The following is a 144,179-nucleotide window of genomic DNA, read 5'->3' on the forward strand; positions in this document are numbered from 1 at the left end:
TTCGTAATACATTACCCCTGTTAAAGTGGACCGTTTACCAATCGCGGAAAAGGTCGATATCGTGTTTATGTATGCCTAATGTGATCAAAATGCCCAACGGGCGTGTGCTATGTATGCTACTCGGTATCCTGGACGACAACATTCAAGTGTCCGGACCGTTCGCCGAATAGTTACGTTATTTGAGGGAACGGGAAATGTTCAGCCACATATGAAACGTCAACCACGACCTGCAACAAATGATTATGCTCAAGTAGGTGTTTTAGCTGCTGTCGCGGCTAATCCGCACATCAGTAGCAGACAAACTGCGCGAGAATCGGGAATCTAAAAAGCATCGGTGTTGAGAATGCTACATCAACATCGATTGCACCCGTACCATGTTTCTATGCACCAGGAATTGCATGGCGACGACTTTGAACGTCGTATACAGTTCTGCCACTGGGCACAAGAGAAATTACGGGACTATGACAGATTTTTTGCACGGGTTCTATTTAGCAACGAAGCGTCATTCACCAACAGCGGTAACGTAAACCGGCACAATATACACTATTGGGCAACGGAAAATCCACGATGGCTGCGACAAGTGGAACATCAGCGACCTTGGCGGGTTAATGGATGGTGCGACATTGTCGGAGCCAGGATAATTGGCCCCCATTTTATCGATGGCAATCTAAATGGTGCAATATATGCTGATTTCTTACATAATTACCTACCGTTGTTACTACAAGATGTTTCACTGCATGACAGAATGGCGATGTACTTCCAACATGATAGATGTCCAGCACATAGCTCGCGTGAGGTTGAAGCGTTATTGAATAGCATATTTCATGGGAGGTGGACTGGTCGTCGAAGCACCATAACATGGCCCGCAAGTTCACCGGATCTGACGTCCCCGGATTTATTTCTTTGGGGAAAGTTGAAGGATGTTTGCTAATGTGATCCACCGACAACGCCTGACAACACGCGTCAGCGCATTGTCAATGCATGTGCGAACATTACGGAAGGCGAACTACTCGCTGTTGAGATGAATGTCGTTACACATATTGCCAAATACATTGAGGTTGTCGGACATCATTTTGAGCATTTATTGCATTAATGCGGTATTTACAGGTAATCGCGCTGTAACAGCATGCGTTCTCAGAAATGACAAGTTCACAAAGCTACATGTATCACACTGGAACAACCGAAGTAAAATGTTCAAACGTACCTACGATCTGTATTTTAATTTAAAAAACCTACCTGTGAGCCATATGTCTGTGACTATTACAACGCCATCTGTGACAAAGTGAAAAAAGTGGTCCAACTAAAACATTCATATTTATTTACGTAGTACACGACTATGTAATAAAAATGAGGGTTCCTATTTTTCTAAAAAACGCAGTTGATATACGTTTGACCTATGGCAGCGCCATCTAGCGGGCCAACCATAGCGCCATCTGGTTTCCCCCTTCAAGCTAGACAAGTTTCGTTCTTTGTAGTTTTTTCGTTTGACGCTTATTTCGCGAGATATTTGGCCCGGTCTCGATCAATGGACCACCCTGTATAGAGGCAGCATGTGTCAGTATTTGTGCAGGGGAGTTCCGATGACTTGCTGATTCCAAGCCACGTCCATTTGCTGCACTGTCAGACGAAAGGAGGTCAGACACGATATTAGAAGGTATCCCACGATTTTGTTAACTCAGAATTTTATCAAGGTACTTGTGCATGTGATTGCAGTGTTGCTAAATTGCCTTTCCTTGATGAGCATTTTGCACTGAAAATATGCACGGAATGAAATTTTTTTACGATTATTGTTGAACAGCTAGTACGCAAAAATCGCACATCACACTGTGGTATCTGAGATTATGACTTGTGGTTCACCCTGCATTCTGTAATTGCATAAACGCGCACGCGCACGCACACACTCTGCATAGAAGGAGTTTTCTTGCTGTTAGTGTTCTTGACACTATGAGAGTCGTGTCTCACCTCACATGTGATTAACAGAGACAGACTGTAGGTGTCTAGACGTAATTTCTTGTATAATGCCTATAATTGTTCTGCATACACATGTAGACTATTGCAGAGTGAAATTACTTAAGTGAAAATGAACAATTATGCAGTTTAAAATATTTCAAATGTATTAAAGCTCTGCCATTAATGTGATATTGATTGAGAAAGTCTTTTAATTATTACTTTGAAGCTAATATGACAGTCCATCACACATTTAGAATATATGTCTTCTTGCAGTAAACATGGTGAATGTTAATAAACCGTCAAACTGCAAGGACGGATTCCTGACTGGAAATTGAGGAAAAAAGATTCTATGAAAAGTTGTCCAGAAATGGACAGTGTTAAGAAACGGCAAAAGATCGTCGCAGAGCATAGTACACAGCTGGGTCGCATCCACATAACAGCAGATGTGCAACTCATTGCACGTGATAGGGTAGTAGTGGTTGCCATGCAGGATATACATAATCGTACTTTGGCTTACATCGAATTTACAGAATCATCATAAAATTTCATGGTCACAGCTTGGTTTTTTAGGTAAACCTTACGACTATTCCTCATCAAAACACGTCCTTTTACGGTCACGTAACTATTCTATGTACGAGGGCTATTCAGAAAGTAGTGAACGTTTTGGCATTAAAAAAAACTAAGTACAAGAAATACATTTTATTATATACTTGTGAAAGATAACTGACATACTACTTTCTCACATAGTCACCAAACACATTGAGGAACGTATAGCGATGGACAAGATTAGAAATACCTTCTGCCGCCTGAGACTTCAGCCAGTGAGTCACGCCCGCCTGGAGTTCCGCGTCGTCATCAAAGCGCTGCGTTGCAAGCCAGTTCTTCATCTTGGGAAACAAGTAGAAGTCGCTTGATGCAAGATCGGGGCTCTAGGGCGGATGAGGGAAAATTTTCCATTTGAATGAATTAAGGAGTTCTTTAGTGCGGTTTGCCATGTGAGGTCGGGCATTGTCGTGCAAAAACAAAATTTTGGACGTCAGCTTTCCTTGGCGTTCGTTTTGAACTGCTCTTCTAAGGCTGTACAAAGTTTGACAGTACCAGGCAGAATTTATAGTTGCTCCACGTTCGAGAAAATCAGTAAGAAGCACACCTTGCCTATCCCAAAACACTCTCGCCATAAACTTCCTTGCTGAGAAGGTTCGCAAACATTTTCTTGTTTTTTTTTGGGGGGGGGACCTTGTGTGCCCCCCACTCCATGGACTGTAAATTTGTCTCCAAATTGACGTGTTTCGCCCACGTCTCGTTACCGGTTACAATTCGATCCAGTAATGAATCACAATGTTTGTGGTAGGCCTCCAGAAATGTCAACATTGCCCCCATTTGCTGTTCTTCATGGCCCTCTGTAAGCATTTTGGGCACCCATCGTGCACAAAATTTGTGATAGCCTAGCTTTTGAGTGACAATTTTAGACAACAAAGTCCGTGAAACTTGTGGAAAAGAAAGCGGAAGTTCCGTTATTGTGAAGCGACGGTATTCATGAACCGTTTCATCAACTTCAGCGACAAGATCATCAGTCACAACGCTCGGGCGTCCACTCTTGTCTTCATCATGAACGTTGGTTTGCCCATTTTTAAACCGAATACACCATTTACAGACGGAACATTCACTCATTACGTTGTTTCCGACACTTCGCACAGTTCACGATACATTTCTAATTTTTTTGCCAACAAAACCCGTATCACAGACAGCACCTCACAACTGGCGGGATTTTTTGATTGCAGCACAGCAAATGCGAATATCGAAAAAACTAGACGCGTAAAGACGTTCTGACTGTTACGGATGGATGCCGACTGAGCTGCCGAGCACGCACGTACCAAAATATACGCGATCGGCGAGCGCTAAGCGACGTCAGACAGAAACGTTCCCTACTTTCTGAATAGTCCTCGTATTTACAGGTACACACTAAACATTTACATGTGTACACTAATGCTTAACAAAGGACAAAAGTTATCTGAGTGAATGGAAGAGCCGGCCGAAGTGGCCGAGCGGTTCTAGACGCTATAGTCTGGAACCGCGCGACCGCAACGGTCGCAGGTTCGAATCCTGCCTCGGGCATGGATGTGTGTGATGTCCTTAGGTTAGTTAGGTTTAAATAGTTATAAGTTCTAGGGGACTGATGACCTCAGAAGTTAAGTCCCATAGTGCTCAGAGCCATTTGAACCATGAACTTTAATGTTTTTACAGTTTTCTGTCATATATCTGTTAACAGCTTACTGAATACATTCCCACGCCCGGGTTCCCGGGTTCGATTCCCGGCGGGGTCAGGGATTTTCTCTGCCTCGTGATGGCTGGGTGTTGTGTGCTGTCCTTAGGTTAGTTAGGTTTAAGTAGTTCTAAGTTCTAGGGGACTTCTGACCACAGCAGTTGAGTCCCATAGTGCTGAGAGCCATTCTGAATACATTTGGATCAAAGTATAAAACATCAGTAAAAGATAAGTACTTTGTCAATGTATTATCAGAAGTACTAGGCGTTTGCAGTGCTCTGCAGGGTGTTGGGAAAGCCACTTTAAAGAATTTTCTTATGGCTCATTTGCAGGCCCAGCTTGGGACTGGGTCCAGACAGCTGCGAAGAGACCAAATATGAATCAATTATGGATTATGGAGTGCGGTTTTCCTTCTTGAGTGAACCTTCCATCTTTCATATTATTGAGCTCGCAGCTGCAGCATGGAACAAAGGAATGCGATGAAAGTAGTTTTTTGTGCAGTGTCTTTTTCCTTTATTGTCTTCGCCGACATACAGAACTATTGTCTGTTTGGCAACTAGGGGTATCCTCACTGTTGAAGTAATCAACTTCACTGTCTCAGTCTTCTCTCATAATCAACAATGATTGAGCACAGTTCTTTTGAGGCATTTTTTGGTTTCATAGAACAGCACGTACGGTACAGTATGCAACGTTCTTTGCCTTAGCGATCACTTTCACAGTACTTGTCTTCTTCTTTCCGTTGCCTCTCTTTTACTTTCTGCTGTTCTAAGTTCTTTGTTATTAATACATTATGTAAAATTAAGTTCATTCGGTAATGGATAATTCTAAGTGATAAATTACACTGTTGTTGTTGTTGTGGTCTTCAGTCCTCAGACTGGTTTGATGTAGCTCTCCATGCTACTCCATCCTCAGCAAGCTTCTTCACCTCCCAGTACTCACTGCAACCGACACCCTTCTGAATCTGCTTAGTGTATTCATCTCTTGGTCTCCCTCTACGATTTTTACCCTCCACGCTGCCCTCCAATGCTAAATTTGTGATCCCTTGATGCCTCAGAACATGTCCTACCAACCGGTCCCTTCTTCTTGTCAAGTTTTGCCACAACCTCCTCTTCTCCCCAATTCTATTCAATACCTCCTCATTAGTTGTGTGATCTAACCATCTAATCTTCAGCATTCTTCTGTAGCAACACATTTCGAAAGCTTCTATTCTCTTCTTGTCCAAACTATTTACCGTCCATGTTTCACTTCCATACATGGCTACACTCCATACAAATACTTTCAGAAATGACTTCCTGACATTTAAATCTATACTCGATGTTAACAAATTTCTCGTCTTCAGAAACGCTTTCCTTGTCATTGCCAGTCTACATTTTACATCCTCTCTACTTCTACCATCATCAATTATTTTGTTCCCCAAATAGCAAAACTCCTTTACTACTTTAAGTGTCTCATTTCCTAATCTAATTCCCTCAGCATCACCTGACTTAATTCGACTACATTCCATTATCTTCGTTTTGCTTTTGTTGATGTTCATCTTATATCCTCCTTTCAAGACACATGTCCATTTCGTTCAACTGCTCTTCCAAGTCCTTTGCTGTCTCTGACAGAATTACAATGTCATCGGCGAACCTCAAAGTTTTTACTTCTTTTCCATGGATTTTAATACCTACTCCGAATTTTTCTTTTGTTTCCTTTACTGCTTGCTCAATATACAGATTGAATAACATCGGGGAGAGGCTACAATTCTGTATCACTCCCCTCCCAACCACTTGTATAAATATCAAAAGCTCAGATGGAAACGCAGTTCTAAGCAAAGAAGGGAAAGCAGAAAGGTGGAAGGAGTAAATACACTATATTACACTACTGGCCATTCAAATTGCTACACCAAGAAGAAATGCAGATGATAAACGGGTATTCATTGGACAAGTAGATTATACTAGAATTGACATGTGATTACATTTTCTCGCAATTTGGGTGCATAGATCCTGAGAAATCAGTATCCAGAACAACCACCTCTGGCCGTAGCAACGGCCTTGATACGCCTGGGAATTGAGTCAAACAGAGCTTGGATGGCGTGTACAGGTACAGCTGCCCATGCAGCTTCAACACGATACCACAGTTCATCAAGAGTAGTGACTGGCGTATTGTGACGAGACAGTTGCTCGGCCACCATTGATCAGACATTTTCAATTGGTGAGAGATCTGGAGAATGTCCTGGCCAGGGCAGCAGTCAAACATTTTCTGTATCCAGAAAGGCCCGTACAGGACCCACAACATGCGGTCGTGCATTATCCTGCTGAAATGTAGAGTTTCGCAGGCATAGAGTGAAGGGTAGAGCCACGGGTCGGAACACATTTGAGGTCGGAACACATTTGAAATGTAACGTCCACTGTTCAAAGTGCCGTCAATGCGAACAAGAGGTGACCGAGACGTGTAACCAATGGCACCCCATATCATCACGCCGGGTGATATGCCAGAATGGCGATGACGAATACACGCTTCCAATGTGCGGGAAGAGGGAGGAGGAGGAGATTAGTGCTTAACGTCCCGTCGACAACGAGGTCATTAGAGACGGAGCACAAGCTCGGGTTAGGGAAGGAGGTGAAAGGAAATCGGCCGTGCCCTTTCAAAGGATCCATCCCGGCATTTACCTGAAACGATTTAGGGAAATCACGGAAAACCTAAATCAGGATGGCCGGAGACGGGATTGAATCGTCGTCCTCCCGAATGCGAGTCCAGTGTGCTAACCACTGCGCCACCTCGCTCGGTGTCCAATGTGCGTTCACCGCGATTTCGCCAAACACGGATGCGAGCATCATGATGCTGTAAACAGAACCTGGATTCATCCGAAAAAATGACGTTTTGCCATTCGTGCACCGAGGTTCGTCGTTGAGAACACCGTCGCAGGTGCTCCTGTCTCTGATGCAGCGTCAAGGGTAACCGCAGCCATATTGTCCGAGCTGATTGTCCATGCTGCTGCAAACGTCGTCAAACTGTTGGTGCAGATGGTTGTTGCCTTGCAAACGTCCCCATCTGTTGACTCAGGGATCGAGACGTGGCTGCACGATCTGTTACAGCCATGCGGATGAGATGCCTGTCATCTCGACTGCTAGTTATTCGAGGTCGTTGGGATCCAGCACGGCGTTCCGTATTACCCTCGCGAACCCACCGATTCCATATTCTGCTAAGAGTCATTGGATCTCGACCAAAGCGAGCAGCAATGTCGCGATACGATAAACCTCAATCGCGATAGGTTACAATCCGACTTTTAACAAAGTCGGAAACGTGATGGTACGCATTTCTCCTCCTCACACGAGGCATCACAACAACGTTTCACCAGGCAACACCGGTGAACTGCTGTTTGTGTATGAGTAATCGGTTGGAAACTTTCCTCATGTCAGCACGTTGTAGGTGTCACCACCGGCGCCAACCTGCGTGAATGCTCTGAAAAGCTAATCATTTGCATATCACAGCATCTTCTTCCTGTCGGTTAAATTTCGCGTCTTTAGCACGTCATCTTCGTGGTGTAGCAATTTTAATGGCCAGTAGTGTAGTAACTCTTAGACTGAAGAAGAAACACATTAAGAGGTACTCTCACAGCCGAAATGTCCGTGCTTGGGCACGGAACATGATCACAAGTGTATATCAAACCGCGTGCACATCAGCCGTGCCTCGCCAGGGAAAGAGATTTGGCGCTGCGCGGCGCATCTGGAGTGGGCGTCAAACCGCTCACGTCTGCGCAATAACGCACAAGTTCCATTAAATGTCCGTACATCAGAGGAAATGTTTCGCTCGTGTGCGCCCTGTTTGTGCGGCTTTTCTCGTTTACCATTTTTATTGACGCACACTGGAGCATTGCTGCGCACCTGCGAACACTCAACCCCATTCTGCGCAGTTCTGCCTTGATCTGTACCGTTCTGCGCTGCTCTGTACAGCGCGTTTGTGTTTGACGCGGAATGGGGCAGAATATTCATTCATAGGTGCGAAGCAATGTTCCAGTGTACGCACGCGCGCGTTAGTAAAAATGGAAAATGAGGAAGCTGTCCAGACAGAGCATGCACAAACGAACCAAGGAAAGACTACTGACCCACATCATTATAGGTAGATATCATTTTCCACAAAAGTTTATGTATTACCCACACAGTTGTTTTGAAGGAACACACATACTGGATATGGGAGCTCTTCTGGTGCCAGCTACAGCAAACCTGTAAAACGTATCAACAGTACGCGGAACTCGTTCATTGTGGCGCAGAATGAAGCAGAACGGCGTGGTTTGACATCAACACCGGACGTGCCGCAGTGTGCGGACTGTCTTACCTGGGTGTTGCGTGATGAAGTGCGGCGCGGCCGCTGTCGACGCCGCTTATGAGATGGCAACATTATTATGAGTTTTTCTTATTAGACAAAATGTTTGAAAATAAAATATGTGATAAAATGTGGTCCATTACGTTAATGAGGTGATGTATCAAGAACAAAAATAAATTAAGGTAACAAAGTACAGGTAATTTTTTTCCACCGTGTACATACTATAGGGGTTGATCGGTGAGAGGATGCAGAACAAGAAAGGTCTGATGAATTTATGTCCGGAAATGCATAGGTTCCATGGTAGTGGCCATGTATTCAGTCATACGTTGTTACAGAGACTGCGTTCTAATACCATGCAGCCACAGTTACAGCGTGTGTTGAAAATGGTTTCCTTGTGCCTCAACGCATGCGTGTGCGCGCCGTAGCATGTTCTGTCTCACATGTTCACATCAGCCAGATTTCATCCGAACAGTGTCAAAGGCAGCATGAATACGCTGCTCCAGTATCTTCACATCTGGAAGGGGCTCTGCATACACGCCGGCCGGAGTGGCCGAGCGGTTCTAGGAGCTACAGTCTGGAGCCGCGCGACAGCTACGCTCGCAGGTTCGAATCCTGCCTCGGGCATGGATGTGTGTGATGTCCTTAGGTTAGTTAGGTTTAAGTAGTTCTAAGTTCTAGGGGACTGATGACCTCAGCAGTTAAGTCCCATAGTGCTCAGAGCCATTTGAACCAATTTTTTCTGCATACACGATAGTTTTGAAATGGCCCCTAAACTAGAAATCGTACTGGTTGAGATCCGATAAACGAGCAGGCCATGCAGTGGACACCCTCGTCCGATCCATCGGCGAGGGAAGACGCGACAGAGATGCGTCCGGACGTTAACGGCGAAGTGGGCTGGAGCACCATCATGAAGCAGCTACATTGCCCTTCGAATCATCAGTGGCTCTTCTTCCAGCAGGGGAGGCAAAGTCACCCGCAAGAACCGCCGATGCCTAAATGTATCCTCATCTGTGAATAGGATGGCTCACACAGATCCCGGAACCGTGGTTGCGTGAAAAAAAAAAAAAAAAAAAAAAAGTGACAAAACTGCTCCCGATGTGGAAAATCTGTCGCTGGCAAGCCCTGCACACGCTTAAGTGACATCGAAAGTGATAATTGTCATGGAGAATGTTCCACACGGTCGTCTGTCTTATCCTCTACTGGCGGATCAACTGCCTGGTACTAAACGGCGGTCGCCTTCCAGTGTGTTACATTTTTCTCCAAGTCTGGTGTCCGAACATTTCAGGCACGTCCTTCATGATTTCCTACTTCTTGAAACAACCCTGTCTCAGACAAACGGCGAAACACTGTTGTGAACATTGAATGCTGTGGTTGTTGGCGGGAATAGGTCTCCTGATACAACCTTGCTGCCTGCCGCCCATTGCCATTTCCCTTTCCATAAGTTAACACCATGTCGGCAAGCCCTCGATTCGAATACGGAACCATTGTGTACGACGCTGTATCACATCCACTACAAGGTGAGTCAGCTGGAGAATGGAATCGGACACAACATTACCAATTAATACGGCAGAAGAGGGCGCTAGGGCATGACGTATCAGGAACAGTACCACCCTCTAGGAGGAAATCATTAATACCGTAACTGTGGCTGCATGGCACAGCACGTATTAGACACCAGTCTCTGTACAAAGTATGATTGAATAAATGGCCGCTAGCATGGAAACCATGCACTTCCGAATATAAGTTCATTAGATCTTTTTTGTTCCATATCCTCTCATCAATCAATCCCTAGAGATTGTACACGGTGGAAAAAATCACCCTATATATCTTTATTCTCATACCAAAAGCGTCGAAGAGTATGTCATTCCATTTTATAGTGTTGGAAAGCGGTGTAGCTTGCATGAGGAAGCTAAGTGGGTTATTTTAATTTATTTCGTTTGTTTAATAACAAAGGACGTTTCTGATGGTATCATATATTCGCATTCGAAACAAGATCCAGTGGATCTCAAGCTGCTGAAGGCTTATATAGTGGTTATTCATATATTTCAAGGGTGGCATACCCAAAGGGAATTAGCAACTACAATGGTACATAGTGAACAATTCGTAAGAAGTCATAGGAACACTGTAATACGATACCAGTTTCATTTTACGTACATAATCATTTCAGATGCTTGTTTGTTAAATTTAAAGATACATCAAGCGAATTCATATAGAAGCCCCTGCAGTAGTGTATATACATACGTTTCTACCAGGTATCTTGGTATATCATTAAATGTACAAGCATAAGATGATGAACTGACGTTTTCCTGCGAATAATAAACGGCTGTTTCTTGCAGTTATTGATCAACCAAACGAAACATCTGTACCCAAACGGCAATAAAAATGTCATTGGAACGTCATTGTGAAATTTTTGCCTATCAATTAAGCTTTGCACCTAATATTCAAATGTACCTCTACCTCTCCGTACCCTCATACGTTATGTTTAAACCAGAAGAAATGTGGAAACACTAGTGCTATCTTAACAGAATCTGACAGTGTTGCAAATACAAATAAGGTTATACTTTGATTGAAGCAATGCTAGATAATTCCCCACGAAACAACAAAATAATAAAGGGCACAACCACTGGTCGTTTATAACTTTCACCAAGCGGAGATTTGGTTTGCTGTGTTTTAATCACTTAATTAAAACTCCGCGTTTGCACTTCGATGATGAATAACTGAAAGACGTACAACATCGCAACTTCTATTTTGGGAAGTATGACTCTGTAAGCACTGATAGTACTAACATATACCGTTTCAAACAAATGTTTAGCATTCTGCCAAATAAACAGGCATTTATGACACTTGTGGATCTGCTCATGGTCTGTTATTGCTAGTTCAGCGATTTGTGATAATGTAATCTTTAGGTTCATTAATCTTCGAACATCTACTGCACACTAAAAAGAGTATTCAGATAAATGGTCTTGATGGATGGTAAAACACACGTATCTTCATAACTGAAAATAAGTATTATTCGATTGTCGATATCCGAACTACGGTACTTACCTTGCAAGAATAACTTGTTCCTGGTCTGCATCAGTTACTGAAGCTGAAAGATTGTTATGTTCATTGGGAAGAATAAAGAGTGTTCTATGATCCACAATGACGCAAAATAGATTATTTTATTAAGTGGTGATTGCTACGGACTCTACTTTAATGAATGGTGTAATTCACAAATTTGCCAACAAAAATGCAGAGGTTTATTATTATTTTTTCTATTATATCAAATAGTTATAATTTTCAATGTTCCCATTATAATATAAAACACTGAAATATACATTTTTAAATTGTTTTTAACATACAAATTAACCCTCACATTCTTTAAAATATTTGTTGGAAAACACCATTACATGTTTAAAATAGTTTTCGATAAACCATATATGCGGCTACATATACCACTACGGAAAGACTACTGACCCACATCATTATAGGTAGGTATCATTTTCTACAAAAGTTTATGTATTACCCACAAAGTTGTTTTGAAGGAACACATATCTTGGATATGGGAGCTCTTCTGGTGTCAGCTACAGCAAACCTGTAAAACAGAGCAGTAACATCTCTAGAGTTTTGTTTTTCTTGGTTGGGAGCAACATACAGAAATTTTAATATTCACGAATATATAAGGAATACACAGTTTGTAGAAGCTGCAAGACATGAATAACTAATACACTTAGTGTTTTATTTAGTTGCAGTGCATTTATAGACTGCTCTGTTTTGCTTATCGTATTGTTTTAAAAATGAAGTAAATAGTTTTTTACCACCATTAAATAACTATAACAGCTCACAACTTTTCTGCATTGAGAAATAATGCAAAACTGTGATAATTTTCACATCATTTATACCACAAATTCCAGTTCCATGTAGTAAATGCCAAATGCGTATCATACTAATTACAGTAGGCTGCCACATATGCTAGTTACACTATTGAAAAACGCCTTTATTTTTGTGATGTATAAGAAGTTCCTTATAGACTTTAAAACAATCATGAAACCGCTGTCTCTAAGTTAAATAATGGTAGCGCCTATTACGTCACAGTTAAATGCTGAGCACCATCTTCTATCAATCTACATTTCATTTTAATGTTATCACAAAGCGGTACTTTTATGTTAATTTAATTAATGAACAAGCATAGAACTTATTTTTTATGGCATAGGTTAATACTTTTCAAATATGACTATAAAAATTTTCCAGAGCACATCCTATTTTAATTTACAGATCACTACATTTACAGTCTGTTGCAGTAATTTGATTAGAAGTCTGACAGCCCTAAACTGAAGTTTTTTGTGATTGACATTGATAACTTCTAATTAACAGTTTGGTACCTTTATGTTCCTTAGTCCTCATGTTGCATACGTGTTAAATCCAACTTTTTTTTTTTTCTAGCTCAGGCAATTACCTAAACGTACTGTCCCTGATTGTAGCGCTCACTTCACACCATGTGATTTCTGTGCATCACTTGTTTTTGCTTCTGCGAGCACCCACTAGGTTTCAGAATCTGACTGAAGAAAGCTGTTGATCGCAGTGACAGCATGACTTCGTGAAATAAAGGCAACTTCTGCATATTTTTAGTAGTTTTGAACTAGAATGCGTGTATAATATGTCGTAATATACCCTACGCTGTAGAATACATGATTGTTTACCGCCTCGCAACAATACTGCGATACATTTTTTACGACGTAGCTGTGAGTCTACATTCGGTAACGACGTACGCTTTCATATTCGTAAGAGTGAACACAGGAGGAAAAAGACAGCGACGAAGAAGAAAAGGAAAGTAGTGACAAACGTGATGCATTTCCAATTTATTAACGCCCCATAACACTAAAGCCTGAGGCATCACCAACAGCAAAAATGTTCCATGCCACGCATCTAACTAGGCTGATGAATAAAACCCATAAACGTTGTTTATGATGTGGGTTGCTTTGGTGAAAGGGTTTCACATTTGTGCAGTGCACTAATTGTGAACTATACCTTTGTGTCGCAGAAAAAAGTAACTAATTTCTGCAATTCAATAAAAAATAGCAGAATGGGTTACATGCTTATGGACTTCAAAAAGTAAGTTACGCTTGTCGTCCCACGCTAAAATCATTGTGCAACAAGAGTGGCGCACTATCGGAAGATAGTACCTACTATTACGGGTGTCCTGCAGACACAGTCTGCTGCGGTACGGATGACAAGTGCTTGACAGTGTGAAAGAACTGTTGTAGCATCTGGAAATGTAGTCTGTAGTGGAAGAACTCGGGAAAGCGCGATTATGGGGGCAAAACGTGTAACTTGCACATACACTTATCAGCTAGAATATTATGACCATCTACCTACTAGCCGGTATGTCCAGCTTTGGCTCGGATAACAGTGGCGACGCGCCGTGGCATGGAAGCAGTGAGCCTTGGTGCGTCGCCGGAGGGAGTTGGCACCACAACTGCATCCACAAGTCACCTAATTCCCATAAATTCCGTGGAGGGGGCGTTGAGCTCCGACTCCATGTTCAGTCACATCCCAGATGTGTACAATCGAGTTCCAGATCTGGCGAGTTGGGAGGCCGGCACATCAATCGGAACTCGCCACTGTGTTCCTCGAACCACTCCATCACACTCCTGGCCTTGTGACATGGCGCATTGTCTTGAGAAATGCCACTGCCGTCGGGAAACATGATCGTCACGAAGGAGCGTATGTGGTCTGCAACCAGTGTACGATACTCCTTGGCCGTCTTGATGACTTGCACTAGCTCCACTGGACCTGTGGATACCCACATGAATGTTCCACAGAGCACCGTGAAGCCGCCGCTAGCTTGACTCCGTTCCGCAATACAGGTGTCAAGGAGCTGCACCCTAGAAGATGACGCCTTCCCATCGACATGGTGAAGTTGCCGATGTCGTGGTGTTAACATTGGCGCATGCATGGTCGACGGCCGCGAAGGCTCGTCGTCAGGAGTGTATCGTGCAATGTGTGATCAGAGACACATGTACTCTGTCCAGCATTAAAGTCTGATGTTAATTCTGCCACACTTCGCCACCTGTCCTGTTTTCTCAGCCTGCCCAGTCTACGGCGTCCGACCTCTGTAATGAGGGGTGGCTGCCCAGCCCCACGGCGTCTGGACGTGGTTTCACTTTGGTTTCTCCACGAGTTGAAGACCACAGCACTCCTCGAACACCCGACAAGTCCTGCAGTCTCCGAAATGCTCGTGCCGAGCCTCCGGGAAATCACAATATGCTCTCGGTCAGATTCAGATACATCGTGCACCTTTCCCATTTATATACGGCCAGCGCGCTCATTCATACTACATACGCCGTCCGTGTGCCTGACTAGCAGTCATTCCTCGCCAGTGACGTTCCTATCGCCTGGATGGATTTATATCGATAGCAGGTCGGTGATCATAATTTTCTGACTGATCAGTGCAGATTCACAGTGAAATTCTGGAGGTATATGGACCAAATGCAATGTCGCGTCCAGCGGTAGTGAAATGGTGTCAACAACTTGACCAGTGCCGCACAGACGTGGGTGATGTTGATGAGACATTCCAGGTCCTGCACATGCGGTTTCCATCTTTTCGGCAAGCTGGATGAACGTCTTGGGTAGAAAGAGATTGTCCAGTGATGGGGATGTTCACACACCAGTTCTCAAATGGATCCGTGACCACGCAGTGGATTTCTATCGTCGAGGAATTGAACGATTGGTAGAACGTTCCGTCTGTTGCGTTCAGACACTTGGTGACCATGTTGAAAACTATAGTCGTGAATCTGTGTCACTTTGGAGCATAGTGCAACATTCGATAAAAATTACTTGTCCTGCTAGAATAAGGTGGAATCTGCTTTTTGAACTATACTCACATATAAAATTTTCCAACTGTTACAGACTAGTAGTAGATGAGACTCCCTATTACTGTAAGGTACACACAACTCAGTAAAATCAAACAGACTGTTTATTTAGACAGATCTTACAAACCTAAGTAGAGAGGTTTCTATCCGTCTCAGTCTAAGGATACTTGAAATATAGTCCAGTACTTCTACAATAAAAATCGAGTATACTTCAGGAAAGAGTGTTAAGTACCATATAACGCGTAAGAAAATCTTTTACAGCTGTTTTAGTGATTTAATGACAATGAACGCCAAACACAAATCTCTAAATAACATGTTGTCGGACTTACAGCTGCATCAAGTGGTTATACATCCATGAGATTTCGGCCAAATGCTTCTCAGCCATTGTTAAGTGGTAACTGACTGCTTTGTGGTTGCAAGCCTCATCTTTACATGGACATGGAACCGGCTTTGACGTCAGCGCTGCCCAGGCCATCTTCATATTAAGGAATTTTTATATATTTATTTCGTCTCTGCTGTGCTCGCCTTCTCGATGACGCAGTTCCACATTATACTCTTCTGGAAACCGGCGTGATGGTTATATTAGGTAGCCTGATCTCCGTAGCTGCAATATTACCCCGTACCAGAAACCCTAGCCTTCGTGACGATAGAGGTCTCACTGAATGCAATCTCCATTTTCTAATATGTGTTCGGCTGTCGCCTTTTTCTCTACGTAGCACAGGCGCAGACAACTCTCACGTTCAGTTCGGCGTTGTTCTATGGTGCTTTTGGTCTGCCCTGTCCGCACTCGAAAGGAATTTTATAAATACCGAGAGCTCTAGCTACGTTATCTTTCCCAATCCACATGAGTTGGTGTATTTTAACTGGAGGCCTGAAAAGCAACATGCGTGTCTCTTTCTTCAGCAGATGCCTAATCCACCACCACAGAATACAGTATGGGAAAAACGCAAGTCTTTTACTTTCCTCCAAGGCGTTGTTCTGTTCGGAAAACTCCTGAAACTCCAAAGCCGATTTGTTTTCACAGTTATATCGACGATGCTATGATCGTCTGGACGTACGGACGTGAAAAACTTGGGGGAGTTCATTGAACACCGCAGTAGCATCCACAAACTCAACAAGATCAGGATGGAGGTTTAAAAAGACAGTACCATGCCCTTCCTTGATTTTTTTCGTCCACTGGAAAACCTACGGGCCTGTCAGCCACAATGTATACAGAAAATCAAATAATACGGTCCTGAATCTGCACGGTTTGAGCCACCACTACGCTATTCAAAAGCGCACTGTTCAAGAAACCGTGGTTCACCGAGAGGGATCCGATCTGTCTCCGAAATTTTGCCACAAGACCTAACCAACTGCAAAAGGTTTTCCGTAAGAATAACTATAACAACAAATGCATATCACCCGAAATTTTAGGAGGTAACCTCAAGATATACGAAACATATGAGACAAGCGAAATACCCTCAGACTACAAGAAAAATTCAATAATTCAGGTTCCAAAGAAGGCAGGCACTGACAGGTGTGAATATCAGTGTAATAAGTCATGGTTGCAAGATGCTTGAACAAATTATTTACAGAAGAGTAGGAAAACTGGTAGAAGTCACCCTCGGCGAACAACAATTTGTGTTCCAGGGAAACGTAGGAATATTAAAGGCAGTGCTGACCGCATCCACTTACCTTGGGACATACGTTAAAGAAATGCAAACTTACGTTTATAGCATTTGCAGATTTAAAATAAGCTTTCGACAATGTTGACTGAAATGTACTACACTACTGGCCATTAAAATTGCTACACCAAGAAGAAATGCAGATGATAAACGGGTATTTATTGGACTAATATATTATACTAGAACTGACATGAGATTACATTTTCACGCAATTTGGGTGCATAGATCCTGAGAAATCAGTACCAAGAAAAACCACCTCTGGCCGTAATAACGGCCTTGATACGCCTGGGCATTGAGTCAAACAGAGCTTGGATGGCGTGTACAGGTACAGCTGCCCATGCAGCTTCAACATGATACCACAGTTCAACAAGAGTAGTGACTGGCGTATTGTGACGAGCCAGTTGCTCGGCCACCATTGACCAGACGTTTTCAGTTGGTAAGAGATCTGGAGAATGTACTGGCCAGCGCAGCAGTCGAACATTTTCTGTATCCAGAAAAGCCCGTACAGGACCTGCAATATGCGGTCGTGCATTATCCTGATGAAATGTAGGTTCTCGCAGGGATCGAATGAAGAGTAGAGCCACGGGTCGGAACACATCTGTTCAAAGTGCCGTCAGTGCGAACAAGAGGTGACCGAGACGTGTAACCAATGGCACCCCATACCATCACGCCGGGTGATACGCTGTATGGCGATGACGAATACACGCTTCCAATGAGCGTTCACTGCGAGGTCGCCAAATACGGATGCGACCAACATGATGCTGTAAACAGAACCCGGATTCATCCGAAAAAATGACGTTTTGCCATTCGTGCATCCAGGTTCGTCGTTGAGTACACCATCGCAGGCGCTCCTGTCAGTGATGCAGCGTCAAGGGTAACCGCAGCCATGGTCTCCGAGCTGATAGTCCATGCTGCTGCAAACGTCGTCGAACTGTTCGTGCAGATGGTTGTTGCCTTGCAAACGCCCCCATCTGTTGACTCAAGGATCGAGACGTGGCTGCACGATCCGTTACAGCCATGCGGATAAGATGCCTGTCATCTCGACTGCTAGTGATACGAGGCCGTTGGGATCTAGCACGGCGTTCCGTATTACCCTCCTGAACCCACCGATTCCATATGCTGCTAACAGTCACTGGATCTGGACCAACGCGAGCAGCAATGTCGCGATACGATAAACCGCAATCGTGATAGGCTACAATCCGACTTTTATCAAAGTCGGAAACGTGATTGTACTCATTTCTCCTCCTTACACGAGGCGTGACAACAACGTTTCACCAGGCAACGCCGGTAAACTGCTGTTTGTGTATGAGAAATCGGTTGGAAACTTAACTCATGTCAGCACGTTGTAGGTGTCGCCACCGGGGCTACCTTATGTGAATGCTCTGAAAAGCTAATCATTTGCATATCACAGCATCTTCTTCCTGTCGGTTAAATTTCGCGTCTGTAGCACGTCATCTTCATGGTGTACCAATTTTAATGGCCAGTAGTGTATTTGAAATTCTGTAGATAGCAAGGGCAAAATGCAGGAATGAAAAAAGTTATTTAGAACTTCTACAGAAAACACGCTGCAGTCATAAGAGTTCTAAATATTTAAGTAGGAGATAGGACGACGTTGTAGCTTCTTCCCAACGTTATTCAATCTGTAAATCGAGTAAGCAGTAAAGGAAACGGAAGAGAAATTCGGAAAGGGGATTAAGTTCAAGGAGAAGAAACAAAAGCTTCGAAGTTTGCTGATGACATTGTTTTCTCTCAGACATAGCAAAGAACTTCGAAGAGCAGCTGCACAGAATGGGTCGTTTCTTGAAGACGGATTATAAGATGAACATCAACAAGAGTAAAACAAAGATAATGAACAGTAGACGCACTAAGTCAGATGATGCTGAGGGCATTAGATTAGGAGATGAGACACTAAAATTAGTAGATGAGTTCAGCTGTTTGCGCAAAATAACTGCTAATGGCAGAAGCAGACAGAATATAAAATGCAGACTGACAACAGAAAGAAAGCATTTCCGATAAAGAGGAATTTGTCTACATTTAATACAAATGTTTTTTTTCCCTAGAGGTATTTGTCTGGAGTGTAGCCTTGTACTGAAGTGAAACTTGGACGATAAGCAGTTCAGACAAGAAGAGAATAAAAGCTTTTGAATTGTACAGCAGAAGAATGTTGAAGATTTGATGAGTAGTTCGAATAATTGATGGTGAGGTACTGAATCGAATAGGGGAAAAAAGAAATTTACGCCACAACTTGAGTAAAAGCAGGGCGCGATTGATGGGACACACCCTGAGGCATCTAGGCGTTGTCAACTCGGTAATGAAGGGAAGTATGGTGGGTTTAGATAGTAAGCAGGTTCAAGCGGGTGTAGGTTCCAGTAATTAAGCATTGACGAGGAGGCTTGCACAGTGTAAACTGGCGTGAAGAGCCACATCAAACCAAAGACGTGGCAGAAGGAGGTGACATGGAGGTCTGGAACCCACTCCCTCCTCCTCCAGTCACCTACATGAAATTACACACTACTCAGTTGCCATGTAGTGAAATTGAAATAAATTTTGATTTTCAACCATACAACGAAGAAGAGATACGCACTACTGATAGTAAACGTCGCCATCGATAGATATGGAGAATCGATATATCGATGGCACTGTCGGCCATGGCCCATCCTTACTTTAACCAAGAGCAACTGCTGTACATTGTTGGCCTGCCTTAAGCTGATTTGTTGTTTTGTGAATCAGTTCAGTTCTTAGTTGCAGCTGAATTTAATTAAGTATTGCCGTTTATTGTTTTTGTGCTGTGTGTTGTTATGATAGTTTCTAATTATGGGTAAGTTTGTAACAAGAAAGAAGAGGAAAACGGATTTCGATTCGTCCACTAGCGTTATGGTAAGTTAAAAATATGTACGCACTACTGTAATAGCCTAATTGCCCATCTACAGCAGTTTCAGGTTAGCACCAGAGTCGTTGTTTGGAGACTGGCAGAACTTGATGGTTGGAATATTTCACTACTTCACAAGGCAGCGGAGCGGTAAACGTCATTACGTATACGACAATTTAACAGGAAGCGAAAAAACATTCTTTTCCCAGCCAAATGTAATACGTCAAAATTGTCGACTGCAGGACAAAAGTACTCAGATTATGTTCCAGGATCAGTCATGATCGAAATCACTTCGCACTGTATGAAGGGACCATTTTAATTTTTAAATTGCACTTAATACGTTTCGAATTTTGAATCAATTCACTAAACAAAATACCTTTTGATTGAATCATATGATTTCAAATGTCCATTTCAATTTTCATTTGTTTTATTGCTGTACACAACCTATCATACAAGAAAATAAAGTTATTAACATGTTGTTGACGGTAGATTGCTGTGTTACAATGTCGCACTCAGTCCTTCTTCCACGTGCCGTCACACGCATCGTTCACATGAGTCGGCCTACCAGTTTCAGCTGATTTTGCAACGATGTTTAGGTCCGAAACATGAAACTGCAAACTTTCAACCTCTCTTCAGTTATTTCCACATCTTGTGTCCAGCAGTTTGTCGACATCCATTTCTTAGCGTCAGGTAATTCGGTTGAAATTCGACTGCGCCTTTCTGCTAAATGCTTTCCAGTTCTTCGTCATATAACTGAGTCTACGATTTTGTTACACTTCGTTCCGTACTATGTAAACTTTACTTTTTGGCTTCGCCAGGTAGAATACCGGGATGCTTCCACACTTGAATTTGTCTTGTTTGTGATTACAAGGCGGCTCAAAATTACTTAGCATGTATCTGAGTTGAAGAACCTAAAACGAATTACCACTCATCACCCCCTAACTACAGATAGTAAAGCTCAATTAAAGTATAAAAACATGCATTTATTCAATATTTCCGTCACGAATATCACATCAGTGCTCCGACATTTACAAATGTCACTCAGAATGATCATTCGTAAAATACATCAAGCGTTATTACTTACTAACCTTCCCTTTAACTCTATCTTTTAGATTTTGCAGCTCTAATTCTGATTCTGCTTCATTTATATCACTCTTCCACTTATGATTATCGAAAGTGCAGTCATGAAATCAACACCACAATGTGAGCTGTAAGACGAAAATAGTAGAAACAGCAAGCAAAATAGCGGGCTAGTAACGCAGGCTGGGAAACTTGCTCTGGGCTAGTAACACAGGCTGGGAAACTTGCTCTGAACATAATGCGTTCTGAACAGTCGGTTGCGATGTACATACTGTGATTTGATCCGATTCATGTTTTTCAACACTAAATTACTATTGGAAAAAATATGACATAAACGATCAGAATCAACGGCCTTAAACAGCATATCACAGTTGAGATGAAATCGCATCGAACTGTATTCTGAACTCGGCTGCATGTAATACGTTTTAAAACGATGCTCCTCGTTTCCTTCAAATAATTGCTCAAAATTCCATTATTTGTAGCCCAAATGGCAGAAAAAACCCCTATCAGGTCACTCGGGTGCTACTCAATTATAAAAACCAGTTTGGATAAGGTACAATGGGGACAGGTTTGCGGAGAGCGGAAGGGATATGTAATGACAACAGATTCTACTGTTCGTTCGTTCTTTCGTTTCTAAAAGGAGTTTTCAGCGGCTGCTTCAATTCGTCCAAGGGATTGCGCCCTGCATGCCCCTCCCTCCCACCCATTTGGCCAAAATCCTTCAACGCTCTTGTAATAGTACAATAACTGAAACTAGCAATTCCGTGCACAATTAAATCTGAAAATATGTTTGCATTCATGGACTATCAAATAACCAAACATGAAAAATTATAGGAAAATCTTGCAAAATAAGAATTCCATCTTTTGTTTTGATGCATTATTTTGAAACAATGTGCACCGACCAGTTTTCTTCTAACTCTCCGCCGACTGTGGTAACTCTGCGCATTGAAGCATTGAGTTAGCAATCCCTGAATTTGGAGGAGGGCGCTTCGAATCCATCCGCAAGCAATCTTGAAAATGGTTTTCTACGGTTTCCCATTCTGAGTTACGCAAAGGACACGGTTGGTACCGTACTATAGGCCACAAATAATGCCTTCCGAATTCCTTTCTTTCCTGAAAGATTTCAGGTCCCTTAAAGATGCTTACATGAAAAGAGCTGCATCGAAGGCGAGCCAAACATCTCTTCCAAGAATGTACTGATGTATCATGTCTTCAATTTTTACTGCAAGAACGATTCTCTACTGTGAAATATCTTATTTGTAACATACTTGGAACGGCGAGTGTAACCATGACGACTCTAAAATATTTGCAAATAAGAGTTATGCAAACGACTAGGTATGTTGTACATCGTAGAGGGCTTTATCAACATCAAGGTTGTATAGCTTTATTACCATGGATAATACAATGTGATTTACGAGGTCGCATACATTAGAAGTCTAGTTGACATCAATGCGTGAATCAATGTTACGACCACGAAACTGTAGCGCGTAGTATTTGTGTATTCCGTTTTGTTTAATATATTAATTTGTTTGCTACAGTTTCAAGTTTAATGTTGAAAAATAATTTTTAAAGAAAGTTTCTGATAACATAAGGGAATTGAAGATCAAATGAAAGATACTTTAATAAAATTTGAGACTGACTTGAGGAACATGGGATGCTTTGATGTGCTGATGGAATTCTGACTTGGTTTCAGATAAGTAATAAATTTAAATACAAGATTGTTGTAGGAGAAAGATGACGATTGTCAAATGAGATTTTAGCCTGGTTTGCGTCCTGAGCTATTCAGCCCAACTTTTAGATTTCTTTGCTGTGCGATAGTGAACCTTATATTAGAAGACTGAATCTCTATTTTAGCAAAGAGACAATGCATTATATGAGAATGATAATTCGTTTGACAGTAGAATGAAGTTATCATATTGCCAAATAAATAAATATACACTACTGGAAATGGAAAAAATAACACATTGACACCGGTGTGTCAGACCCACCATACTTGCTCCGGACACTGCGAGAGGGCTGTACAAGCAATGATCACACGCACGGCACAGCGGACACACCAGGAACCGCGGTGTTGGCCGTCGAATGGCGCTAGCTGCGCAGCATTTGTGCACCGCCGCCGTCAGTGTCAGCCAGTTTGCCGTGGCATACGGAGCTCCATCGCAGTCTTTAACACTGGTAGCATGCCGCGACAGCGTGGACGTGAACCGTATGTGCAGTTGACGGACTTTGAGCGAGGGCGTATAGTGGGCATGCGGGAGACCGGGTGGACGTACCGCCGAATTGCTCAACACGTGGGGCGTGAGGTCTCCACAGTACATCGATGTTGTCGCCAGTGGTCGGCGGAAGGTGCACGTGCCCGTCGACCTGGGACCGGACCGCAGCGACGCACGGATGCACGCCAAGACCGTAGGATCCTACGCAGTGCCGTAGGGGACCGCACCGCCACTTCCCAGCAAATTAGGGACACTGTTGCTCCTGGGGTATCGGCGAGGACCATTCGCAACCGTCTCCATAAAGCTGGGCTACGGTCCCGCACACCGTTAGGCCGTCTTCCGCTCACGCCCCAACATCTTGCAGCCCGCCTCCAGTGGTGTCGCGACAGGCATGAATGGAGGGACGAATGGAGACGTGTCGTCTTCAGCGATGAGAGTCGCTTCTGCCTTGGTGCCAATGATGGTCGTATGCGTGTTTGGCGCCGTGGAGGTGAGCGCCACAATCAGGACTGCATACGACCGAGGCACACAGGGCCAACACCCGGCATCATGGTGTGGGGAGCGATCTCCTACACTGGCCGTACACCACTGGTGATCGTCGAGGGGACACTGAATAGTGCACGGTACATCCAAACCGTCATCGAACCCATCGTTCTACCATTCCTAGACCGGCAAGGGAACTTGCTGTTCCAACAGGACAATGCACGTCCGCATGTATCCCGTGCCACCCAACGTGCTCTAGAAGGTGTAAGTCAACTACCCTGGCCAGCAAGATCTCCGGATCTGTCCCCCATTGAGCATGTTTGGGACTGGATGAAGCGTCGTCTCACGCGGTCTGCACGTCCAGCACGAACGCTGGTCCAACTGAGGCGCCAGGTGGAAATGGCATGGCAAGCCGTTCCACAGGACTACATCCAGCATCTTTACGATCGTCTCCATGGGAGAATAGCAGCCTGCATTGCTGCGAAAGGTGGATATACACTGTACTAGTGCCGACATTGTGCATGCTCTGTTGCCTGTGTCTATGTGCCTGTGGTTCTGTCAGTGTGATCATGTGATGTATCTGACCCCAGGAATGTGTCAATAAAGTTTCCCCTTCCTGGGACAATGAATTCACGGTGTTCTTATTTCAATTTCCAGGAGTGTATATATATATTGTGTAACGGGTATAAATGCAAATATTCTTATATGTGGTACATTAATATGTACTCATATCAGTGTGTTGATTGCTTTTTCTGTGTGTCGAACAGTGCTCCCATAAACACGTCACAAACTTTATGATCCGAAGTTTTCCACACAGTTGCAGCTGCACCACTAAATTGACTAAGCCTGTCAGTACAGGCTAACGGTTTAAACTCACACTAGAACATCTGAGCTGCTATCCAGGGCAAAATAAGCATTAGTAGTTCTCTCTTTCCACATCTGTCTGGAGATACTAAGCAACCTAAATGCATTTGACTTGTAAAAGCTATAATTATTAGTCTGAAAATTATGTAAATACTGATGTACTATCGTTCAGCTACACTGTACTCAGTCATCAATAGTAAGTATGTGCACTTACACCTGTTTTACACACACACACACACACACACACACACACATATATATATATATATATATGTGTGTGTGTGTGTGTGTGTGTGTGTGTGTGTGTGTGTGTGTATGAGAGTGGGAGAGATAGAGAGATGATATTCCCTTGCTGTCCTGTGGCCACTAAACTTGTTTACCGATTCGTTTATAGGAGAGATACAGTTTAACCCAAAACTTCTACAGAAATATACTGTTGAATTTTCATTTATTTATTTACAATAACCTCACAGAATATATTAAATTATGATTTATGTGAAGTGTACTGTGTTAATGTGTCTTCATCAAAGACAAATTTCCTACAAACGTGTATCTTTGTTGCTTAAATACACTTTTATACTTACTTGCAAAGTTAGATGTGACTGAACCACATAGCATCCCAGTTGGCGGTGAGCTGAGGTGTTGGTACCCTCTGCCCACCAAAGCCAGCAGAAGTCCTGTAAAAAGACACCCTAGATTATTAAATTTTTTTCTGGGACACACTTTACACACTGTTATAATATTTATATTTGTATTATGAAGCCAGAAGACAAAAAACCAGAAATATACACTAACTAATTAAACACTGAAGAAAACTCCTAACATGAAAAGGATGTCACTGGAGTGGGAAGAAAAATACTGGTTCATGAAGCATTCATAACAAATTTCATACTACCCAGTCAGTGATAACTTGTCTGATGGTGTACATTTGATTTCAGGCTTGCAACAAACATGAAGATCAGTTACAGACAGGAATTATAATTTACAGTTAGTGAAGAAATTCGTAAAAATATTTCAAAGATAAACAACTGTTTCTGCATAGCTGCAAGAAATACCATAAAATGAGGTGAATAGAAATGATGGGGTGAATGACAGCAAACTTCGAAAGAAATTCTAAAAGTTACATTTTCAACATACTGCTGTGATTTTGCTCTTGAACTGTTTGTCCTTATGCTCTCCACTATATCTAATAAATGATTATTAAATACATTTGCTATCTGTGACTCATCATTTGTAGCCCTTCCATTCAGTTCAGTAGTGCTGTTGTGTTGATCTGTGGCTGGTTGTTCTGTCTCTCGCTTCACTACATTGCATATTGCCGTAAGTCTGTTGCCGGAAGTACTGATTGCTGACTTTATGTGTATGTTCTTTGATTTTTAATAACCTTTCTCAGTAATTTTGAGTATTTTTTTGTATTGTGCAACTACTGAAGGATTCCTACCTATTCTTGCCAAAAGGTACTTCTTCCTTTTCCTTTCACAAGATACTTTAATCCGTCTAGTGATCCATGGTTTTTTAGCTGGCTGTTAAGTGTTTTTTCTGACTAGCTTATGCGGCAAGCTATTTTAATATAATGATATGAATTTATAATGGAATAGGTTAAATTGTATGTTAGCATTAGGTTCATTATCAATTACATCCCATGTCCTCTCCTGAAAACTATTCTTAAAGACATTTGTCCTGGAGTCATTAATTATTCGAACTGATTTCCACTGAGGAGTGTTCATACCTTATGGCGCTTGTTATCTATCGCAACTGTGCAACATGATCAGAGGGACCATTTGTTACTGGGTAAACAGTTATTTTGTTACTTTGAGTTTCATAAAATAAAGCATTATCAGTTAGGGTCCCACTGTCTTTATCCACCTGTGTTGGAAAGTTAATTACTGAGACCAAATTGTAGGATCCAAATACGGTTTCCATATCATTTTTCCTATCAGGATCCTTTAGCAAATCTACATTGAAATTACTACAGACTATTAATTGCTTGCTGCTGTTTGAGAGATACCACAGCAAAGAATCTAGATTCCTCTCAAATAGTACAAAATTTCCCAGTGGGGATCTATATACAGTTACAATTAAAAGTGAGCTATTTTCAAGCATTAATTGAAAAGCACGCATATCTATGTGCATATCACTACAAATATTTTTGAACTTCTATTTTGTCTTAATGTATGTAATAACTCCTCGTTTCCCTATGTTATTTCTGCGTGAGTGAGCTGCACTACTGTAATCTTTTATATGTGTGTGCTCAGACAAGCCCAGAATGATGAAGAGCCAAATGGCAGTTCATCTCTCTGTGAAGAAACAGGATTGCAAGAGAAATGGAGGCCCTGGTGTTCCAGGACCGGCGTATCACAGTCAAGGCAATGCCGCAAAAAGTGAAAAACAGTGACAGAAGAGTTTTCAACGTTTTCCTCGACATTTTGAAGATGACATAGATCACTCATCGCTAGCTACTGCGACTGCTCACACCCATTCAGGATGGCCTGCCTATATGACTTCTTTAGCCGCCTAATCACTACGGACGTGCTGAGTGTGCTGCCATGATTTCGAAACGAAGGAGCAAAGCAAGCAGTGGGAACATAAGGATTCGCGACTGCCGAAAATGGTGCAGACGCAGCCATCAGAGGGCAAGGTAACGGAAGGACTGCCATGATATGATGCTGAGAGATTTTGCTATTAAGGTGCAAACCTCACAGGAAAATACTACCGAAATCTCCTGACGAGATTACGGGGGGCTGTCAAGACGAAGCCTTGTGGGAAGCTGTCCAAGGGTGTGCTTTTGCTCCACGATAAAAATGTCCCAGTTTGTTCTGCACAGTCGTACATGCTGCTTCTTTGGGCTATTAAATTTTGCCAAAATCTCTATCTATTCTTACACCGTTGGGAAAAATGAAGGTTAAATATGTAGAGAAGAACTAACACCAGAACGAAGTTACAGCATTGCAGCTTGGTTTTCAGCATTGTGATAATTAAACTTGCTTACTCACTGCGCTTAATTGTATTCTGGGACCTTCAGCCGACACAACTCGTTGTACAAAATATGCAAATCGGATCCAATTTTCACGTCGAGAATGGGGTAGCAATAAGCGTTACTGGTGGTGGAACTGCAGAGTCACATAGACCGTCTACGTGACTGTTCTGGGTCGCTGAAGGCTGGATACTGCCTGTAAGTGTACTCGAATGAAATGTTTCACTGTCCTGCTTTCTTCCTGTGTGCTTTACAGTATCTGCATGTACTGGAATATTTCGGTCTCCTCAGCTGAGTTCGCTAACGCACGCCTGTATAGTTGCACCAGACTCAGCTGTTGCTGGTTTGGATCGCGGCGGTGGAACAAATTTTCACCGTCAGTATTTGGCCGCCAATTGGAGAAGAGGTAGTCTGCATCTACATCTATGTTCCGCAAGCCACCTTACAGTGAGTGGTGGTGGAGTGTACTTCTTGTATCACTAAATTCCTCTCCTTCCCCCCCCCCCCACCCCCACCTTCCACGTTCTACTCGCGAATGGCACGTTGGTAGTTCCAAACCACCACACTCACTATTGGTAGTGATCCGTCCGTGGGATGGGAATATTAGCCATTCAGTCCCACCGGTGCTATTCGAGAGGAGTAAACTATGTGCTGGCAGTGAATTTCAGCCTCCCTCTTCTTTCGCCAACATACAATACCAGCACGTGACCACACCAAAAACAGATACTTATTACAGTCACAATACTTAAAAGATAAATTTGAGACACAGTTGTCACACACTGGGACGAAAGGGACCATTGAGTGTGGAGGAGAATAACCCTTTCCGATTAGGCAGCTGATAGTACCTCTCGGGGTCACCCAGCTACATGATACATTCTTTCACTAAGCAGTCCTATACTGGCGTGTTTTCGTGTAATCCGTTAAGTCTCACCATAAAAGCAAAGCTGTATGGCTTGATTGACCGAGAAATCGTGAGGGGCAGGTTCAGCTGCATAATAGGAAAGGCATTTCGTATCTCTCGCGCTCAATGGAACCTTTCCGAAGTGTGAGATCTGTGTGTTAAGTGTATCTGTTACGTGTAGATGACTGTAATGGGTGTGTGTGTGTAGTATGGTGTCATGTTCGCATTGTATGATAATGAGAGGGGAGAGAGGGTGAAATCTGGTGCCAAGACGTAGCCTCCTCCCCTCGGGTAGCACCAAGGGGCTTCGAGCTTATCGTCCCCTTCCAACGGACAGATCACCATCAACAGGGGCATATGAACTCATTCCATGAGGCAGTGCAGAGGGGTTTAGAGTTTAATCCAGGTCCCTTGCCCAACGTCTGGTGATCAGAAATTTTATACCATCACCCGTCCTCCCCTTTCAGGAAAAGTAACAGGAAATTTGCCAACAGCGCATGACGTGCCCGTGCAGTTACCCATCTAAGTAGCGGCGCAGCATAACTTCGGTGACCTGACGGGAACCGGTATATTCAGTGAAGCAAGGTCGTTGACAAGTGTAACCATCAGACAATATTTATTCAAAGATCTCGAAATACATTAACTTATAGGCACGACTAAGTGCGCTTCATTTGTCTCCCCATACTTGGTTAAGCCCAGTTTAACAATATTATAGGTAGCCTTGAAACCGTGGATACATTTTGCTTTTTATTTGTTCTCGAATCTGATGCGTTATTTGAACAGATAACAAAAGGAACCAATTACAAACAGAATTCAGCTTTGGAAGCGTAGAAACAATTTCCCGTATCCTTGTCCCCAGTGTCTTTGTTCAAATGTATTCCCAGATAACACATACTACCCCGCTGTAAAAAAATTCTGGTGTAAGAATGCATAGTCTAACGGCGATATAAAAGCATTAAAATTTTGTCGAGCTTTCAGCCGCATCAAGTGGTTAAGTACTCACGAGCTTTCGGCCATTGTCAGGTAGTGACTGAGTGGATATGTAACCACTTGACGCAGCTGTACCTTCGAATAAACTTGTAGAACACTTCCTCATTACTCGCATTCCTTACTTTTTGCTATACTGCCAGTATACCTATGTGTGTTGGTCACCATTACTGTTCCTATTTTTTTCACAGGTCACAATTTTTGCATTAGCCACTCTCTGTTTAACAACACAAACAGCACGCGACTGGTTCTTTGAGAATTGATTTACACTGTTACCTAAACAAAGATCTTTCCATTTGTTTCCAGTCGTTGCATATGGAAGTACAGTAATGAGTAATTGTGTCATAAACACTACCCTTATGTGCGTTTAGTAAACTACTTAGTGACGTAGTGCGATATTCACAATTAAGTTGCCGATTTTTCAAATACTGTAACTGCATTTGCACGCCATATTCAGGTTTGGGTTTTGTGATACATGTACTTCTTCAGTTATTTATGCTGTCAACAGTGAGGTATACTTACGTCTGCTGCTGGCTGTTGTTGTTGTTTCCATCTTCAATATTTTTCAAATTGTGTACGGAATATCTGTTGTAGAAACCCCAGATACTCTTCATCAGCTTATCACTGTATTTAGTGGGCAACTCCTCCATAACTGAAAAATGAAATTCAAATGGCACACTATAATGCATAAGAACTCAAAAGCATAGCATTTTGTTTAGTGAAGTGCACTTAATATTTCTTGACTGTTTCGTTTTTGATATTACGACACCCAAACTATACCCCTCAGCGTCCATGCATACTGGTTTAAATTAGTTGACTTCTGACGTTTAAGGTCCCAGATATGGGTCGACTGTTATGGTGTGGGAGGCTAAGCTATACTTCTTATTTTCTTTTCCTCTCGCTGCCCCCATCCTTCCATCCCAAATGTAATACGCTGTCACTCCCATTTCTAAAGTACTACAGTTGCCTAGTGTTTAATAACAATAATAAAATACATAAAATGTTTTAATATAATAATGTGGTTACCTTAATGATTACGGCATTATTGTAGCATAACTTAGAAGATTAATAGTTTACACAATACAAAACCGGAGTGTGCACTAAGCATTATCTGTATTTAAATAAGCACTAGGGTTGTGAACACTGGTGTCCAGACAGGGCAATGTAAAGTGTACATGAGAGGATGCTATATGGGAATGCAGGCTTTCTCAGCGAATTTCATTAATGAGATCTTCTCGGGTTACCAGCCGAGCCGTGAAACCGTGTTTTCACAACATTTCGAAGAGTTTTCGTCGAAGCGTTGCGACAACACACTGCATGAATCGGCTGATAATCCAAGAAAAGGAGGATGCTGCTTCTTTCAGTTGTTCCTGGCAATGGTCTGGAAATTCAGTGTTTCTGTGATTTTCTTCCTTAGTGGAGAGCCTTCCTCTCTCTTGCCTCACTCAAATTTCTAGCTATTTCTGGTTACATCTGTGGCCTCAAGAACCATGTCGTACTTGTTGGCAGCAAGTATGACCAGCCTGTGAATGGCCACCTGAGGCGCCAAAAGTCATGGGATACATCCTAATATTATGACGGATTTCTTTTTCCCCGACATAATTCAGCGACTCGGCGAAGCATGGATTCAACAAGTCGTTGAAGACCTATGCAGAAATATTGATCCATGTTGCTTCTTTAGCCGTTCATAATTGCGAAAGAGTTTACAGTGTACGATGTTGTGCACGAACTGACGTCTCGATTATGTTCCGTAAATGCTCGTTGGGATTCATGTCGGAAGATCTGGGTGGCCAAATAATTCACTCGAATTGTTCAGAATGTTCCTCAAACTAGTCGCGAATAATTGTGGCCTGGCGACATGACATCTTTGTTTGGGAACATGACGTTCATGAATGGCTGCAAATTGTCTCCAAGTAGCCAAACATAACCATTTAGAGTCAATGATCGGTTCATTTGGACCAGAGGACCCAGTCCATTCCATACAAACACAATCCAAACCGTTATGGAGCAACGACGAACTTGCACAGTGCCTTGTTCACAACTTGGAGCCTTGGCTTCGTGAGGTCTCCACCACACTCGAACACTACCATCAACTCTTACCAACTGAAATTGGGACTCATACGACCAGGCCACAGTTTTACAAGCATCTAGGGTCCAATCGATATGGCCACGAGCCGAGGAGAGGCGCTGCAGGCAGTGTCGTGCTGTTACAAAAGGCATTCGCGTCGGTCGTCTGCTACCATAACCTATTAACGCCGGATTTCTGCGCACTGTCGTAACGGATACGTTCGTCGTACGTCACACATTGATTTTTGCCGTTATTTGACGCCGTGTTGCTTATCTGTTAACACTGACAACTCTGTAAACGCCGCTGTTCTCGGTCGTTAAGTGAAGGCCGTCGGGCACTGCGTTGTCCATGGTCAGAGGTAATGCCTGAAATGTGGTATTCTCGGCACACTCTTGACACTGTGGATTACAGAATATTGAATTCCCTAACAATTTTCGAAATGGAATGTCTCATGCCTCCAGTTCCAACTACCATTCCGCTTTCAAAGTCTGTAAATTCTCGCCGCGCGGCTATAATCACGCCAGAAACCTATTCAAATGACTCACGTAAGTGCAAATGACCGCCTCGCCAATGCACTGTCCTTTCTATACCTTCTGTACGCAAAGCTACCGCCATCTGTATATGTGGAATTCTCTATTCCATGACGTTTCCCACCTCTCTGCAGCCGGTCAGTCTGCAGCTCTCAAGGAAACAAGTGAAAAGTGTGCTGTGTTAAACACAGCTTGTAATTTTCTAGAATCCCTTGCCACTTTTAAAATGTTTTCGCATTAGTTTATTTTCCGAAACTCATCTATCGTCCTACTCGTCAACTCGTTTTCTCTTATTGAGGCGTGCAGGATTGTTAAGTTGTATAAGGCACGACCTTTCTTATAGAAAGTAATACTGACATGATGAAAATGACCAACTCACCGGATCGAATGGCCTCTAATGAAGTTTCGTTTTGTCAAACTGTGGATGCTGTAAGACGAAAATTAAGTGATGCAGTGTACACAAGTGCAAATGTGTCCCATAAAAGGAAGAGTGATGTCTGAAAAAGTTCGATTCGATAGTCTACACTTCAGACGAAGAACATACAAATTTCCTCGAATGCAAACAAAATGGTTGTGTTCTCATTTATTCCACCTCCGCCGTGAGAAAACATATGTGCTCCGTCGAACGAAAGCTGGGCGTAGAACAACGCCACTGTTATGCCACTGCGACTATTTGTGTATTCCTTTGGTCATGACAACTTGTGCTTTTGAACTAACAGTGGTCGTGTAGCTTATCATTCATTTCTACGTCTTTATTGATCACTGCTGCAAATTTATTTTAATAATGAATCACCCTTTAGAGAATACTCTCCATCACAACGTCCTACTTTTTGTACTGTTGTCACAGAAACTGTGTGTATGTCTCTGAACATATACCAGATTTTAAAATAAATCTAGAGCAGACTTTGAAAATTTTTAAAATATGATACCTCCGCCGGAGGGCACTTTCGGCGACTCATAGCGCCAACGGCCCAGGAGAAAGCCGACCAGATCCCATGCGGCGACCGCCCGAGATGCGGACAATGGAGACATTCTGCAACCGCACAGGGGATAGCCGGGCAGATGCCCTCGCCTCACGTAAGAATGGACATCTTGGAAAGAGATTGTCGGACAATGAGCAGCGTGTCGAAAACTGATACACCCCTGTAGCTATAGGGACGGAGCGTCAAGAATGCGCACTTGGAGACATGTGAATCCATCTAGTCTGACAGCAGCCGTTTTATCTGCCTCAAAAAGCAAGAATGTGTGGACAATTCCAGGACTCCTCCAGACACAAAAGCGCCAAGAATCCGCACAGGTAGGCATGTGAGACTAAAGTACTACGTAAGAAATCGTCCTGCTCAGAAAGATGTTTTCTGGACATTGAGGACGTCCCCAGACTCCGATTTCACAACATTTTTGCTAAAGCTAGAGGAGGTCCTTGGTTCACTTTATAGGAAATACTAAAAGTTAGTTATATGTGGTGACTTCAGTATTAATTGGTAAGTGATTGTGCAAGGAAAAGGATGCTGGTAGACCTCCTTAATTCATATAATCTTATGCAAACCGTATTCTTTCCAACGAGGGTGCAAGGGAACAGTAGAACAACCATAGACAACATTTTTGTTCATTCCTCATTACTAGAAGGGCATTCTGTTAGCAAAAAGGTGATTAGCACACTGGACACGCAGTCGGGAGGACGACGGTTCAATCCCGCGTCCGGCCATCCTGATTTAGGTTTTCCGTGATTTCCCTAAATCGCTCCAGGCAAATGCCGGGATGGTTCCTTTGAAAGGGCACGGCCGACTTCCTTCCTCGTCCTTCCCTAAACCGATGACACCGATGACCTCGCAGTTTGGTCTCTTTCCTCAAAACAGCCCAGCCCAGCAAAAAGGTGAATGGCCTTTCAGATCATGATGCACAAATTTTAACTCTAAAGGATTTTTGTGCTGCAACAAATGTTAAATATAGTTATCAACTTCTTAGGAAAGCTGATCCAGTTGCTGTAGAGACCTTTGTAAACCTTATCAAGGAACAAGAGTGGCAAGATGTTTATAGTGCTGATACAGTAGACGATAAATATAATGCTTTCCTCAAGACTTTTTTCATGCTCTTTGAAAGTTGCTTTCCGTTAGAACGTTCAAAACAGGGTACTAGCATAAACAGGCAGCCTGGGTGGCTGACTAGAGGGATAAGAATATCCTGTAGAACAATGTGGCTATTATATCAAAACGTTAGAAACAGTCAAAAACTAAATGCAGCAGCCCATTACAAACAGTATTGTAAGGTGCTTAAAAAAGTTATTAGGAAGGCAAAAGTATGTGGTATGCAGATAGAATAGCTAAGTCTCAGGATAAAATTAAAACCATATGGTCAGTCGTAAAGGAAGTGACTGGTCTGCAGAGACAGGTCGAGGATATAGAATCACTGCGTAGTGGGAATGTCCGTGTTACTGATAAGTGACATATATGTACAGTATTTAATAATCACTTTCTGAGTATAGCAGGTGAACTAAATAGCAACCTAGTCCCAACAGGGAATCATATAGCGCTCGTAGAAAAAGTGTTCCGAGACTGTTACCCGAAATGCTCCTCCATGACACTGACAAGAGGGAGATTGAGTTAATAATTAAATCACTAAAGACCAAGAACTCTCATGGATATAACGGGGTATCTAGCAGAATACTGAAGTATTGTTCTATGTATGTTAACCCAGTACTCAGCCGTATCTGTAACTTTCCCTTTAGGAGTGGTCGGTTTCCTGACCGATTAAAGTACTCGGCAGTGAAGCTACTTTATAAAAAGGGAGACAGGGATAATGTTGACAATTATAGACCTATTTCTATGCCATCGGTGTTTGCTAAAGTTATCGAGAGGGTTGTATATACAAGGTTACTGGAGCACTTAAATTCACATAATTTGCTGTCAAATGTACAGTTTGGTTTTAGAAATTGTTTAACAACTGAAAATGCTATATTCTCTTTTCTCTGAGAGGTTTTGGACGGATTAAATAAAAGGTTGCGAACGCTAGGTGTTTTCTTTGATTTAACGAAGGCTTTTGACTGTGTTGACCACAAAATATTACTGCAGAAGTTGGACCAGTATGGAGTAAGGGGAGTAGCTTACAATTGGTTCGCCTCTTACTTGAAGAACAGAAAGCAGAAGGTAATTCTCCGCAATATTGAGAGTGGTAGTGATGTTCAGTCCCAATGGGGCACTGTTAACTGGGGCGTTCCCCAAGGGTCGGTGCTGGGGTCACTGCTGTTTCTTATTTATATAAATGATATGCCTTGTAGTATTACAGGTGATTAAAAATATTTCTGTTTGCTGATGACACCAGCTTGGTAGTAAAGGATCTTGTTTGTAATATTGAAACAGTATCAAATAATGTAGTTCATGAAATAAGTTCGTGGCCTGTAGAAAATAATTTGATGCTAAATCACAGTAAGACTCAGTTTTTACAGTTTCTAACTCACAATTCAACAAGAACCGATATTTTGATCAGACAGAATGGGCATATTATTAGCGAGACGGAACAGTTCAAATTCCTAGGCGTTCGGACGGATAGTAAGCTGTTGTGGAAAGCCCATGTTCAGGATCTTGTTCAGAAACGAAATGCTGCTTTATTTACCATTAGAACAGTATCTGAAATAAGTGACAGTTCAACACGAAAAGTAGTGTTCTTCACATATTTACATACGCTTATGTCATATGGTATTATTTTTTGGGGTAATTCTTCTGGTTCAAAAAGGGTATTTTTGGCTGAAAAACGGGCTGTTCGAGCTATGTGTGGTGCAAGTTCGAGAACCTCTTGTCGACCCCTATTCAATAGTCTGGGAATTCTGACATTGCCCTCACAGTATATATTTTCTTTAATGTCGTTTGGCCGGCCGGAGTGGCCGTGCGGTTCTGGGCGCTACAGTCTGGAACCGAGCGACCGCTACGGTCGCAGGTTCGAATCCTGCCTCGGGCATGGATGTGTGTGATGTCTTTAGGTTAGTTAGGTTTAATTAGTTCTAAATTCTAGGCGACTGATGACCTCAGCAGTTAAGTCGCATAGTGCTCAGAGCCATTTGAATCATTTTTAATGTCGTTTGTTGTTAGCAATATTAGCTTATTCCCAAGAGTTAGCAGCTTTCACTCAGTTAATACTAGGCAGAAATCAAATCTGCATGTGGAATGCACTTCCTTGTCTCTTGTGCAGAAAGGAGTGCAGTATTCTGCTGTATCCATTTTCAATAAGCTACCACATGAACTCAAAAATCTTAGCAGTAGCCCAAACACCTTTAAGTCTAAACTGAAGAGTTTCCTCATGGTTCACTCCTTCTATTCTGTCGAAGAGCTCCTGGAAGAGCTGAAAAATGAAGCGAATTCCGGTGTTACATTGTTGATTTTCTTTATTTAAACTTACGAACTGTCGCCTGAATATGTTTCTTATATTTCATTTTATCTGTTTCTACTATCGTGTTATAATTTCATGTATTGACTCGTTCCATGACCAGGGAGACTTCTCATTAATTTGGTCCCACGGAACAATAAATAAATAAATAAAATATAAATCACTAACACCAGCAGACCCTCCAAGCCTCACACACAGAGAGCCGTTGCAAAGAAGTGTTGTGTGGCTACTTTCATAACAACTTATGAATACAACAGAACATGGAAACCATGGGTGACCGACGCTGGGAACGTCCTTGACAGTAAAATCGTGAGAAAGACTCCAATTCTCGAGTCGCACACAGGCCACGCAAGATAGGTATTTCTATCCTGCACGGAGTGGCGTGGTCACGAAACGGCGACAGTCATTGGGTGACATTGTGAATTTAGTCCGCCAATGGCAGTGTTGAGAGAGTAAATATTTCGAGGAGATGGATGAAGAGTAAAAGGGGAGTCGGTGGGACGGCGCGGAAGCAAGAGGGAAGGGGGGCTCTTCCATCCATCGCCAACATCCGCCTTCCGACACCGTGACAATGCTCCTTCGGCTACGCAACCCGCAACGAGCAGAAAACGCGGAAACCATACCTGAGCCTCACCGCAAAGCTGCGACCGATGGATGGCCTTTGTAGTCTCGTCCCTTCAACCCCACAAACCAACCGCAAAGCTGCAGGTCGCACAGCTCCGCGGCGACCTGCCATACTGACGCCGACGGCACTACACGACGAATGATTACGAATAATGATGAGATGGTTCATTCCCCCCCCTCCCTCCCCCTTAATAACTGATTCGTGTCCACGCCCAGTCAAATCGGCCCTGAGACTTGTAATTCTTTGTTTTGCTTTGTGTGCAAAAGTTGTTGAAATAAATGCTGTCAAATTCAAATGGCTCTAAGCCCTATGGGACTTAACATCTGAGGACATCAGACTTGGAACTACTTAAACCTAACTAACCTAAGGACAGCACACACATCCATGCTCGAGGCAGGATTCGAACCTACGACCGTAGCAGCAGCCCTGTTCCGGACTGAAGCGCCCAGAACCGCTCGGCCAAATCGGCCGGCTAAATGCAGTCATTTCATGTTTTATTCATCTAAACAATCTGTTCCATTCGTTTATCAATCCTCTAATCTCTTTGATTTCGTCCAGTTACTGATGTCACTTAATTCTGACTCCCAATGTGGGACAGTTTCATTAGTCATCTACATGTCATTCTGGCAGAGAGGAGAATTTTCAGTTCACGAAATTTTTGACGCCGAACGTGGGGCGATCCCATTAGTAATTTGCGTACTGTGCGATATCACAAACAATTTCGCGATTCACTATATTTTTAGCGCCCAGTGTGGAGCAATCTTATTAGTCATCTACATGACATTTCATGTCAGAGAGCAGGGAAGAATTCTCTATTCACTACATTTTTGGCACCCAACGTGGGACGATCTCATCGGTAAATTTCCTGCTGTGTGACATCACAATTTCTCGATTTACTACAATACATACATACAAACATATATACATATAAACATACGTTTACGTGAATATAATACACACACACACACACACACACACACACACACACACACACACACACACACACACTTGAACAATATTCACTGCCAATCGGTCAGTCATTATACTGGTATCATGCGCAGTGGTTGTGTAATGGGTCCTAGGTTATACTTACGTACTCGTGTACTCGCTCTTCTTTCTATGCTGGTACAATTCACTAGTACCTGACAACAGATTGAAGTGACGAGCTTCCAGTTAAATGGGCAGAGGTGGACATTCGCGAGTCCAGTCTCCGAGCATACGAAGATGGTAAGTTCGGAGATGAAGTCTAGGACCGGCTGGCGAGTATAAAGCGAGTATACGGAGCTCATTCGTGACCTCCACTGTCTGCAGGCAGGCTCCACAGCGCTTCTCCCTCCGCAGAGATAGGAATCACTTTTAAGTCTGTATCTCCTTGTTCGACTTACCCCGTTTCTCTAAGGGGTCGGCATTTTTGTATCGGTTTTGGAGATGTTAGTGACCACTGGCAGCCGGAACCTGTGTCTGCCATATGTTAAAATGTGGAAACGTTTTCTAAATTTTCGCGTTGCTTGTATCTGAGGAGGGGATGTCGTTACCAGCTCGGTATTTCATTCAAAAATAAACTAGTCGGAGGCTGTAAAATGAATGTCGCTGAAGGGATGGTAATGCCATTGCCTGCGGAAGAAGATTTGATCCCCATAAGAGCGCCGAGGCAACAAACTCGTCCCTACTGGAACACAGACGCACACCCACGTGACAACAGAGCGAGCACGTGCACGTGTAGACCGTCTACTGCACTCAGTGGTGCTGAAAACAGAGGAATCGAGGCTTCAAAAGACGAGCAAAGGGGTGTATTGCTTAACCTTACAACGGTCGGAGGGCAGGGAACGGAAATTCACGGAAGAATTTCGCAAATTGTCCTTCCGAACTGCGACCCTCGATCTGGCCTCTGTGTCAGTGGCTGTCACCGTAACTCGTCGGTCTGCGGTAATGAGGGCATCCATCCGCTGAACAATGTTATCGGCAATGCGTTGTGTCGTTCCACATCGTGCGTCATCGGCCAACGACATCCGTCCTTCCTCGAATCGCTCGTGGCACTGACGTGAAGTGCTCCTTGGATATTTATGCCGCTTTTTGGCGAATTTCCGCCTCCCGCGCTCCTTCCTCTGTCAAGAAACAGACTACACGCCTTTACTTTTCTTTTGAAACTTTCGTTGCTCTGTTTTCAGCGTGACTGAATGCAGTGGATCGTCGGTGCGTACACGTGCGCGCTATGTCGTCACGTGGGTGTGCGCTCGTGTCCCTCTAGCGGCAAGTTTGGGGCTCCAGCGCTCTTATAGGGGTCACACCTTCTTCCGTAGAAAACGGTATTACGATTCCTTCGGGGATTTTCATTTTACAGCCAACGGCTCGTTTCTTTTTGAATGGTCTTAATATCTTGCTGGATGTGGAAAACGTGCAAAAACCACATCGCGGCTTGTCGGGTGTAGGAAACTTTTGGTCTTGGGGGCATAGAGGCGCCAATCTCAACTTGACGCCCCAAATAGCCGCTTGTGTTGCTTGGGCCTTACAGTAGTCATGCTTACTTGCAACAGTACATGTTAAAACACGAAATACTTACGGAGCCTCGTTTCCCAAAACCGAGGTTGCTGTATTATTGTACATTCTTTTCTTATTTGTCATTGATCTGTGAGATTCTTATTGAATTTTAAGCAAGCAAAAACGTTCTTTATATTAAAGCTCTTAACAATTACTGACCGCATAACGAGACCTCATTACGAAATCTTGTTATGCCTACCTCACGATGGATTAAAAAAAAACTGGAACTGGTAATGGTAAAATGAGAACAAACTTTTTTTATATAATATTTGTGGCCGATTGGTGCTCGTATTCGAGTTACAATCCTTGTAAGTCTACTACAGATATATTTTTGAAAATGTCTGTTTTCGAAAAGACAGACTTTGTTTATGTAAAAAAGTCATTAAAAATTTAAATTATTGCTTTAAATGGTAGTCCTTCCGTGTCCTGGTGTTGATTTTTGATTAAAGCCGTATAGATCGCTTTGTGTATTTCTTTATTAATAACTTCGTTTCGGCTACTGCCATTATCATATCTGCAATTAAGGCTAAAGTACCATAAGAATGAGAGATGTATGTATACTTTGTCAGGCTACAAAAGATGAAAAATTTCAAAGTTAAAAAGTTTTAATAAATCACTCACCAAAACATAGAATGTGTAAAAAAATGCTCAGTGTCAGTTTTTCGAGCCCAGTTGGAAGGTAATTTATTGCTAAGACTTAGGTTTTACTGTAACTGGCACTGTACATCGCTTTAAAAGTTCTGTGTTTTAAGTTTACAAGTTTTAAGTTTAAAAAGATTAAGTTTTCAATTTTCCATCTTTTTTAGGCTGATAAAACAAACACCTCTCATTCTTACGTTCCTTCAATCTTAATTACAAATCTGATGATGACAGTAAAAGAAATGACGTTATACATAAAGAAATATTTAATAGATCTAGACTCCTTTATTCACAAAGTATCCAAAATGACTATTTACTTTGTTATAAGTCCTGACGTCGGCTGTCGTATCTGCTTTTGGGACAACACAAGTGGAGGCACTATTAGTCATACTAGGCGTCTGTCCAGTAGATATTACTGTTAGGTACAAAGGTTCTATTTACTGGCTTCGTAAAGGGAATATTCCCAAGGTGAGAGCAAGTACTGTTCAGGAACGATAACCAAACTAGAGGTAGAATTATGGAAGGGGCGTGAGTGGCAAAATGATCGAGGCAGTATCACGACAGATTGCAGAGCATACATATGGAATGTTTCCAAAGATGAAGGATGCTTAAAAGCTGCTAAATTCATCTGGAGGCATGCTTCATTGCCTGGCACGCCATGGACCACACCTTGAATATTTACAAAAGACGTATGCATTTGGCGCCGTCATTGGCACACCAGACCATACTGCATTGGAGTGCCTAGCTTATGAAGATCTGTGGATTCGAGTAACAGGCATGGGAACATTCATTGACATTATTAGCGACTTACTGTTGATCGAAATGGCAAATAAGGTATCCGGGAGCAAACTTAGAAAAAATTTAGTAAACAAAGGTACTGTAAGAGGAACCTGATGGTAAGTAATGGCGTTGAAGTGAGTACCGTGAAAGCAGTGAATATTACCGACCCTGGAATTAACACCTACAAAGAGGACGACCAGAAGCAATGGAAACGTGGTGAACAGCGTGAGTGCTATGACGTAATGAGCATAATGAATGAGAACTTTTAGATGTTTTATGTAGGTCTACCAGCAAGTGCTTGATGCAGGGAGAGGAGAGGGACGTTAAGTCTCACTCGTTAGCTCCAATGTGGCTCCGTCTCAGGGGTGACCCGTACTGGGTTTAGGATTATTTGCGGACGGTATGGGTTCCCTAGATAACCGGTTTTAGAGATTTAGCATGTTTTCCCCACCGATCGGTGACTCGCTCCCATCCGCGTAAGTAATTTTAGCATAGGTCACAGATGTAGAATTCCGCAACAGGGGCTTCCTGGAGCATAAAACTTTCTTAACCATGAGTTGTATTAGGACCTGCCAGTAAACCATCTGCTGTGATGATAGTGTAGATGATCAACAAATAAAAGACTATAGTTGAAGAGTTTTGGGTGCTTTCTACTTTTTGTTTTAAATTTAATTGTACCAGTTATTGCAAATGTTTAATTTACATCGAAATGTGGAGGCGAATGTTTAATCAAAAAATGGCTCTGAGCACTATGGGACTTAACTGCTGGGGTCATCAGTCCCCTAGAACTTAGAACTACTTAAACCTAACTAACCTAAGGACGTCACACACATCCATGCCCGAGGCAGGATTCGAACCTGCGACCGTAGCGGTCGCGCCGTTCCAGACTGTAGCGCCTAGAACCGCTCGGCCACCCCAGCCGGCAATGTTTAATCACTGTTGTATACGACTTCCTGTAGTTACGTGGAAATATGACCCGTATTAGATTCTGGGTAGTGGGTGTCAAGATCGTAAATATTAATAAATAAATGTACTTTGTGTTTTTATGATGAAAACTTAGTAAATAATAAATGCAAGAGAAGACTCACACTTGTTCCCCAGGTGCGGGAAGCCGCCGCGGCCGGCGCTGCCTGTCCCAGATGCCTCTGGATCTTCTCGGCTTTGTGCATCTTGGCGCTGCATATTGGCGCGCACTTTGTACACGGCGTGCATGCTTGGCGGGAATGCCGACATCTTGCGGCACCCTGCAACAAGGCAACTGCTGCGTCATACACTTCTCCTCTCCCGCGATGTACAATTGGCAGAATGCTGGAAAACGTGTGTAATGGCACACACTAGGGAGATTTTATATCAAATCATACATATCATGTCAACTCGTGGTCATGAATTTCTTTGAAAACAAATATATTAAACCTCTATATTATAAGTTTTAAGAAATAAAGTATTTTCGCTTTATCTACATTTTTGTAAATATTATGGCCCTTTGAAAGATGTATAGTTTGTAAATAACTCTGAAAACAGTAGAGATAAAAATAACTAATAAACCAAAAGTACTGGAGACCTGGCAGATGTTTTTCGTATGGGCTTCCTTTAACTTACATATTTAAGATGAAGATACGAAATTTAACTTAATTTTTCCACTTAAATTTTTTTTACTTGATTTGGAAAGTGACAGGATGCTATCTTTTCTGTCATATTACCAGATACTACTGATGTAATTATAAACAGTATATTCTCTGCCCCAGCTATCTGTATTATTTAAATATTTATCACAAAAATGCAAAAAATTGCATTTTTGCGAGTGTCTACAAATTATTTACTCGAAAACCCCAATCCGAAAACTTTTGAGAATTACACAAAATACTGTTTGGTTGGTATGTAAGTAGTCAGTGTAAACAGAATGGGCAATATTTTCCTGTGTAAAGCGTTAAAAATTGTTCAACATTCTGCATATTTCACATCACTGAGTTTCTAGTGTAAAATATGCATGCTGGCAACACTACTTACACATAAACCATTCTGCATCGACTTTTGTGTTTGGTTTGAACTTTTTGAGAGATACAATGTCAGTGAGGAAATACAGTGGTGAAAGAGTGAGGTGTGTGGACTATGAAAAAAGACGCAATGAGGTGGTGTTTAAGAAAAGTGAAAAACACTTCACAGTTGTTGAAAATCTGTCAGAGGTATTGCAGAAACATCTCGGTCCTCAAGTAACGGTATTAGCATCGCATCCATTGTGAAGGAATTGGTACACTCACTACAAGAAGAAATTTAGTGACAACCCAGCTGAACGGTCATCATCACCCGAGTTTGAAACTGAAAAAGACAGTGCAGATATTTATATTCCTAGGTGTGAAGTTGTTGATGCATTTAATGTTAGCATTTCTACTGTGGCCCCTACTATATCCTCCCTTAAACGTCCAGGAGAGGTAAAAAGCACAAGATGAAAACAATATGTCAAAAAGAAAAGTGGAAGAAATTGAAACACGTTTTACACATGCAACATCCTCAAAACTTTGTGAAGTGTATAATGTAGATGCACTGGGTGCAGAACCTGAAGATAGTGGTATGTGCACTAATTGTGGTGTGTGGTTTCAAAACCTCTATACTGCTATCTCAGTAGTCACGTATACTGAGGAGATACACTTACTGACACTAATACCTGGTAGCTACTCTAAGCAGTAGATACAGAAATACATACCCACTTCCTCACATTATTTAATTTCTACGGCTCGTAAAATAAAGAATGAAGAAGGTATTTGGCCACGTCCAGTTTCTTACTGAGGGCATCCGTTGCAAGATGATACGCTTACTACTGCTCTAGAATATTACCTAAGTGATGAAAAATTTGCAGCAGGCTGATGTCATCTCTGTTAGTGAAAATGGTGAAAAAGTTAAAAAGGTAAAAAGATACACCACAAGATCAACAAGAGAAGCATATCTCCCAATAAAAAGGAGAACGCGAATTTAAAAATTGGTCTCACAAAATTCTAGTCCTTACGACCAAAATGGGTAAAATGTCAACCAGTGAAAGAAGTATGCACATGTATTTACAGCACTAATTTGAAACTTGTTTGTTTCGACATAAGCAGTGTCACAGGAAAGAAGTATACAGAGATGGAGCTGATGCAGCTGTGTATATCTCAAGAGCCACAAGATAAATGTTGGTTGCAGGAGTGTGAAATGTGTCCTGATGTTGAAGTGATGACTGTTGAAGAATTACATTCTCAGGATACTGACAATGACGTAACCTACGAACTGTGGGAGAGAGGAGAGTTGGTGAAGAAGGCAGTAGAGCCAGAGAAGTTTGTTACAGAGGTTAGGCATTGGGTCATGAAAGAAATAGCTCACCATCATATCTAGAGGATTCAGAGACAGGCCATAGCAGAAGTAATATCAGCCACACCTCAGAATATTGACACATTAGTTCTTCATTTTGACTTTGCAGAGAACTGGTCTCTTGCTTTACAGAACGAAATTCAAAGTTACCACTAGCACTCGTCAAAGGTATCAATATTCACATGTGTTGCTCACTCCCTTGGAACATCACACTGTTTTTCTATTGTCAGTGGTGATCTCATTCATGGCAGTGCACATGCATGCCATGCTGTCAGCACGATAATTGATGACGTAGCATCTAGAGGCCATGCATTTCCTTAACATGTGTTTGTGACTGATGGTATAGCATCTCATTTTAAAAACCGCTTTCAGGTTTATGAGCTTGGTCAACACTGTAGTACAGAAATTAAGACAAAAATGTATATCTTCAGCAACAGGTCGTGTAAAATATGCATGTGATGGGGTAGGTCTCTGTAAACATCTTGCAACAAGATTTAATCTCCAGCATGAAGCTATTGATGCTATAGGAGATGCCACTGGATTTGTACACACCATATCAACAAACATGAAACTCTTAATTCTAAACGAAAGTACATTAAGGGAATTCTGTTTAAAAAAGGGAGGAGAGTGGTCTGCTATGAATCCTGTAGTAGGAATTCAATCAACTCACTACTGGGCTGCATTTTGGGGTGGCACATACATTGCAAGAACGGTTCTCCACGAAATGCAGCTTGTTTATTGTGTGTGAAATGCAGAGGCAACAGTATACTGTACATTAGAAGATTCTGTAGTGAGCCACTTCATTTCTTGTGCGTATGACAATCAATGGTGGGTGGGACAGATAATAAATGTCTCTCAAGAGCTGCAAGATATAACCATCTCCTTTATGACACCTCATAGTCCTGCTAATGCTTTCAAATGACCATCATCAAAAGATCAGTGTGCAGTTCCCATTTCCCAACTACTGCACTTGTTGGACCATCTTTTTCCATGTGCAAATTCAGCTCGGCTATACAAGTTCAATCAGAAGCAGATGAAAAAAACAAATGACATCTTTTCAACAGTTCAGTGTGTACAGTGTTGATTGTCACGTTGTAGGCACTTATAATTCATGGAAAGTGATGAGCTAGTAAAATCATGGCAGAAGAGAATAATAATTTGTGAATAATATCATAAAAAGAAAGATGGGTATAAATATTCTATATCTCATTTTTGTTATAAAATGCTTTCGAACAAAATCATGAATTTTTTTCCCTACTCACTTATAATGTTGTAAAGTAATTATTTTGTTTTAGAAATACCAGTTTTGCTAGACATTTACTTAAAATTAGCCATCAATTTAAATATTTAAGAGAACATGGTTTTTTGACCTTGATACATTGTAGAACGGCAACCAGTCAGCGGTGAGCCCATAAGTTTATTCGGAATGTGAACGGTTTTGTCCTGCTATGTTGCTGATGTGCTATGCTCTACTTGTTAGAATGAAAGTTCGTTCACTCTCTTTGTACATTAGCAAAACTTAAAGCCTGTGTCCTTTGGATTTCCTTGTTAACAGAAATGCACTTTACAGTTACTTACGTCGACAATCTTACTGAACTGCTGTTTTTGCAGTACAGCTTATTATCTTAACAAATAAGTGGCGTTTCGATACTTTCAGAGTAAGCAATTTAATAGTTATATTTTACTTATTAACTGCCGGAGCAAATTTCGTGACAGACGTAACCAGCCATGGCTTTGCCTAGCTGTGACTATCTATCAGAAACTATTATCTTCACTTAATATAATACTAAGTACCTACTCAGTCTATCATATATTAGCTGGGAAAGGTGGTGTAAACGCACGTATCTGCGCGCTCATCCCTGATTGGTTGTTGTTTTATGGTCGTAGCTTCGCAATGGTGCATATCCAATCAATGGTTAATTGGAAAACTTTGCTCAATTTGTTTTTATTTTCACGTATTTTTTGTCCACCATATGAAATTTGTAGAGAAATTAAAACAAATATGTTGTTTATGTTTTGGAATACGCCTCTAAAAGCATTTTACGATAAATCCAAATTGTGGCTACAAAACGACATCAAACAGTGAAAGGAAGAATATCATTAAGTTTACACAAATTCTGGTCCTGATAATTATATTTTTAATGTTTATGAATAATTAAATAAAATATTTTATGAAATTTCAAACTGTCTGTCATCTGCTTGAGAAACTAAATTTATTTTAAATATCTAGTGAATTACATCCGTATGCCAATTCCTCTGATGTAGGTAGTTTCCACTTTTTGTGTTTCTTCGTTTAAGTCGTTGGGCGATCTACTTTAGTTTGCATTGGGACCCCGGATGGAGGAATTATAAGAAATTAAACATTAGTACATTAGTATTGAGTTAATCTTCAGTCTTTTCTCAAAAAAGAAAGTGAAAATAAAAAAAGTCATACAACTTCTGTAGAACTGCTGCTACTTTCTTTTATCTACGAAAGTATCTTTGGAAATTCTTCCCTTGTACCTTGGGTAGATTCAACGCTGAAATTACGCAGTGTCGGCGGTTGTCGCTAGACAAATGTCAGTTGCTCTGAATGACTTTTAACTTATGCTTTTTATTCCTAATCACAAATGCTTTCCCCCAGGTCTTCTATTATCTGTCTCTTCCTTTCCTCTCTATGTCATGTCTGTCCTTCTCCTTCTCCCCGCTTCTCTCTTCGTGTTATCACCCCTCCCCCTCCCCCCCCCCCCCCACACACACACAATAGAAGGCCGGTGGACCACAGTATTTCTTTCAAATGGTTCAAATGGCTCTGAGCATTATGGGACTTCTGAGGTCATCAGTCCCCTAGAACTTAGAACTACTTAAACCTAACTAATCTAAGGACATCACAAACATCCATGCTCGAGGCAGGATTCGAACCTGCGACCGTAGCGGTCGCGCGGTACCAGACTGTAGCGCCTAGAACCGCTCGGCCACCCCGGCCGGCTATTTCTTTCCGGTTTCCAACTAACATGAGTACCGAATTTCATACATCTCACACGTATTTTTACAAGTATTTCATCTGTGGTGTCAAGCAATTTTCACCCTGCAGTTTCATTTTCATGCAGGTCATACACCCAGCGTTATACACTAAAGAGCCAAAGAAACTGGTATACCTGCCTAATATCGTGTAGGGCCCCCGTGAGCACGGAGAAGTGCCGCAACAGGACGTGGCATGGACCCGCATAATGTCTGAAGTAGTACTGGAGTGAACTGACACCATGAATCCTTCAGGGCTGTCCATAAATCCATAAGAGTACGAGAGGGTGGATATCTCTTCTGAACAGCACGTTGCGAGGTATCCCAGATATGCTCAATAATTTTAATGCCTGCTGAGTTTGGTGGCCAGTGGAAGTGTTTATACTTAGAAGAGTGTTCCTGGAGCCACTCTGTAACAATTCTGGAGATGTGGGGTGTCGAATTCTCCTGCTGGAATTTCCCAAGTCCGTCGGAATGCACAACGGACATGAATGGATGCAGGTGATCAGACAGTATGCTTACGTACGTGTCACCTGTCAGAGTCGTATCTAGACGTATCAGGGGTCCCATATCACTCCAACTGCACACGCCCCACACCTGCTGACATGCAGGGTCCATAGATTCATGGGGTTATCTCCATAGTCGTAAACGTCCATGCTCTCGATACAATCTGAAACGAGACTCGCCCTACAAGGCAACATGTTTCCAATCACCAACAGTCTAATGACGGTGTTGACGGGCCCAGGTGAGGCGTAAAGCTTTGTGTCGTGCAGTCATCAAGGGTACACGACTGTGTCCTCGGGTTCGAAAGACCATATCGATGATGTTTTGTTGAATGGTTCGCACTCTGACAGTTGTTGACGGCCCAGCATTGAAATGTGCAGCAATCTGCGGAAGGGTTGCATTCTGTCACGTTGAACGATTCACTTCAGTCGTCGTTGGTTCCGCTGTTGCAGAATCTTTTTCCGGTCTCAGCGATGTCGGAGATTTGATGTTTTACGGGATTCCTGATATTCACGGTACACTCGTGAAATGGCCTTACGGTAAAACCCCCACTCCATCGCTACCTCGGAGATGCTGTGTCCTATTGCTTGTGCGCCGACTATAACACCACGTTCAAATTGACTTAAATTTGATAACCTGCCATTTTAGTAGCAGTAATCGATCTAACAACTGCGCCAGACACTTCTTGTGTTATATAGGAGTTGCCGATCGCAGCACCGAGACTATATTTAAAATAAATTATTCTATATACACTGTCTGATACAAGTGAAACAGTCAGGAAACGTAGTCAGATGTTAATGTAACTTCATACGCGTACAAGGAACTGCACAACGGCGGGATTCAGATCGAATCCCACTTACAGAAATTACACTGCCTGTCGAAAAAAGTGAAGAGCCCACAAGCGGGCGAGGAAACTTCATAGGTTAAGCGGGTATGTGATGTTATGTCTACGCCCTGTATCTATAAAGTCACTATACTGAGAGCTACGATATTCAGATGTTTCTTTCTCTTGTTCTGCCACTGACTCTACCTCACGACCTCAAGTGCCTTTTCCAAGTATGAAATCCGAGGAATGACAAGGAGCAGATTTCCTGGTGTGTTTTTAGACGTTGTGGGCCCCGTGTTGAGTGTCAGCATTACGTGGCTCCCTGAGTTATGTGCATTACTGCCCAGTCTGTAAAGTGAGTGATTCATGCTAATGTGGCTGGGAAATTCAAGTTTCAGCTGCCGCTACTTTTTGTGCTGTCAAATGTACCTAGCAGATGAATTCAAGATGATTAACATCACCGTTGGTATACAAACAGTATAAGAACGCTACATAAGGAACATCGCCTAGTGCATGACAGGTAGAAAACGAAGCATACGTACACACATAGGCAGAGTTTCATTTAAATGCACTCAGCTACCAGACGGGCAGCGCGTGAAGCCGTCAATAACTAGTGTAGAGAAATACTATCGCAGGACGTAACTCAAAATTCCTCGAAATTAATAGTATACTTTAAGGGTGTCAGTGGCACAAATATCAATGTTCAGACACTTCTTAGCGAGATAGAAACGGAACCAGGAAATAGAAAAATAAGAGCCGTAATGCAAAATTAAGTGTCGACTGTTTCTTCAGAAAAGATAAATCAAGAAATATCGTTATCACCGAATAGCCGTACCGTACCAAGATGAATGATATAATAACACGAACCAGTGGTGTTGAAAAGGACCTCAGATTGTTGAAATTCAATAAGAACCCGACGCACGATAGAGTTTGTGTCAAGTTTTATACACAACTTGGTAGTGCATTAGTTGCACTCTTTCCCACACATTAGCAAATATCGTTTGAGCAAGGAAGTGTTCTCAGTGAATGGAAAAGAGTAAAGGTACACCCATCAATAAAAAAGCAGTATAACCAAGCCACACAACTACATCACTAACAACAATTTGTCGGAAAATACTTGAGCATGTTCTGAATTCAAACATAATGACCTAGGAAGAATAGAATAGTGTTCTCCCTTGAAATCAGCTTGGTTTCCGAAACCATCGATCCCCTTCGGATCTCTGTCCAGGTTCTCGAGTGGATCGAAAATTGCTTGACTGGCAGGAAAGAGCAAGCACGATACCCTGGAAAGAGAGTCATCTACAAACACTGGAATGATATCTGGTGTGCTCCAATGGAACGCACTAGCACCGTTACTGTATTATTCATTAATAACTACGGCAAGCTGTATCCATTTGAACCCACTTACTGTATTCATGGGTTGGTCTCCCTCCACAAATGCACCCCACCCCTCCTTTCTCTTGCATCCTATCACAGCATTCCGTCTTTTAGTCAAGTTGTAGCATAAATTTTTTTCTTCCCCAACTAGATTCAGTACATCCTTCTTAGTTACTCAATCTACCGATGTAATCTTCTACTGTGCCAACACGTTTTAAAAGCTTCTATTGTCCTGCTGCTTATGGTCCACATTTCACTTCCCTACAAGACTATACTCCACACATCTACCTTTAGAACAGAGTTTCTAGCGCTTAAAATTATTTTAGATGTTAGCAGATTCCCCTTTTTTCAGAAATGTTTTTCTTGCTATAGGCTGTCAGCGTTTTACATTCTCTTTGCTTTGGCCAACATCAGTTATTTCTCTGCCCAAATAAAAAAAAACCCTCGTATGATAATTTTCGTGTCTTATTTTCTAAGCTACTTTCCTCGGCATCGTCTGATTTAATTCTTCTACATTCGACCACTCTCGTTTTACTTTTGTTGATGTTCAGCTTACAACATCTTTTTAAGACACTGTACATTTCATCCGACTGCTCTTCGAAGTGCATTCTGTGAGAGAACGCTATCAGTGTCAACCCGTAAACTTTTTATATCTTCTCCCTGAACATCAATCCTCTCACCAAATTTCTCCTAGGTTTTATTTACTGCTTGCTCAATATGCAGATTAAATAACATGGAGACGCGAGGGATTAGCCGAACAGTCTAAGGCGCTGCAGTCATGGACTGTGCGGCTGGTCCCGGCGGAGGTTCGAGTCCTCCCTCGGGCATGGGTGTGTGTGTGTTTGTCCTTAGGATAATTTAGGTTAAGTGGTGTGTAAGATTAGGGGCTGAAGACCTTAGCAGTTAGGTCCCATACGATTTCACACACATCTGAACAAATAACATGGAGGGGAGTTACAACCCTCTATTATCTCTTTCACAATTATTCCATCCCTTTCATATTATTCAACTCTTATAACTGCAGTGTGTGTTTCTGTATAAGAAGTAAATAATTTTTGATCTCTGTTTTTTATCCCTGCTATCTTAGACTTTCAAAGAGTGTACTGCAGTCAATGTTCTCGTAAGCTTTCTCTGAATCCACAAATGCTACAAACGTAGGTTTGTCTCTCTTTAACCTATCATCTAAGATAAGTCGTAAGATCAATATAGTCTCGCGTGTTAGTACACTTCTTCGGTGGCCTAACTGGTGTTCCCCGTGGCCGGCTTCTACTTTCTATCTGTGAGTAAAGTCTGACCGGGAACAGTTATAGTAATAACAATTAAGCTCTCGCGAAAATTTTATCTTGATGCAAACACTTTCCAATAGCTTTTAATGTACAAAACTACAATACTTCGTACCTCACGAATCATAAATAGTGTGGCATTCTTTGACTACAAGATTAATGAGTCACAACTAGGGTCAATAATGTCATACAAATATTGTGCAGAGATAGGAACTGGAACGACTACATATGCTCAGTAGTATGTAAAGCAATTCTACGGTAGGACTCTGGCAAACTGCTATCTGTCTACAAATAGAGATTGAAAACGAAAGAACCGTACCGCCCATACTTGAATATCGGTTGCGTTCATGGAATCCATATCACGTCGAAGAAGCATGGCCCATCGAGAGTTTTAAAGGAAATAAAAATGGCTCTGAGCACTATGGGACTTAACACCTATGGTAATCAGTCCCCTAGAACTTAGAACTACTTAAACCTAACTAACCTAAGGACAGCACACAACACCCAGTCATCACGAGGCAGAGAAAATCCCTGACCCCGCCGGGAATCGAACCCGGGAACCCGGGCGCGGGAAGCGAGGAAATAAAAAGGAGTGAATAGTCACAGTCTTCTTTACTGTAGACAGAGTGTAATAGAAATGTTGAAAAATGTTAAGTGGCGGACACTCAAAGAAAAACACCGTACGACTCATACGTACTTGCTTATAAAGTTTTAAACCGTGTCTTTCAGGGCCGAAACTACGAATATTCAGCAGCCCTCTGGATATCTAACAAAGACTGTGTTTCCTTGGAAAAACACTTGGAAGATGCAACATACTGTATCTACTAAACACATTGCCTACACCATGCTTGTCCGCCCTCTACTAGACTATTGCTGTGCGTTAAGGGGATCCTTACAAGATAGAACTGACAGTGGACATCGAAAAAGTTCAAAGAAGAGCAGCGCGTTTGTATTATAGCAAAACAGAGGAGTGAGTGTTACGCATATAATACGCGATTGGATTGACAATCATTAAAACAAAGGTGTTTTTATTTGCACTGAGATCTTTGTACGAAATTTCAGTCTAAAACTTTCTCTAAGGAATGCGCAAAATTTTGTTGACTCCCACCTACAAAGAGTGAAACGACCATCGTAATGAGAAATTGAGCTCACACGGAAAGATATAGGTATTCCTTACTCCCGCGTCCTATTCTAGAGTGGTAGGTTAGAGAAGTGGTCTGATTGGTTGGTTGGTTGATATGGGGGAGGGGACCAAATAGCGAGGTCATCGGTCCCATCGGATTAAGGAAGAATGGGGAAGGAAGTCGGCGTGCCCCTTCAAAGGGACCATCGCGGCATATGCCTGAAGAGATTTAGGGAAATCACGGAAAACCTGAATCTGGATGACCGGACGCGAGTTTGAACCGTCGTCCTTCCGAACGCTAGTCCAGCGTGCTAACCACTGCACCACCTCGTCGGTGGAAGTGGTGTGAAAGGAGTTCGATGAGCTCTCTGCCAAGCACTTAAATTTGGATTGCAATGTGATAATACAGATGTAGATCTAGAGAGAGTGCAGATTATATTCAGCAAATAACAGCTTGCTGAGAGGAATAACGGCAGTCATTCTTCAAAAACTCCATGCGTACATGGAACGTGGAGAAACAATATAATTATGCTATAATAAAAAGTTCTCGTCACGTACTTCGTAGTAAAGCGCTCAGTGCAAATGTAAATGTAGATGAACCACTGCATTTTATCGCTTGGGTTATTCTATGGGAGTCTTTTTTTATTTTAATCAAAGTTGTCCTCTCTATTTTCAGACAAGATATCTGCAGAAGCTGCGTCAAAGCAAGGGCAGATCAAGTGTGCTGCACTTTTGCCTCGATGATGAAATAGTGCCAGCACACGCGCTGCTGTCTGTGTGTGAGATAACAGAACAGTATCTGCGACGCTCCAAGTCAGGGTTTGGTACTGTCAGAGGCCACCGACGGGTCATGGCGAGACTAGAATAGAGGCACACAATTGCAGATTGTGTCCCAGCAAAACTGTCTGCCTTGGGATGTATAAAGAAGAATGAAAAATACAGTGTATATTTAGGGGCTACGAGTGAGCATTTCCTGAGGAAATGTTGCTTCTAGAGGAAAATCTGTAATCTAAAATGGCTAACAGTGACTCGCTACGTCGTTTTTAAGTACGATCCGCAAATTTTTAGAAAAATATCAATACCGGTTACTGCCATACATAAAGTATGGCAGTTTCAAGGTGTAGTTCTTCCTCTTTCCACTTTTATTTGCTTTTGTACTTTCACAGCTTCTCTTTGTTAACATAATTACATATTAAACCACTTCCGTGCAAGGCTCTTAATAGCCAAAACCATTTGCAGAATGATGCAACTGGCTAGTCTTACAGTGACTGCAAGCATTAGCTTTTGGTCATGAATAAGGAAAAGTTTTGAGGCAAAGATTAACACTTTTCATCATAAAGTGGATAAAAAATTATACACCGCCATACACGTGTGAAAATTATACGCACAGGTTGACAGATCCACGTTTGGTAATACTTGTCTGCCGGACCATTAATGAAGTTACATATATACCCAATGGGTAGTGTCAAATGGCGGTCTTTAACGACGTAATTTGTTCAATATTTTAGTTATAGTATATTTTTAAATCTGCTTTCTACCACTAAACAAACCTCTCCTTGATGATGTTATGGCAAAGGGTAATGATGCTTTACATCTGTTTCATATGTCTGCCTATCTTTCAACCAAAGACATGCCAAAAGCATCGCAGGAGTCAGAGAGAATAAAAGCGTTTTATATAGTATCGAATGTAGAAGGAGAAATATTTTACCTGACAAAAAAGTCTAGCACCCAGAAGGGGAGGAGAAAACGAAATGAAACTTCAAAAAGAATTTGGCAGTATGAGCCCACTTAAAGATATGACTTTGCACCGCCTCTGGCCTGGCAGCACGCAGTAATTCGATTAGGAAGGGTGTCATAAAGCCATTGCATCCTCTCCTGAGGCAACAAGACGCACAACTTTTGTACCTGATCCTTAAAGTCCTTGATATTGGCAATGGGACAGAGTTGATGCCCGTGCTGGTCCCACACCTGTTCTATCGAGGACAGACCTGGTGGTTTTGCTGCACACGGGAGTACTTCAAAATCAAATACACACTTCATAGAGAAACATAACACGTATGGAAGAGCAGTGTCCTGTTGAAAAATGGCACCACGATACTTTAGAATGGGAGGTAACCCATGAGGATGTAGAATGTCCTGATGTACTGTTACGCCGTCAAAATCACCTCAACACTATCAGCCATGACCTGAGGTAATATCCCATAGCTCCTCACTCCATGACACCAGGAGTAACACCGCTGTGCTTCTCCAAAAACACCTGGATGAGTGGGACCTATCCAGAGCCCCACCATACTCGGCGACTATGGTCATCTCAGGCAGTGCAGAACCGCGATTCATGGCTGAACACAATGCGACGCCACTCATCACCAATACTTGCTTTCCAGTCATGCCATCAGTACACACGCAGCCATTTGTATTGTTGTGAAAATGGCAGTCTATGTGTGGGAGGTAATTCCGTAGCATGGCTGCTGCTAGTCTCTGACCACTGGTGCAGGATGACGCAGAATATTGCTGCGAGTTCATTACTTGCGCAGATGTGAAACGGTTCCGGTGCTGTCCATCATCGGGACACTGTCAAATCCAAATTACCCACAAATCAGGATATTACATTATTAGATCAACCGCCCAAAGGGAGACCCACAATGAGTGGTTGCTGATAACACCATCTCACACGAGTACATGGCATCGCAATGTCCTTTTACATCTACATCTATACTCTGCAAACCATTGTGAAGTGCATGGCAAAGGATATGTACCACTGTATCAATTATTAGGATTTTTTCCCGTTCCATTCACGTACAGGGTGCAGGGAATCTGACTGTTTAAATGTCTCCCATTGTACAGTTGTTAGGGTTTTTCCCACTCCATTCATGTAGGAAGCATGGGAAGAATGACTGTTTAAGTGCCTCCATGCATGCTGTAATCAATCTAATCTTATCCTCCCGATCCGTATGGGAGCAAAAATTATGATAAATAGAGGGTTGTAGTGCATTCGTAGAGACACCATTTAGAGCATGTTCTTGAAAATTTAGAATAAGGCTTTCTCGGGATAGCTTACATCTATCTCATAGAGTCTGCTAGTTCAGTTTCTACAGCATCTCTGTAAGACTCTCATCGATCAAACAGACTAGTGACCATTCGTGCTGCCCTTCAATATACATTCAATATCCCCTGTTAGTACTATTTACCCAGCATTCTACAAATAAACCGAAGTCTACCACCTGCTTTACCCACGACTGAGCTCATATGATCATTACATTTCATATCCCTACAAAGTGCTACACACAGCTATATGTATGAGTTGACATATACCAACTGTAACTTATTGATATGATAGTAAAAGGATACTACGTCCTTTCGTTTTGTGAAGTGCACAATTTTATATTTATGAACACTTAAAGCAAGTTGCCAATTTTTCCACCGCTTTGAAATCTTATCAAGAACAAACTGAGTATTTATGCAGCTTTTTTTTCAGACAGTACTTCACTAAAGATAACTGCATCATCTGCAAAAAGTCTGAGGTTACTATTAATACTGTCCGTAGGGGTCATTAATATACAAGATGAACACAGCAAGGGTCTCACACATTTTCGTGGGGGTATACCTGAAATAACTTCTAAATCTATCCTTGACTCCCCATCCAAATAACTTGCTGTGTTCTTCCCACCAAAAACACCTCAATGCAGTCACAAATTTCTCTTGATACGCCATACGACCGCACTTTTGTTAATAAGCATAGATTTGCTACTGAGTCAAATGCTTTTCGGATATCAAGAAATACTGCATCTACCTGACTGCCTCGATCCAAAACTTTCAGTACGTCATGTGATAAAAGTGCGAGTTTCACTATTGATGTTTTTGGAATTCGTGGGAGCTGTGGTTACACAACATCTGACATTGTGCATTATTTTCTTTCTGTCTTTCTTTCTTGTGCTTGGGCCTGTTTCCCGCAGGTATGCAGGGTCGGCACGGTTAATCGGATTTGGCAATGTTAGATTAAGGGGTGGCCGGATGCCCTTCCTGCCGCCCCCTGGGACAGAATTAGTGTACCCCAAATGTCTGCGACTAGTGTAATCTGTGGAATAATAAGGAAGTGTCCAGATGTCTGCATGCCATGTAACTTGGAGGGACGTGGGGACCAGCCCGGTATTCACATAGGGGGATGTGGAAAACCGCCTAAAAACCACATGCAGGCTGGCCGGCACACCGACCGTCGTCGTTACTCTGCTGGACGGATTCGATCTGGGGCCAGTGCGCCTACCCGAGTCCACGAAGCAGCGCATTAGCGCTCTCGGCTAACGTGGCGGGTAACATCTGAGATTGTACATGGCGTTTATATACCCAACCAGGGACAAAGAACACTAATGCACTCTGGTGGCTATTCTATCTGTCGCAGAGAATTGCAACTGTAATCATGTACATACCCGTTGATGGGGTGTGTATGTGTGTATGTGCAAAGTTACACTGATATACGACCATTTCTTCTGTGTTTTAGTTTTTTTGTCAGGCAGTTTATTATGTAGATCAATGATACCATACTGAAACGTGGCCTACAATTTTTTTTTTTAAAATCGTGTTGTTTCTGTACTTTTTACTGTGATGTTATGAGCCATACGCTAAATAAATAAATAAATTAATTTTGATACTGGATTAATATTTTAGAGCATTTATTAGGTGATTGCATTGAAAATATCTACAGTGACTGATAGTATAGTGCTTTATGTAATATCCCTTCTTTAACATGGTGAACGACTCTTTGGTTTTTGAATGCTTTTAACTGCTTGAGAAGACACAGTGCTGGAGCTAAGACGGGACGAGCAGAAATGTTACGGAGAAACGGCACTTTGCATGGCGACCAGGAGGCCCAGGCACTGAGTTTTTGAAACTGGACTGCCAAGGTATCCCAGCGGGCTGCTAAGTCATTGTCCAGTTGACAATGCCATGCCACCTAGGAGGATTCCAGAGGGCGGAGGGGTGCCATGAGCTGTGAATGATGGTGGTTTTATTATGTTTTGAGGTCGGCTTTGAAGATAGCAACCTGCAGTTTTCGAAAACACGAGGTTGGCTAACCTCGCGAGCAGTATCTCCTAAATTCTGAGGCCTCTGGTGTGAACCAAGCACATTGGTGGGAAGACATACGGTTGGTTTGCTGAACTCTGAAGTCATGAGAGCTAGGGTGGGCGTTTTCTTAGCAGTGTGGAGCATTTTGAGATAATTTTGGCGTCTGAAAGTGATAGGCTGTCCTGGTGGGACTTTGCATTCAGGAGAGAAACCTCGCTATTGAGCGGCAATGTTTTCTAACTTTGATACTGGCAACAGACACTGTTCAGCGGAAAAACAACGCAGGAGCGCAAAGAAAAGGAAAAGTCTAGAGATTTGCTTTGTGACCCCAGTCGAGCGCCGTCCAATTTTGAGGTACATTCCAGGCACATGATATTTATTATGCAAATCCCCACTTTAGGATCTATACCCAGAGACTAGTATCGCGTTATCCACCTCAAATTGCACATATGTAAATTCATAGGTTAGATTTTAGAGAAGTCGTCTGTCCACAGTTAATTTTCTGGGTTGGTAGATAAAACGACAAAGTAGGGGCTTTGCAATATTAGTCAGACACATCATCGTTCTCTGACGAGTCCTATATTGACAGAACACACATCACTGGATTTTGGAATAGTCCTTCTGCATCTGCCACATAAACTTCAGTATCTTTTTGTACCGATATGCCTTTTGAACTATTTGCACCATATTCAAGTTCAAATCCTTTTATTAAGGTGTGCACTATTTCTTTGAATTCTTAAATTACTTTTAAAACTGCTTTCACTGAAATGCAATAAATATTGGGAGGCAAAACACATTTTGTTTTAATCATATACCTTCAATATATTGCTGATTTTCTTTAGTGCATATGGGCTCTCTCAAGTTACTTACTTTTCCTCTCACAGCTTCTCCAGCAGTGTGTGAATCTAGCATCTATTTAGTCGGAAGCTTTCCACGAATACTTCATCACGAACGTCCATAGACAACACTTATCCGCCGTGTGTTCTTGGCTTTTGCGTGTGCTTGATTTTCCACAAAGACCTATCACCACTTTTATACCCACTCTATAATAAAACAACATTTCTCAGTTCCGAATCACACTCAGAATCTAAATGTAACTACAGCGAGAGATTTGCTTTGCATATTGCAAGGCGCACTGCGCTACTGAATCCTGCCCACTGAAACTGGGCAGCAGAAGCTCCGTTGCGCTGCCTTGCCCCTCCTGCCCTTCTGCTAGGTGCTGAGTGCACCAGGTATTTCGCCTCTCACACTGGGGACTTGGCTCCGCCTGATACTACCTCTAAACCAGAGCAAATGAAAGCGAACACAGGCGAATGTGCATTCGTACGTATTTCCCTAGTTTTCGTTACCATTCGCTTGTATCTGTGAACAAGCGTTCGCACTTGAGAGAGCCAAAGAGAACATGAAATAACGAACGTAGCCTATGAACGCTACGTTGTTGCTTTTTGGTACTAATAATCGGCATACACAATAGAACTCTACATAGAGTGACTATGCAAATCTTTGGTATTCATAGAGGATTATTTTGCACGGTTAGCGCAATGTTTTCGACGAAGTAAGCAAAGCAGAGTAAGAAAATAAGACTGTAAGTGCCTCACTTTGTACGTAAACTTGAAATGAGTGGAAGTAGTGGACTTAACACTCATATGCAGCTCCAGCTTTCTTTAACATTATTCCCAAACACTGAACATACATCAGCTGATGCTTTTTTTGTGTTCGAATTTTAGAAACTGCTGTGTATCAGATAGTTTCTGATGTCTGAAGTGATACATGTGAAGCACTTTAAAAAACATATATAGGCACGTGTAAGGAAGATAATGTCTATAAAATATGACTGATGGTTCAAATGGCTCTGAGAACTATGCGACTTAACTTCTGAGGTCATCAGTCGCCTAGAACTTAGAACTAATTAAACCTAACTAACCTAAGGACATCACACACATCCATGCCCGAGGCAGGATTCGAACCTGCGACCGTAGCGGTCGCTCGGCTCCAGACTATAGCGCCTAGAACCGCACGGCCACTCCGGCCGGCCATATGACTGATGAAACATTAAATACGCATACCATGTGTGACATAGGCTGCTTGATAAAATTTGCTGTATCGTCTGTTACAGGCTAGATGACATAACAATGATATAGCAGCCATGTAATGTTGTACGGTTGCTTGTGACTATTTCGGTATGAAAAAGGCTTTATAGGACATGCATTTTAGGATAAGCTTATGCTAACCCACTGAGCCTACCGGTGCATTTAACCTGCACCATCGCTGCTCGTATTGCTGCTCACTAGAATTCTAGTCAGTCGACGATATCAAGCTGATTTATTGAAGAAAACACATTTTAAATGCTGCTGTTTATTTACTAGTTTTACAGAGAACAAAACCTGTTGTGACTAGATGTGTCGAATGTGGATAACAAAGGTATCAGCGATAAAATGGCTCATGTGGTAATTAGTTACGTATTCGATTTTGGATGTTGTTGGTGTGGACACTTCTATTTATGTTACAATACTTAAATGTACGTCATATCTACGTTAAAAGATATCAACGTTGTAGTTGCATCTTACAGTATTATGTTAATATATGTACATAATATTTATTTTGGTTGTTATATCTTCATTATCCATCAACTTGTGATCCACGTGGGAACGATATTTTATATATGATTGAAAATTTGTTCTTATTGGGTTACAATGTGTGTCAAGCTGACATATTTATTGTAGGTCTTATCGTAATTTTGTCATGTTAATGCAAGTAATTTTACTATAAAGTCTTGTATAATTTCTGATATATTCAATTTATTTCAAGCTTGTGTTAATATCACTGAGTACATTCATTGCGACACATGTTGTCCCGCAACATCACATATGGGAGCAGAGTGTGCAGCCCGCCCTGGGCCTCCAGGTTTCGAGGGCCTCGAGATTTGGAACCCCTCACAGGACCATACGTATCCAAAGAGCGTGGCAGCTGTCAATGGGAATATCAAGAATTCTTAGAATGTTTGTAAAACGTTGCACGAAACTTAGAAACTGTAGAATGATAACCAGTTGTCTGCTAGACGTAAATAGTCTACATGAAACGTTTCCTGTCACCTTGCCATCAACACAGGTGTGGTATAAGTATAATTAAGGATTCCCACAAACACAGATCAGGTATATCCAACTTTGGCATGGATAAAAGCGCAACGCATCGTGACACGGAAGCAATGAGGCCATGGTAGGTCGCTGGAGCGATCTGTCACCACATCTGCACACAAAAGTCACCTAATTCCCATAAATTCCGTAGAGGGGGGCTATGAGCTCTGACGCCATGTTCAATCACATCCCAGATGTGTTCGATCGGATTCAGATCTGACTAGATGGGGAGGGAGGGGAGGCAGCACATCAATAGGAACTCGCCACTGTGTTCCTTGAACCTCTCCGTCACACTTCCAACCTTGTGACATGGCGCATTATCTTGTTGAAAAATGCCACTGCCATCGGGAAACATCATCGTCATTAAGAAGTGTATGTGGTCTGTAACCAGTGTACGATACTCCTTGGTTTTCAAGGTTCCTTGCGCGAGCTCCACTGGATCCACGGATGCCCACGTGAATATTTCCCAGAGCATAATGGAGCCGCCACCAGCTTATCTCCGTCCCGCAGTACAGGTGTCAAGGAACTGTTCCTCCGGAAGACGACGGATTTTCGGCCTCCCATCGGCGTGACGAAGCAGGTGTGGGGATTCATAAGACCATAAAACGATCTGTCAATGTCGATGGTAACGTACCCATTTTAGTCGTCGTTGACAATGTCTTGGTGTTAATATTGGCACATGCATGGGTCTTCGGCTGCGGAGGTCCATCGTTAGCAGTGCTTGATGCACTTTGTGTTCAGACACACTAGTACTTTACCCAGCACCTCAGTTATCCACCTGTCCTGTTTCACTAGTCTGCCCAACCCACGAGTCCGACATCTGTAATGAGGGGTGGCCGCTCAACGCCAAGATATCTGGATGTAGTTTCACCTTGGTTACGCCAAGTGCTGAAGCAATCAACACAGCATTTCTCGAACATCAGACAAGTCGAACAGTTTGCGAAATTCTCGTGCCGAGTCTCTGGACCACCACAATATGCCCTCGGTCAAACTCAGATAGATCGCACACCTACCCCATTCTATACATCGGCAGCACGCTCACTGATATTACATGCACCGTGCGTTTGTCTGATTAGCAGTCATTCCTTGCCAGCTGACGCTGCTATCGTCAGGTCGGGTTTATATCAATAGTAGATCGGTGGTCATAATGTTCTGGCAGATCAGTGTAAGTGCAATGAAGAGCTTACCAGTGATTTATTAATTTTTTAACTAAAGCATTAAGAGTACGTTTTAAAAATCATTTATTCAAAGGTTAATAATAATAATTATAAAGATTATGTTATGAATAAGAAAATGGGACTAGATTAACTAGAGTAGAGTCATCTAGATTTAAGTTACTGTTTTTACCAACGCTACATCGAGATCAACACTAGCCAGACTTTATACGCCGGAATTAAATGTAGAAGAACGTTTTGTAACTTTTTTCTGTTGAACACACCCAATATCGCATAAATTTTTATTTAGTTATAGTCATTGTCTTAAAAGGGTGCATCCCGCTCGCACTATGGTGACTCTGACGCGGATCATAAATGATAGATTCGAATTACGTTATGATTTATCTCGTGAAAGGAACAACATACCTGTTAAATAATAGTAAAGGGGGCAGTCAATTTGAAACTTATTGTCGTAAAATTACGTTATAACTTGCAACTTGTTAAGAGACCAAGTGACGGTAGTAGCCCATGAGGAATTTCCCTTCGAGTTGCGTCTGAAACTCTCCGGGAATACCCGTCAGAAAGGGGAAACCCAAACAGTCCTCTCGTGCATGCGCTCTAAATTACCTTGATATTGGTGTTACCTTTATTTCATTTCATTCATTTCATGCTTCTTTCGAAAGAACAGATACCATCTTCATATATATATATATATATATATATATATATATATATATATATATATATATATATATGGCTTACCGGCAATTTCACCATCTTCTTCTGTGCGGATGCACAAACAGTGCCCGAACTCTAGCGGGAATCGGCAAAAAGCCGCGAGTAATGAGTATAATGGACAGGGGCACTAAGAATATAGTGCGGGACAATCAGTTGGAAAAGTGGGTCTCACGGGAGGTGTGCCACGTGCCAGAGATAAGTCCCTGCAGTCGCACTATCCTCTGTGTACTCGGTGGCTCAGATGGACGCCGGCACGGTAGCTCAGCGTGTTCGGTCAGAGGGTTAGCTGCCCTCTGTAATAAAAAAACTGAGTTAATGGATCAATAAAGAACTTCAACGGGCGTCAGGGGACGTCCGCCACGAACAATTGTAACGACCTATAACGAACAAAATGAGACTAAAAAAAAAAAAAAAAGATGACTAGAGCGTGTGTCAGGTGAGCAAGAGATCCCGGTTTCGAGTCCCAGTCGGAGCACACATTTTCAACTCTCCCTGTTGAGTTATATCAACGCCAGTATGCAGCTAGGTATATTCATTTCATTGTAATATATTCATTCTTATCATCTTCTACATGGAGATGCGAGTTATTTGCAGAAAAACAAGAAAAAGTTTGTAACTATTGCGTGATTGTTCATTACAATTGAGTTAAAGTCATAAAATAAACGTGGAAATAACTGTGAGCACATTGGAAGATATACAAGATTCATCCAAGGGAGACTTGGATACTATATATGCAGCTATTCATGATTTTACCTTTTTGACATACATGAACTTTTAGCACACGATACCTGAGGAAATAAATTTAGCCCAACAATATGTTCTTAATTATCTACAGTCTCCAAAAATGACTTCGGATATAGGAATTGACAAATAAAAAACCCTGAATGAGTTTTTAGTGACGGAACGAACTACAATTATAGACGACGCTGTTACTTTTGTCATTAAAAAACGCAGTGATACGGATATTAACATAGACCGACGAAGAAGAAGGAAGACAAGTAAAACAATGCAGGGTGAACTAGCTCGTGACGCTGGATTATCGATTCAAATGGCTCTGAGCACTATGGGACTTAACTTCTGAGGTCATCAGTCCCCTAGAACTTAGAACTACTTAAAGCTAACTAACGTAAGGACATCATACACATCCATGCCCGAGGCAGGATTCTAACCTGCGACCGTAGCGGTCGCGTGGTTCCAGACTGTAGCGTCTAGAACCGCTCGCCACTCGGCCACTCCGGCCGGCTATTATCGAATCAGCAAATAGTTCGTCGGTCAGTCTTTGAATGCATAGTTCGATTTATACAGGAAATGTGACAACGATACACGGCTATGAAAGAAATCACCAAAATTTTCAAAACTATAGAAACAAAATTTATGCTTGAAGCTTCCGATGACGCTCTGGATGTAGCGCTGAAGAATCTGACAGAAATTTACGATGAATTTCTATTCTTACATAAATAATTTGAGTCAATATTTTGGCACCATGACATAATAAACTGATGATATTGAATTATTCATACCTGTCAAAACCTGCCTTTTTGGAATTTGACTTATTACATACTTCTTGAAGTAGCTCATATAAGAAGACTGTCTTAGATCAAGGGCCAGTGAAATAAAACGAGTCATATGCAGAAAAAGTAAGTGAACTTTTTGTTATTTCAAAAGTAATAGCTACAACTGGTAATACATTTATCCCACTGTGAGACAAGGCGGTCAGCGCCTTTGGAAAAATGTTTAAGTTGCCTACGGAACCATGATTGTACCCAGGCTTGCACCTCTTCGTCCGAAGCAAATGAACGGACGAATCGCATGGGAAGAGATCGGTATTGTGTGGATGATGCATAAGTGCTTCTTCCCAGCACAATATTCGCAGGGCACCCTAGACAACCTAGACAACGTGTGGACGGAGCACCATGGGAGGCTGATAAGAAAAGGAGGGTAGTATACAAATTGGCTCTGAGCACTATAGGACTTAACATCTGAGGTCATCGGTCGCCTAGACTTAGAACTACTTAAACCTAACTAACCTAAGGACATCACACACATCCATGTCCGAGGGAGGATTCGAACCTGCGACCGTAGCATCAGCGCGGTTCAGGACTGAAGCGCCTAGAGCCGCTCGGACACACCGGCCAGCGATGGTATAGAATGACGTGCTGACATTCACGTAGAACACTCTCATAATACATGTTCTTTTACATTGCAGTGTACATAGCCACGTGGTACACAGCGCTATCACCAGGTTTCACGCCAGATGCCGCCCAATTCCGACCTGCCACCACATAGATGGCACTCAAACTGGAACCATTTTCTGCTTCCGCCACGAAAACTTCAGAGTCAGATACATTTACTGCTAGTTCCGTCAGCCACCACTGGGGGCGCTGAAAGAGGATCCACTATAGTGGTCATAGATGCAACATTATTCCGGCGGTTGGAGATAAATGTGAGCGCGCCACCGCGCTAGACCTGTTCCTGTAGTTCCATTGTTCCGGATCCAGAAGCGGTTCATCAATTCTTCCGTGGTACAGTTCCAGCCGATGCTGAGCATGCTTTGACGCTGTAATAGCCAGCTGCTATTTACAAGTGATTGTCTGACAGTTAAACACCGTGTGTCTGGTGAAATTCAGACTTCAAAGTCTGAACTCAACAACTGTCACAGACAGCAATTCAAACATAACTCTGTAGATTAGATAGCTTTCTATACGTTAGGTTACTTAAAGGATAGGCTTTAAACTCCAGTGCACCTATCAAAACTACAAACTGAAAATTATATTATTAACATATTAATATATTTTTATTTCAGGTTTCATATTAGGTGGCCAATATTAATTGTTTCGGAGATTACGCCCAGTCATCACATATGTTGTAAAGTGAGGAAGCCAGCTACCTTGTAAAGCCAACTAACGTTCTGTGTCATGAGTTGGCTCTCCGCCACCTTTTATGTTATGCGCAATAGTTGCTTTAGTGAATACAAAAAATATGCAGCACCAATACGGATTTCGAACAAAAGAAACACTTAATCAAGTCGCGAAACTCGAACAACAAAAGGAAATCACCTTGCCTTGACTTAGAATATCATCGCACGCAGCCTATGCAATAAAACAGCGCTAGTTACATCTTACAGCAAAAATTATAGCTAATAATAAAATAAATTAAACTTTGTACAATTTAAATCCGTCTATCCTCCAAGAATCATTAAACAAAGTATAAACATTATGAAAGAGAACGCGAACAACAGCAGTAATAACCGAAGAGGACTATTCAGTCATTTAACAGATGAACCAAAAGATGAGACAGAGACAGAATTAAAGAACAAAGGCTGGGACACAACCAACTAAACATACTGTACGACGATAATTCCTGATATTTCTCTCAGGGTAAACTCCGGATCAGTTTGTACCAATTCAAGAAGGAAACAAAGGAAAACATAGGAATAAGTAGATATATCACTTCGATATGACGTAAATGAAACGAGCAAAAGCAGCACAGCGGAAGATAAGCTGAAGCACCAAAGGGCATTAGAGGACCCTCCATGTGCACCCCTTTCTCCCCCCCCCCCCCCCCCCCGCCCTTCCTCCGGTATAGGGAACAGAAAGATGAAAAGAGAAAGGAAAAAGGTTTATCAGCATCAGAACATCTGACGATGGAACATGGCCGCTTCCGAAAATATTGTGCACGCTGGACACAGACATTCGGCTGTACACCTGAGAATTATTCGCCCTATTCGGTAATTCCGAGGAACTGCAAGTGACAACCAATATTAGGATATTATACATAGCATGATTATCATTGGAACAGAGATGATGCCGCGTTTTAAAAAATGGAAACCTACAGTGCGTTAAAAGAGAGCTGTTACAGAATACTTGCATGCAAATCATTCTAAAATAAAAAGTTGTGCGTACTCTAGGAACACACTACAATCTTGTAGAAAATTCTAACACATACGTATTTGAAAAATAAATAAAAAACAATAAAATTTAAGTTTCTTTTCATGAATATTCATAACTCAGATACAAATTTTCCGTGAGCGGTTCTAGGCGCTACAGTCTGGAGCCGCGCCATCGCTACGGTCGCAGGTTCGAATCCTGCCTCGCGCATGGATGTGTGTGTTGTCCTTCGGTTAGTTAGGTTTAAGTAGTTCTAAGTTCTAGGGGGCTGATGACCACAGCAGGTAAGTCCCATAGTGCTCAGAGCCATTGAACCATTTTTCTCTGAGCGCTTTAGTGCGTCCTACAGACAGTCACTAGTAACACACGTTCTGAAAGAATGGGCCGATGTCGCTTTTCTTATAATATTAAAAAATTAATTGATGTATTACAATCTATGTGCTGCCTCGTTACTGCCACATGTGCTTTACCTCAAAGCCGCGTAACTTCTCCTATCTCTGTTGTATCATGGTTATGACTTGCTGGTCTGGTTTTCGCATTTCATTAACATAAACACTCCTCCTTAGCATTAGTCAATTCGGAAAAAAATTCAGTTCTAGGTGAAAAAGTTGACATTTATAACAGGTAGTCTAATTCGGTATATTATCTACAAACAAATCTTTATTTTCCGTACAATCTTTGAATGAATTCATGCCACTGACAATCTTTCTCAACGGTTCTTAAATTTTATTTACACATTGTTAGTTGTATTAATATAGTCTTCTATTACAGTAGGGAACTCTGAATATACTAGACATTGTCATTATCACTAGCACGTCGTTAACCGTTTACTGAAATTTATGATTAATATGGAGTGGAACACAAAATCCTCGTCATTTCTGTCGACAGAGGGACTTGGCACATATCCACTGTCAGACAGGCTACATATCGAGGATTCTTTTTTCTCACTGTTATGTCAGTATAATTCTTTATAATCATTTGCACGCACAGCTTTGTCACTGCTCTTTAATTCTGAGTCTTACCGTCATATCCCATCGACTACTGCATTTTTCACATCCACTGTAGTACCACAGGAAAACATTTGACACAACTCGCACTTTCCTCATATGACACCTGAACGCCGTAGATCAAGACATACCAAATAGGATTAACTTTGGGGATTGAATGTGAACGAAGAAGGCTGCACAAAACCTCACAGGTTTGTTGACTCACGGAAGAGCATCACAGAAATTCTAAAAACGTGAATTGCCGGAGGTATAATAAACAGAATTAACGCAATGCCAACCAGCAAGGATTCCGGAAACGTCGATCATGTGAAACTCAACTCACACTAACATACTGAATGCTTTGGATCAATGCAGTCAGGTAGATGCAGTATTTCTTGATTTCCGAAAAGCATTTGGCTTAGTACCACACTTATGCTTTTTGTCAAAAATACGATCATATGGAATATCAAGTGAAATCTTTGACTGGATTGAGGACTTTTGGGTAGGAAGGATGCAGCATGTTATCTTCGATGAAGAGTCATCAGTAGTAGAAGTAACTTCAGATGTGCTCTAGGGAAGTGTGTTGGTACCCTTGCTGTTCATCTGGTATATTAATGACCTTACAGATAATATCAATAGTAACCTCAGACTTTCTGCAGACGATGCGGATATCTATAATGAGGTACTATGTGAAAGAAGCTGCATAAATAATCTGTCAGATCTTGATAAGATTTCAAAGTGGTGCAAAGATTGGCAACGCGCTTTAAATGTTCAGAAATGTAAAACTGTGCACTTCACAAAACGAAAAAAACGTAATATCCTTTGACAGTAATATCAATGAGTCACTGTTGGAATCGGCAAACTCATAGAAATACCTGGGTGTAGCAGTTTGTATGGATATGAAATGGAACGACCACATAGGCTCAGCCGTGGGCAAAGCGCGTGGTGGAATACCGCGGAGGTGCAATAAAAAAAAAAAGTTCAAATGTGTGTGAAATCTTATGTGACTTAACTGCTAAGGTCATCAGTCCCTAAGCTTACACACTACTTAACCTAAATTATCCTAAGGACAAACACACACACCCATGCCCGAGGGAGGACTCGAACCTCCGCCGGGACCAGCCGCGCAGTCCAGGACTGCAGCGCCTTAGACCGCTTTTTTTTTCATTGTAGACCGCTTTTTTTTTTCATTGTTGATCGTTGGGTTTGGTCGTTGCGGACGTCGTAGACTAATTACATCGCGCACAGGGGCATGTAAGCAGCAGTTTTTCAGATTATGTACATAGACGCAGACTTAAAGATATCTGACAGTGGATGCTTTTCTTTTCAGCGACATTGTTTTATTTCTGTTGTTGTCACTAACTGTCTTTTCCGTACTAAGAAATCGGTGAAAATATGGATCACAGATCTAAAGCAAATTGCTAAATAAATTCGGTCGAAAATTTCGTTTCATTTCACTTAATCTCACTTACTTTCACCCCAACAAACGGTTGAGTCCTTACAAAGTCGTCGCCACTGGTGCTACATTGTCGCGTTGAATCAAAAGCAGCTGCTACAAATATTGGCACTAACTGAACACAAAGAATGACAGACAACAACTGCCACTAAAATGTAGGTACGAACATGTAAACTTTCTGCAATGCAGTAATTCTCTCCTGGAGTGACTTTTGTGAATGATTTTGACATCCGCTCCAAAACGACATTCTGAGACCACAACAAAACGTCTAAAACAGTATCTATCGCTAATAAGATATTTTACACATACAAATTCTCCAATAATACATGTTGAGGAGAACGGATTTAAATGTTGAAACAGGACAAAATTGGAATGAAATTGACTAGTGGACTGGAAACCAAAATATCGAAACTTATTAGGGGCCATCAAAATGTTTCCGGTTTGGTGCGGTACTGCAGCGTATAAGCAACGTAGATCGACTCCATCGCGGGTATATATATTCACCGACATATAGGCAAGAGATTAGTGTGGCATTCGTGTCTTTCCGACGTGCGTGTTGAAAATGCGGAAACGTGAACCAGAGGACCAACGTGCTGTTAGTCTTTTTTTGGCTGACGAAGAACAAACACCGGTAGACATCCATCGGAGAATCAATAATGTGCATAGGGCAGCATGTCTATTGAAAACCACCGTTGTGGAATGCTGCGTCAAGATCACGAAACTGCCCGCCCCAGGTAGGTGAGTGACCAGCGCGACAGAATCTCAAGGGCCCTGGTTCGATTCCCGGCTGGGTCGGAGATTTTCTCCGCTCAGGGACTGGGTGTTGTGTTGTCCTAATCATCATAATTACGTCCCCACCGACGCGCAAGCCGCCAAAGTGGCGTCAAATCGAAAGACTTGCACCCGGCGAACGGTCTACCCGACGGGAGGCCCTAGTCACACATTTCCCTCAGGGAACTTTCTGACTCGACCTATCCCCATGCTATTATCACGCCTCGAGTCCCTTAAAACAGACTTGAAGGGTGAAGGGTAGACGATTCCTGTCGGTCGAGGATGTGCAGCTAGCAGTTACGGACTTCTTCAGGCAGAAGGTTCAAAATGGTTCAAATGGCTCTAAGCACTATGAGACTTAACTTATGAGGTCATCAGTCCCCTGAACTTAGAACTACTTAAACCTAAATAACCTAAGGACATCACACACAACCATGCCCGAGGCAGGATTCGAACCTGCGACCGGAGCGGTCGCGCGGTTCCACACTGTAGCGCCTAGAACCGCTCGACCACCCTGGCCGGCAGGCAGAAAGACACCGTGTTTTATCAAACGGGTATCTTTAATCTGGTGCGTCGGTGGTATGACTGCATTGATGCTCACGGCGATTTTGTCTGCTTGGTATACCAATTCTGGATTTACGGCCTTCGAACGGAATATTTTTTAATCGCCCCTCATATTTATGTGCTTGCTTTCACAACGTAACAGATATCCCAGAAGTCTTTCCTTGACTATAAACATTCATAAGGCATAAAATATGACACGTAACCAAATACTTTTTATCTTGAATTGCATGTGACATATTCAAGTTTTTGTGTACATTTATACTTACTGTTACTTCGTTTAGTACAGGGCCCAGTGACTTAAGAACAGCGGAATCGGACACCATTTACAAACAACATGTATTCAGACCAGGAGAAAGCCCATTGTGCCTTCTGGTATCAGGAGACAGAGTCACCAAAAACAGTTCAAATTCAGGACATTCAGACTTAATTTTCCAACAAGATGGTGCACCACCACATTGGGGGCTAGATTTTCGTGCCCGTTTGGATGCAACATTTTCAGGAAGATTAATCAGCCGTGGTGGACCAAGCAACTGGCCTCTGCGATCACCGGACGCAACACCAGTGGATATCTTACTTTGGAGTTATATCTAGCACCAGGTTTACCAGATACTAGTGAACGACATCGCAGCATTACGGCGCAGAATTACTGACGTCATAACATTCATCCCTCACGAAATTTTGACAAACACATGGGTGGAATTGAAATATGCCACGGACAACGAAAGGAGCTCATATCGAAATTTATTAATTGTATGTGTGTGTGTGTGTGTGTGTGTGTGTGTCCACAAATACATGAATACATTATCTGCACTTCAAGATAAATTATGTGTGTGTATGTATCATATTTTATGCTTTATGCATGTTAGTACACCATGTATTTGTAATAATGTCTACAGTTACGGCGATGAATATGTAAGGGAAGCATAAGTTGAGATGGGAAAGAGACAGGGTTGAAACTTATCCTCTATGTTATCAATCGGTGCATTCGGCACGCAGTTAAGGAAACCAAGGCGAAATTTGGATAGTGAATTAGAGCTCAGGGAAAAAAGACTAGTTGAACAGAATGGATACTGTTGTGAAAAGTGGTTACAAAATAAACAAAAGTCAAAAAATGGTTCAAATGGCTCTGAGCACTATGGGACTTAACATCCATGGTCCTCAGTCCCGTAGAACTTAGAACTACTTAAACCTAACTAACCTAAGGACAGCACACAACACCGAGCCATCACGAGGCAGAGAAAATCTCTGACCCCGCCGGGAATCGAACCCGGGAACCCGAGCGTGGGAAGCGAGAACGCTACCGCACGACCACGAGATGCGGGCCAAAACAAAAGTCAAACAAGAGTAATAGCGTGTAGTCGAAATAAGTCAGATGATGCTGAAAGAATTAGATCAGAAATGTGACACTACATGTAGTGGAAGAGACTTGGGATTTAGGCATCAAAATAACTAATGACTGCCGAAAGAGAGAGAAAAACAAAAAGAGGATTGAAATAGCAAGAAAGGCATTCCTAAGAAAAGAAATTTGTCAACGTCGAACATAAACTTAAGTGTTAGGGAGTATTTTCTGATTGTATGGGTCCCGAGTGTAGCCTTGTACGGCAGTGAGATGTTGATGACAAACGCTTTAGACAAGAAGAGAAGAGAACCTTTTGAAATGTGGTGATACAGAAGAACACTGAAAATTTGGTAGATAGATCATACAACTAATGAAGAGGGACTGAATCGAATCGGGGAGAAAAGAAATTACTGGCCAGGGATTGAAGCTTTAAGGGATCGTCAATTTAGAAATGGAGGGAAGTGTGGAGAGGGGGGCGAAGGAAGTGACATTGGAGAGATATACCAAGTCTTGACTATACTAAGCAGATTCAAATAGATGTAAGATGTAAAGACTTGCACACGGTGCACAAGCATGGAGAACTGCATGAAATCAGCATTCGGACTGAGGGCCGCAACACGACAACTAGGAGCTATTGAAGTTAAAATTTGTTGCATACAATAGTACGTTACAAGCACTCCATAAATGGCAAAAATCCTACTAAATAAATTAATCTACAGTAAAACACTCGCACTATACGCCGATCAGCCTAAAAAATATAAGACCCTGCTTAATAGCGTGTTTCTCGACATTTTCAACGCAAAACTGTGGCGATTCTACGTGGCATGGAATCGACAAGTCCTTGCTAGGTTTCTGGAGGTAAGTAGCACAGTATGTCTACGCCCAAGTAAACAATTCCTATAAACTACGGGTGGGTGGTTTTTTGGCATGGAACTGGCTCCCGACAGCGTCATTAAGTGTTCCATTGGGTTCAAATCAGGCAAATCTGATGGACAAGACATCAACGTGAGTTCCCTATCACTCTCCCCAAACCTCAATGGTAAGAAGAGTAATCCTGTTGAAAGATGCCATCGTCACTGGAGAAGACATCAAGCATGATGGGATGCAGGTGGCGCGCAATGCTCTTCATGTAGTCCCCATATGCCATGGTGCCTTCGATTATTACCACGGGTCCCACTGATACTCTGATGTCGTTGGATCAACATGGGACGATGTAGGTTCAAACGGCTCTGAGCACTATGGGACTTAACTTCTGAGGTCATCAGTCCCCTAGAACTTAGAACTGCTTAAACCTAACCAACCTAAGGACATCACACACATCCATGCCCGAGGCAGGATTCGAACCTGCGGCCGTAGCGGTAGCGCGGTTCCAGACTGTAGCGCCTAGAACCGCTCGGCCACTCTGGCCGGCGACGATGTAGGGGTCGTCTCGTGCAGCACGTAGGGGTCGTCTCTTGTAGGGTTCCGTGTTCAAAATATGCACTGAATGATACGCTCCGAAACACTTGTGCCTGCACCAGCATTGTATTTTGTCCTAAAATCTGCCACAGATCACCGCCTATCCGGCTTTACAGAGAGGGCAGCCCTCAATCCTTTACGCCCTGTGAAGAGGCTCGGACGTCCAGCAGTCACCTACTCGTTATTTCACCGCCCTTCAATAACTTTCCACAGATGCTCACGACAGTAGCACACCAAAAGCTGACCAGCTCGTCGGTTCCGAGGTGCTCGTCCGAAGACACCGGGCCAAATTAATCTTCGCTCTGTCACAGTCCTTTATGTAAGTAAGTGGATTTCGCCATTTTTGGCACGTATTGTCGGTATAATGGTTCTCCATTCTTTCTGCTCCACTTAAATTCTTTACTCACCGCGTCACGTGCTCGCTACACCACCAGGTGACGTTTAGTCTCACAGTGGACAGGGATCATAGAGTGATCTTGCAGTTGAAATGTGTGAGTACGTCCTTTGAGTACTCGTTGCAAATCCACATGGGTTTTTCTCACAAAGTTAACGTCTATATGGAACACAGTGTTTGAAAGAACGTAACAGCGTCTTATTAACGGAGAAAACTCATTTTCTTTCTTAGGTTCATTCAGGCTTACAGCGTCTGAGCTACATTTTAAGCAGAATTAATCTGACAACACAATTAAGGTTTCCATGAACGGTTGTTTTGGATGCTGTTGAATCCTCTGAACCGTATGGTGGTGATCCGTGGAACTTACTCGTTCCTGACGGTTCATCATGCGCTGCATTGGACACCTTCAGAGGTTCTACTAGTTCCTCTGAGACTTACCGACTGTAGGGTCAAACGTCGAAGACTGATGTAAATACTGTGACAAGGCGGTCTAGTAGAAGTTTATGCGTGAGCAATAAAGATAATCCTTGTCGAAGATACAATTTAACTATCGAATTATTATTTTTCAAAGATAAAATTTACCTATCAAATCTGTAGTGCTACTGTCCACGTTACATGAGGTCTTCTTTTCTAAAATTACGCTCATGTTTATGAATTTCGATGACTTTTATACAAAACCGTGAATAATAAATAGTTCATTGTAGTAGATAAAATGTTGGTTTTGTAAAATTTCACTTCATGTTTTCCTGACTTAAGTGCTTTTTCTCCTACAGCCGATTTTTCTACTTTCCCCAGTTGGCAAACACTTTTTTGTTCCTTCGTACGTGAATTCACACTTTTCTTAACAGTTCCAATGACTTTATTACACAAATATGCAATCTTGTACGCTTTAGAAGCAGGAACGCAATGAGCATCTCGGATCAAATTTGATCTTTGCACTTTTACCTTGAAATTCTCCCCCTTCCTTCCTCATCCGATACCCTCCACTCACATCCCCCCTTCCCCTCTCTTCTTTCCCATCGAATCCTCTCCTCTACCTCTGGCCTCCTCCCTAACCCCATTCCTAATCCCTGCCCCTTCCACACAATGTAGACATTATGTAGCTGCCAACATCACTGGATGGGTATGATATCATGATCCACCTATCCTTGATACAGAAAGGCCTCTTACTGGCTTATTTCCAAGAAATAATATGGAAAAAGGGGGAAGGGGTGTGTCTTAAGAAGGAGTTGAGAATTGTGGTTGGACAACCTGATATGGCAGTTAAATGATCAGCTGTGGTTGTGAGAGCTAAATATGTGTAATACAACTGCCTTAGAAGCTATCTGATTTGTCTGTTTCCAAGAAATGGGTGGGTCTTAGGAAAAAACTGGGGGAGGGGGAGAGGGCTGGAAGGGAATGGAGAGTGGAAGGGGTGAGGGGGAAAGGCAGGAGGAAGGAAAGGAGGAAGTCGTGGCTTAGGAAGGGGATGCAGCTCAGGAGAAGGGAAGGGGATGATGACATCATGCCTTTGCCCCTGAATGTAGGCAGCCCATAGGTCAAAGGACTAATTGTATTCTAAGAGTACATCGCTCTCTTACTCCGTCACACAATCAGAAGAGGGCGTTTATCTCACACAGATATGAGGATTTGATATATTTTTTTCTGTTAGTCTAAAAACCGATTTCACGTTATGTTTTCGTTGAATGTTGTCAATCTGATCAGTTGCATTCTTAACGAAAGGGAGAGAAACTGTGTTTTTCCGTCGTTATTTTTCGTCCTCTTTCTTCAGCCTATAGTTATTTAGCCACAAAATTTTATTAACTTCTTTGACAGAATAGCCATTTTCCTGGAAATCCTGCTTCGATGTTTTAATTGAACATGTAGGTCCTTAACGATGGAAAAATTCCAAAATTCAAGTAAGTTTCGTAGAGAAACCAACAATTTAGAGTTCGGAGGCCACTGTCTGAACGCAGATTCTTGTGAGTAACAGTGCGCTACATCACTTAGTAGAGTTCTTTTTAGACCTAATGGAGTATGAGCTTCATCAGAAATAGCGAGAGAGGTGGTGCAATGGTGCAGTGGTATTCTGGAGGGCAGAGTTTCATCTCACCATCCATGTTTAAGTTTTCTGCGATTTGTTTTAATCGCATAAGCGAATGCCAGGATGGTCCTTTGAAAGGACAGGATCGATTTTCCTCTCGACCCTTCCCCATCCTAGCTTATGCTCCGTCTCTAATGAACTAGTCGTGGACGGGACATTAACTCTTATTTCCTTCTTTCATAAAATTCTGAAAATTCGTAAAAGTGGATTATCCGTTCATTGTGAAAAATAGATTGCTGTTGGTTGTCGCTTAAGCAGTTACAGCCGGAATATCCAGTTGACATCTTCCAAGAACTTATTAAAAGAATCAGCTTTGATTATCGCCGACGTTGATTTATTATCTTGAACCCATGGCACTGGTGTTATCGGAATGAGGTTATAATAGCCGCCTAGTTTGATACTGTGCTGTAAAAACAGGCACATGTTACGACCTGTGCTCCAACAATCATGGTTTATTCATCATTCGAAATCGCAGTTTCGTCACCCTAGCTGTTGCACACATGGATACTTCACAGCCACTTGTTAGCTGTAAAAAATAATTAATGAAGGCAGGTCAGCTTCTAATATTACAACACACTTATGTCGAGGCCTCTGTGCGGTTACTCTTCTGACGGAAGAAACCAATTTCTGCGATGTCATTTGTCTTCCTCTTCCGGCGTCGTCTTTTACCTTCATTAACAGCGCTAGAAGTTTACATAAGTACAGTACCTGCAACCCTTACTAGGTTTGATTAATAGAAGAGACAGCCAAGATAAAATGAAGAACCGCGCAATTTGCCACGGGATTATTTACAACCGCGAGAGCGTTACGGAAATACTCAACAAGCTTCCATGGCAGACGCTGCAAGAGCGGTATTGTGCATCACAGAGGAGTTTACTGGTAAAATTCCTAGTGCGTACGTTCCAGGAAGAATCAGGCAACATATTACTTTCTCGCAAATACGTCTCTCGAAATAACCACGACAAGCAAATCAGAAAAGTTAGAGCTCATACAGAGGATTATCGACAGTCGTTCTCCCAATGCACAATTCAAGTGTGGAGCAGGAAAGGAGAGTAATTACAATGGTACCAGAAGTAAACTCCACCATGAAACGTAGATTCCGTTGTACAGTATATGGGATTTCGTCTGACACTCCAGTCTCTATCGCCATAGCAGCTGTTTACGTATTACTGCCAGTTTCGTAATCGTTTGTTCTGTGCGACAGTTTCTTGCATGAACGTTATTTGTTACAAACAAAAACAAAAATTAAATATATGTCTGTTGGGTCTGCTCTCGAATAGTCTGTTGCGTATCTCACAATATTTTGTTGTGGCAACTTCTCGACATCTTCAGAAGGTGGCTATTTCTTAACGCTGACAAGTAGCAGTGTGACAAAAGCAAAAATGATTGAACCCTAACAATTTCAGTGTCCACTGTCGCCAAATCTTACAATTTCTTCTTAGCATCTCGTTCATTCTCTACTGCAAATACGAACGCTGTCATCTTCACTGTAAGAGTTATCCCAACTCTCTCTGTCAATGAAACGTGAAGGCTTGTTTACTACTTATTTTCACTCCATTATCTTCTATGATATAATATTCTGGAGCAACTCAGTGCTCTCACCAAAAATATTTGAAGCCCTAAAAGGGGAGGTCTGGCAGATCTGCGCCGTCAGTTCCTGAATGTCTTGTACGCCATTCTTCAGGTGTTTTAAAATTATAACTGTACCATCCCTTTGTATATCCTCCATCATGGGATTTGTTGTTGACAATACTCACATACACTGTGTGACCAAAAGAATCTGGACACCCCCAAAAATATACGTTTTTCATATTAGGTGCATTGTGCTGCCACCTACTGCCAGATACTCCATATCAGCGACCTCAGCAGTTATTAGACATCGAGAGATAGCAGAATGGGGCGCTCCGCGGAATTCACGAACTTCGAACGTGGTCAGGTGATTGGGTGTTACTTATGTCATACGTCTATACGCGAGATTTCCACACTCCTAAACATCCCTAGGTCCACTGTTTCAAATGTGATAGTGAAGTGGAAATGTGAAGGGACACGTACAGCACAAAATCGTACAGGCCGACATCGCCTGTTGACTGACAGAGACCGCCGACAATTGAAGAGGGTTGTAACGTGTAATAGGCAGACATCTATCCAGATCATTACACAAGAATTCCGAACTGCATCGGGATCCACTGCAAGTACTATGACAGTTGGGCGGGAGGTGAGAAAACTTTGATTATATGGTCGAGCGGCTGCTCACAAGCCACACACCATACCGGTAAATGCCAAAGGACGCCTCGCTTGATGTAAGGAGCGTAAACATTGGATGACTGAACAGTGGAAAAACGTTGTGTGGAGTGACGAATCACGGTGCACCATGTGGCGACCCGATGGCAGGGTGTGGATATGGCGAATGCTCGGTGATCGTCACCTGTCAGCATGTGTAGTGCCAACAGTAAAATTCGGAGGCGGTGGTGTTATGGTGTGGTCATGTTTTTCATGGAGGGGGAGCACCTTTAAACACGATCGAGCACCTGTTCATAATGTACGGCCTGTGGCGGTGTGGTTACACGACAGAAACTCCCTGTAATGGACTGGCCTGCATAGAGTCCTGACCTGAATCCTATAGAACATCTTTGGGATGTTCTGGAACGCCGACTTCGTGCCAGGCCTCGCCGACCGACAGTGATACCTCTACTCAGTGCAGCACTCCGTGAAGAATGGGCTGCCATTTCCCAAGAAACCTTCCAGTACCTGATTGAACGTATTCCTGCGAGAGTGGAAGCTGTCATCAAAGCTAAGTGTGGGCCAACACATATTGAACTCCAACATTACCGATGGAGAGCGCCACGAACTTGTAAGTCATTTTCAGCTAGGTGTCCGGATACTTTTGATCACATAGTGTACCCACAGGAGATGGTAACATTCGTTCGGTGAACACAAGTCGGAGAAACGGTTTGCACTTGGACAACACTTCCTTAAGCATTGTACGCTATTGAGCATTATTCAACAGGTTTCATTTTCAATAGGTTTCCAGCAGAACTTAAAAAACTGAATGATAAACCACAAGTATTCAAATCCAAGTAAAAAAGTTTTCTTTCGGCACAGTCCTTTTATTCTGTACAAGAATTTATCTCAGTAGTTGAGGAACTTTCTCGGTGCAGTGTCATATTAATCGTATTCTCTCTCACACAAAGATTCCCGTATTGCCTGAATTAGTTCTTTTTTTTAATTTTCTGATTAACATCCCGTAAATTGTGTACTGCCTCGTTCCGTAGCCAAGTAGCTTTGGCTGTCATGGCTCCCACGGAATCATAAATAAAAATGAAGACGCGCTCAAGTCGGAGGCAGCTGATTTTAATCTAAATGGTGTGATAGGCTTCCTGAGTCAACATTTGCCTTCAAGAGCTGATGACGCACAGTTCATTATACGTGGTCGTCGAAACCCCAAGCAAGTTCCTATTTAACGATTCACATCTTCTGCTTGTTTCAGGGAAAGCTGGACTTTGGTGAATACAATGATTCTTTGGCGATGCCGACTGTGTGTAGGTATGGTTACAAATTTAAATTTCCCTCATCTCTATTATGGCAAATATTTAAACGAAGCGAGATCCCTTAGCTACTCTGTTTTCACAAATCTGTTCCATAACTAATAAATCGCCAGAGAAGTATGAAAAATGACGAAATGGAATACAAGAGAAGGTTCCTTAGACAGAAATGTGTGTACATGGTGGCGAACATAGGAATGAATTGATTCGATATACGGCTGATTGATAATTGCATGTGACTGAATTTTTGTCAATGGTGTATACAGTGCGAACGATTTAGTCCGCAGCTGTAACTCCTGGGAAAGGGTGGCATACCACTAGAACAAGAAGAGTTCTTTCTGGGAAATACGCGTTGGCTGTTGTGGGACCAACCTCTCTGCCCCAAACCATACTGTTAGAAACAAGAAACGTCTGTTCCTGGCAGGGTAGTAGAACTAAACCAAAGACTCGAGCTAATGGGTACCTGCCCATGGCAGAAGTAACTTCCTCCACGATCAGAAATACGTGGCAACCAAACAAAGGAACTCCGATTGCAAGCCTCGAAGAAGAAGAGCAAGGGCAGGAGAACACTTCGCGGAAGAGTCAGTCAGGCATGGATCCTGGGTTCGGTTCGAGGGAGGGGTAAGGGGAAAAATTTATTAATTACAGTCAAGAGCGGTGAAAACTAAAACTGGAGCTTAAATTTCATGAAACATTCGAATTATGAGGAACTGAATTACGAGGGCGTCTTAAAAAGTAATGCCATCGAATTTTTTATGTAACAACTCTTAAGGCTTTTTAAATAAAACGAATGATATTAACATTATACATGTCTGTTAACCATGACCGTATATATGTATCTGCAGCTACAAGATTACTCTGCAATTCACAATTAAGTACCTGGCAGAGGGTTCAACGTACCACCTTTAAGCTATTTCTCTATCGTTCCAATCTCGAGTGGCGCTCGGGAAAAACCAGTATTTAAATATTTCTGTGGGAGCTCTGATTTCTCTTATTTTCTCATGATGACCATTTATCCCCATGTAAGTGGGCGTCAAGAGAATATTTTCACAAATGGAGGAGAAAGTAGGTGATTGAAGTTTCACGAGAAGATCCTTGCGGAGCGAAAAACTTGTTTTATGATTGCCACCCCAACCCACATATCATGTCCGTAGCACTCTCACCCCTAGTTCATGATAATACAAAACTAGCTGTCCTTCTTTGAACTTTTTCGATGTCCTCCGTCAGTCTCAACTGACACGGCTCCCACACCGCACAGCAATACTCCAAAATAGGGCGGACAAGCGTATGTAGATCAGGAACAGCAGATTGGTTGTAAGACTTCCTTGGGGAACGCCAGATATTACTTCTGTTTTCTCGATGACTTTTCGTCAGTTACCACAAACTATGACCTTTTTGACAGGAACCCATGAATGCAGGTACACAACGGATGCGATATTCCATAGGCACGCAGTTACTTATAAGACGCTTGTGAGAAACAAAGTCAAAAGCCTCCTGGAAATCTAAAAATATGGAATCAATATGACATTCCCTGGCGATATCACTCATTACTTCGTCAGAATAAAGAGCAAGTTGTGTTTAACAAGAGCGGTATCTTCTGAATCCGTGCTGACCATTTGTCAATAAACCGTTTTCTTCTAGGTAATTCGTGATGTCCAAACGCAATATGTGTTCCAAAATCCTACCGCAGATCAACGTCAGTGATATGGATCTGTACTTCAGTGGATTACTCCTATTCCCTTTCTTGGTTATTGGCATGACTTGTGGAACTTTCCAGTCTTTCGGTGTGGATCTTTCGACGAGAAAGTGATAGTTTATGATTTCTGAGTATGGAGCTATTGTATCAAATGCTCTGAAAGAAACCTGACTGGTAGACAAGCAGCACAAGAAGACTTATATTTATTAAGTGATTTAAACTGCTTCGCTACACCGAGGGTATCTACTTCTAAGTTACTCGTGTTAGCAGTTGTTCTACATACTAATTCTGGGATATTTACTTCGACTTTCAGAAAACTGTGTTTAGCGACTCTGCTCTAGTTTCACTGTCATCACTGACATCACCATTGTTACTGCACAGTGAAGGTACTGACTGCGTCTTGCCAGTGGTGTACTTTACATATGATCAGAATCTCTTTGGGTTTTCTGCCACATTTCGAGACAGAGTTTCGCTGTGGAAATTATTAAAAACAGCTCGGATTGAAGTTCGCTCCAAATTTCGAGCTTCTGTAAAACTTCGCCGATATTGGGGAATTTCCATTCTTTTAAATTTAGCATGCGTTTTGCGTTGCTTCTGCAACAGTGTTCAGACCCGTGTTGCAGCCCTCTGCGACCAGACGGCTCCAAATTGTAGAATGTAACACGGCGATGTGTAAGGTAACTGTATGTCGGTGCGTGAGGGACGCTCGGAAAACTGAAAGCACGAATTCGAAGAGTTCGTCCACACATCGGGCTCCCTCTCCTTCAGCACGATAATGCCAGACCACACGAGAGAGCTGCGACATCTGCAACAATACGACGCCTTGAGTTCACTGTCATTCTCCAAATAGCCCTGACTTGGCACCATCTGATTTTCATCTGTTTCTAAAACTTAAGGATCACCTTCGAGGAGTTCGCTTTGATAGTGATGAAGCGGTGCAAGTAGAGGTGAGGTGGCTCTGTCAACAAAGTCAAACATTTTACAGTGACGGTATCAACAAATTGGTGTATGGCTGGGAGAAATGTGTTCGTCGCTAGGATGTCTGTGTTGAGAAATAAATATGTAGACATGAAGGATAAAGATGTATAATGTTAATAACTTTTTAATTTAAAAAGCCTTAAGAGTTTTCAGATAAAAAATTCGGAGGCATTACTTTTCCGTATGCTCTGGTAGAATAGACTGCTTAATATTTGCAGACGACTTGGATATTCTATGCAAGGCCCACTGAGCAGCAGAAAAACAAGTATAAATTACTAAAGAAACGATGGAAGGAGTAGGTCTCCTGCACCTTTGTTGTTGATGCTTTGCTGGTTCGAGAACATCCCAAGACGCTCTTTGACTTTATGGAGTGACTGTTAGGGGGTCTGACTGGAGCAACTAGGGACGCAGAGCCAGAGATGAGATACAATTCTGTAATCCTTATCACGTATCTATTGGTGTGTGCCTAATATGTGGCAGAAAGTTCATTTCCGTTACAGGTATCGAAGTTGTTGTCGCAATATCGACAAGTGGTGGAGCATGTTACACAAACAGGATCGTCAAAATACAACTGACCGTCAAATATTTTCTGATATTTCGTGACAACTTAATCTAAGAAGCAGAAAGATAATTAGAAAGTTATCAAAAACGAATTAGGAAAATGGAAAACTTTGTTTAAGTGGTAGATAGTCTGATGAAAACTCACACTAAACCGCAATTTAGAATTAAAAGATATTTGTGTTACAAGGAAACTCTTATGCACTTGTCCACAATACTGAACGCAAAATACTTGTGCGAAACAGAGAAAGAGAAAGAGATGAGAGAGAGAGTGAGAGAGAGAGAGAGAGAGAGAGAGAGAGAGAGAGAGAGAGAGAGAGATAGAGCACAGACCAGTCTGCACTGTAATCTATTCATCAGGTTTATAATGCTCCACGTATGCATTTATACATGACTAGCATTCAGTCATGTATTGTGTAATCACTTTGTATAGTTCTTATATAACTTACATGTTTGACATCGAACAGCAACAGTAAATGGGTTTAATGAACATTTGATTAACTGACTAATTAAATAACTTGCTGTTGTACTGAAACGCACTAAGTACGTACATCTTGACACAGACGTATTTATGTTCTCCATACTGCTGTAGTTACTCTTTTCTTCCTTCTTCCTGAAACGTTTCTGCTTATTCAGGTCGTTCATAGACCCTCTTCCAAGATTCTGTTTTCTCACACAGTTTATCATTTAACATCTCCTCCCATTTCAGTCCTCTACGGTCAATATCGTCCTTCACCTGCTCTCTCCATCTTTTCGTGGTCTTCCAGTTGGTCTTCGTCCAGGTTCCGTCCATTCTAGGGTTCTTCTCGGAAGTGTTTTTGGTTCCATTCTTTTAATGTGGCCAAACAATTTAAGTCTATTACTCTGCATTGTTTCTTTTAGCGGCTTGATCTGCAGGGTGTTTTGCATTACTTCGTTCCTTATCCAGTCCCTTCTCGTCTTACCAGGGATCCCCCACAGAAAGCGCATCTCTGTTGCTTATGTTCCGCTCAGATTTTTCTTTGTCCAAGCCCAACATTCTGATCCATACGACAAAATTGTCAGATAATATGACTTCTACATCATGATCTTTGCTTTGGCACTTATTTCCAGTTTCTAATTATGTCCGTAACACAGAAATAAAATTTCGAACAATTTTCTATTCTCTCCGAAATTTCATTCTTGATTTTTCCTTTCTTCCTACATGATTGAGAGCATCTACTTTTAAAATAATTTTTCTCTTTTAAATTACATCCTACATTTTTTCTCATTTTCCCTGCTTATTTTCATTACTCTCTGTCAAGCGCTAAGTTGTTCTTCCAATTTCAGCTCATTTTCTTCACAAATCATCACATCATCTGCGTATGCTACGATTTTCATATGGTCTGTTGCTGAACCTTGCCGAACTTTTCTTATGATGTGGCAGAGAGTTGCATGGTCTGACGAATCCCGATATCTTCTTCATCATACCGACGGAAGGGCGCTAATCCGTCGCCTTCCAGGGGAACAACTCTTTGACACTTGTATTGTGGGACAGAGACAAGCTGGTGGCGGCTCCATTATGCTCTGGAGAACATTCACTTAGGCATCCACTGGTACAGTGGAACTCGTGCAAGGCACCTTGAGGGCCAAGGAGTATCGTACACTGGTTGCAGACCACATACACTTCCTCATGACGATCATGTTTCCCGACGGCAGTGACATTTTTCAGCAAGATAATGCGCCATGTCACAAGGCCAGGAGTGTGATGCAGTGATTCGAGGAACACAGTGGCGAGTTCCAATCGATATGCTGCCCCCCCCCCACCCCCAACTCACCAGATGTGAACCCAATCGAACACATCGGGGATATGACTGAAAGTCGCGTCAAAACTCATCGCTCACCTCCCAGGAATTTACCGGAGTTACGTGGCTTTTGTGTGCAGATGTGGTGTCAACTCCCTCCAGCGACCTACGAAGGCTTCATTGTTTCCATGCCACGACATGTCGCCGCTGTTATCCGTCCAAAAGGTGGACATACCTGTTATTAAGTAGGTGGTCATAATGTTCTAACTGATCAGTATATGGTACATGGTGGAGTTTAATCCGTATGCTTCGTACTTAGCTTCTTCCGCCCACATACACAGTATATTATTTCGTTTATGCTGTGCTGGAAATCTTCTGAGTTATTATCTAATTGATGAAACCGATTGTGCTTATTGGCACTACAGCAGCTTTTCACATTTCTTTCAGAACTGAGAGATAAAAAATAACGTATTTTTCAAATCAGTGGTTTCTTTCAATTGTGGTAACTGATGACAGGACATTTAGAATTATACCCATAAAAGTGAACTCTGGATTACATATGTAGACACACCCTTAGTCTTATGGGTTAACAAACTTTGGTGTTTCAGCTCACACGAGCACCGTTCGACACCTTCTTCTAAGACGTAAACAATACTCACTGATGAAGCAAACACAGAGACCACTTGCGTAATAGCGTGTTGGTCCACTTCCGGAAAGAAATACAGCAACGATTGTGTGCAGTACAGATTTGAAAATTGCTTGACAGGTTTTGGAGTTATATGACACCAGATGTTTGAGCTCAGGTCACTTAATTCCGGTGAATTACGGAGTACTGGTTTTTGGGCGTGGCGCTTACGCCCAATAGCGTCCTATATTTGTTCCATCAGGTTTTAATCAGGTGTGTTCGGTGATCAAGACATCAATGTGAGTGTTGTATCATGATCCTCAAACCTTTGTAGCACGATTCTGGGGTTGAGACAATGACGTTTATCCCGCTGGAAAACTCCATTGCTGTCAGGGAAGACCTCAGGCAGGAAGGGATTAAGGTTAAGCGGTCCAGCATTCGCGCAGATGTTCGCTTGAATGACGTAGTATTCGAACACGATCATCGATCCGGTGTAAAAAGAAATGTGATTTAACGTATCTGGGGACACATTTCCATTGATCCACAGTCCAGTCACTATGATTCTGTATCCACTGCTATTGTAATTGACGACGTCGTTTTCTGAACATGGGAACACGTAGAAGCCGTTTGCTGTAGAGCGCCATGTTCAACACTGTGCTCTGAAAAGTGTGCTCCAAAACAGTTGTGGCTGCACCAGTACTGTCCTTTGTTGTCAGATCAGCCACATATCGCCACATATCGTGCATTACAGAGCGGACAAGCTTCCCACCTACGCGTTGTGTGATGAGGCGTGGACGTCCAAACCTTTTCGCCTACTCCTAGTTTCACCGTTCTTCAACCACTTTCCATGTATGTTCATGAGGGTAGCACACAATATGCCGAGATGCAATTTAACACGCACTGTATCATAATAATCTGCTCTTTGTCGACATTATTTATGTACCTCGATTTCCCATTTACTGCCACTGCTGTCGCTAAAACGATCCCCCATTCGTCTTCGCTCCCCTTCTATACTTCCCTTACCGCGTGGCGTGCGCACAATGCCACCAAGTGGCACTCAATCTCATGGCGGGCTGTGATAATTTTTTGACTCGTCAGTGTGTACCAAGCGATATGGTACAGTGGTAACGACAATAAATTTACATTAACACCCCAGTCCAGTCATCCAAATTTAGGTTCTCCACGGTTTCCCTAGGTTACTCAAGGCGAATGCGTGGATGGTTCCCTTGATAAGGACTTGGCCTGTATCCTTCCTATCTTTCCCCAATCCAAGTGTGCTCCGACTCTAATGACTCGTCGTGGACGGGAGGCTTAACCACAATCGTCCTTAATTTCTTCAGGTGTTCCTCAAGGAGGTATAACAGCATCGCAGACGTTCTCAGTCTACGTAAAAGGAGTTATCAAATGGGACCTACAAGTCTGCCAGATTTTAGTTGACAACGTTATTGTAAACAAGTATCGCCACTAGGTAAATAACCTCTCTTGAAATGTGGATGAATGCAAGGCAACACAAATAACAGTAAGAGGCTTATAGCATCCAACTAAATCGTTGGTAGCAAACCTACAGAGTTATTTTCGCATGCTACAACGAAGCAACATAAAATGAAAATAACACTTTGCACTATCGATAGGTAAGGTGAATGGAAGGCGTAGATTTGTTGCGAGAACTCTGGAAAAGTTTCGTTACCACTTAATAAGACTGCGTACAAGTCGCCAAAGTGACCCATTCTACAGGACTGCTCACATACATTGGAGCGCAGAACTTAAAGACGAAAGTAACATTCGTATGACGTGTCACCGGCAGGTAACATAGGTCGATGAAAGTTGGACCATACATAGAAAGACCTCCAAAACTATAGTACCTAAGGTAACTAAAAGTAAAACGCAATAACACTAACAGATATCACTATTTTAGCTAAACAAAATAATTTCAGTGGTGTCACTGGTATTTATAACGGTCTCTGGAACATGGTGTGAAATAGCTCTTACTAGGTGTGTGATTACCACGGACGGCAGTGCATCCTCTGCAACGTGCTCTCATGCTGACCACAAGGTTGGTTGGGATTTCTTGTTGTAGGGCGTTCCATTACTCCACCAGCGCGGCTGACAACTGTTGGCTGGCCGTTGTGGCCGAGCGGTTCTAGGTGCTTCAGTCTGGAACCGCGCTACTGATACGGTTGCAGGTTCGAATCCTGCCTCGGGCATGGATGTGTGTGATGTCTTTAGGTTAGTTAGGTTTAAGTAGTTCTAGGTCTATGGGACTGATGACCTCAGGTGTTAAGTCCCATAGTGCTCAGAGCCATTTGAACCATTTTGCCAACTGTTGGATGGTCGTTTTTTCGTGAGGACATTCTGCAATACGTCTCCTCAACGCATTCCACGCGTGATAGATGGGATTTAAGTCAGAGCAAGTGGCAGGTCATTCCATTTGCTGAATATCCTCCCATTCCAAGGGCTCCTCCACCTGCCCTTTTCGATGTGGTTGCGCATTATCATCCATAAAAATAAAGTCACCCCTTAAAAGACACATTTGGGGAAGGAGTACGGTGACACAGCAACGTTGACCAGCGAGCGTACAATGTTCAAAGATTTTAAAATGCAAGTTGTGCCTCCTCACACTATAACACCTGGACCTGCAAACGAATCGTGTTGACAATGTTCCAGGATACATTACATATTGCTACCTCTCTCCAGACGAGTGTATGACCAGAATCACTGATCACAGAATCCGATCTCATCCGAGAACAGCACGCAACCCCAATCTTATGGTGTTGGTACTATCTCAAGCGGTGCCTCCGATCTGCGGGTGCCAGCGGAACACAACGTACTGGTCGTCGGGCAAAGAGACAACCACCATACCGTCACCGTGCCACTGAGAAGCGTGAGATTGCATGCCCTGCAGTCCTGTTAAATGTGGTCGCAATTGTAACCACTGTTTGTCATGGGTCCTTTCTTGCCCATAGCACAATGAGCTGTCATCTGCAGTTGACCATGGTCGACCACATCCTCTCCTTTCGGCGGCAGAGCCTGTGATTCAGAACGGTCTCGATGCACGTGAAGCAATGCTGTGAGCAATACCAAACTCCCCGGCTACACTCGTCACGCTTCATCCTTCCTCCAGTTTCCCGATGATTCTTCTCCCTGTGAAGTCATCCAAATGTTGTCTCCGGGTCACGTTGTAATGAAGAACACCAACACAGTGCACCGTAACTGCTCGCTGATTGCCGCACACTGTCTGTTCTGTCCCTTCAACTGCCTCGTGGTACCGGGCAAACCACACTTGCCGCCTTGCCGCTATAGTCATGCTGATCTCATGCCATGTGATGTCCAAATTCCTGTGCATGACTGGAAGACTTCTGGCAACATGCTCCGGCACTTTCATTCATTTTCCCAATTTAATTAATGTGTTCTGTTACTTTATCCAGCTCGTCCTTTTGCAGAGTAGTGTATCTAGGTTCTTATCACGTACACCAGAACACAGACGTCTCGGTTTCAGGATCGTACGGATTTGTATAGCCCATAAAAGAGTGTAAAAGAGATATTTACAAAATCATTGTCACGAAATCGTGGTGGGTATGTGTAGGGTATGCTGCAATTAACAGTGAGAGCAGATATGGGTGAAGCAGCCTATGGGATAATACTACGGACAGTCAAAATAAACGATACAGATAGAAAAAGGCAAGTAAACTCTTTATTATTTCAAAAGTAATCGCCATAACTGTTAATACATTTATAGCTCTGTGAGATAAGACGATTAATGCCTTAGTGGGAAAATGTTTGTGGCTTCTTACGGTACTATGATTGTATCCCGGAGTGCACCTCTTTTTCAGAAGGAACTCGACGGCGACAAATGTCTTTCGTCAGGGCTCCAAAAATATGGAAATCCCATGGGGCCGGCCGCTGTGGCCGAGCGGTTCTAGGCGCTTCAGTCTGGAACGGCGCGACTGCTACGGTCGCAGGATCGAATCCTGCCTTGGGCATGGATGTGTGTGATGTCCTTAGGTTATTTAGGTTTAAGTAGTTCTAAGTTCTAGGGGACTGATGACCTCATTTGTTAAGTCCCATAGTGCTCAGAGCCATTTGAACCATTTGAAATTCCATGGGGAGAGGTCGGGACTCTATGGAGGATGTGTGAGGATGTGTGAAACTTCTGCAGCGTACTCGAAACAATCTTGGCAATAAGTGGACGTTGTCTTGCAACAGAATGATGCCGTCTGTCAACATTCGAGTGCGATTGGACTTGAAGGCGCGCTTTGATTTGTGCAAAATGTCCATGAATCGCCATACGTTAATTGTGCCGCTGAGTTTCAGAAAGTGAATGAGCAGCGGGGCCTTGTCCCGGAGTTGGAGTGCCTGTTGTTTCGTCTTCGCTGCAGGAGTTCCACTAGGAGGGCCTTACTCATCCTCCATACAGTCCCGATCTCTCCCCAAACGATTTTCACACTTTTGGAGCCCTGAAGAAAGACATTTCTAGCTAAGAATTTTTGGCATATTGCAGTCCCCTCAGCAACTGTGATAGACTAATATTTTGAAGAATCAGCCTCAGTTGCGCAAATTTTCTAGTCTTTACCAGGTTTCGGCTAAATTAATCTAGCCTTCTTCAGACGCATAAAATTACTAAAACATGCCAGAGTAAGGCACAGTCAACATTGAAATTAAAACCTAGTTGCCGATTGCTTCGGATGAAGAGATGCGCGCTTGGGTAAAACGATGTTTGCGTTGGCAACCGCAAACATTTTTTCATGAAAGCACTGGCATCTTGCGCCACAGTGTGGGATAAATGTGCTAACAAAACAGTTTACTTATTGCTTTTCCTTCTGTCTTGTTTTCATTTGACTGCCCCTTATAGAAGCAAGAAGGTTACATGAGGCGTGCGTGCACAAACGAACCGTATGTGAAATAACTGTAGGTACGAAGATACGAGTTCGCCTCCTTAGCTGAATGGTCAAGGTGTATGACTGCCCTGCGGAGGCCCCACATTCAGTTCCTCGGTACTGCCGAGGATATTTCCTTGGTCGGAGAACTGTAGCACTGTCCACTCAGCCTGGTGATGCCAACTGAGGAGTTACTTGAATGACAAATCACGACCCTAATGTCTAGGACGCCGACAACAGCTGCGAGAGTGGTACGCTATCCTCACTTCCCCTCATATGGCAACCAAATGATGCCACTGGTTGAAGATTACACGACCGTTGGACGGTCCCGATTTGCGTCAGACGGGCCAGAACGGCGGAGCTTCCCATGTGGTTACGAATTGTCATTGGCTTCAGTATCAATTATCGTTATAGTTAGTACAAATGTACGTGAAATATAAACTTTTCCATTAACTCCCCATCTAATTGAACTCAAATTTCACTCATGGCCCATAGATTAGGAACTCGGTAGATTTATGACTGTGCACCAGCAAAGTCTGCTGCTGCTGTAAGACGACGTCTAAGGCATCTCTATTTAATCAAATGAACCTATATAGTTCCAGAGGTCTCAAACATCTATGATGTGTATATAAAGGCTGAAAAACGAATGTAGATCTATACTAGCTCACTAGGCAGATGCGCTAACCACTACGACACCGTAACTCAGTGGTTTTGCACAACTACATGGACTACCCTCGCACGTCTCCCTCCTCAATCCGCATTCCCATTGACACATCAGACCACTTGGCATTCCCCCAAAATAGCATTGCAGAGCGGGAATACCAATGGTATGTGCAACCCACTGTGCCTGGCTGGCGTAGTAGTTAGCACATCTGCCTACTGCGCAGGAGACGCCTTTTCGGATCCTAGCCTAGGTACAACATACATACGAACCAATGTTGACTGTGGTGGAGAGGTCCACGGCCCGTCCCCACGGCTCCAACATCACCTGACCTCAAATATCTGACGTTTCTGTCTGCGGTCATCTCATAAGAGAGAGGTACAGTACTCTCGTTCATACAGTTGAATAATTCGAAGAGCGTATAAACCCTTCAAGGTGACAGCAGCGTCACTTAGCGAGGACTGACTGCTAGGCAGACAAACGCACAGTGCATGTACTATCAGTGAGCGTGCTGTCCGTTTGTAGAATGCGGAATGCGCGCGTTTTGTGTGAGTTCGACCGAGGGCAGATTCTGATGGCCCGGAGGTTCGATACGAGCATTTCGGAAACTATACGACTCGTCAGGTTTATAAGGAGTGCTGTGGTGAGTGTCTTCCACACGTGGCGAAACCAAGGGGAAACCAAGTCCAGACGTTGTGGGGTTGGGCGGCCAACCTTCATTACATATGTCGGACGTCGTAGATTAGGCATGCTGTTAAAAGTGGACAGGCGGCGATCTGTGGCGGAACTAACATCAGACTATAATGCTGGACAGAGTACAAGTTTGTCATCCCTAACGATGGGCCTCCACAGTGGACGAAAGATGCATGTGCCAATGTCAACATCACGACAACGGCAACTACGACTGAAATGAGCACGTGACCATCGGCACTGGACGCTGGCGCAGTGGCAGAGCGTTGCATGGACTCATGAATACCGACACGTTCTTCATCATGCTGATGGAGGGCGCGAATAACCGGCCGCGGTGGTCTAGCAGTTCTAGGCGCTCAGTCCGGAACCGCGCGACTGCTACCGTCGCAGGTTCGAATCCTGCCTCGGGCATGGATGTGTGTGATGTCCTTAGGTTAGTTAGGTTTAAGTAGTTCTAAGTTCTAGGGGACTGATGACCACAGATGTTAAGTCCCATAGTGCTCAGAGCCATTTGAACCATTTTTTTTGAGGGCGCGAATCCGTCGTCTTCCAGGCAACGGCTCCTTGACTCCTGTACTGTGGGAGAGAGACAAGCTGGTGGTGGCTCCATTATGCTCTGGAGGACATTCACGCGTGCATCCGTGGGTCAAGTGGAGCTCGTGCAAGGCACCTTGAGGGCCAAGGAGTATTGTAGACTGGTTGCAAACCATGTACACCCCTTCATGATTCATGACGATCATGTTTCTCAACAAGGTAATGCGTCATGCCAGAAGGCCAAGAGTGTGATGATGTGGTTCGAGTAACACAGTGGCAAATTCCAGTTGATGTGCTGACTCGACAACTCGCCAGATCTGACGAGCACATGTGAGATGTGGTTGAATGTCGTGTCGGAGCTCATCGCCCTCCCCTTCCCCGTAATTTACTCGAATTAGGTGACTTGTGTGTGCAAATGTGGTGCTACCGCACTCCAGCGACCTAACAAGATCTGGTTGCTTCCATGCTATGACTCGTTACCGCTGTTAGCCTTGCCAAAGGTGGACATACCGGCTATTAGGTAGGTGGTCATAATGTTCTGGATGATCAGTGTAGAAGACGATCCGGCGGTGTTTGAAAGAGACGAGTGCAGTATTCAGTCAGAATGCGAGGACGACAGGAGGAACACCTCCTTCAACAGATACGCGTAACATGTAACATGCTAAAGTTCTATTGGATGGTGACAAAACGAAAAGTTCATATTTTAAATACGATTGTATAAGGGTCTGTCAAAATGTCTTCGTTTGAGGGCATTGCTGCAGTGTATGTGCAACACATGCGGTAAATGTGGTAACGTGAACTATGCAGACGTTGTTACCAAATGCGTCCATACGGGACCAACTGGCTGTTATTTTTTTGTTGGCTGGCGTGGGACAAACACCGGTAGACATTCATAGGAGAATGAAGAATGTATTTGAGGCAGTGTATGAGTCGGAAACTGCCGCTGTGGAATTGTCCGCCAAGTTCCTTGCTGGTCACGATTCGACACAAGACGCTGGTCGATCTCGAAGGCCAGCTTCACATAAAGACTGAAATGGGAGGCGCTCGAGCAACCACCCTATAGAACTCATCTCTTCCCATGCGAACAACACACCTTCAGTCCCTTAAAAAAGGCCTTGGAGAGTCGAGGATTCCTGTCGGACGAGGATGTGCATCTGGCAGTTACTGACTTCTTCACGCAGCAGGATACAATGTCTTACCAAACGGCTATCATCAACTTGGTGCTTCGGTGGGAGGATTGCCTCAGTGGTCACGATGAATTTGCCTGATTGGCATATCGATTCAAACGGAAACTTTTTGATCACCCCTTATACTAACTAGGACAATATTTCATTTTCAACTCAGTGACAGCTCGTAACCACATATTCGCAGTTATCTCGCAAACGGCAGTTTGTGGACCCTTGTTTACATGAATGTTTCTGCTTCTATATCACATGTTTTTATTTATGTCATTTTCCGCTATTAACAATGACACTAAACTGTCGGTTTGCACTGTTGGTTTTCGACACTGCCTCCATCGTACGTTTCGAATGGGGATAGTGAGAATGAGATAAGAGATAAGGGGGCATTCGTGGGTATCAGGGGCATGCATTTTTATTTTATTTTATTTTTTTTTTTTGCTCCATTAGTTATGAAATACGACACAAGCGAATATTGTAATATGTGTCTTGTGGCATGAGATGTGCAATGGCTTCCAGAATATATATAATGATGACAAAACGCAGTAAAACATTGGCGCTCGATATTTCATTTTATAGTGCTCACCCTTCGACTTATCTGCGAGGATAGACTGAAGACAGGCAAAACTACTTTTACAGAATTGGTATATTCAGACTAAGTTTTTCCCAATGTTGACCTGAATACACTCTTTGAAATTCTGAAGACAGCGGGCATAAAAAACAGGAAGAAAAGGTTATCTGCAGTTTGTACAAAAACTAGACTGCAGTTATGAGAGTCGAAACCCATACAGTATAAGGGAATCAGTAGTTAAGAAGCGAAAGGGGCAAGTTTTGTAGGTTATCTCCTAAGTTACTCAATCTGTACACTGAGTAAGCAGTAAAGGAAACCCAGGACAAATTTGGGAAGAGAATTAATGTTCGAGAAGAATAAATAGAAACTTTGCGGATGGCGATGCCATTGCAATTTTGTCAAAGATGGCCAAGGACTTGGAGAGAGTGATTTTACGGAACTTTTAGTGTCTCGAAAAGAGGTTATAAGATGCACAACATCAAAAGAGAAATAAGGATAATGGAATGTTGTCGAATTGGCGAAGCTGAGGGAATTAGTATAGGAAATGAGACACTAAAAATAGTCAACAAAATAACTGACTATGGCTGGAACAGAGAGCCGGTCGGGGTGACCGAGCTGTTCTAGGCGCTATAGTCTGGAACCGCGCGACCGCTACGGTGGCAGGTTCGAATCCTGCCTCGGGCATGGATGTGTGTGATGTCCTTAGGTTAGTTTAAGTAGTTCTAGGGGACTGATGACCTCAGAAGTTAAGTCTTATAGTGCTCAGAGCGATTTGAACCATTTTTGCTGGAACAGAGAGGATATAAAGTGTAGACTGGGGAGAAAAGTGTTTCTGAAAAAGAGAAATTTATTAATACCTAACAAAAATTTAAGTGCTCGGAAGCCTTTTGTAAAAGTATTTGTTTGGAGTGTAATCTTCTACGGAAGTGAAACATGGAGGACAAACAATCCAGACAAGAAGAGAATAGAGGTGTCCGAAATATAGTGCTACAGAAAAATACTGAAGAGAAATGGATAGGTCAGATTAATAATGAAGAGGTACCGAATAGAAATAGAGAGAAAAGAAATAAACTGCACAGTCTGACTATAATACGGAAACGGTTGATAGGATACACACTGAGACATCAAGGAATGGTCACTTTGGTGATGGAGAAATGTGAGAGGGAGACGGGTAGCAGGTGCAAATGGGCGCAGGTTGCAGTGATCTGTTGCCACGATAGAATAGAACTGCAATTAACCGGTATTCGTACTGAATACCACAACAACGAGAACGTTACTTTCAGAACATATTTCAGAGAAATTACTTTCCATTTCGAATGATGCGCTATCATGTCCCTGAAAGTACACGAGTAGCTCGATTGAAGAGAAACGCGGTAAAGTCAAGAGACACGATACAAGATTGCAGTGCCTGTGTTCTCAAGGAAAATTTCATTCTGAAGTTCTTCTTAACAGCACAGACACTTCAGACTCATATTTATCAGCCGATACCAGTACCTCGACTCTTAATAAATATGTCCTTCATGGACTGTAATATACGTTAACGTATGAGTGCAGGTTGTGACACATGGATGACTACGTTTGAAAGTTTGGGTCTGGCCACTATTCGTACACGGAAATCCTAAGGGTTAAGGCGGAAAACCGGGCTCGAGTCCCGCCCGGCACAAATTTTCGTGCACCATTCCGTTATGCAGCGGTCGTTCGTATTCGCAATTGCGAATATATTTCATGTTTATAGAAACGCCGAAATGTCGAGGCTGACGTGAACAACCGCCGGCCGAGTGTCGTTCACATACTCACCGGCGCAAAAGTCGAAAATCAGCAAATGGACGGGGTCGACGTGGGCTATGGCGGTGCGAGGGATCATACAGCAGCGGCGGAGGCGGCGGGAGCGGCGGTCTTCCGTAGCGACGGCGGTCGAGCCTGCGGACAGACTGAAGCGGCGGCGGCCGTGGGCCGTGGCGCTCTTATAGCCGCGCCGCGTCACCAGCCCAGATAAACCGCCACGCAGATAGCCCCCCTCAGCGCAACGCCCCGACTCCGCAGCCAACGTTCTCCTCAACGGCGTCACACAGACCGTATTAAAGGTACCATTATTTTCACTTTTCTTGTGTCCGCAGTATTTTCGAGAAGACAACATTTCCCGCCTACATTGGTATTGAGGAAGCATATGACACCCTCAGACCTCAACAAGAATGTAATTCCAGTCCCAAAGAAACAGATGTGAGAATTACCGAACTATCGGTTCAATAAGTCACAGCTGCAAAATACTAATGCGAATTCTTTACAGACGAATGGAAAAACTGGTAGAAGCCGACCTCGGGGAAGATCAGTTTGGATTCCGTAGGAATGTTGGAACACGCGAGGCAATACTGACCCTACGGCTTATCTTAGAAGCCAGATTAAGAAAAGGCAAACTTACGTTTCTAGCATTTGTAGACTTGGAGAAAGCTTTTGACAATGTTGACTGGAACACTCTCTTCCAAATTCTAAAGGTGGCAGGGGTAAAATACAGGGAGCAAAAGGCTATTTACAATTTGTACAGAATCCAGATGGCAGTTACAAGAGTCGAGGGGCATGGAAGGGAAGCAGTGGTTGGGAAGGGAGTGAGGCAGGGTTGTAGCCTCTCCCCGATGTTATTCAATCTGTATATTGAGCAAGCAGTAAAGGAAACAAAAGAAAAATTCGGAGTATGTATTAAAACCCATGGAGAAGAAATAAAAACTTTGAGGTTCGCCGATGACACTGTAATTCTGTCAGAGACAGCAAAGGACTTGGAAGAGCAGTTGAACGGAATGGACAGTGTCTTGAAAGGAGGATATAAGATGAACATCAACAAAAGCAAAACGAGGATAATGGAATGTAGTCGAGTTAACTCGGGTGATGCTGAGGGAGTCAGATTAGGAAATGAGACACTTAAAGTAGTAAAGGAGTTTTGCTATTTGGGGAGCAAAATAACTGATGATGGTCGAAGTAGAGAGGATATAAAACGTAGACTGGCAATGGCAAGGAAAGCGTTTCCGAAGAAGAGAAATTTGTTAACATCGAGTATAGATTTAAGTGTCAGGAAGTCATTTCTGAAAGTATTTGTATGGAGTGTAGCCATGTATGGAAGTGAAACATGGACGGTAAATAGTTTGGACAAGAAGAGAATAGAAGCTTTTGAAATGTGGTGCTACAGAAGAATGCTGAAGATTAGATGGGTAGATCACATAACTAATGAGGAGGTATTGAATAGGATTGGAGAGAAGAGAAGTTTGTGGCACAACTTGACTAGAAGAAGGGATCGGTTGGTAAGACATGTTCTGAGGCATCAAGGGATCACCAAATTAGTATTGTAGGGCAGCGTGGAGGGTAAAAATCGTAGAAGGAGAACCAAGAGATGAATACACTAAGCAGATTCAGAAGGATGTAGGCTGCAGTACGTACTGGGAAATGAAGCAGCTTGCACAGGATACAGTAGCATGGAGAGCTGCATCAAACCAGTCTCAGGACTGAAGACCACAACAACAAGAACAACAACATGGCACAGTACCACTAAAGCTATTGTTCGAGGTGCTGTGGTCAGGGAAATGCCAAAACTTTATGTAAGAAGTATCGTAAACCTCTACAAGCCGGCGGAATGTGTCATTAAAGTAGGGAAAGAAATTTCTAGAGAGACCTTCAGAATAACTAAAGGACTGAAGCAAGGATGCTGTCTGTCTGCCACACTCTTTAAGATGTATGTGCAGGAGGAACTGAATCTGTGGTGTAGAAGGTGCATGGGCATGGGGTTTGAAGCAATGAACCAGAGTATGTAAACACTTTTCTATGCTGATAATCAGGCTGTTGCAGCAAACGACGAAGAGAATACGTCTTACATGCTCAGGAAGTTATTGGAAGAGTATAAAGAGGGGAGTTTGAAAATTAACTTTTAGGAGGAGGAGTATCTATGTCGCTGAGAAGACTGAACACTGACGAACATCTGATTGAAGTGTGTAAAGAGTTGAAGTACATGGGTAGTATGCTATCACGTGATGGAAGACATGACAGAGATATCCAATAACGGATCAGGTGGGGAAGGGCGGCTATCCAAAAATTAAACCCTATTTTTTGGTCTTCAGAAAGAAGGTTAAAGGTCTAAATTCGTTTCTACAAATTCATAGTGGAACCAGTAATAACATATGGGAGTGAGTGCTAGGAACTCACAGAAAGAAAGAAAAAATGGGTCTTAGAGCTTTAGATATGGGCCACTTGAGAAGAACCTGTAGAATTTCCCGACTTGACCACGTAAGAAATGAGAAAATAAGTGAAAGGATACATGCTCATAGTATTACGGATAAGATAGAAGAAAGAGAGATAGGATGATTTGGACATATCAGAAGAGTCGATGAAGACAGATGGCCCAAGACAGTAATTTCATGGCTACCACCTGAAAGAGAAAGGAGAGAAAGACCTCAGAAAGTGTAGCTAATTGGAATCCAAGAGGCGAGGGAGAGAAGAGAAATGAAAGAGGATGATGAAGAATGGCGAGGTCGAGGGATTTGGCAACAGAGATGCGGGATGAAGCAACAGCTATAGGGCACCCGCAACAAGGAAGCAAGGAAGGGAAATAGAAAACGTTCTAAGTACCATTGTTTCAGCAAACTCATTTTCATTGCTACTGTACGGTAATCTGTTACACGTCCTTAGACCTGACAGAGGTTCCAAAGCATGTAGGAAATCTTTCAAACGTGCGTTAATAGATGCCGCATAGACTGTGTGCTACGTTGTGCTTCCCTCTGGAGCTCCAAAATTTAAAAGAAATGAGAAGTCGTTCCTGTTGAAGACAGTTCTAATAATTAAAAACCTAATGCCTTTATTTCTGTACTTGTATTACTACAAATCTAGGGTCTTTCACATATTACGCAATTTTTAAATTTGGTCGCAAAATTTTGTTTCCAAGTTTACAGCATTGTATTTGTTACTTTTAATATCGATTTCCATTCCGATTACTTGATTAAACGTTGTTTGTGTATTTCAGGATCTGAGTTGCCATGGAACGGTTCACAAAGTAGGAACGTGTCATCATTGTGAAAACCTATTACAGAACCGGCGGAGTCTTCGGACGTATTAATGCTCCTACAGCATCAACAATTCTGCTGTTGATAAAGAAATTCGAGGCAATCGGGTTAGTTGCAACCATAAAATCGCCTGGGGGAAACCGTACGGTTCGAAGGGAACAAAACACTGTATTGGTGCGGGATAGTGTGGCTGTGAGCCCTCAAAAGTCGCTGCAACGTCGTTCTCAGCAACTGGGGATTTCGACAGCCTCTATGCAACGAATTTCGAAAAAGAATCTTCATCTGCACCCATACAAGATTCAATTGAAGCAATATCTTAAACAAGCAGGTCAATTGAAACGGAGAAATTTCGCCAAATGTAATCCCACAAAACAAAAAGAGGACAATAATTCTGCAAGAAGAAGAATCTTCAGCGAGACACATTTTCATCTGTGTGGGTTCTGTAACCGACTATTACCGTATTTGGGATCAAGGAAACCCTAGGGTGACCCCAGACAGCCACATGCATCCACTGCGAATCACAGTTTGGTGGTGCTTATGGGCAGGTGGTGTGATCGGCCCTTTCTTTTTTTAAGATTTTGACGACAATGCAGCAATAATTTACGGTGAGCGTTATCGTGAAATGGTCAGAAACAACTTCTGGCCTGCTCTGGATGAAATGGATACAGGCAACATGTGGCGTCCCAGATTTTGTGACAAAGCCAAGTGACTTCTTTTACTGGGGTTATGTGAAGTCCAATATCCACGTGAACAAACCACAAACTGTTCTCCTATTAAAGGAAGAAATTCAATATTTCATCAGGGACATCAACAGAGAAGTTGCTGAAAGAGTCATCACGAACATCATAGACCGAATAACAGCCTGCCGAGAGTCTGGAGGCGGATATATGCCTGATATAACTTTCCAAACTTAATTGGGAGTGTAGATGAAAAAAAAAAAAACAAGATTTTTTTTTATTTCGATGCATTTTTGACTTAATTATTGCTTTTTTAACAATAGTATATCTGAAAGATCCTATGAAACATAATGCCTTAGTATTTACGGCACTTGGAATAAAAACTTTGTTCCTACATTGTTCTCGAAAACTGAAATTTTTCAGACCGTGCCTGTGTACAAAATACATGTTGATTTTTGCATAGAAGAAACCAACAATTGTTCTCTGTTAATAATGCTAATTATATACCGGCTTCGAACCGAGAGGTTCATCTCCAGACGACTGTTCACTTTTATTTTACATTTTGTTCTTGTTCACGTTATCTGTTGAAAAAACAACAGCCAACAACCAATGTAAACAGCAACAAATGTAATATACATGTGACCAGCTGCCTGACTATCAACCTGTTCATCCAAAACCGGTAACCGTGCTATGTGTGTAAATAAACAGCATGAACATTAGCTGGTTGCTGTTTTCTTCTTTGCAATAATAGACGTATAAAAACTTTCGTATTGGCTCTTGGAATCAGTTGCTTTAATGGTGTGGCCCTGAGAACGCTCTTAATAAGGTATTTATTTTCAAATTTATTTGTCTCATTATTTATTGCGGTGATGAGATGAGCAGCATAATTTTGTGGTATCAGAATAGTTTCTCAATTTTTTGGATACAGAAAAGAATTATGTGCAAACAGAGATACGTTATTTTGTTCATTCTCCCAACTTACGTCAGATTTAGTTCTTAAAACGTTTCCATTTTTCATTTGTGTATATTCCCCACGATCGTGATTATACCATTTTCAAGTGATAGCTGTAACAAAGTAAAATGCTTAAAAACGGTTTCAAATTTAAGAATACAGTCTGTTCCTAAGATATTTCATAAAAATATTTTTTTTTAAGTTCCAGCTTTCGCAATCTCATGCTGAAGTGTTCAGTGCTTCTTGTCTTTTAAGATAACACTGTCCTCATGTCAACAGAGTTTTTATGTACCAAGTGAGTAATAACACAGTTTTTTCATTTCATTTTTATTTCAATTCCTCACGAAGGGGCAGACTGGCAGCGATAAAACCGCTAATTAGCCATAGGTTACACAACTTGGAAAGATGTTTTGAAACACATAAAAGCAGATAGCAATAAATGATTGTTTAAAAAATACATTGGTGAACAATATTAGTGATTTTACATCAACCAGATAACAATAAACGTAGGAGCACACACAAGTTGCCAAAGCTGTTTTGCGTACACTGCAGAAGTTGCGCTGGGAAGCCCTTATACATCCTTCATACAGTCCCGATCTCTCCCCGCCCGAAATCCATGTTTTTGGTGCACTGAAAAAAAAAAGACATTCGTGTCCGTTGATTTGCTTCGAACGAAGAGATGCACACCTGAGTACAATCATGGTCCGTAGGCAACCGAAACATAAATGGGATAAGTGTACTAATGGTTATGGCGATTACTTTTGAAATCGTAAATAGTTTACTTTCTCCATCTACCTCGGCCGGCCGGAGTGGCCGAGCGGTTCTAGGCGCTACAGACTGGAACCGCGCGACCGCTACGGTCGCAGGTTCGAATCCCGCCTCGGGCATGGATGTGTATGATGTCCTTAGGTTAGTTAGGTTTAAGTAGTTCTAAGTTCTAGGGGACTGATGACCTCAGAAGGTAAGTCCCATAGTGCTCAGAGCCATCTACCGCGTTTTCACTTGATTGGTCCTTATTCAATTAAAATATAATCACTGATAGTAATATAAATGATGCTATACTGATGCTGGTGATGCATGAAAATGATCATGGTCATGAGGGAGGTATAATGATGGCTATAACAATGCGGTCCTGTGGAACAAAAGGTAGCGACTAAAAGCCAGTAATGCGAAGGAAAGATGGAAGGGTCGTGTGAGGTGAAGGGTTGTGACTAGGGTTGTAAAGAGGGGTATATCTCGGGACAGAGTGGGAGTTGGTTGAAATTCCAGTGCTAGGGATGAATAAGGCAGGGAGGCGCGTAGAAGATAGAATATGGATATAGTGGCGCACCAGGATATGTGGATTGGTGCCTAATGGGTGGAATGATGGGTACCGGTACTGGGTTTTGCGATTAATGAATTGGATCCAAAGGTGATCAATGAAGAGAAAAAGATGTGTAGATGAGTTGGCGTAGTTTGCAAGTTTGGGAAGCTAGGTGTATGTGGATGGCGTGGAGGTGCGGGATTCCACCCAGGATTTCAAAGGACTTGTAGAATTTACGTGAGGCAGAGATCTAGGCAACGTCGGCGCAGGTGAGGATAGGGTGGATGAGGCATTTATGGATGAAGATAATGATATAAGGATGTAGATCCCAGGTGCAGCCTGTTACTAGTTTTAGAATGTTTTAATCGGTTCCGGGCTTTGCATTGGATGATAAGAAAATGTGCATCCTGTCAGTTTTCTGTCGAGCGGTGGTGCAAATACTTTACTGTGTTAGACATAGGGATCTGTTGATTGTAGATTAAGAGATGGGAATCTCGTAGATGGGAACGTAAAGTGGTGCGACCAAAGATGGTGGCTTGGATTTTTTGTGGATTTACTTGAAGTTTCCACGCATTACACAATCCGATCAAGAGATTCAAGTGGCGTTTGAGGGAGACATGGGAGAGTTGATGGGTGTGGTGAGTGACTAGGTAGGTAGAGTCGTCAGAATATTGCAGCATGCTAGGGATGGTGGTTTGGGTTAAAAAATGGTTCAAATGGCTCTGAGCACTATGGGACTCAACATCTTAGGTCATAAGTCCCCTAGAACTTAGAACTAGTTAAACCTAACTAATCTAAGGACATCACACACACCCATGCCCGAGGCAGGATTCGAACCTGCGACCGTAGCAGTCCCGCGGTTCCGGACTGCAGCGCCAGAACCGCTAGACCACCGCGGCCGGCGGTGGTTTGGGGATGTTTGCAGTGTACAGGATATAAATGAGGGGAAACACGATAGAGTCTTTTTGTAGGCTGCAGATACCTCGACTTGCAGCATAGGGTGGTTGGGTTTCGGATTTCGCCGAATAGGTCAGGATTCCACTAGACGCAAGAGGCGACTACACGGGTAGCACGGGCTGCGTCGCGTGGACTGCGCAATTTTTTAGCTTATAGGGTCCCGGGGAAACACAAAAGGGTTTCAGTCTCAAAGGCTGCAGGTCGATCTAAGGAAGAAAGTAGATCCACAAACGTCGGTATAGCAGTTGTAAATTGTCGTAGGTGTGTTGAGAAAGTACCAGAGCTGCAAGCGCTAATAGAAAGCATTGATGCTCAAATCGTTATAGGTACTGAACACTGGCTGCAACCGGAGATAAGTTCTGCCGAAATTTTTGCGAAAGACCTAACAGTGTTCAGAAAGGATAGGCTAAACACAATTGGTGGTGTTGTGTTTGTTACTATTAGAAATAGTTTATCTTCTAGCGAAATTGAAGTTGATAGTTCCTGTGAGTTATTCTGGATAGAGGTCATTCTTGGCAACCGGAATAAAATAATAACTGGATCCTTTCCGACCTTCCAACTCAGAGGATACAATTTGCTGAAAGGTTCAAAGAAAACTTGAGTCAAAATTCAAACACGTACCCGACTCATACCATTACAGCTGGTGGTGACTTCAATTTACACTCGACATTTTGGCGAAAATACACGTTTAAATCCTGAGGTACGCATAAAACATCATCCGAAATTATGCTAAACGCATTCTCTGAAAATTTTTTCTAGCAGTTAGTTCATGAGCCCACTCGAATAGTAAACGGTTGTGAAAACACACTTGACCTCTTAGCAGCAAATAATCCTGAGCTAATAACGGACGTCGAAGTGGGTACAGGGATTAGTGAACCCAGGGTTGTAGTAGCGAGAATGAATATTGTAAATCCCAAATTTTCCAAAAAAAAAAACGAAAAATATAACTATTCAAAAAAGAAGATAAAAATATACTCGACGCCTTCCTGAAAGAAAATCTCCACTCCTTACAAATTAACAACGTACCAGTAAGTGTAGGCCAGATGTGGCTTGAATTCAATGAAATAGAATAGGCAGCAATTGAGAGATTTGTAGCAAATAAATTAACAAACCATGGAGCTGATCCCCTTGGTACACAAAACGGGTCAGAACACTGTTGCAGAAACAACGAAAAAGTATGACAAATTTAAAGGAACGCAAAATCTCCAAGATTGGCTATCGTTTACAGAAGCTCGAAATTTAGCGCGGACTTCAATGCGATATGCTGACAATAATTTTCACAACGAAACTTTGACTCGAAACTTGGTAGAAAATTCAAAGAGATTATGGTCATATGCAAAGTTTGCTAGCGGAAAGACTCAATCAGTGCCTTCCGTGCGCGATAGCAATGGAGATACTATCGAAGACAGTGCTGCAAAAACAGAGTTAGTAAATACAGCCTTCCGTAATTCCCTCCCCAAAGAAGATGGAGTAAATATTCCAGATTTCGGATCACGAACAACTGTCATTATGAGTAACTTAGAAGTAGATATCCTCAGAGTAGTGAAGCAACTTAGCCGGCCGCTGTGGCCTGGTAGTTCTAGGCACTTCAGTTCGGAACCGCGCTGCTGCTACGGTCGCAGGTTCGAATCCGGCCGCGGGCGTGGATGTGTGTGATGTCCTTAGGTTAGTTAGGTTTAAGTAGTTCTAAGTGTAGGGGACTGATGACCACACATATTGAGTCCCATAGCGCCATTTGAACCATTTTAGTAAAGCAACTTAAATCACTTAATAAAAGCAAGTCTTTCGTTCCAGACTCTATACCAATTAGGCTCCCTTCAAAAAGTGGCTCAGACGGCTCTGAGCACTATGGGACTTAACTTCTGAGGTCATCAGTCCCCTAGACTTAGAACTACTTAAGCCTAAGTAACCTAAGGACATCACACACATTCATGCCCGAGGCAAGATTCGAACCTGCGACCTTAGCGGTCGCGCGGTCCCAGACTGAAGCGCCTAGAACCTCTCGGCCACTCCGGCCGGCAAAACTGGAGATACTGACAGGTTTCAGATAGATTATATAATGGTAAGACAGAGATTTAGGAACCAGGTTTTAAATTATAAGACTTTTACAGGGGCAGATGTGGACACTGACCACAATCTATTGGTTATGAACTGTAGATTAAAAGTGAAGAAACTGCAAAAAGGTGGCAATTTAAGGAGATAGGGCCTGGATAAACTGACAAAACCAGAGGTTGCACAGAGTTTCAGGCAGAGCATAAGGGAACAATTGACAAGAATGGGGGAAAGAAATACAGTTGAAGAAGAATGGGTAGCTTTGAGGGATGAAGTAGTGAAGGCAACAGAGGGTCAAGTAGGTAAAAAGACGAGGGCTAGTAGAAATCCTTGGGTAACAGAAGAAATATTGAATTTAATTGATGAAAGGAGAAAATATAAAAATGCAGTAAATGAAGCAGGCAAAAAGCAATACAAACGTCTCAAAAATGACATCGACAGGAACTGCAAAATGGCTAAGCAGGGATGGCTAGAGGACAAATGTAAGGATGTAGATGCTTATCTCACTAGGGGTTAGATAGATACTGCCTACAGGAAAATTAAAGAGACCTTTGGAGAAAGAGAACCACTTGTATGATTATCAAGAGCTCAGATGGAAACCCAATTCTAAGCAAAGAAGGGAAAGCAGATTGTTGGAAGGAGTATACAGAGGGTCTATACAAGGGCGATGTAATTGAGGGCAATATTATGGAAATGGAAGAGGATGTAGATGAAGATGAAATGCGACATATGATACTGCGTGAAGAGTTTGACAGAGCACTGACCACTGAAAGACCTAAGTCGAAACAAGGCCCCGGGAGTAGACAGCATTCCATTAAAACTACTTACAGCCTTGGGAGAGCCAGTCGTGACAAATCTCTATCATCTGGTGAGCAAAATGTATGAGACAGGCGAAATAGCCTCAGACTTCAAGAAGAATATAATAATTTCAATTCCAAAGAAAGCAGGTGTTGACAGATGTGAAAATTACCGAACTATCAGTTTAATAAGTCACGGCTGCAAAATACTAATGCGAATTCTTTACAGACGAATAGAAAAACTGGTAGAAGCCGACCTCGGGGAAGATCAGTTTGGATTCCGTAGGAATGTTGGAACACGCGAGGCAATACTGACCCTACGGCTTATCTTAGAAGCCAGATTAAGAAAAGGCAAACCTACGTTTCTAGCATTTGTAGACTTGGAGAAAGCTTTTGACAATGTTGACTGGAACACTCCCTTTCAAATTCTGAAGGTGGCAGAAGTAAAATACAGGGAGCGAAAGGTTATTTACAATTTACACAGAAACCAGATGGCAGTTATAAGAGTCGAGGGACATGAAAGAGAAGCAGTGGTTGGGAAGGGAGTGAGACAGGGGTGTAGCCCCTCCCCGATGTTATTCAATCTGTATACTGAGCAAGCAGTAAACGAAACAAAAGAAAAATTCGGAATAGGTATTAAAATCCATGGAGAAGAAATAAAAACTTTGAGGTTCGCCGATGACACTGTAATTCTGTCAGAGACAGCAAAGGACTTGGAAGAGCAGTTGAACGGAATGGACAGTGTCTTGAAAGGAGGATATAAGATGAACATCAACAAAAGCAAAACGAGGATAATGGAATGTAGTCGAGTTAACTCGGGTGATGCTGAGGGAGTCAGATTAGGAAATGAGACACTTAAAGTAGTAAAGGAGTTTTGCTATTTGGGGAGCAAAATAACTGATGATGGTCGAAGTAGAGAGGATATAAAACGTAGACTGGCAATGGCAAGGAAAGCGTTTCCGAAGAAGAGAAATTTGTTAACATCGAGTATAGATTTAAGTGTCAGGAAGTCATTTCTGAAAGTATTTGTATGGAGTGTAGCCATGTATGGAAGTGAAACATGGACGGTAAATAGTTTGGACAAGAAGAGAATAGAAGCTTTTGAAATGTGGTGCTACAGAAGAATGCTGAAGATTAGATGGGTAGATCACATAACTAATGAGGAGGTATTGAATAGGATTGGAGAGAAGAGAAGTTTGTGGCACAACTTGACTAGAAGAAGGGATCGGTTGGTAAGACATGTTCTGAGGCATCAAGGGATCACCAAATTAGTATTGTAGGGCAGCGTGGAGGGTAAAAATCGTAGAAGGAGAACCAAGAGATGAATACACTAAGCAGATTCAGAAGGATGTAGGCTGCAGTACGTACTGGGAAATGAAGCAGCTTGCACAGGATACAGTAGCATGGAGAGCTGCATCAAACCAGTCTCAGGACTGAAGACCACAACAACAACAACAACAACAACAGCAACCTAACAAGCGGCATGTAATCAAATTATGTGCTTATTGAATATCGTCTCAGTTATGTTACTGGATTCGTCATTTGCTGTCACATAGGTCACAGTTCGTAGTAACTGACGGAAAGTCATCGAGTAAAACAGAAGTGATTTCTTGCATTCACCAAGGTAGTGTTATAGGACCTCTGCTGTTCCTTATCTATACACACGATTTAGGAGACAATCTGAGCAGCCGCCTTGATTGCAGATGATTCTGTGTTTTATCGTCTAGTAAAGTCATCAGAATATCAAAAGAAAACTGCAAAATGAGTTAGAAAAGATATCAGTTTGATGCGAAAATCGGTTCAAATTCAAATGGCTCTAAGCACTATGGGACTCAACACCTGAGGTTATCTGTCCCCTAGAACTTAGAACTACTTAAACCTAACTAACCTAAGGACATCACACATATCCATGCCCGAGGCAGGATTCGAACCTGCGACCGTAGTGGTCGCGCGGTTCCAAACTGATGTACATAGAACCGCTCCGGCACACCGGCCGGCGCGAAAACTGTCAATTGACCCTAAATAATGAAATGTGTGAGGTCACCCACATGAGTGCTAAAAGGAATCCGTTAGACTTCGTTTACACAATAAATCAATCAAATCTAAAGGCCGTAAAGTCAACTAAATACCTAGGAATTACAATTACGAACTACTTAAATTGGAAAGAACACATAGGAAATGTTGTGGGGAAGGCGGACCAAAGACTGCGTTTTATTGGCAGATGTAACAGATCTACTGAAGAGACTGCCTGCACTACGCTTGTCCGTCCTCGTCTGGAGTACTGTTGCGCGGTGCGGGATCCTTACCGAAGAGGATTAACGGAGTACATCGAGAAAGTTTAAAGAAGAGCAGCACGTTTGGTATTATCGAGAAAAAGTCAAGATAGTGTCACTGTCGTGATACGGGATGTGGGCGTTTTTCGTTGCGGCGGAATCTCCTCACGATATTTCAATCACCAGCTCTCTCCTCCGAAAACGAAAACGTTTTGTTGACGTCCACCTACACAGGGAGAAACGATCATCATAATAAAATAAGGGTAATCAGTGCTCGCATGGAAAGATGTAGGTGTTCGTTTTTTCCGCGCACTGTTCGATATTAAAATAATACAGTATTATTGCGAAGCTGGTTCGATGAATCCTCTCCCAGGACTTAAGTGAGATTTGCAGAATATCCCTGTAGATGTAGATGTAGATTTATATTTACAGAGGGTGATTCAGAATTCCTATTACACGGTTCTGAGGGTTATAGAGCGGATATACTAAATAAGTTTCAAGATCTGACCACTTTCAATCTCCCGCTTCACTGTACGCTCACAAGTTGAGAAGATGGCACCGTCGTCAGTCCCTGTTGTAATTATGATATCACGTAACACCTTCTTCGGACTACAACGGCTGTGAGAAACTTGAGAGTCCGAAACTGCGAGGGATGGCTGAGGTGTTCCACGGACGTGCTGCACTCTCGACTATGATGAGGACGTCCTTTGTCACGCAGAAGAGAATCCGGGGGCGGGGCTCGAAACATTGCCCATGCTGTGTGCTCCTACAGCACACATTTCAGAGCTCATGGTCCCCGCTGTGTGCATATTGTGTCACGGGAGATTTGAAAGCGATTCGCTGCTCAAATTGATTTTACATCCAAACGGAACATTTCCGGATATGGGTTCGCTATCGAAATTTCATGTATTAAGTCCCCTCTACAACCCCTAGATGCCTGTAATGGGTATTTTGAATCACCCTGTACAAAATAATACAGCACTTCTCTAAAACGAGAATATTACATCACGTGTTGTCACGGTCCACGCGGCTCACCCCGTCGGAGGTTCGAGTCCTCCCTTGGGCATGGGTGTGTGTGTTGTCCATAGCGTAAGTTAGTTTAAGTTAGATTAAGTAGTGTGTGAGCTTAGGGATCGATGACCTAAGCAGTTTGGTCCCATAAGATCTTACCACAAATTTACAAAAAATATTACGTCAAACCGGCTGTCTAAGCAAGAATTTACTCAACATCTTGTAAACCCATTATTTACTGTAATAATTGCTATCGAATCCATGTCATCCGTACACATAATATCCGCTGTGCGTCCATCCAGTTTGACCAACATTCTCGTTTTAGTGAAATACGAAGTTCTATACAAATTGTAGTATCATTGCCACAGATACTACTACAACGCCGCGCCAACACAAGGTTGGCAGCCCGTCGTCTGCCGAGCACAGCGCACTCTAGCGGGCTGTGCAGCTCGACGGAACTGGAGTGTGCCTCGTTCTCTTCTTAGCTAGATTTCAACATAGGCAGACGCACTTTCATAATCGGCCCTCAGCCAGTTCTGTTATGTTTGCATTGATTGTCTGAGGCGGGCGCATCAGGCTTAGTTCCTGAGAATATGTTGTATTAGTTCATGGTATTCCATGTTACGAGATTGTCAGTTCATAGCCGCAGCTGCACTCCTACAAACTACTGAAGATAAGTAATTTCATTGTACTATGTGTTTCTTCTCTCTAATAGTGTGCCGTACCGCATATTATTGCAACCTGGACTCCTTCAGCTCCTATCAACTCAGCCTCCTACTTATTTGCATTTAGTAACGAGCTGAAAGCACTCACGCGTTTTGTGCCTCTAAACAGTGAGACACAACACAAATGATGAAGACTGTTGTGTTATTACACACACAGGATATATAAACATGTTGTGCGTGAGGACAAGGTCCTCTTAAGGACTTACCAAGAACGATGTGCAGTATAAACGCACTAGTGATGCAGCAAGAGCTAGAATTGGTTTAAAAAACAAGTTTATATTTATGAAGTGTTGTGAGAACAAAATGTACTCTTAAAAGCTTAACTGGTCTTTACGTAGTTTATGTTGTTGCAGCTATCACCTGAAAATGGCACAACAGGCTAAAATCGTAATCATCATGAATAAAAATATTTAATAAAAGTCCGACGGGAAACAGCATCCTTTCTGAAACAGCTGTAAATTTATTTCGGGAAGAGTACAAGAGAGTGTGTTCAGCGTTTATGACCACTATGCGAAGGACCCAGAATCAGTTCCCGATATTGTCAGAGATTTTTCCTTGGTGGGAGGACTAGGACGCTGTGTATTCAGCCGCGTGATACCAATTGAGGAGAAAAGCTTCTCTCATAGAATCAATACTGTTTCAGAACAAACCTCTCGTGCGAAGCAGCCAGCTTCATCCAGACACATATTGCATACAACAGATGCAGATGAACAGGAGTACTGCGTCTTCAAAGATTTCCCCAAGACGTTCCCCACCGTAAAACATCGTCGATTACTGGGGGAGGGGGGGGGGGAATTAAAGGGACCAGATTGCTATGGTCATCGGTCGTCGATTACTGACCAAGATACGATCATACGGAGAATCTTAGCAAATACGTGACTGGCTTCAGGAATATTTAACTAATAGAAGCCATCAAGTTGTATTGGACAGCGAATTTGAACACAAACGAAATTAACGGAGGGTGTGCTACAAGGAAGAGTAATGGGATCTCTAATGTTTTCAATATACATAAAAGATTTATGAGACTGGGTCAGCAACACTGTAAGACTGTTTGCTGACGATGCAGTTGTGTACAAGGAAGTATCGTAGTTGGACGATCGTAAGAAATTACAGAAAGCCTTGGACAAAATTTCGCCTTGGTTTAATGAATGGCAGCTCTTCTCATATGTGGATAAATGTAAGATAAGGCCTATAAGAAAGAGAAGGAACGGTATAGTATCTGATTACAAGATTAGTGGTGAACATCACATGGGACAAATATTTAGTAGTGATGCGAAGGAATGATGTGAAATGGGACGATATAGTTAAATGAGTGTTGTGGAAGCCGAATGGCAGACTTAGATTTTCTGGAAGGGTTCTGGCAAAGTGCCGTGCATCTGCAAAGATAATCACGTACAAGACTCCAGTGTCACCAATTCTACAATATGTTCCAGTGATTAGAGTAGCGTGGAAGGCTTAAATCAGAAGTGTGGGTTTGAGGGAAGGTTTTGGAGGGGGGTGTTCAACGATCATTTTTTTATGTTTTCGTGAATAACTTGTAAACCTCAGCTTCTGTCGAAAATGTGTACCGGTAAAAAACAGCATTAAGTTTCCTACAAAAAAAGGTCTTGACTTTTTCCCTCTAGAACTGATAATTTCCGTGTTGCAGGGGATGAAAAAACTACGGTACATTGAACATAGTGCTTTAATGGTATACAGTTGATGTATATTGTCAAATGAAGTTGGTTAAGAACAAATACTAAATATGTGTACCATATCTTAGTGCAATAGAACTGCATCACGGAATAAACTGTGTTCTGGAGGTGTAACAGGGTGGAAAAGGAAGGAGGGGAGAATGGAGGTTAGCGGCATGAAGGAAGGCAGGTCGCCAGGTTGTGGTCATGTACTTCACTTCTTTATAGGTTTGTAAACTTACGAGACAGCAGGCGATTTCCCGTTCTCTCTACCGCAATACGTCACAAAAAGCAACTACATGATGTTTCACAAATTTAAACCGACACTTCCGCAGCTCGCCTTATGATTCATTGGTGGCGCAGTCTGCAGACATAACCAGGGTGTTTATTTTCCACAAACTGCGTTAACACACCAGAGAATACGGATGTCAGTTATTAACAATACTAGGGCAAGAATGGCCATGGACGGAATCTACCTAAATCTCTGCACCCTGTTCTACACTGCTAGAGGCAAACTGATTTTTAGTTGCGACTTAACCTGCGCAAGGGCTTCGAGCGCTGAAATAATGGAAAATGAGTTCAGGAAATCGACCTTACGTTTCAACTTTTGTGCCGGCCGCTCTGGCGGCGCTTCAGTCCAGAACCGCGCTGCTGCTACGGTCGCAGGTTCGAATCCTGCCTCGGGCATGGTTGTGTGTGTTGTCCTTAGGTTAGTTAGGTTTAAGTAGTTCTACGTCTAGGGGTCTGATGACCTCAGATGTTAAGTCCCATAGTGCTTAGAGCCATTTGAACCATTTTCAACTTTTGTCTGGAATGTACACGACCGAAAGATGTGGAACGTTTCCTGTCTGACGAGGCGAAGATCCCGCCTTAGGAGCTTCTGGGCATCCACCTCTCGATTCTCAGTTTACGTTAAAATGATCAATGACGCTGCGTGCTAGTGCGTTTTAAATACGTGCTACCAAACAGGGACTCCTACTTCGGCGCTGTTCATGATCATAAGACAGAACGCTGGACCCACTTCCGCACATACCCTGTTCTTAACGGGGTGCGTCAGGTCACAATTGATCTGCGTAACCATGTTCCGACTTACGATATAGCAGTGCCGGTGTTATACTGATGACGATGTACTGCGGCGACCACAGTCGTTACTGAACACATCAGATGAGTTCGCAATTGCGAATAATGACTACCTTCAGCTGTAGAACGGAATGACGGCAATGAAAATTTGTGCCGGACTGGGACTCGAACCCGGATTTCCCGCTTATCGCGAGCGGTCGCCTTACCATTTGGCTATTCGTGCACTACTCACTGCCAGACCCGAACTTCCATATGTCGTCAACCCTACTCCTACCTTTTCTGATCTGTAAGGGAATACACATAGTGGTTGTGCAAAGGCAGATCGTAGACGTATGGTTGACGACGGATGGAAGTTTGGGTCGGCCGTGAATCGCTGACGGATAGCCAAATGGTAATGCGACCGATAAGCGGGAGCGGGAAATCCGGGTTCGAGTCCTGGTCCGACACAAATTTTCATCGTCGTCATTCCGTTCTACAGCTGATGGTAGTCAATATTCGCAACTGCGAATTCATCTGATATGTTCTGTCTTATCTGGCCGTCAGCGGATGTCGAGCCCTAATCATGTACGACGGACAGCCGCGTACTTGTTGTGGTTGTGGAAAAGAGGACCACATCAGATCTGAATGTCTGCAGCCATGGATAACGCCGTTACCAACTGTAGGAATGGTACTTCCCTCGTCGTATACGATACTTTCGGTCACATATGCGACGGAGCTCAAGTCGACGCGGCCGCCCGGCTGTTCTCGGAATTACTTGGCAGAAAATCCTAAGAAATTTTGGTCTTATGTCAAAGCGGTAGGTGGATCAAAACAAAATGTCCAGACACTCTGTGACCAAAACGGTACTGAAACAGAGGATGACAGACTAAAGGCCGAGATACTAAATGTCTTTTTCCAAAGTTGTTTCACAGAGGAAGATTGCACTGTAGTTCCTTCTCTAGATTGTCGCACAGATGACAAAATGGTAGATATCGAAATAGACGACAGAGGGATAGATAAACAATTAAAATCGCTCAAAAGAGGATACGCCTCTGGACCTGATGGGATACCAGTTCAATTTTACACAGAGTACGCGAAGGAACTTGCCCCCCTTCTTGCAGCGGTGTACCGTAGGTCTCTAGAAGAGCGTAGCATTCCAAAGGATTGGAAAAGGGCACAGGTCATCCCCGTTTTCAAGAAGGGACGTCGAACAGATGTGCAGAACTATAGACCTATATATCTAACGTCGATCAGTTGTAGAATTTTGGAACACGTATTGTGTTCGAGTATAATGACTTTTCTGGAGACTAGAAATCTACTCTGTAGGAATCAGCATGGGTTTCGAAAAAGACGGTCATGTGAAACCCAGCTCGCGCTATTCGTCCACGAGACTCAGAGGGCCATAGACACGGGTTCACAGGTAGATGCCGTGTTTCTTGACTTCCGCAAGGCGTTCGATACAGTTCCCCACAGTCGTTTATTGAACAAAGTAAGAGCATATGGACTATCAGACCAATTGTGTGATTGGATTGAGGAGTTCCTAGATAACAGGACGCAGCATGTTATTCTCAATGGAGAGAAGTCTTCCGAAGTAAGAGTAATTTCAGGTGTGCCGCAGGGGAGTGTCATAGGACCGTTGCTATTCACAATATACATAAATGACCTGGTGGATGACATCGGAAGTTCACTGAGGCTTTTTGCAGATGATGCTGTGGTGTATCGAGAGGTTGTAACAATGGAAAATTGTACTGAAATGCAGGAGGATCTGCAGCGAATTGACGCATGGTGCAGGGAATAGCAACTGAATCTCAATGTAGACAAGTGTAATGTGCTGCGAATACACAGAAAGATAGATCCTTTATCATTTAGCTACAAAATAGCAGGTCAGCAACTGGAAGAAGTTAATACCATAAATTATCTGGGAGTACGCATTAGGAGTGATTTAAAATGGAATGATCAATAATGTTGATTGTCGGTAAAGCAGATGCCAGACTGAGATTCATTGGAAGAATCCTAAGGAAATGCAATCCGAAAACAAAGGAAGTAGGTTACAGTACGCTCGTTCGCCCACTGCTTGAATACTGCTCAGCAGTATGGGATCCGTACCAGATAGGGTTGATACAAGACATAGAGAAGATCCAACGGAGAGCAGCGCGCTTCGTTACAGGATCATTTAGTAATCGCGAAAGCATTACGGAGATGATAGATAAACTCCAGTGGAAGACTCTGCAGGAGAGACGCTCAGTAGCTCGGTACGGGCTTTTGTCAAAGTTTCGAGAACATACCTTCACCGAAGAGTCAAGCAGTATATTGCTCCCTCCTACGTATATCTCGCGAAGAGACCATGAGGATAAAATCAGAGAGATTAGAGCCCACACAGAGGCATACCGACAATCCTTCTTTCCACGAACAATACGAGACTGGAATAGAAGGGAGAACCGATAGAGGTACTGAAGGTACCCTCCGCCACACACCTTCAGGTGGCTTGCGGAGTATGGATGTAGATGTAGATGTAGAACAGTTTGATGGATAGTGTTCCGATCCTCCCTGAACCGGTTATGGATGAGGTGACTGACGATGTGGCTTTAGCCATATCCTCAGTTCCAGTGGTTGCTCCAGCTGCGCCTGTGGCCGACGCTGATGTCGAGCTTGACTCCTTGGTCAACTCTCTTGTTGTCCCGACGGCGATCTTTATGCCTGACCTGCGCTGACCTGCGCCACTCCCTCCCGTCTTCTGACACGGAAGGACCAGTGCGAAAACAACGATCCCCTGAAAGACGCAAAAGGAGGCGTACGACGTCGGAACGGAACTCTCCTCCCTGTCGAGGTGATACACTACCTATTGAGCGAATCAACGTTTCAGTGTCTGAGACCCTGGACGACGGCGTCGTCAGTGCGGCTCTGGACCGGCGGGCCCCAGTGGCTCTCACATTGACGGGACGGAATGACCCTCTCTACCGAAGAAAGAACGAAGTCAGCCGATCGGGCGGTGTCGGAATGCGTTGAAAATATGGATACCACGGTGACGGAGTCACCGCTGGTTTGGTGGGAGGATCTTGGAGAAACAGCAGGTCCCGTACAGGAGTCTCCGCCATTCAGGGAGGTTACCTGCTGAAGTCAACTTCCGCGCCAGGCAAGGGGCGCCGACAGCGCCTGCCGCTGGGTATCCCCTCTCCTTCGCAACAGCGACCTGTAGCCCCCCCCCCCCCCACCCGGTTGGAGTGGGGGCTATAGGTATGGCAGCACTGAATGACAACGGCGTGCGAGCGCCGATCAAGATCCAAGATCCATCTCTTGAAACAAATGATATAGGCTTTGGAACCAGACATTGCCCTGTTACAGGAGGTGCATTTAGCAGCGCTACCACGGATAGCGGGATATGACTTCTATGCCTCTTATGGCGATCACCTTAGGCGTGGAGTGGCGGTGTATGTTCGCAAAGGCATCCTGATTAACATCATGTATCTCCTGTTTGCCAGTGGTATAGCTTTTAAGATTCACTCCACGGGTCACTAATGTTGTGAGGTAGCTATAATTTCGCACCTTACAAGCACTCATCTACATACTTTGCCGTAATCTACAACCACAATTAGGTATCATTTGATAGGTTGTACATCGTATATATGAATATTTAAAGAAGACTGACATCGTCACGTACTTACCGAGCGAGGTGGCGCAGTGGTTAGCACGCTGGACTCGCATTCGGGAGGACGACGGTTCAATCCCGTCTCCGGCCATCCTGATTTAGGTTTTCCGTGATTTCCCTAAATCGCTTCAGGCAAATGCCGGGATGGTTCCTTTGAAAGGGCACGGCCGATTTCCTTCCTCATCCTTCCCTCACCCGAGCTTGAGCTCCGTCTCTAATGACCTCGTTGTCGACGGGACGTTAAACACTAATATCCCCCCATCGTCACGTACGCCTTGTAAGTAATTGTTAACCATTTGCGCGAAAGGTGACGTAGTGTCATTATTATCAAAATGGCATAATGAATGATTGCATATACCAGTACAGGTTTGAACGCCAGTGGAGATGAAACGGCAGGTGAAACTCAAGCCCTGGGTAGAAGGCCCATACAGGTGTGTTGGTCCTGCTTAAGCACAGGAAGTAACAAGACGGACGTTGGGGCACCTGAGCGCTGGAGAACAATAGAGTCGCTGCCGGCCGGTCTTGTAGATGGACCGGAAGGATAACCGGGAAGTCTGCAAATCTTGGACACAGCTGAAAGGAACAAGGTAGCGTCACCTCGGAAATCACGCAAGCTGGGTTATTTCCAAGGATTTTTACTCAGAAGCGTACCATTGTATTCCGTAGTTTCGTGAAGATGATTTGCCTTCTGCAGTTACGAGGGAGGGGAGCCGAGTCTTGCTGGGAAGCCAGTGGTGGAGAGGAAGAAGTACTCCGTTTTGAGCGCCTGTGTGTGATGGTCGCTCAGTATCAGCTTTGTTGGAACAGACGGACTTGCTGTCTTTGCTCTCAGGAGAGTTATAGTAAGATCGGTTAGGCACTGTACTGTTGCGAACTTACACGATTCTGGACTTCGCCTCTGGGCTGGAAGTCGTCGTTGAGTACGCAGCGTTCAGTGATTGAGAGCACTTCATCTGCCTATACTTACGTTGAGACGTTATTTGAACTCTGTTCTTGTGGCTGGGAGTTCGCGTTTCTCGCCTGTAGAACACAGAGAGGGGAAGACAGTATTAGAGTATATTAGTCAGAGGACCGCCTTCTGCCGTCCTAGTGTTTGAAAGAGTTTTATGTTGTGGCTGGAGTTTTTCCATCGTCGCAGACGTGTACGAGAACCATCACTCCGACGAACCGGACGCAGTACATACGGTGATATTGCTAATTGATTCGGCTTATTAGGGCTATAAAGCTAAACAGCTGTGATCACGCTAGTTTATTTCCGCTGAGGTTCCACACCACCATAGATCATCTTTGAAAGTAGTATCTTCTAGTGTTTGGTACGTAAATGATGTCAGTCATTTCGCGTTATTTATGTTAGATCGCGTCGCCATAAAAAGGGCAGAGTTGGGAAATTGATCAGAAATTTTAGCTAGAAAATATAGACATTTGTAATAGAGGGTTGTTTTATAATCTACAATAAATGTATAACAAGAAACAACGTTTATCATTTAGTAGTATTAGTTGCCTTACTAATTCATTTAAGTTGAGGTCGTAATTTATATGTGAAAGAGCATTAAGAGATCCTAAGATCTGCTTCAGGGGGTAGTCAGATAGGGCCAATTCATCATTTTAGCGTACAATATTTTTCCGTTGCGCACATGCATTTTACACCCACCTGGAGTAGCATCTTGGATATGGCTTACCCTACCAGGATTCTACTTAGAGTCTTCTAATAGTAGTCATAAAGTGGTTTGAAACATAGGAAATTTTCAAAAATTTTTTTTTCCATTTAATGTTTACGTGTTATTGATAGTGATCACCAGCTTGCGTGTATAGTTTGCAGTGATAAAGTCACGCGATAACATTAAAAATAATATTCATTTATTTTAATGTATTCTTTTCAGAGGCGTTGCGCTTTAGGCCGCTGGCTGCAATTTATTGATATTTATGTTACGTCGTGTGTCATTGTATTTTGCTTGTATTGTAGCGACACTGCTCGTTCACGACATTGCAATTAGTTTAGCTTCTTTCTTGTAGATATTTTATGTTACATGCCCGTTACATAATAAATGTGGGTAGTGTAGATTGTGTACCTTTAAGGGAGAACTGTCATCAGGGATCAGTCCATGTTAACTAGGCTGAAAGCGCGCTTAGTAGCACAACAGAGCACTAGTTGTAACAATATAGAAATGGCAGATACACGGTGTAGTCAAGAAATCCTATGGGATGAGAAAGAGATAACTATGTTAGAAACACAAGGCACTGGTGAGTAGAATACGGATCCAAGGGAATTTTGTGAGGATGATAGACACAGTCAAGCCTATGGTGGGCAATCCGATAGCGAAGATGAGGGACAGAGTCACAATGAGGCAATCGTAAAGATGCGGGAGTCCAAGTGAACGCAGAACAACTAAGAGTTGTGGTAGATCGCCGTCAATGACATCGTCACGACGTAGCACACCAGGGGCGCGTGATGATGACTTTCTTGAATACCAAGAAATGGACAGGGAAAGGGGGAGAAGATCACCTAAGAGTAGAGGAAGAGAAAGTCACAATAGGAGAGAAGATTTAGATAACACAGGTGTGTTGGACATCCTTGCATACCTAAAAGCAATGGGAAGTGATATGGGAAGTAAAATTCAGAAGGTCAGCTCAGAAATGGGAAATTAAATTCAAAACGTTAGTGCTGAAATGGGAAATAAAATTCAAAACATAAGTGTCGAGATTCAGTCGATAAAACATGAAACAAGGGAAGTGAAAGATGAGGTAGTGACACTCCGAACAAAACTAGAACGAGAGGTTGCGGAGGTCAGAAGAACTGCGAATGAGGCGCGATTACTAGCGAGGGGCGCAAAGCGGATTGCTCTTGAAACATTAGAGAAGACAGAAAACACGGCAAAAGTAGGTAGAGGTGCATTAACGAAGTTGCAGAGGCGCGTGAAACAAGTAGAAATTGTCAAATAAGGCATTGGCTGCGGAGCTCTCCCAATTTAAACAGAACATAGAAAGCGAAATTAAACAATTATCTCAGGAAGTCAGGTCGCAACCAGGGCAAAAATCACCTCTCAGAAAAGTAGTAGTTGGCGATTTGAAAACAACAGAAATCGAAAGAGCCAGTTCAAACTCTACACGCTTATTTCCAAGCCCAGACGATATTAGATTGTGCTCGAATGTAAGAGTTGCTCGTCAACTAGACTGAAACCGTATCTGCAGAGCAACGAAATATCGCTAGAGATATGGCCCCCGCGTCTGTACAGGGCACGACTGGGTCGCAAATTGTGAATACGGAGAAGAGCAATGAGATATGTCATATGCATAACTGTTACCCGATAATGCGCACCACGGGGCAGTTTTCCAGTGATGAAAACGTGTCAGGGAGTAGAAGAGAGGACGACCAAGGTCACGATAGACAGGAAACGTTAGCGCTAAGTGAGAATGTGGTAGGCCAGGCGGGAAGAAATTCTAATGAAATTTTCGATTTTAAGCATTCCCAATAACTTTTATTGGACTGTCTGATTTATCGTTACCTCCTCACTGGCCTCTGATGTACAAAATGGAATTCATCTGTTCACATATCGAGGAAACATCGGCCGAATGCATGCGGAACATTGCAAAGACGTGCACGTCATACAAAGAGTTTCGTGACGCATTTATAAACAGATACTGGTCCAAGGAGATACAGGACAGGATAAAACAGGATATAACGATGAGCAGAGATTTTGAGAGTTCAGGATTCCATAGTCCGGTGGAGTATTTCGAAAATTTGACCAAGAAAAATCAGTATTTGTACGACCCATGCACACCGGCTGAGATCGTAAGATTGTGTTACATGAAGTTACCAATTTCCTACCAGCGAACGCTCGTCGGCCGATTTGGAAGTGATGTAGAGGGATTCAAGGGTATCCTAAGAGAGTTGGAGTTCGCTTTCAACGAGCATCAGGCGCGAGAAAAACGTAGGCAGAGGGATGTGCAAAGTGAAAGAAGGAAGAACAACTGACGGAATAATAGAGGCCATAATTGGCAAAACAAAGTAAATGGGCCGCCTCACCAAAACATGGACCATAGATATCGTAGTGGGACCAATGTACAGTGGAAGAACTATGGCAGAGAATATAGGCAACAAAATGAACACAGATGGGAGCCACAAAGTAATGGCGCATCATGGGGCGACAATAGAGAAACGTGTCAACGGTCTGACCAAGGGTGGGGTGGAATGAATAACAACAGGAATCGGGAACAAACAACTGAAATTAGACTACAAAACCCTGGGAGAGTACGGCAAAATGACACAGAATAAGTAGGAAAAATTGAAGTGAGCTCGTATGGCGAAAGTAGAGTATATTGTATATAACTAGCAATTAAGTTAAATTATTACACTGAAGGGATATGTAGATTTATCAATATGTTCTGTGCTATTATCATGTTAAAAGAGGTACTACAGTAGATAAATGGGCAGGATGTCGAGGGTGAGAAAATTAGGGTATGTTTGTGTAGACTATAACTATGTGCACAGCAAGCTGAGCTTACAATTTTAGAAGGTGTTTAGAGTTTAAGATATGCTATCTGTCCATGATGGAATAAAGTAAAAATGAGAAACGTGTGGTACTGCAAAATGTTGTAAAGTTGTGTGAATAGGTAAGTTTGTTACCCAATTGACGTGCAACGTATTAGCAGAGAACGTCAGAATTTTGAAAAGGAAATTTTTGAACTACTTCATGAAATGAATGTCTATTTTACATGTTTAGCAATGGGATCACAAATGAGTGACTCGCTAGTAGGGGTTTGCGGCGACATGCAGCTGTGTCGTCCAAGTGTGATTGATCTCCATTCAGAGAAACGAGAGTTCAATAGGTGGCCTGCTCCACGTGGCTACGCGAGGGCGCTCCGTTATTGGTATATGGAAATGTTGTATTTATGCTGGTCAGACAGGCGGAATAATTGCGTACATGGTGGCCAGTTCTGCGGAATACCGTATGAGCGCACCGAAATATTGTTTGAGTGTTATAGCGACATGAAATGGAAGTGTATTAAGGGGATATAGAAACATAAAATTTAATAAAGGAAAATAAGAATGCTGCACATTCATAGCACATGACATAGTGGGTAATACATATGGGCATGGCAGTCGTGTTGATGAGCAGTGATTTTATATAATGTACTTAAAACGTTTACTTTTCCAGGTACCACTATTGAAAATAAACTATAACTTTATTAACATGTGTCCGCCGCTCGTGGTCTCGCGGTAGCGTTCTCGCTTCCCGAGCACGGGGTCCCGGGTTCGATTCCCGGCGGGTTCAGGGATTTTCACCTGCCTCGAGATGACTGGGTGTTTGTGTTGTCCTCATCATTTCATCAACATCCTGTAAAGTGGCGAAATTGGACTGAGCAAAGATTCGATAATTGTACGGGCGCTGATAACCACGCAGTTGAGCGCCCCACTAACCAAACATCATCATCATCTTTATTAACATGAGAAGAAGAGAACACAAGATAAAGGTAATAGCAGCAGCTCCAGAAAAAGGGGACAGTGACAGAGAAAGTATTACTGAGTAAAACCATGAGAAAATGTATGTGAAGTATGATTAAAGAAAGAATCAGTAATTTTGTACTAAACTTGCTATGTAGTTTATGATTGTCCACAGGAAGCATGCCAAACCATGAAATCAAGAAGAGGCCCACCTAACCATTCATTTGTATATGTTTGTGCAGATGTGCACTTTATTGTTCACAGATATTCACGAAGACATCCATTACGAAACCAAGAGCCATGAGATCGGACGATCTTGGGATACCCAATGACAGTAGTATTTTGAACAGAGTGGTAGCTAGTATAAACATCCTAGTGGCCAGTAGTTTACCAAAGAGTTTAACAAGTAGTATTTGCAACTATTAACATTGGGATTTCGTGAGGATTATAATGCTACTGTTGTATGGACAACTAATGAAAAGAGTATACAGGTGCCGACAGATATTTAATAATTAAAAACGACAAAGGTTTAGAAATGTTCTTTTATAATTAACATTAACTTGTACATGAGATTTTGATCAAAATAACAACAGTAAATAAGTGAGTATCTTGGCTGATTGTATAAATAGAACAATAATAAATGTAAAAATAAATAACCTCACTAGTGACAACATCTTAAAATTTTATATTTCATAGTGGAGAAATGTCAATGATTTTGTGTTATGTATTGTATAGTATTTGTATATATTGGGAACTAATTGTAGATAACAGTGGGCACAGGATGCACGAAAAAATTCTTGCGAGGCTCACTGGAAGCAACAACGTGATGTGCAGATGGAACGGACTGGAAGCAAGGGACGCCATCGGCTATGTCGCGGACGTGGGAAAACAGCTGGCCTATTCATGCGGCTACCAGCAAGTCCTCGGGCAGCAGACAACGGCGGAGCAGGTAACAGGCGGCAGCCCAAGCAGCCCTGCTGGGTCCACAGAGCATAGAAGGGGCAAGATGGGTGTTTAAACGGCACTAATGACTTGTCTCCACTGTTATACTACACAATGGAGACGAGATAAACCACTTGCACACATAATACTGTCAGTTAAGCCTACAGCGCAACTGCTAATAACTGTACAGAACTGTGAACTATATCTGCTTTTCTTCTGTGGTCCTCTGCCAGACAGAGGCTGATAAACATCATAATCTGTAGCAGTCAGTCACCTGGCACTGATTTCTGAGGAATCTGAGTCACACACAATGATTCAAGTTCCATTTATAGAGTCAACAAACAGATGACCTACCTGTCCACAATTACCAATATCCTTATCCAAAACACAATATTTATATCAAGAGAAAGAAGCGACATGAAGAACAGAAGAGTAGGAACACAAACACAGTAAAAAGAAGAAACACAAAGAATGGAAGAATAGATTCAATTACACTTCTCTTAGCCAATGCAGTAGAATTTTAGGTGACATATAAAGATCATACCTGACTGTACCTCCCTCATACTGTGTGCAAATTCGATGAAAACTTGGCTGTTTCAAAACATACACCCACTTACCTTGCTGTATATTCTGAGGATACTTCCACATCATCAACTCTACGAGAGACTGGTAACCTGACGGGATCAACTATGGGCTGAGGGTCCAAACACTTATTTGTAAGCCACCATGACCGATCTCAAACAATCATCACTTCCTAAACTTCACAAAAAAAAACTGTAGCTTCCATCCCCATACACAAATGAAGATGAAAGTGTTGTGAAATCTAAATCAGTGTGTGACTCTTGATAAAAAAAGGTGCATAAGTTAGTGAACACTGAACAGTTACACCCACAAACTAACAGTTTCCGATATTTATCAGATGGTTCAGATGGCTCTGAGCACTATGGGACTCAACTGCTGTGGTCATCAGTCCCCTAGAACTTAGAACTACTTAAACCTAACTAACCTAAGGACATCACAAACATCCATGCCCGAGGCAAGATTCGAACCTGCGACCGTAGCGGCCACGCGGTTCCAAACTGAAGCGCTTAGAACCGCACGGCCACACTGGCCGGCGATATTTATCAGTTTGTAAACATCTTGTACTTATTTTTCAGGGTAGTCTTAAGAAAATATTTGTATATTTATTCATGTAAAATTATTGTACATCATTTTCCTGGATAATGATGCTATGTCCTTCACTGTTTTATATATCTGTGTATTTCCAGAATTTTATTTGTATATGTATTTATGTAAAATTATTGTTTGTCGTTTTCTTTGTTAATGATGCTATGGGTTTTTATGTATTACATTTTATACACTGTGAAAAAGAACATTAGTTAAAATTTATATACTTATATGGATATGGTGTCTGTTGTTTCGGACATGTCCAAAAGAACAGACACCATTGATGACCTGCAGCCATCTAGAACGAAATTGGAATTATATTAATACCTTCAGCTGTTGACGGGCATTGTTATATATCAATGGGGACAGGTGAAAATGTGTGCCCCAACCGGGTCTCGAATCCGGGATCTCCTGCTTACATAGCAAATGCTCTAGCCATCTGCGCCGCCGAGGGCATAGGGGATAGTGCGGCTGGAGGGACTATCTCATGCATGACTCCCGTGAGACCCACATTCTCACCTTGTATGTCCACACACTACATTGGCAGTATCCTACCCCAACACGATATATAATAAACTGATAACCTCTGCAGCTGCGATTCCGCAAGCTTTTGTAGAGGGCGTTATTGTTCTCGTTTATAAACCGACACCTGGAATTACTTCAGCCCGTTACCGCCCTCTCACCTTATTAAATACTGATTACAAGATTTTTGCGCGGTTATTGTTGGCGCGCTGCAGGCTTCTATTACTGTGTGTCCTCTCCACCGAGGAAGCTGTGCTAGGTAACATAGTTAACGTCCAGACATCCACCAGAGACTGTCGTGACGTGACTGCGCTGGCATAGGCGTGCATACTTCGTGCGGCGATCGTAGCTATAGTTTTTGACAGCGCTTTTGACATGGTGCGCCCTTTTCTATATTCTGTCTTAGAACGGATGGGCTTTCCTGACCGGTTCATCAGCGTCCTCCAGTGGCTCTTTAGCAGTGCGTTCACTGATCCAGGTCAATGGGCGTGTGGCGACTTCGATACCGATCCAACGATCGCTCTGGCAAAGCTGCCCCTATCCATGTACCTTTACGCATTGGCGCTGGAGCTGCTCATACAACTGCTGACGGAGCAGTTGTCCGGAATATCCTTATGCTGTTACACCTTTCGATGTCGCTCATACGCAGATGACCTCCTGCTCTCGGGAGAAGGTCGCACAGGTCCTCAACACCACTACGGCTCATGACAGGGCAGTTGGAAGTTGTGACGGAAATGGAAATGAGCGTTTGGCGTCATTGGCCGGGAGGCCCCTTGCGGGGCGGGTCCGGCCGCCTTGGTGCAGGTCTTATTACATTTGACGCCACATTGGGTGACCTACGCGCCGGATGGGGATTAAATGATGATGTAGACAGCACAAAACCCAGTCCCTGAGCGGAGAAAATTCCCGACCCAGCCGAGAATTGAACCAGGGCCCGTAGGACGACAATCCGTCACGCTGACCACTCAGCTATCGGGGCGGATGGACGTGGGTATGAATGTGCGCAAATCCACAGCGCTTCCCCCTAAAGATCTGGTGCCATTACCCTGCTTCCAACGTATCCGCTATCTTGGGATAACCTTTACGTCGTCAGCATATCGTACAGTGGCGGTCAACTATCGTCAAGTTCTGAGAATTACCCGTATGATTATCAGTCACAAATCCCTACGCCCCGTCGATCCTTTCCAGTGTGTTGCCTACCTGAATGCCTACGTAGCATCTAGAATGGTTCATATTGCGCAGTTTCTACCGATGGCAATTACGATAGGACGTTGTATTCAAGCGGCATTCGGATATTTTCTGACGGCTGGGTCCGTCTTCGAAGTATGCTGAGATACACTTACTCGCTCCCCACATGCAGGAGGGCTTGGTCTTACGAACGTACGCTATAGTGCAGCGGCACTTTACATGGCCACGATGCGTTCATTGTTCGCTCCGAACTCTCACTAACACGCCTGCCGCAGCCATAGGGTTTCTGTGTCCTACTCCTGAGTAGTATCGTAGAACGCAAGATCCCATAGTTGCGGTGGACTTTGATTTGGCGACACATTCATCTAAGTTTCTTTCTGACGCATATCAGATCGACTTGGTATTATGCGACCTGTGGGAGTGTCCAACTAAGCAGCGGCTCCATCCCGTAGGAGTGGCGTACTCTCCCCTCCGCGCAGTTTTCCATAGTGACGACGATGACCATCACCGATTCAAGTGTGTAGCCGTTGCGGATGGCTGGTTGTTGTGGCGACAAATGGTCGCGTGTTTTCTACGACTGCCGCCGCATGTTATTGACCCTGAGTCCTTTCTTTACCCACTGGTGGAATATTTTCCTGCCACAAAGTCTCGTGCGGTTCTCTGGATAAAGGGTTGGACCTTGGAATATGTAGAAACATCAAAAAAAGATTTGCATCACCATTGTTCCGAGAGTTCCGGAACCTGTACAGAAAAGTGGAATAGAGATCAACATAAACATCATTTCCGCCCTTTTTACTGCTCATGAAAACCACACATTGCATGTTGTACCACCATACAGCGAGACCTTCAGAGGTGGTGGTCCAGACTGCTGTACACTCTCGTACCTCTAATACCCAGTAGCACGTTCTCTTCCACTGATACATGCCTGTATTCGTCGTGGCACAAGTCCATCAAGGCACTGTTGGTCCCGGTTGTCCCACTCCTCAACGGCGATTCGGCGTAGATCTCCCAGAGTGGTTGGTGGGTCACGTCGTCCATAAACAGCCCTTTTCAACCTATCTCAGGCATGTTCGATAGGGTTCATTTCTGGAGAACACGCTGGCCACTCTAGTTGCGCGATGTCGTTATCCTGAAGGAAGTCAGTCACAAGTTGTGCACGATGGAGACGATAACAGTCGTCAATGAAGACGAATGCCACGCCAATATACTGCCGATATGGTTGCACTATCGGTCAGAGGATGGCATTCACGTATCGTACAGCCGTTACAGCGCCTTCCATGACCACCAGCGGCGTACGTCGAGAGCACGTAATGCCACCCCATAACAGCAGGGAATCTCCACCTTGCTGCACTGGCTGGACAGTGTGTCTAATGCGTTCAGCCTGACCGGGTTGCCTCCAAACACGTCTCCGACGATTGTCTGGTTGAAGGCATAATCGACACTCATCGGTGAAGAGAACGTGATACCAATCCTGAGCAGTGCATTCGGCATGTTGTTGGGCCCATCTGTACCGCGCTGCATGGTGTCTCGGTCGCAAAGATGGACCTCGTCATGGACGTTAGAAATTAAGTAACTCATCATGCAGTCTATTGCGCACAGTTTGCGTCGTAACACGACATTCTGTGGCTGCACGAAAAGCATTGTTCAACATGGTGGCGTTGCTGTCAGGGTCCCTCCTAACCTTAATCCGTAGGTAGCGGTCATCCACTGCAGTAGTAGCCGTTGGGAGGCCTGAGCGAGGCATGTCATCGACAGTTCCTGTCTCTCTGTATCTCCTCCATGTCCGAACAACATCGCTTTGGTTCACTCCGAGACGCCTGGACACTTCCCTTGTTGAGAGCCCTTCCTGCCACAAAGTACCAATGCGGACGTGATCGAACCGCATTATTGACCGTCTAGGCATGGTTGAACTACAGACAACACGAGTCGTATACCTCCTTCCTGGCGGAATGACTGGAACTGACTGGCTGTCGGACCCCCTCCGCCTAATAGGCGCCGCTCATGCATGGTTGTTTATATCTTTGGGCGGGTTTAGTGACATCTCTGAACAATCAAAGGGAATGTGTCTGTAATACAATATCCACAGTCAACGTCTATCTTCAGGAGTTCTGGGAACCGGGGCGATGCGAAACTTTTTTTGATGTGTGTACATTGAGATGCTCATCGCTCGTATCGTGATTTTTGGCGTTACTTATAGACTGCACATGCGGAGATTGTGCGCTGTTTCCGTTATCGCATGCATTTTGCCAATTACCTTAATAACATTTTTACCTCGTCCTCACAAAGTTGGTGTGTTCGTGTCGTGGCAGGCGCCAGTCCGGTTCGGAACAAAACATGACGCGCCTACATCTTGGACTGGGCCCACCTTCCATCTTTCATCAGTTTGTGTGGTTTCCGGGATTCCGGATTGGTGGATTAGTTTTAATTTTGTCTATTGTATATATGTGCAAAAAATAGATAAATGAGTATGATAAAAATGAACGACGTGAGGATGGGAGGGGGCAGGAATCGTAGCCAGACCTCGGGATTCGACCCCTGCCCACTTTGTCTCCTCCAGCCTGTAGCTGACTGTGACCAGAGCATTTTCCCGCGAAAGGGAAACGATCCGAGTTCGAGTCTCGGCCCGGCACACAGTTTTAATCTGCCAAGAAGCTTCTTATCAGCGTACACTCCGCTCCAGAATGAAAATTTCACTGTGAATGCCTTTCTGTTTTTTGTAAAATAAAATCTTTTTGTGTGTTTTCGTATTATAATGTAACTTAATTACCAATGTCTTCAAGACAATATCTACACACAGTGTGATGGTTACGAAATAGACAAATCAGAAGTTGTCGCTGGCCGCTGCATGCCCTATGGGCCAGCTACGTATTCACTTTGTGCCGTTTTTTCATTTTCTCTTCGACGCTGTCGTAGCTCTCGCATTTGCTCGGCACTCAGATTCCTAGGCGTTTTGGATTCCTTTCGACGCGAACTTTCCTCTGACTTGTGTTTTCTGTAGTTCCGAGCATACTTGCGAGTAATGTGAGACATCTTTCATTTTTTTGTCATTTTCAGTTTAATATCGGTTTTCACTTACATTCCGTCGAATATTTTTATTGTCTCACTTTGAGTCCTAGTAGTGCTCCGCAAGCTCTTCACAATGGCGCATAAATCACTATCCTAGCAAAACTCGTTTCCACGCCACACTAATTTATAATTTTATAAAAGCTAATTCGTAACAATCACGCTTGCACCTATACAGGCACGATGACATCGCAGGTAGAACAAATGTAGCACGACAAACACCTACGGACATGATCTACCCGCTGCGAGATCAACCATTGTTTACGCAGTGTTAGTGTCCTATTTATTATTCAAATCTGACACTATTTTGTTACACGAGGAAGTTCGACCGACGAGTGAACTGACGTTCTCAGATCAATAGACAATACGTATTTAGTTTTAACTTTTAATTAGATCTGAAAATATCCAGAGATTTAGAAACTAGTCATACTGTAATTAAATGTGCGACTGGGACTGAAAAATAAATTGTTTTAAATATCAGTACAGTTGCTGACTTCTCTTGTCTATAGTGAAATACGACGGTGCTCTCCGGAAACCCGTTTGGGCACATTTAGAGGACGTATGTTCTAAGATGACTGTGCGGCTATTAGGCTGCCATCAACACCTATCTCGTATACGAATCATGTGAAATAATCACATTTACGCAGTCGTATTCCCTCGCTCAGTACGCGAATGGAACAGGAAAGGAAATTTATAATAATAATAACAATAATAACGTCATGTGGTTCAATGACCTGGTGCAAGCCCTTCGATTGGACGCTTTGCCGGAGGCTTGCGTGTCCCTAACCTACTCCCTCCATCCAGCCGGGGAAAGGGTCCCTACAGTTTGGCGTGCAATCCGAACCACGTGTCGCTGCTGGCGACTCCTCATTTCGTTGAGAGGTGGACGATAGGTTAAAACGCAAGCTGAAAAATCTGTTGTCTGACCAGGATTATATCCCCCTATCTGTCGATTTCTAGGTAAGCGCTATACAGCTTTTTTTCCTGTCTATCCGTTTATTCGTCATCAGTTCAGTACGGATGTCGCATGGTATCTGCCGACTTCCCTCTTGATACGAACGTCTCTCAGTTTTTCGTTACACAGTGTAGCCAGTGGCCTGATCGAGTACGCTGAGCTACCGTGCCGGCACGAGTATACCAACAGGACGGACAGGAAATCTATAACATTGATACGATGGACCGTCGGCCATGCACTGTACAGTAGCTTGCGAAGTATTTATATAGATGTAGATATAGATGTGCCTGAGTCAAACGCGTGGGAAACTGACAGCGTCCTGGAGAGCGGTGTGCTGACTCTTCGTTCCTCCTTACCGCATCCAGAGGATACCATCAGTAAAAGATGACCGCTATTCCGCTGAATAGGTCAGGAGCTCACTACACGCAGGAGGCGGCTACACGGGTAGCAGAGGCTGTGTGGCTTGCACTGGGCGTTTTTTTTTTAATTAGACGGTTTCGAGGAAACACAAAAAGGGCTTCCTTCTCAAAGGCTGCAGGTCGATCACAGGAAAAACGTAGATACAGGAACCACCGGTATAACAGCTCCAAATTGCCGTAGCTGTGTTGGGCAAGTAAAAGAGCTCCAAGCGCTAATATAAAGCACTGATGCTCAAGTCGTAATAGTTATTGACAGCTGGCTAAAGCCGCAGATAAGTTCAGCCGAAGATTTTGCGAAGAACCTAACTGTTTGCAGAAAGGATGGGCTAAACACAGTGGGCGGTGGCGTCTTTGTTGCTATTAGAAGTAGTTTATCTTGTAGGGAAGTTTAAGCAGATTGTTCTCGTGAGTTAGTATGGACAGAGGTCATTCTTGACAACCGGACTAAAATAATACACTACTGGCCATTAAAATTGCTACACAAAGAAGAAATGCAGATGATAAACGGGTATTCATTGGACAAAAATGTTATACTAGAACTGACATGTGATAACATTTTCACGCAATTTGGGTGCATAGATCGTGAGAAAGCAGTACCCAGAACAACCACCTCTGGCCGTAATAACAGCCTTGATACGCCTGGGCATTGAGTCAAACAGAGCTTGGATGGCGTGTACTGGTACAGCTGCCCATGCAGCTTCAACGCGATACCACAGTTCATCAAGAGCAGTGACTGGCTTATTCTGACGAGCCAGTTGCTCGGCCACCATTGACCAGACGTTTTCAATTGGTGAGAAATGTGGAGAATGTGCTGGCCAGGGCAGCAGTCCAACATTTTCTGTATCCAGAAAGGCCCGTACAGGATCTGCAACATGCGGACGTGCATTATCCTGCTGAAATGTAGGGTTTTTCAGGGATCGAATTGTAGAGCCACGGGTCGTAACACATCTGAAATATAACGTCCACTGTTCAAAGTGTCGTCAATGTGAACAAGAGGTGACCGAGACGTGTAACCATTGGCACCCCATACCATCACGCCGGGTGATACGCCAGTATTGTGATGACGAATACACGCTTCCAATGTGCGTTCACCGCGATGTCGCCAAACACGGATGCGACCATCATGATGCTGTAAACAAAACCTGGATTCATCCGACAAAATGACGTTTTGCCATTCGTGCACCCAGGTTCGTCGTTGAGTACACCATCGCAAGCGCTCCTGTCTGTGATGCAGCGTCAAGGGTAACCGCAACCATGGTCTCCGAGCTGATAGCCCATGCTGCTGCAAACGTAGTCGAACTGTTCGTGCAGATGGTTGTTGTCTTGCAAACGTCCCCATCTGTTGAGTCAGGGATCGAGACGTGGCTGCACGATCCGATACAGCCATGCGGATAAGATGCCTGTCATCTCGACTGCTAGTGATACGAGGCCGTTGGAATCCAGCACGGCGTTCCGTATTACCCTCCTGAACCCACCGATTCCATATTCTGCTAACAGTCATTGGATCTCGATCAACGCGAGCAGCAATGTCGTAATACGATAAACTGCAATCGCGATAGGCTACAATCCGACTTTTATCAAAGTCGGATACGTGATGGTACGCGCTTCTCCTCCTTACATGAGGCATCACAACAACGTTTCACCAGGGAACGCCGGTCAACTGCCGTTTGTGTATGAGAAATCGGTTGGAAACTTTAATCATGTCAGCACGTTGTAAGTGTCGCCACCGGCGCCAACCTTGTGTGAATGCTCTGAAAAGCTAATCATTTGCATGTCACAGCATCTTCTTCCTGTCGGTTAAATTTCGCGTCTGTAGCACGTCATCTTCGTGGTGTAGCAATTTTAATGGCCAGTAGTGTAATTGGATCCTTTTACCGACCTCCCAACTCAGATGATACAATTGCTGAAAGTTCAAAGACAATTTGACTTTATTTTAAACCCTTATTTGACTCATACAGTTATAGTTGGTGGTGACTTGAATTTACCCTCGATATGTTGGCGAAAATACGTGTTTAAATCCGGAGGTACGCATAAAACATCGTTCAAAATCTTTGAAAATTATTTCGAGCAGTTAGTTCATGAGCCCATGCGAATAGTAAACGGTTGTGAAAACACACTTGACCTCTTAGCAACAAATAATCCTCAGCTAATAACGAGCATCAAAACGGATGCCGGGAATAGTAAACACAGGGGTGTCGTGGCGAGACTGAATATTGTAACCCCAAATCCTCCAAAAATAAACGAAAAATATACTTATTCAAAAAATCAGATAAAGATTCACTTGACGTCTTCCTCAGAGACAATCTCCACTCCTTCCAGATGAATAATGTAAGTGCAGAACAGGTGTGGCTTGAAATCAAAGAAACAGTATCTACAGTAATTGAGAGATTTATACCAAATAAATTAACAAACGACGCAGCTGATCCCTAATGATACACAAAACGTGTCAGACGGAACACTGTTGCAGAAACAAAGAAAAAAGCATGCCAAATTTAAACGAACTAAAATCTCTAAGATTGGTGATCTTTTACAGAATCTCGAAATTTAGCGCGGACTTCAATGCGAGATGCTGACAGTAGTTTCAGTGACGAAACTGTGACTCGAAACCTGGCAGAAATTCCAAAGAGATTCTGGTCGGATGTAAAGTATGCTAGCGGAAGGACACTTCTCTGCGCGATAGCAATCGAGAAACTATCGACGACAGTGCTCCCAAAGCAGAGTTACTAAACACAGCCTTCCGGAAATCCTTCACCAAAGAAGACGAAGTAAATGTTTCAGAATTCGAATGAAGAACAGCTGCTAGCATGAGTTACTTAGAAGTAGATATCCTCAGAGTAGTGAAGCAACTTAAATCATTTACTAAAAGCAAATCTTCTGCTCCACACTGTATACCAATTAGATTTCTTTCAGAGTATGCAATAGCTCCATACCTAACAATCATATGCAACTGCTCGCTCGACGAAAGATCCGTACCCAAAGACTGGAATGCTGCGCGTGCTTTAACAGATTTCATTATACATTTTACTAAATTAAATTTTTGGTAGGGTTTTCACTAGTAGACTGAAGAAAAAAAACAACATTAGTGTTTAATATCCCGTCGAGAACGAGATCATTAGCACTAGCTCCGATTATGGAAGGATGAGGAAGGAAATCGGCCGCGCCCTTTCAAAAGAACCATCGCGGTGTTTTTCTGGAGCGATTTAGGGACATCACGGGAAACCTATGTCTAGATGGCAGCATAGGGATTTGAAATGTCGTCCTCCCGAATGCCGATCGAATGTGCTAAACACCGCGCTGGGTGACAGCGAGACTGATTCACGAGGAAGGATGCTTCCATAATTTTAAATTATTTTAATGATGATTGTGTAAATACACTCCTGGAAATTGAAATAAGAACACCGTGAATTCATTGTCCCAGGAAGGGGAAACTTTATTGACACATTCCTGGGGTAAGATACATCACATGATCACACTGACAGAACCACAGGCACATAGACACAGGCAACAGAGCATGCACAATGTCGGCACTAGTACAGTGTATATCCACCTTTCGCAGCAATGCAGGCTGCTATTCTCCCATGGAGAAGATCGTAGAGATGCTGGATGTAGTCCTGTGGAACGGCTTGCCATGCCATTTCCACCTGGCGCCTCAGTTGGACCAGCGTTCGTGCTGGACGTGCAGACCGCGTGAGACGACGCTTCATCCAGTCCCAAAACATGCTCAATGGGGGACAGATCCGGAGATCTTGCTGGCCAGGGTAGTTGACTTACACCTTCTAGAGCACGTTGGGTGGCACGGGATACATGCGGACGTGCATTGTCCTGTTGGAACAGCAGGTTCCCTTGCCGGTCTAGGAATGGCAGAACGATGGGTTCGATGACGGTTTGGATGTACTGTGCACTATTCAGTGTCCCTTCGACGATCACCAGTGGTGTACGGCCAGTGTAGGAGATCGCTCCCCACACCATGATGCCGGGTGTTGGCCCTGTGTGCCTCGGTCGTATGCAGTCCTGATTGTGGCGCTCACTTGCACGGCGCCAAACACGCATACGACCATCACTGGCACCAAGGCAGAAGCGACTCTCATCGCTGAAGACGACACGTCTCCATTCGTCCCTCCATTCACGCCTGTCGCGACACCACTGGAGGCGGGCTGCACGATGTTGGGGCGTGAGCGGAAGACGGCCTAACGGTGTGCGGGACCGTAGCCCAGCTTCATGGAGACGGTTGCGAATGGTCCTCGCCGATACCCCAGGAGCAACAGTGTCCCTAATTTGCTGGGAAGTGGCGGTGCGGTCCCCTACGGCACTGCGTAGGATCCTACGGTCTTGGCGTGCATCCGTGCGTCGCTGCGGTCCGGTCCCAGGTCGACGGGCACGTGCACCTTCCGCCGACCACTGGCGACAACATCGATGTACTGTGGAGACCTCACGCCCCACGTGTTGAGCAATTCGGCGGTACGTCCACCCGGCCTCCCGCATGCCCACTATACGCCCTCGCTCAAAGTCCGTCAACTGCACATACGGTTCACGTCCACGCTGTCGCGGCATGCTACCAGTGTTAAAGACTGCGATGGAGCTCCGTATGCCACGGCAAACTGGCTGACACTGACGGCGGCGGTGCACAAATGCTGCGCAGCTAGCGCCATTCGACGGCCAACACCGCGGTTCCTGGTGTGTCCGCTGTGCCGTGCGTGTGATCATTGCTTGTACAGCCCTCTCGCAGTGTCCGGAGCAAGTATGGTGGGTCTGACACACCGGTGTCAATGTGTTCTTTTTTCCATTTCCAGGACTGTAGATAATATTATCTGTTCCATATTTAACTATCGTTTCGAGTGATACCTCATGGCAATGATGGGAGCTACAAGCTGGTCAGCTACAGAGGCGTCAGTATCTGACGGGAAAAGAAGTAAACAGCCACCGCAACTCCAGAGAACAGTTCGGCTTCAGATGCGACAGCGATCGGACGTGTCGTTACTTCTGCGAAACCGTAGCTCGAGTTGCTTACGTCTAGTGAACAATTGAAGGGTTTTCCTTATAGTGTGTGAATAATGGTCTTACATTTGATACGGTTATCTGTAAAAAATGTTTTGTGACATTCTCTCGGTAACGACGAGCCCCACTATGTATATTGGGGTGCAAGGTTAAGAGGGGCGGGGAGGGGAGGTGATTTCGACGTCCCCTCTGAGTAACATCGACAACAACTAGTTGTCAAGTGGCTACATCGAGGTGCAGCTCCCTTCCAAAGTCCTCCAGGAATTACACTGTCCAGCTAAATTAATGTGACCACCTGTCAAAAGCCTGACTAACCAACTTTTGCAGCGTGGACCGGTGCGGGAGGTGTAGGAAGAGTGTCAGTATGGTTCTGGAAGGTGCCGACAGGATGTGGAGCCATGCCGATTCCACGGCCGTGGTCAGCTTCAAACCACGCACTTACGCAACAAGCTGTCTGTCACGTTGCCTTGACCTGCTGATAGATGGCATCGTGCCAAGGAAAACCGAACAGCGTGTGGGGATAGCGGTGGTGGATTTCACGAGCTCCCTCGTCCGGCCTGGGCCCTTCCGACGATTGTTGTAGGATACTTTCTTTCAGTTCGATGGAGCATAAAACGCAATTCAACAGAAAAGGGCACCTGTCGTCAGTCAGTGGATATCCAGCTGCGGTACTGACGTCCAATTTTCAGCCTTCGACGCCCATGGACAGCGATCAGCGTTGGTGCATGAACCAGGCGTCTGCTGCGGAGACCCATACACAGCAACGTTCGCTGAACGGTCGTTTAGGAGACACTGTTGGTAGCCCCTTGGTTCATCAGCGATTTGCGCAATACGATATCGATTGCACTGTTTTCCGCGTCCTCCCGCACGCTTTGCATAGCCTCAACTGCTAGTGCTGCCATTTGCTGCCAGTGAGTGGCTGAACCGTGTACTTCGGACATCACGATAGATGCTATCAGCCATTCGTTAGCGCTCGTTCAGAGTGAATCCATAATACACCTTCCTGTTTCTCCAGCGCATTATTGAGCCCTGGAAAGGAAAGACGTAAGAGTAGCCCTAGAGCCACAGGGTGCAGAGAGCCACATTTTTATCCAAAATGTCCATAAAAACAACTCACCGTCCACTTTCTGTATTTTTGTGGAAATCGAATTGAAAACTCCACACAAAGCTAAATTCTTAGTCAACAATGAAGTATTTAAGTCTAAAAACATAGAAACTTACATTCCTTCTTTCTTTGTTCACAGTCTGGGAGTAACAAGAAAAGCAGATACAGAACTTGAAAGTGTGGAGATTTTGGAAGTCGTGCAATCAGTCTTCTCCATTATAGGTGTTCGCAGGTTTACGAAGTGATATGGTGAGGAACAAACTGTTAAATTGCAGACCCACTTGTTAACCTTTCAATTCCAGACTTTAACGGAAGCTGTGTCTATCCATGGAACTGGATATCTCTAGGTCCTTACGTGCTCACTGTCAGGCAGTATTTTAATTGCCTTCGTCGCGAACACATCAGTGAACAATGTCGATCCCAGATGAGATGCGTCAAATGTAGTAGACGTCATGTTGCTTAATCCTGCGCCTCTTCTATTGCTATTTGTGCACATTTTGTGGTACAACACCCACCCACGAATCGGTCCTGTCCTGAATATCACATGCGGCGATGACCCCAAAAATTAACTATATTCAGTAACCTTGACTTCAGGGACGCTCTGACTGCTGCTCGTATGCCAACCAACGCGTCCTTCACTGGCGGATAACATTTCTTGCCTGCGCCGATCATTGCTGCTCCGACAAATTTCAACGCTCCAGATTTTCAAAGCACGCAACTTTTCCCACTGATGCCCGCCACAAGCACTCAAGATCAACAGCGCGGAAGTAGGGACGGAACCCAATGTCTTGATGTTCCTCAGCAGACAACCACCGATCATTGGCCTTACCAGCTGCGGGCGGAAACAAGCAAACACAGTAATGTACGCGAATGGTGTAAGTACGGCACCCTGCTATATCGCAAGCAACGTTCAGCCACACCTATAAACCAGAATCCTTGTCAATCTGGAGTTCACATGTTAGCAACGGCATAAGTACCTAATCAACGACAGCCTCCAGTTCACGGCGAAGTTACCGATAAGATAATAAAGGTTACTGACATTGTCTTTCAGAATATGCAACAAAACAATGTTATGATCGATACCAATGTACGGCACCTCGTAACGAGCATATTTCATTCTCTTTCTGTCCGAATTATGAAGCCTATAAAAGTATTTCAGCGGGACATTAGATAAGGTAACACCAATAGAGAAAGCTTGCAGACAGACTTATTCATTAAGATGCGTGCCCATCGATTTTGCCCTGTTTTTCTTTTCCTTTATTGTTATTTCATCCATTTCGTCCTATGTGGGCGAGGAGCGGGCTGTCAACAGTAAAATATTCCTCTCTTCAGCCAAACGAATTTATAATAATAACACAAACAAAATTTGGGTCTGTTTTTCTACTTTAAAATAAAAATGGAAGGCGGAGAGTTAAAAAAGGAAAATATATACAGTTTAAAAACACATCGCAGGGAGGTGAAATTCTTCTGATAAGAAACACAGAAGCACTGCACTTTCACTTAAAATTTGAAGGACCTGCACAGAGTGAGAAGTATTGTCAGAGGACATAGTATGTTCCATAGGGTTGAGGGGTGTGGGTAAGATAGAGATCCGTTAGGTAGGAAAATTATAGAGATGATAGGTAGGATTTGAGGAGCATAATGGGAAATACAGACAATGGGAAGGGTGAAGAGTAGTGCAGTGTGTGGGTATGGTAGTGGTTACAAAAAGAAAGGGGTAGGGATAGATAGAGAGGGAAAGGAGAGAGGAGACCTGATATGGAATGGGGTAGGTGGGAGAAGAGTTAAAGTTGGTAGGGGCTGATCTCAACTTCTGGGAGAGAGAGTTGGTTGAAGTTGTGTTGGGATAGGATATGGAGTCTGTGTAGATGTAGGGACCGAGGGATGTGTTTGTGAAGGCGCAGCAGCATTCTGGGGTTGGTAATCAGAGGGGAGACAATGGGGTTATTAGAATCTAGTCTGTGGGTAGTATAGGAGATGAGGAGGTGTTCGATGTAGGTGGGGGAGGGGGGGGGGGAATTCGAAGAGATGGTAGACGGTCCATGTGGGAGAATGTAAACGAACGCGGAAAGCGAGAACGAGTGCATGGCATTCGAGGATTTGAAATGACTTACAGAACTTCGGTGGTTTGTCCGGTGCCGACTGAGACAGCAAAGATATTAGCGCGTGGCTTCACGCCGAGACGGCGCGAACCAAGGCGGCGAGTATAAATCTGAAGTGAGACCCCATGCACGGAGAGAGGTGGCGGTAGTGAACCGTGGACATGCTTCAGACGGCCAGCTTTGGGTATTGCTGTTGTGTATACGCCATAGAAGAGGATAGCGCGAGGACAGATGGGTGGCCGCTGCCAGCCAAAGGGTATGTGGCAGACCGACGAAGTCTGTTGGCGAAGGGCTCGCGGCTATAGCACCGAGTTTGGTATCGACGTGTGATAAAGGCTGCGATCTGGCTTGCCTGTGAAACTACGGTGAGCATTAAAGAACTTTTATAAAGAAGTTCCTTGACTTTCGACCAGCATGCCGTAACCTTGCTCTGTGTTTAAGACTTAAATCTGCTTTCAGCTGTGAAGGAGAGGCAAACACGAAGCCAAGTATGTGATCTGTTTTCTCACGCTTAAATTAATACTGGAATTTTGAAAGGCACTGATGTTACTCGCGCGGTTCCTGACTGAAGCGCCTAGAACCGCTCGGCCACCCCGGCCGGCTCTTGGGCGTTCTCTCAGTAAATTACGCCTTGTATCGTAAGTAAGATAGCTGCTCGGCAGAGATTGCACTTGTTTAATGGTGTCTTATTTTGCTTTTAAATATTTAATCTAGCTGTTTCTTTACTGGTCAGTTATGAACGCCGTTGGTTATAGAATATTTGCTTATTAGCTGAGAGTTAATAATGGCCACTTGATAATGCTGTGTTATTTGCTTTAAATATTAAATCTGTTTAATTGCTCAGCCACTGCCACTTACCTAATGTTATGAGGTTTTCTATCAATAATGAATTAACTATTTAACTATTTTATTGGTCAGTCACGACCGTTTGGGATACAGAAATCTAACGAATAATTGAGAAAGGTACGTGGAGTTAGAATTGAGACGGCTCTTTGGAAATAGTGGGTTTGAATTCTTTTGAGGAAAAAGTAATTTTCTGTAACTTACTGGAGTCAAGAGACTTAATACAAGCCATTTAAATGAAACTGTTTTTCCTAACAGAAGGGCTATAATTGTACTGTACTTTGGAATTAATTATGCTGATGCTTTGTTTTATTGGCCAGAAACGTTTTTACTACTGTAAGTCTTTTCCTCTATTGCTAAAGTTCCGTTGTGTATACTGAGTGCCCTGGTGTTAAAAACAGATGTTGAAAAGAGCTCAGTGGCTTTCCACTCTGAGACCAACAAACCAGCTCCAAGGTTACGTATCACCCAGTCCCTGCCCCCTTTATCCTTCCTTAATGCGTGCGTTTCACATTTGTCAGCCTGACATAGTCCTCTTATGCAAAATATTGTTCTAGTTTCTGCACATTGTTTGCTTCAAAAATTATTTCGTCGGGGAGAGGGAGGGGGGTATGGCGGGGGGGGGGGGGGGGGGGGCGTCTCGATGGGCAGTGTGACGTTGCTGTATTGGTGAAACATTCGCTGCCGCATAAACCATATCCGCTCAGTGTAAGAAAAAACCATATCGAATTAGTTGTTGTGCGGATATAATCTGCTCGCAGATCCCTTGCAGTTGTCCCGGTGTATAAGTCTCCCCACCATAGTGACGACTCGAGACAGTCAGTAGGCCATCTTCGGGTATCCTTGGGAGACAGAAACAGCAGGGCTTTGATGAGTGTTATTGAAGGAAACAAGTTAATAACTTAGTGATTGTCGACAACTGAACTCGTAACTGGTATATTCACCATTCAGAAGACATTCTGCTAATAGATGCAACACATTGCACCCCCCTGTTTAACTGAACTTTCTAATTGGCTCGTTATTTTCCATGGGGTCCGATGATTTCCCAGTAGAGTTCCACATTAATATAAACGTTGATACTACACAAATATGGCCGTGCGGGATTAGCCGAGCGGTCTAGGGCGCTGCAGTCATGGACTATGCGGCTGGTCCCGGCGGAGGTTCGAGTCCTCCCTCGGGCATGGGTGTGCGTGTCTGTCCTTAGGATAATTTAGGTTAAGTAGTGTGTAAGCTTAGGGACTGATGACCTTAGCAGTTAAGTCCCATAAGAGTTCACACACATTTGAACAATTTTTTTACACAAATATGTTACTCTAATAGTAAGCGGAAAATTGCGGAAGCCAATTGGAACAAACGTAATGACACAGTTCGACGAACAATCGAGAACATGTGACGTGACTTAGGGGAAGAAGACGCCTAACAAGCATTAACAAATGCTATGAAATTCGTAGTGGAGGTCAGAATTACTAAGAAAGAAAGAGTTTACTGTTATGAAGCAACATTCTCTTTGGTGGATCCTGAATGCTCTCAAGAAATTGCAAACTGCAGACTTCCTCTGAAAACCTATTATCAGAAATCCATGTTGTTTAATTTCTTGAAAGTGCAAAGTCAATGCTCGCGTTTGTGTTAACAAATTCCTGAAAAAATAAAAGGCACTTGGATTAAATTTTGCCTTTCACGTAAAAAAGCAACAACTATGACAAGCATTTGGTAGAAAACAAAGGCTTTTAGAAATATCCGACTGCCTTCCCCACCTCCACTGCCTGGTTAGAGTAATTTATCGATATGCTCGCTTCTTTCACGGTTTCTTTTCTAAACTATCCCTCTTCTGTTGAAGATGACTGTCATCATATACTACTTCGTCCTTTCTCTCAAGAAGAACTGACGAACCTTTAAAGTCTTAGTGTCAACTGTCCTGGTATTAAGACACGAAGGAATTAAAGACATTAGCTGCCTGCGGGCACTGATTTATATCAATGGCGCAAGTTGAAAATTTGAGCCGGATCGGGATTCTAACCCGGGTCTCCTGCTTAGCAGGCAGATGCGCTGACCACTACGCCATCCGGACACAGTGGTCACCATAACCGCACGGTCTATCCTAGCGCGTCTCCAGTGAGACTCAAGTTCTCAACTTACTCGTATGCCACACACTAACGATGTGGTGCACCTGCTCATTAGTCTCATTACTCGCGTCATCTCGTCGGTTCCCATAAGGGTTCGAGCTTGGTGTGCATGTTTCCTAGTACTGATTTCATTCATTACTCTATGCTTCCGAAACTGCCTACAGAAGCGAAAGATTTGCTCTTATACATTTTTAATCGGTATTGGATACAACAGGACCTCATGGACGACGCAAGTTATAATTCCAGTTCTGAAAAATGAGAAAGATCCAAATACAGCCTCTAAATATCGATCCGTAGCGGTACTTTCTTGTGTAGCAAAAAAACTGAAGAAGTGTGGTAAAAAGGAGACTGCAATGGTGGCTTGAAAACTGTAATTTGATGCCTCGGAGTCAATATGGATTCAGAAAAGGCAAAGGGAATATGATCAATCTACAGGGTGGTCCATTGATCGTGACCGGTCCAAATATCTTACGAAATAAGCGTCAAACGAAAAAACTACAAAGAACGAAACTTGTCTAGCTTGAAGGGGGAAACCAGATGGCGCCATGGTGGGCCCGCTAGATGGCGCTGCCATAGGTCAAACGGATATCAAATGCGTTTTTTTAAATAGGAACCCCCATTTTTTATTACATATTCAAGTAGCACGTAAAAAATATGAATGTTTTAGTTGGACCACTTTTTTCGCTTTGTGATAGATGGCGCTGTAATAGTCACAAACACATGGCTCACAATTTTAGACGAATAGTTGATAACAGGTAGGTTTTTTAAATTAAAATACAGAACGCAGGTACGTTTGAACATTTTATTTCGGTTGTTACAATGTGATACATGTACCTTTGTGAACTTATCATTTCTGAGAACGCATGCTGTTACAGCGTGATTACCTCTAAGTAGCACATTAATGCGATAAATGCTCGAAATGATGTCCGTCAACCTCAATGCATTTGACAATACGTGTAACGACATTCCTCTCAACAGCGAGTAGTTCGCCTTCCGTAATGTCCGCACACGCATTGACAATGCGCTGACGCATGTTTTCAGGCGTTGTCGGTGGACCACGATAGCAAATATCCTTCAACATTCCCCACAGAAAGAAATCCGGGGACGTCAGATCCGGTGAACGTGCGGGTCATGGTATGGTGCATCGACGACCAATCCACCTGTCATGAAATATGCTATTCAATACCGCTTCAACCGCACGCGAGCTATGTGCCGGACATCCATCATGTTGGAAGTACACCGTCATTCTGTCATGCAGTGAAACATCTTGTAGTAACATCGGTAGAACATTACGTAGTAAATCAGCATACATTGCACCATTTAGACTGCCATCGATAAAATGGGGGCCAATTATCCTTCCTCCCATAATGCCACACATTAACCCACCAAGGTCGCTGATGTTCCACTTGTCACAGCCATAGTGGATTTTCCGTTGCCCAATAGTGCATATTATGCCGGTTTACGTTACCGCTGTTGGTGAATGACGCTTCGTCGCTAAATAGAACGCGTGAAAAAAATCTGTCATCGTCCCGTAATTTCTCTTGTGCCCAGTGGCAGAACTGTACATGACATTCAAAGTCATCATCATCCCATTCCTGGTGCATAGAAATATGGTACGGGTGCAATCGATATTGATGTAGCATTCTCAACACCGACGTTTATGAGACTCCCGATTCTCGCGCAATTTGTCTGCTACTGACGTGCGGATTAGCCGCGGCAGCAGCTAAAACACCTACATGGGCATCATCACTTGTTGCAGGTCGTGGTTGACATTTCACATGTGGCTGAACACTTCCTGTTTTCTTAAATAACCTAACTATCCGGCGAACGGTCCGGATACTTGGATGATGTCGTCCAGGATACCGAGCAGCATACATAGCACACGCCCGTTGGGCATTTTGATTACAATAGCCATACATCAACACGATATCGACCTTTTCCGCAATTGGTAAACGGTCCATTTTAACACGGGTAATGTATCACGAAGCAAATACTGTCCTCACTGGCGGAATGTTGCGTGATACCACGTACTTAGACGTTTGCGACTATTACAGCGCCATCTATCACAAAGCGAAAAAGTGGTCCAACTAAAACATACATATTTCTTTGCGTACTACACGAATATGTAATAAAAAATGGAAATGGGGTTTCTATTTAAAAAAAACGCAGTTGATATCCGTTTGACCTATGGCAGCGCCATCTAGCGGGCAAACCATAGCGCCATCTGGTTTCCCCCTTCAAGCTAGAGTAGTTTCGTTCTCTGTTGTTTTTTCGTTTGATGCTTATTTCGTGAGATATTTGGCCCGGTCACTATCAATGGACCACCCTGTATACTCGATTGCTATGGATATCACGTCAGCCTTTCAAACGAAACAAACAGTCATTGCCCATTATCTTGTCGTTAAGGGAACTTACGATCACGTGCATATACTGAGTCTCTTAGAAAACTGTGGTAGAACTCGGAATTCCTTCAGGTTGATTTATGGTATCAGTATCCTGGTCGCTCAAAGAACAACTTACGTCAGATTCAATGGCATCTTGCTCGGGCATTTTCTTGTCTCCCAGCAGCTGCCACAGGGTACAGTTTTAAGCCCACTCTTATATACTCTGTATACGCCTGGTTTAGAACGTACTAGCCTATTAAAATATTGCAGCATGCAGATGATGTACACTGAAGAGCCAAAAAACTGGTACACCTGCCTAATATCTTGTAGGACCCTGTGAGCACGCAGAAGTGTCGCAACACGACGTGGCTTGGACTCGACTAATGTCTGAAGTAGTGTTGGAGGGAACTGAAACCATGAATCCTGCAAGGCTGCCCATAAATCCGTAAGATCTCTTGTGAGCAGCACGTTGCAAGACATCCCAGATATGCTCAATAATGCTCATGTCTGGGGAGTTTGATGGCCAGCGGAAGTATTTAAACTCAAAAGAGTGTTCCTGGAGCCACTCTGCAGCAATTACGAACATGTGGCGTGTCGCATTATCCTTCTGGAATTCTCCAAGTCCGTCTGAATGCACAATGGACATGAGTGGATCCAGGTAATCAGACAGGATGCTTACTTACGTGTAAGTTGTTAGAGCCGTATCTAGATGTATCATGGGTCCCATATCACTCCAACTGCACACGCACCACACCATTACAGGGCCTCCACCAGCTTGAATAGTCCCCTGCTGACATTCAGGGTCCATGGATTCATGAGGTTGCCTCATCGCTGTAGACATCCATCAGCTCGATACAATTTGAAAAGAGACTCGTCCGATTAGGCAACATGTTTCCAATCATCAACAGTACAGTGTCGGTGTTGACGTGCTCAGGCGAGGCGTTGAGCTTTGTGTCGTGCTATCATCAAGGGCACACGAGTAGGTCTTCGGCTCCGAAAGCCCATATCGATGAGGTTTCGTTGAATGGTTCGTACGCTGACGTTTGTTGATGGCCCAGCATTGAAATCTGCGGCAATTTGCGGAAGGGTTGCACTTCTGTCGCTTTGAACGATTGTCTTCAGTCGTCGTTGATCCCGTTTTTGCAGGATCTCTTTCCGGCCACAGCAACGTCGGAGATTTGATGTTTTACCGGATTCCTGATATTGCGACTATTACAGCGCCATCTATCACAAAGCGAAAAAGTGGTCCAACTAAAACATACATATTTCTTTGCGTACTACACGGATTCCTGATATTCCCGGTACACTCGTGAAATGGTCGTATGGGAAAATCTCCACTTCATCGCTACCTCGGAGATGCTGTGTCCCATCGCTGGTGCGCCGACTATAACACCATGTTCAGACTCACTTCAATCTTGATAACTTGCCATTGTAGTAGCAGTAACCTATCGAACAACTGCGCCAGACACTTGTTTCTCATATAGGCGTTGCCGACCGCAGCGCCGTATTCTGCCTATTTACATATTTCTGTATTTGAATACGCATGCCTATACCAGTTTCTTTGGCGCATCTGTCTGTGTTTATTCGATTGCCGAGGCGTATATTCAGGCCAAAACAGCATTATTCAACACCGTAGCAAACGTCGATGATGGCTGTCTA

General features: G+C 43.2%; 1 protein-coding gene and 1 non-coding gene across 2 annotated transcripts; both read right to left on the minus strand.

Annotated features, from left to right (window-relative positions):
- Positions 1 to 11,657: 11,657 nt before the first annotated feature.
- Positions 11,658 to 109,567, minus strand: LOC126184319 (uncharacterized). Its single transcript, XM_049926695.1, has 6 exons — positions 109,542 to 109,567; positions 94,903 to 95,156; positions 42,047 to 42,202; positions 29,924 to 30,053; positions 25,124 to 25,216; positions 11,658 to 12,089 (listed from the first exon to the last, which is right to left on the minus strand). The coding sequence occupies exons 1-5, from the start codon at positions 109,565 to 109,567 to the stop codon at positions 25,132 to 25,134; spliced, it is 651 nt and encodes a 216-aa protein (XP_049782652.1). The 3' UTR covers positions 11,658 to 12,089; positions 25,124 to 25,131.
- A 30,441-nt stretch (positions 109,568 to 140,008) lies between these two features.
- Positions 140,009 to 140,081, minus strand: Trnas-gcu (transfer RNA serine (anticodon GCU)). The gene has a single exon. It is a non-coding gene; the product is annotated as a tRNA-Ser (tRNA).
- Between the last annotated feature and the right edge of the window lie 4,098 nt (positions 140,082 to 144,179).

This window comes from Schistocerca cancellata, chromosome 4 (genome assembly GCF_023864275.1).
Source record: "Schistocerca cancellata isolate TAMUIC-IGC-003103 chromosome 4, iqSchCanc2.1, whole genome shotgun sequence".
Lineage (NCBI taxonomy): Eukaryota > Metazoa > Arthropoda > Insecta > Orthoptera > Acrididae > Schistocerca > Schistocerca cancellata.

What these genes read in the sequence shown, in the direction of transcription:
- LOC126184319 (XM_049926695.1), bottom strand. Translation starts at nt 109,567, where the DNA reads ATGAAGCTGGCTGCTTCGCACGAGAG. An exon ending in CTGGCTGCTTCGCACGAGAG is followed by an intron (nt 95,157 to 109,541) that starts GTTTGTTCTGAA and finishes GCCGTTGAGGAG; the next exon opens with AACGTTGGCTGCGGAGTCGG. An exon ending in GATTTTCGACTTTTGCGCCG is followed by an intron (nt 42,203 to 94,902) that starts GTGAGTATGTGA and finishes GCCTTGTTGCAG; the next exon opens with GGTGCCGCAAGATGTCGGCA.